The 116,081-nt window shown below is 41.6% G+C and overlaps 1 protein-coding gene across 3 annotated transcripts; it reads right to left on the bottom strand.

Annotated features, from left to right (window-relative positions):
* Positions 1 to 5,437: 5,437 nt before the first annotated feature.
* On the bottom strand, positions 5,438 to 96,211 carry RAB3GAP1 (RAB3 GTPase activating protein catalytic subunit 1). 3 transcript variants are annotated; one of them, XM_058664425.1, is made up of 24 exons: positions 96,148 to 96,211; positions 95,986 to 96,041; positions 90,173 to 90,248; positions 65,769 to 65,901; positions 63,279 to 63,357; positions 56,639 to 56,758; positions 53,181 to 53,346; positions 47,058 to 47,157; positions 42,297 to 42,378; positions 41,108 to 41,176; positions 39,386 to 39,459; positions 36,565 to 36,657; positions 35,930 to 36,099; positions 33,009 to 33,098; positions 32,448 to 32,620; positions 30,741 to 30,795; positions 30,148 to 30,513; positions 25,541 to 25,678; positions 19,138 to 19,365; positions 12,150 to 12,246; positions 11,948 to 12,051; positions 11,723 to 11,838; positions 10,313 to 10,445; positions 5,438 to 7,079 (listed from the first exon to the last, which is right to left on the bottom strand). In XM_058664425.1, the coding sequence occupies exons 1-24, from the start codon at positions 96,163 to 96,165 to the stop codon at positions 6,843 to 6,845; spliced, it is 2,973 nt and encodes a 990-aa protein (XP_058520408.1). In that variant the 5' UTR covers positions 96,166 to 96,211; the 3' UTR covers positions 5,438 to 6,842. The 3 variants fall into 3 exon arrangements, with proteins under 3 accessions (XP_058520408.1, XP_058520410.1, XP_058520409.1); XM_058664427.1 differs by having other exon boundaries at positions 10,343 to 10,445; XM_058664426.1 differs by having other exon boundaries at positions 42,297 to 42,372.
* Positions 96,212 to 116,081: the final 19,870 nt, after the last annotated feature.

The following is a 116,081-nucleotide window of genomic DNA, read 5'->3' as shown; positions in this document are numbered from 1 at the left end:
TTACATGAGAAACACTTTTGCATGTCTAGCATTTTTTTTAAAATTCCTTTTATTGGAAAGGCAGACTTGCAGAGAGGAGACAAAGATCTTCCATTTGCTGGTTCACTCCTCAAATGGCTGCGACCTTTTTGGTGGGCAAAGGTAGGACCCCTCTTGATGTCCTATGGTGTTAGGACTTTAGTCCCAGAATAGTGGTGAATAGTTGGGAAATTGACACTCTAAAAATACTTTTTTTTTTTCATGTAGGCAAGCTAAGGCAGAGTGATGGGGTTACTAAGTTTGCAGTTTTCCTTCATTATGTAATGTGCACAGAAATAGAGAATGTTCTGGGCCAAAAATAGGGCTGAAGAGGGGGAATGCGAATAAATAGCCCTGGCAAGTCACTGTTTACTCAGACTGCCAAGTGGCTGAAGAACTAATGAGGCATTTGGATGTGTGTCCCCTAACTGCCTAGGGGACGGGGCGGGGCCCCCTCAGACAGTAGCTAAGGCTGGCGACTGGCCAGCCTGGAGACTGCAGGGTGCTCAAGGGACAGACGCCACCACCCACAAGGTGCCAAACTCAGGAAGAGTTCCCATTTCACCAGGGCAGAGTGCATAGAAAGCCGCAGGGGAGCAGTGCTAACAGGTGGCCAGTTATATGCCACCCATCTGTGGCAGGGCCTCAGGGGTCATGAGTGGGCACCCGGAGTGTCCTGGCCTTCACTGCCCACCTCCAGCCCTGCATCAAGTGTGTTGTCACTTGCTCAGTTCCTCTCCCCACAGTCCCCAAGGTCTCCACCATCTGAGGCCAGGATTGCCATAGTGGCTTCCCACTGGGTCTCAGCATATCCTGGTTCTTTTCTTACACTACTGAATTCTTCCTGGCTCCTCTGCCCTCCTGGAACTGAGTCCAAGCCAAGGCCTGTGAGGCCCACCTGGAAGCCTCACACAGCCATGGGAACTCCGCTGAGCACCTTGGCAAAGGTCATCCCCTTGACCTAGGACCCGTGCTTCTCCCAGGAGCCTCCAGGCCCTTGGACTCGCTGAGCCTTGGATGTGGTGTCCTTCGTGGGACAGGGCCTCCTGTGATGCTGGCAGGGTGAGAGCAGTGCTGGGGAGCTGGTTGGGCAGCGGAAGCAGCTTGGAGAACCTGTGACCCTTGCTTGGGTAGGTGTGTCCCCTGGTGAGACCAAAGCTTGCGTCCAACAGGAATCTTGCATTTATCTGTAACAGCTGCCCCTGAGCAGAGTTAAATAGCGTATCCAGTGAATGGCCTAGGTAGCCCCTCTGGACACTCTTCCAAGGTGGTTTAACTTGTTCACAGCAACCTCTTGGATGTTGGTCCCCTTTTTGGCAGAGAAGAAAATGTGAACCCAGAGCACGTAGCAAGAAGATAGCAAAAAGGCAGGCTGGGATCTGAGGCACAGGGTTTGTGCTTTTATACCTAGGCACCACCATGGCTCACCACTGCCAGGAGGGCACTGGGGCTGTGGACAACATCCCCCCACACATGTGTTAACACACATCCCTGAAGTCCTAAACCCTAGTCCTACACTGTATGACCTTGTTTGTAAAGAGGGTCATTGCAGTTGTCCTAAGCGGAGATAAGGTCATAGTGGAAATAAAGTAGTTCCTAGGGCCCGGCGGCGTGGCCTAGCGGCTAAAGTCCTCGCCCTGAAAGCCCCGGGATCCCATATGGGCACCGGTTCTAATCCCGGCAGCTCCACTTCCCATCCAGCTCCCTGCTTGTGGCCTGGGAAAGCAGTCGAGGACGGACCAAAGCTTTGGGACCCTGCACCCGCGTGGGAGACCCGGAAGAGGTTCCTGGTCCCGGCATCGGATTGGCACGTACCGGCCCGTTGCGGCTCACTTGGGGAGTGAAACATCAGATGGAAGATCTTCCTCTCTGTCTCTCCTCCTCTCTGTATATCCGGCTTTCCAATAATAATAAAATCTTTATTTTATTTATTTATTTTTTTTTTAAAGTAGTTTCTAAATCCAGCAGGACTGGTGTGATGAGAGGCAGACATGTGGAGAGAAGGCTTTGTGATGGCAGGGACTGAGGTGCCCACACTGCTGGCCTCCAGCAGTGGCTCAGAGGTGGCAGCGCGGGATTTCAGCAGGGGAGGGGTGGAGAGTGGTCCAGCAGACACTTGAACTTGCGGCCTCCAGGACTGTGAGGCCACCCAGTTGATGCTTTGTAATGGCAACCCTAGGAAGTGAACATAATGGCTGAATCTTTCGTGTCTTGGGAAAAGACCTCATTACAGGCCTGGGCCCTGCGGACCAGCAATCAGTTTGGATGCAGCTGGCTGTTCTTCCCAGCCTGGCCTGCCCCGTTTCCCTCAGCAGCCATTGCCCTGCCTCACTCTGGCACAAGATGAAGACTGATCTGTAAACAAAAATTCCCACAGGACTTTTTTTTTTTTTAATCCTGATGGGGAAATGTGACTTCCGTAGTGGTTCACTTGGCTGGAAGGAGACAGAGTTGTGCCTTTTGGTGGTCTCGGATCTGTGCCAGGTGTGGCTGGAGGCAGGCCGTTGCTGGGCCTAGGAACTGGGCCACGTCTCACCATCTCCAGGCTGCCTGACTGGCTAAGCTGTCCCAGAACACACCTTGCGGTAGGTGGGGCTACTCACCTGGGGAGGATGCGCCCATGAGCACCTGTCACACCTGACAAGCTGCCAGGGAACAAGTGCTGCAGAGCAGCACGACTGAGCTTGCTTTTGCTTCGGACCTGCCAAGTTTGGTGGTGAGGTGTAAGATGTAGGATCTACTCGCACAGGCTACCACTGGGGCCCTTCTGCCAGAGCTGGAGAAAGGCCCACAGCTCTTCCCAAGTGGGCTGATGCAATGGTGTACAGTGACCAAAACCCCAATAGGCCCAAGATTCAAACACTGCAGTGAGCCTCTTTCCATATGGATGCAGTTGAGGGACCAGCATTCGTTGGGTGCCAAGCCCCAGCTACTACGCATGCTCAGAGAACGAGTCAGCAGGAGCAGTGTTGGCTGGTGCTTTCCGGCACACTGCACTGTGGCTCTGTGCTCTTCTACATCCTGCCCTCCAGATCCTGGTAAACCACAGCTCTTAGCTACCTAAATCCCTCCTGGCTTGGAGCAGATCAGTGCATGCACAAGTGTTAGAATGTTCCAAGGGCCACTTCTGTGGTATTTATCTCTGAGTGCATCTGTTATTTTGTATGAAGATAAATATTAGTTGCTGCTTCTTCCTCATCTTGACGTCTCAGTGGCATCTGATACTCAGGACCAAATTCTACCTTCATGACTAAGTTTTTCCCTTGGCTTCTAGGACATTGCACTTCTGGTTTTCCTTCTACCTCAGCAGCTGCTTCTCTGTAGGTCCTTGTGGTCCCGCTCTCTGCCTCCCACCCCAGGTCTCTTTGCTGGGAGCCAGTCCCTTAGCCTACCACCCAACAGCTCTTACTGAAGGACCATCTACCTTGCCTAGATTCTGTAAAGCTGCCGTGCCTGTAGAGCCTGGAGTGACACCTGGCACACAGCAGGTGCTCGGCACTGACTGACTGGCCTGATGACCAGAATGTAGACGGAGATGCACTATGAAGCCTGAGCTACCATAAGATGCACAGTATAAGGCGTAGTGGGGACCTTGTTGGAGCCACCTCTTGACAAACAGGAGGACGAACAAAATGAGGGCAGTTGGAGTGTAAGATCTAGGATCCTTCTTAGCCTCTACATTCCACTTACCTTGGTCTTATCAGTTCCTTCAAACCCTTAAAGGGTGCCAGTTACGGCACCTGTGACCCACACTGAAGTCCCTAGCATGGGTCCCCACCTCTGGCCCCTGACCTCAACCTCCTGCTAAGGCGGACCCTGCAGGGTAGTGGGGATGGCACCAGCAGTTGGGTTTCTGCCATCCATGGAGGAGACGGGGATGGAGTGCCTTACTCGGGACTTCAACCCTTGGCCCCTGTAGGCATTTGGGGAGTGAACCAGTAATTGGGGGCTTGTTCTGTCTCTAGTAATTTTTTAAAAGATTTATTTATTTTTATTGGAAAGTCAGATATACAGAGAGGAGGAGAGACAGAGAGGAAGATCTTCCGTCCAATGATTCACTCCCCAAGTGAGCACAATGGCCGGTGCTACACTGATCCGAAGCCAGGAGATCTCTTCCAGGTCTCCCACATGGGTGCAGGGTCCCAAAGCCTTGGGCCGTCCTCAACTGCTTTCCCAGGCCACAAGCAGGGAGGTGGATGGGAAGTGGAGCTGGTGGGATTAGAACCGGTGCCCATATGGGATCCCGGGGCATTCAAGGTGAGGACTTTAGCTGCTAGGCCACCATGCCAGGCCCTCTAGTAATTTTTAAAAGCACAAACCACAATTAATCTGAATCAGTGTCTCATGGCCAAGAGAAGGCCAAATCTATCACCATGGCTTACCTAGAACTTTGGCGGTTACCTTGGTTTCCTGTTGCCGGTCTGGACCCTGTACTTGAGCCAAGTTGAGATACTGTTCCTGTCTCCCCTTGTTTCTGACCACCCTGCTTGTTTCTCCAATGCTCTTCCCCTGGCCTCACGTCATTTTATGGTGACCTAACATATTCCAGCACTCACTCATTGTGGGCCTCAATGTGTGGGGTTTTGGGTTTTTGGACAGAAAAGGAAGGCAAGCCCAGTGTGTGAGTGCTTTCTCAGTCTGTGTTGTGCGTGTTGGCACCCCACTGGCAAAGACGACACTACCGAATCTAGACTACAGCGTGGGGAAGAGGGAGGGGGCTGAAGTCTACTTCTTACCAGGCACGAAAGTGCCGTAATGAGCAGGGGCGAGCAAACCCAGGATGGCAGCGTGTTCCTGCGGCTTTTGTTTGGGAAGTAAAAAACTGTACTTTCTACTGCTGGTAAAGTTCCTGTTCTTTTCTGGCCTCAATCCAGAAATTCCATCACCTGGGAGGATTTCACTAATGCCCAAAGCCTCTCTCGTAGCACTGCATTGATTACTCTGTTGTCAGTGAGTGAGTGGATGGGTCTGTAGGAGCAAGGCTGAGCCTCCACCCAGCGGAGCTGACAGGACTGTCATTCTGAGATTGGGAGATGTCATTTTTGCCTGTCTGAAGGGAAGGTCAGGAAGAGGAGAATGTTTTGGTTTTGATTTTTATCTTCATTGCCTAGTATAGACCTGATACAACGTGGCATTTAAAAATACCTGTGAAATCAACAAGCACATAATGACAACAATACTAAGGGCACAAATAATGTTTCTGGCTCTAATCTGATCATTACACACCATATATACATGAGATCACACATTGTACTCCATAAATATGTAACAGTCAAAAATAAAACACAAAGGGATGCTTTTAAGACAATAATTTTGTGAGACTCAGGTCAGGAGGCTGCAAATACTTAGGAAGACCTGAGTCCAAAAGTGAAATGAAACTGAAATGTCCCTTAGAAGAAAAATAAGAGAATTAGCCATGGACAGTATCACTCTCCTTTTTATTAGAGATTCACAATGTGTTTCTAAAGTCCAAACTCAATGTTACAGTATTTCTGTGTTGTCACCATGCTTTTGGGAAAACAAACTCTGTCCTTGGAAGAAACAGCTTCTTGCTGGTCCAGTGCTCAGGCATGTGTATGTCCAGTTTCCCAGTGAGAGCTGGGAGGTCAGCCCCACCAGGGCCTGCCACGTGAACAGGAAAGAACCTCAACATGGTGACCACAAAGTTTATTCTGGGGCAAAAATATATTTGAAATCCTGCATAATTTTATTCCAATTTGCACTGCCCAGAAATTATAAACCCCTTACGTGTGTGGATTTTCTTCCATCAAAAGCAAATGTATTAATTCCATAATCCATGAACTTTTAAAAGAACCCTCCCACAAACTTTATGTATTTTTATTGTTTATAAAAATATAAGTTTACACCGCTCTGTTTTTTAAAGTTACACAGGCAGAATTGTACGCTTCAGTATAACTACTTATTACAGTGGGAATTTTTGACCTGAAAATAATTTAAGATTACAAAACAGAGACCACACAGCAACACAGACGAAGACACATCCTGATCCTCACATAATGAGAAGCAGTTGCACTTACCCTCACTGTGTGCTGTACATTTGAATACACAGATAATCTTAACTACAATGCAAACACAGCATTAAAGCAATCTCCTAGTCATGACAATAGCACATTAAGGACATGATACTAACTGCATGACAGGCTCTATGGACCCAGGCCGGATGTTTCGCATGTGTTCAGATCTGCTTCACTTAATACATGGCCAGCAGCATGAAGAGAAAGTGCACAGTAAGTTGAGGAAGGGCCACCACAAGGAAACAAACAGTTCTTACAGGGTACATGTAAACTAACTAGTGGTGAAATCCATAAGAATACACTTAGATTATAGCTGATGCAAAAACAAAATCTCGAGTTTCTTCTAGAATATTTAAGATGTTCATAATAAAGATGACCACCAGGTGACTGCATAAACCAAATGTCCTGTACTATTTTCAAAACACAGATTCTGGAACTAGAAGTTACTACGAAAATATCCAGAGATTTCAGTTGCCAGACTGTTGCATACCTGATGCTAACACATAAAACCACTTAAGTGTTTAGGTGGACTCTGAATGCAGGCAACAGCTGAGAGGAAGGTGGGGGATGACGCGAATGTGATCCCCCAAGTGCAGGTGGAGTGCCTCTGCTGGGCCTGGGGGACCGGGACTCCCCCATGTGCAATGACCAGCTCTGTGGGACAGAAAACTAGCAGCCCTGGCCCAAGCTTGCCACCGTGACTCCTGACCACCCACAGGATGGCACCCCGCCCCAGGCTTCACAGGTCATCCCTCCTGAAGAGGAAGCAGTGGCATCCCACGGGAAGGACTAGAAGAAGGAGGTATCAGATGAAAAGGCACCTGCAAGTCTAAAGTCCTCCTTGGTGAGAACGCTGTACATCCTCTGCGGTAGAGCTTTGGAGTACGGAGCAGGCCGGGGCACGGTGACACGCAAAATCAGCTCACGGCCAGCAGGTGGGGGGAAGTCGGACACAGCGTTCAGCCGCCTTTCTTCTGGGGTACCCATCCTCTTGAATTCTTCTTCTGGGGGTGCCATGGTTGAAGCCTTCAACAGAATCATAGAAGAGAATTCAAAGCAAGTCAAATGCTAAGTTAGACACTTGGCAGGCCAGATGAAAATACAAGTGATAAAAACATTAAAACTCCCTACATTACTCAGTAGTGCAGTCAGCTATGTGTTAAGTTCACTAAAAACAAAGCAAACAAACAAAAAACCCACAATGCAACATAGAAAATGTGAGAAGCTTCAATTACTGCATGAGCAGGCAGAGATGGGAGGGATATTGAATGCCAGGCAATCTGATGGGTAAGGGCCGTGTTTAGACATTTGATGCAAAGAGATCATGGAACTTGTCTTCTATTATTCTAGCAATGACCTTGTGTAAGTCTGACACCCGCAGCCCAGGAAAGAACTGTTTCTCCCCAGAGTCTGGAAAGATGATTTCATTTTGACTTTCATCAATTCCTTTTAAGATGCACTTGCTGAATTACAGCGGGGGCGCTGTCTTTGTGGGCTAGGCAGGGCTGATGTAATGCAGAAGGGAGAGAGGCCCAAAGAGCCACAGCCTCAGAAGAGAAACCTTGATAAAATAACCAATTACTTTTTCATTATACTAAACACATTCAATTAGGGCCATCATTTCTAACTCTGATTACTATATTTCTTCCCTGATACCATCTGTCTGAGTAAAAGAAAAAATTGCACAACGGAAACCTGAAGTCATGGTAAGCACATAAACATCAGCCAGGGAAGTGGTGTGAAATCTGTTAAAGGAAGTGGTTAGCTTTAATGACCTTATGATAAGAGGGGATGGGAGAGAACAAGGAACTATGAGGGATAAAGGCGATTTTGTTACCTCGTCAGAAGATTCAGTCAGCTTGAGAAAAGGTGAGAAAACAAACAGTGATGAAAGGGAAACAGGCTAATGGTTTTAAAGAGCTGATGAGATTTCAAGATTATTCCCAAGACAGCATGCACTACAGTAAGGAACATGAATGATTTTACTGAAAGAGTGTTCAGAATGGACAAAGTCACACCGGGCAGACATCTCCTATTCCTCGTGTGCCTGAGGGTTCAACAGGTGCCATGCAGAATTGTTTGAGAAACCGCCTTAACATCAAGATGCTAAAAATGCTCATGGCTTGAAAAATAGATTCATCCAGTGAATTTAAGAATAGGTATCTGCCTGGGGTGGGTGGGAGACTGGGTGGGGCTTCTCCCTTAAAATCCCCCTTTACCTCAGATACATGAAGGAAACAATGTGGAAATAGTCTTACACTCTTTCCTGTAGCCCTTGAACCTTTTTACCTAATTAACTATAATAAAAAAAAAAGAAAAAAAGAAAAAAAAATAGGTGTCTGAATTACTCAAGTGAGCAAGACGAATAGTTGAGCTGTTCTTTGCTGAATTCCATTTAAATGCATCTATACCACAGACATTTGTAATCATGATCAAGTTCATTCATTACAATTTTAAGGATCTAAATATATAGAATTTCTAGTTGCTGTAAAATCTCTGAAGTTTGTCTTTCAAAAATGCTAAAATTGTGATTTTTAGTAAAATTGATATAGTGTCAGTTATAGAAAATTATATGGGCAAACTTCAGTAGTTTAGTACATTTTTAAAAACTTGGTTCTTAAATGTCTTATTAAACAGATGCCTGTTCTATGCATTGCAACCTATCAGGTTCCTTAAAAACATTTACAGCCAAGTCTGAACATCGAAATCATTTTAAAATTATGTAAGAGGAAACGGATGTACAATTTCAGTATCCATTAGTTATAATGACATAATGATATATTCCTATATTGGTAATTTATGTAGTTAATAAATATTAAATAGAAATAGTAATACATGGTTATTCTAGATGTCATGTTGATCATGACTGTCAATGGATAGTGAAATTATATGAATTTTTAAAAATAATTTTCTGTTACCAAATAAACTTTTTTAGAATTTGAGATGCAAAGATGGAGTTGCCATCACTAGTTTTTTTTCCCCTCCCTGCTCACCAGGCCAAAGCTGGTAGCGGGAATGCTAGGTCTCCCACCAGGTGACAGGGCCCACTCACTTTCAGTCCTCACTTGCTTCCCCCGGGGAAGAATGAGGCTGGAGTCGGGAGCCACAGGTGGGACTACAAGGCAAGTATGCTGCCGTGGACCAGGGACTCTGTCACTATTAGGGTAAATTCCTGCTCCTGTAACATTTTTAAATTAAGTCTCCACTCAGGAGTCAGGGAAGTTATACTATTTTCATTTTTGGGGCAAATTTGCTCAGCAGGATATCCAAAATGAGTAACACTCTAAAGCATCAAAAGCTTAAGATATCTGAAATCTTCCTAGGTTACTTTTCGAAACTGACCAAAGAGGAAAGTTCACACAAGAAATATGCTTGTAATCTCCGTGACAGCGAGCTGGCAAACAAATTAACAGACACGAAAACAAGCTTGGTTCTCGGCTTGATGCCAAAGACAAAAACAAAATAAGCACCGATATTTTTCTAGAAGCCTAGTTTGTGAGGAAATAAAATATTTTCTGGCTTTTAATATGAAATTCTTAAATTAGGGAGCTACCACATAAATCTGTTTTTAGCTCTGGCTAAAAATTCAGATCAGTTTCTGTGGCTATGATTTTGACTGTATCAACCTGATGCACTCCAGACCAACGCAACGGGGATTGTGAAATATTTACACCATGTGTAAAGCCACAAAAATTGTTTTTTTTTGTTGTTGATTTCGAGGATTATATACTCAAAACTGGGTCATTCTGGTACCATTCACAGTGCCAGGTGAGGGGGCCTTTGTATTATAATCTACCAGAGTCTCTTATATGGACGGACTCTGGCATGAGAACCAAGTGTGGGATGCCAACCCCTCATGACTAGTTAACAAGGTTTTACAGAACTTAAGCCCCTTTCATTCCCGCCAGTGGAGGCAATGCTGAAGTCCATTCTTTCCAGTGGGCTGCTTTCTGTACTGAAGCTCAAATTATCACAGTCCTAAAAATCTGAAATTTCCCTTTTCCTTCCATTACAAGACGAATACAAGTTCTAATTTATGCTGAGTTACGGATCTGTCTTGATGTACACATTGGAAAAAATGAAGGAGTTGAACTCTAATTTGAAATGGTTAAACATTTTTCTGCAGCACAGTCATTTCAGACCCTTCAGAAGGGCATACTTCTCATTTTACTCAAACATGTAGAAAAGTCAGTGATTTTTCAAAGACTAAGAAGTAAGTTATTGTTTCTTCAAGGTTCCAATTTAGTGCCCAGACTTACACTTGGCAGCTGTATGACCGGCTCACGTACCCTCTGTGCATTCACAAACAGCTTGTGAATGATCCTGCCAGCATGTCCTCTTCCTGCTCCGGAGACTAACACTTCCGGCTGCTCCAGCAGGCAGCTCACGAACCTGCGAGGGAGGCAACGGGAGGAACAAGTCGTCACGACCACATGCGCGCACGGTCCCTGCTATGCTTCACAGACGTATCTGCAAACTGATCCTAGCAAATACCTACTAAAGCTGGACAGATTTTTATAACTGATTAATGGTTTGGTATGGAAATAGACTTAACTGACGATTCATTGTCATGAATTTTTTTTGAAGATCATCTCTGTTAACATGTGAGGAGAAACTATTTTTTCTGCAGACTACAAGCTCAGAAAATACTCCAGTAAATAAACAACCAAAGCTAAACAAACACAAAAATCAGACAACAGAAATCAAGTTTTACTTATTCGACAAATGTTGGTTTCCTTAAGGAGTGTGTATAGAGTTTTTTTGGGCAACACTGCAATGTTCACTTGATCCGAGATGTGCTGGGCACACTGTACTTCCCAGCACATCTCGGATGAAGTGGATGGTGGAACCCACGGTGAAGGCCCAGTGCCGCCAGCCTGCACCAGCTGCTCTCTAATTCATAGTACTATTTTACAAACAATTCCCTTGATTAGAGCAAGTTTTTCTCATTTAAAAGGAGGAATTTTCCAGATAAAAAGCAGGCTGGGAGAAATTTTCACTCAACAAAAGATACAAACAAGAATTTGCAAAAAGCTGTAGCAAATGTCATGTAACATTTACCATCAATTTTTCATGGAAGGGTGATGATAACGGGAAATTTAAACAACTGAACAAGCTAATTTTGAAACACACTGTTTACAACACTGTCCTTTTAAAAAAAAATGGGCAAAAAAAGACACAGATTCTGTTAGAAGTGGCTCACAAGGAGTCAAGACTACTCCAATTCTTTGCCTCATCTGGGAGAAGCCACTTGGCCACTCCTCCAAAACATCCTTGTAACATACACAAGGTAGACACAACAGAGATCTTGCTTAAATAAAACAGGACCAGTGCACAGATTCTTGCTTTCAGCATACCCCATGCTTGTTCAGAAGGAACCAGAGCTGAAGGCTGTTGGCCGTTTGGGGTACTACATGTCCAAGAACTGACTAGGGAGTCCCCAGAAAGAATCTCTGGCATACAGTTTCTCAAAGTGAGAGGAATGAAAACATTTCGGAGAGACTCAGGAAATGAGTGGTTGAATCTTATGGCAATTAAACACTGCTCTGTCTCTAGTGAATTACTGATTCAAAAAATACTGTGGGATTTCTACAATTTTTCTACAAAAACTGGGTAGTGTGTTTCAACACAGGCAAAACTGGGTTACCAAAATAGCAAATAACAATTACCTTTCAAGATCTTCCTTTTCTTCCTCCTGTTCACACTTCTCAGTTCCAAACTTGGCTTTCAATGACCGGGCTCTAGCGATTATAGCTTCCACATTAGTAATCTGATGAATGATTTCCTAACAGTGGGGTAGAGCGAGACATAGAAAGACAGCAAAAAATACCTTTTAAAATAATTACTGTCAAACAGGATAAACATTTGGTGAGACTGTGACATAACAAACTTACTTCTAATTTCTTGTCTTCTGGATTAGGGAAGTGCAAAACTTTACTGGAATGGGATATTATCTGCTTTATAATCTTCTTCACTGAAGAAATGTTTTCCAAACTTTCTGTTTTTAAAAAAGATCAAAGTCACCTTTCAATACCTTAAGTTAAATATGCTTTCATTTTGGAAATGAACTAGTGACTCACCAAATAAGACATTTACCTTCTTCCTTTACCTTGAGTACAGCTGCATGAATCACACAGGGTAACAGGTGCCGGGCCAGGTCAGCAGGTTTCTGGATTGCCAGGTAATGCAGCACCTAAAGGAGGCAAATCACACAGCAATGCAGCTGTGCGAGAAGGAAACTGCCACTGACAGGAGCAGAACTCCCCAAGCACCGACCCACGTCGCCAACAGGAAAGCACAGGACGGCACTACCCCTCCTCATCCCAGTTAGCACCTGCTGCTTCTACCAGTGAGAATGACACTGCTGAGCGCATGTCACAACATCAGTCATAAATAATGCATCTCCTGGTATTTTTCTTGCCTCCATGCGTAATACATGCTAGTTAGGAAACTAAAAAGAAAATAACTATCTGAATTGTACTACCTGATGCTAACAGTTGTTACTAGTGCAGTATTTTCATTCCAGAATTTTTATAGGCATCCAAGATACATTATGTATCAGGGCACTAATGCTAACTATGTAAAATGCTATTTTGTAACCTGCTTCTCAACATTTGTAAATACTGTTAGTTACCTTCTCCAATTTTTTTGTTTCGTTTTGTCTTGGCTTACTGCTTTTCTCCCAATTTGCAAAATGCATTATTACCTGTCTTATAAAAACACAAATTTGTGTATCAAGACTGATTAAGCAGTAAAATCTCACACTGTGAACTTGACAAATGCTCATGGATTTCAAAAACAGAGAATATTCTTCAGGAATTCTCTGAACTTCTACCTCCCAAGGAACAATGCATTTTAAAGTTTATCATCTCAGATATGTTTCTCTGCCAACTGAAACAAAATTAGGTGGAATATATTTTAACAAAACCAACAATTCACATACTGTTTTATACCTTTTTCATTTAGTGATGTGAGGTGGGTTTTTTTCAATTTGATATAAAACTTCTTTAAAGTCAAGTACACGTATCCTCCCCAAAGAACTATGAATCATTCCTAAACAATGCACCGTCTGGTTTCCTATGCTTTTCAGCTGCTGCTTATATCCCTCGGTGACCTGATGCTTTTGACAGCACTGTTTTGGAAAGCCTTACATGTAAATACATTCTATACTGCATTATTTTCACTGCTGTATTGAATAAAATGTTTCACACTAATAGTGGGCATTCCCAATTTTTGACTAAGATAATATTCCTTTTTATATACCCGCAGCTTTCCAGGTACACAGTAAATGTCTTTAGATACATACTTCAAGAAACAACTAAGATATGTAGAAGATAAGGCCAATTTACTGAGTGTTTCAGAAGATTTATACTTTAACTAGAGTGGTGATAGTTCTCACTGTTGCTAAAATTTGAAATACAAAATATTTGATTCATTTACTTTTTTTAAAGAATTTTCCCACATGTCTAACACTACATTAGGTATTGATATCAACAAGTGGCAAATGTAAAATAGAAAAAAAAAATGAAAAACAATAAACAAGCTAACAAGATTAAACTAATGTTTCTCAGTAGCATAAAGGAAGGCTATACACAATAACCAATTCCAGAGTGTCACTCTGGTACCAACAGATTACATTTTATGTATTCTACATATCAGTTATTGCAGATGAAGGAAACATATTAGTCTTTAAGGGACTTGCTTATTTCACTAAGCAAAATGGCTTCCAAATGGATCCAATAAGTTGCTAAAAATAAGACTTCATTTATTTCTATGGGATCTTCTTTGTCTTTAAAAATGCTGACATTTTATGTATAACCCACCTTCCTCTTCCTTTTTAAATTAAATTCCATGCTGTATTCAAATTTCCTTTTAATACACTGAGTTACAGTCCAGTATTACTATGTTGTTCAAGTTGTTCCAGTGTTAGCTATTGGAACTTCTTACATTTGGTTCCTAGATTCTTTTATTATAGTCATATGATTGTGGAGGTTTTTATATATATTTTATTAAAAAAAATAAAAGAGGCTTAGTTCCTTGTGACTAGATTTTGGTTCTGCATTCCTGGACAAACTATGTATAAGGGTACTTGAAAAACTTCATGTGGGGGCTGACACAGTGGTATAGCATACTGATCAGCCTGTAGTGCCAGCCTCACGTATAGTTTGTGTTCCAGCTGCTGCACTTATGATCCAGCTTCCTGCTTATGGCCTAGGAAAGCACTTAAGGATGGTCCCAAGTCTTTGGGCCCCTTGAACCCATGTGAGAGACCTGGAAGAAGCTCTAGCCTGGTGTCAGAACAGCTAGCTCCAGCCACTGTAGCTGTTTGGGGAGTAAACCAGCGAATGGGAGATATCTTTAATCTGCCTTTCAAATAAAAATAAAATCTTAAAAATTAAAAAGTTCATGAAAAAACTGAGTGAAAAGATAACTTATTTTGGAACAGAAAAGTTTAAACATTATTTTAGTAGGACATGGGGTAAGTTCTGATACACTACTGTTCTAGGAAATCATCCAATTCAACTGGGTTTTCAAATTTATATGAACAGATTTGAACTAGTTTTTATTTATTTTAGTTTTATATGTACATTTTTCTTGATTAATTAGCTAATGGTTTATTTAAATTGTAATCCTTAAGTTTTTTTTTCCTTTATAGATTTATTTTTATTGGAAAAGAAGATTTACAGAAAGGAGAGACAGAGAGGAAGATTTTCCATCTGCTGGGTTACCCTCAAAATGGCTGTAACAACCAGAGCTGAGCCAGTCTGAAGCCAGGAATCAGGAACTTGTTCTGGGTCTCCTACATGGGTACATGGTCCCAAAGCTTTGGACCGTCCACGACTGCTTTCTCTGGTCATAAGCAGGGAGTTGGATGGGAAGCAGGGCTGGCAGGACATGAACCAGCCTCCGTAAGGCATCTTGGTGCATGCAAGGTGAGGACTTTATCCGTTAGGCTACTGCACTGGGCCCTAATTTCTAGTTCTGATGCAGAGACCAATCTGCATATTTCTACTGTGAGACATATCTAGAGCCTCATAGTGTAGTGAGTTAAGACACCACCTGTGGGCCTGGTGGCGTGGCCTAGCAGCTAAAGTCTTTGCATTGAAAGTGCCGGGATCCCATATGGGCACCGGTTCTGATCCCAGCAGCTTCACTTCCCATCCAGCTCCCTGCTTGTGGCCTGGTAAAGCAGTCGAGGACAGCCCAAAGCCTTGGGACCCTGCACCCATGTGTAAGACCTGGAAGAAGTTCCTGGATCCTGGCTTTGGATCAACATAGCACCAGCTGTTGTGGCCACTTGGGGAGTGGATCATCGGATGGAAAATCATTCTCTCTGTCTCTCCTCCTCTCTGTATATCTGACTTTCCAATAAAAATAAAATAAATCTTAAAAAAAAAAAAAAAAAAAGACACCGCTTGTGATGCCAGCAGCCCATACCAGGATGCCTAATTCGTGTCCAGCTTCCTCCTAGTGAATCTAGGAAGGTAGCAGAAGTTGGCTTAAGTTGTCGGACCCCTCTCGCCCACATGGCTGACCAGGATGCAGCTCCTGGCTTGACCTGTCCCACCTATGGCTTCTATGGTCATTTGAGAAATGAACCAGCAGATAAAACATTTTTCACAAATACCCCATCCCATGTCACTCTGCCTTTTCAAACAGATACGTAAGTCTTCTAAACTTAACAAAATAAAAACAACAAATCTGATATTTCCTTTGTGCCCTAATATCAGTTTTTCTGAATACATCTGAAAAGACTTAAAGAACCATTCCCTATTACCAAGTTGTGGTATTTGGTATATGTCAAAAAGACCGACCTTATCTCACTTAGCTGTGTCCTCTCTACCTGACTGCTCTTTAATGACATGTGAAAAGTCCTCTTTCATTGAAGTGGGCAAAGGATCTCAATAGACAGTTCTCAAAGAGAGCAAGACAAGAGGTCAGCAAATACATGGGAAAAAAAATGCCTAACATCCTTAGCCATTAGGGAAACACAAATCAAAACCATTCTGAGCAACCCAACACCTCTGTCACAATGGCTATCATCTAAAAGAGCAACAAATGCTGGCCACATGTGGAGAAAGGGAGACTCACACACTGCTGGGGGGGTGCATGTCAGTGCAGCCACTGTGGAAAACAGTACGAGATCTCTCAAGCTAGGAAGAGCAGCCATATGATCCAGCAATCCCACTACTGGTACAGACCCAGAAAACATGCATATCTTCTTCAAAAAAATGCACTGTTCACAATAGCCAAAACAAGGAATCAACCTAGGTGTCTATAGCAGATGAAGAAAAAAATGGAATATTATTCAGGTGTAAAAAAGAATAAAATTTGACCAGTTACATCAAAATGAATACAACTGAAAGACATCACATTAAGATAATCTGTAAACAGAGACAAATACTGCATGATTTCCCTTGTATGTAGCAGCTAAAATTTAAAAACAAATGCCTGTATATTACTGCAAATATTGTTTTGCTAGTTTGTTTTATATTTTCTCAAATCAATGGTTACAAATGTTTACATTCTACCATCATTTTAATCAGATTTTTTTATTTTCATGTATTTTATTTTTTTACTTTTATTATTTTTTAAGTATATATTTTTACTAATTACATTGCATTGTGTGACAATCCGATTATTTAAAAATTCACCTTATGACATAATCTTTTCATTTGATATTATTTATATATTTTATATTTGTTATATTATTTATATTCATAGCCCTTGCCAATATTTCTGAATTAGGGTCTTTTTACTTGTTCAAATCTTTATTATTTGGAGCATTAAGCCTTTGACTGAAATCTAAATGTAAATTAAGAATGTTACCTCACAAACCAAAAACTCAGGAAAAGAGGGAAGTATTATATTCTTTTTTATTTTTAAAGATTCGTTTATTATTTTTGGGAATACAGATTTACAGAGAGAGAGTGATCCTCCATCTGCTGGTTCACTCCCCAAGTGGCCTCAATGGCTAGAGCTGAGCCAATCCGAGGCCAGGAGCCAGGAGCTTCTTACGGTCTCCCACGTGGGTATAGGGTTCCAAGGCCTTGGGCCTCCTCAACTGCTTTCCCAGGCCACAAGCAGGGAGCTAGAAGGGAGGTGGAGCAGCCAGGATACAAACCAGTGCCAATATGGGATCCCGGTGCATGCTAGGCAAGCACTTAAGCAACTAGGCTATCATGCTGGATCCGGAAGTATTGTATTGTTAAAATTGTTTCTATGAACCATATTCAACCTGTTCTTTGTATTAACTCATATTAACACGAGAATTGTGTTGTAGTCATAACTTGCTATGACCTTGAGGATCTAAACTATTCATAAACTTAATATACTTAGGGAACAAAGCAGGTAGGGAGAGGGTGGTGAGAAAGAGGTCTTCTACCCACTACCTCATTTTCATAGTCACTGGCTGGGCCACACAGAACCCTGTAGTCAGAAATTCTCCCACAAGGGTGGAGGGGCGCAAGCATTTGGACCATCTTAAGTGCATTCTCACGATGCTGGATCAGAGACAGCCAGGACTCAAAAACTAGCATCTTAATCTGGTATATTATTAATGCTTACCCCTTTTATATACTTGATATTTACCCCCGTTTCTAAAATTTCTTGGAAATGTTATTCCATGTTGCCTTGCCCTTGTAAGTTACTGTTATGTTCTTGTTTACAGGGCATGATTAAAAAAATATATATGGTCTAGTAGTTTTACAATGATATAGTTCGGAGTTATTTATCCCAGGTCAATTTTTCCCTGTACCTGGTGAGCCCTTTCAAAATGCATTCTCAGATGTTCTTGGATTTGGGCAATGGTTAAGATACTCTTTGAAACACCCATACTCGGAATTCAAGTGACAAGGGTTGAGTTCATTTACAGTGCCCTGCTAACGTGCACTTGGTAGGCAGTATGATGGCTGTCATAGGAGCGTCTCAGCTACCACAGGGGAGATCTGACTGCGCTCCAGCCTCCCCACTTTAATCTGGCATGGTTCTGGCTGCTGCATTTAGGAGGTGAATGCACAGACAGAAGAACTCTCTCATTCTGCCTTTCAAATAAATGAAAAAAAAATACTAGTTTTATCTCAGTGTTTGTTTTCTTATTCAAGGACAGAAGTAAAATGTCTCTACTTAAACTTCCTCTAGTTTCTTTTACTCTTTACCTCATTTTCATTCTTTTGGCTATATGACTGCTTTCTTTAATGCTTTTGATTAAACATAAATATTATGAATATTCTTTCTTGGGCCTCTTATAATTCAGTCTTCACTTTTAAAGTCATTGTCTTTCTAGCCGTCTGACTATCTGCATCTTTTTTCTTTAAGGCTCCTTGCTCCCACTTACTACAATCATAGGCTTACAGCAAAGAAATGCCACTGGAATTTGCTCATCTCTCAACTTATTGTTAATATGAAAAATCACTATCTGTTTTCTAGTAATGCTGAAAGCCTCAATTTATTTACTGACATCAGGAGGCTGAAGGAGTGTGGAGGTATGAGGGTATGCTAGGCTACACCATTTGATATGGGGCAAGTCCCACTGGTATGCAGAACTCCAAATGTTTGAAGTATGTGTAAGCCAGTCTACAAAATTGATGCCCTGATTTACTGAAGCAAAACATTCTTACAGAACAATTTCATTAAACATTACTGGTGTACAGAACTCCTTGTGTTTTTTCTCATTATTTCCTTAAGCTTTTAGATGGGTCAAAGGACATATCTATCTAACAGTTTTTGACACATATTGTACGTTATATAAATTATATGTGACTTCTTTAGTCTACTTGCAACTAATTCTAAAATCTTATACAAGAGTGTCTCAAGATGATTTACGAAAATAGAATTAAAATACACCGGTTTTCATACAAAAATATTGGAGAGCCACGCAGTAATTTTATAACCTGTTTTCCACATACAGTTAGTTATAAGATTCCCTTATCTGCAATAGTTTTTTTACTCCAAACAAATGTACCACTTTTTTTGATGAACCCTCTGAAGTACTGCCATATAAAAAGATGCACAGGATCTCAGTGCTTTGCTCAAATGAAGCAATGATTCGTATTCTGAATTTAGAGATGCAAACCTCAATTACCTTTTCAGCTTCCCGGGTATCGTCAAACAGTCTCCTCTGCCTCCTTGCAGGGACTGGCTTGGCTGTTTCCCACGCTTCGACCCACATGTTGCTTGGGATTTTCATCCGTGCACTCAGTTCGCCTTTCAGAACCACACTGCCTTTTTCGTCAATCACCTCCTCTTCAATATAATCCCGGGGTGAATACCACCTCACAAAATCTTCAAGGAAACAACCTGGGTTGGCTGCCTAAAACAAAGCAAAAGAAGGCAAAACCTTTTATCTTTTCTTCCAAAGAAAAAACTCAGCAGAATCAAATGAAAGTCAACAGTAACTGCAACCTTGTTTGCAAAATCCAGTGGTCACGTTTACAAGAAACAAAAACTGAAATGAAGCCCCACAATGTAAAATCAGGTCTCACCCTCCTGTCTATCTGCCTTACCACAAGATGCCCTTGCCTGCCGTTAGCAAAAGTAATCCACTGACATAAGGAAGTGATCCAGCTGGCCTTACAAGCTTCTGATCACTACTCAAGGAGTCAGTTGATTCTCCAATGGATAAGAACCTCAATGGTCAGTACTGTCCTGGAGTATTTATATAGGGGAATTCCAGATCTGGGCAGACTAAATGCCAGATCAAGTGGAGCCCACCTGCCCATTATAAATTTCCTAAAGAACACTGCATCACTGACCAGAGGAAGTTCATAAGCTCTGTTGACCAACCAGGAACATGTGCTGATCATGCATCTCTTAGCCTCAACTTCAATATGTAAGAATCTTTTCCCCTAACCCCTTGGGAGCCCAGGAATTAAGCAATCGCTGCCTGGTTCCTTGCTCTTAGCTTTGCTAATAAATACCTACTTTCTTCCACCACCCTGATGTCAGTGATTTGCTTTCTGCATATCAGGCAGAAGGCAGATCCAGTTTTGGGGTTCTACAACAATTCCTCTAACAAGTTTGGGGTGTTGTTCAGAAACAAAACAAATTTTAAAGAGTCAAAAACATTTTATTTTTGCTGTCTGCTTTTATAGAAAGAAAACATTTTGATGAATTTGGAAATAAAAATCTGATGTGAAAATAAATTTTTAAGCAGAATATATCCTACATAACTTTAAAAATAATAAACGCTCAACATTCAGAAAAGCAGCAAACAAATTCCAGTCAACTAAATTAAATAACACACAACATGCTCAGAATAATAACACAATGATGGAAAAATCCTGCTCGTCTTCAGTAAATCAATACTCATACTGCAATAGCAGCTAAATTAAAAATGTTCTATGCAGCCATCAAATTCTTATGCTTTATATAACAAATTAACATAAATTTTTGTGTTCTATTCAGAAGTTGAAATTCAAACTACTGCTTATTGTATTATTTTTCCAGGCCTGTGAAACCAAAAGGATTAAAGTTTTATTCTGTGGATAATTCTGTAGAATTAAGCATGATGCCAAAAGCCTTTTGTATTTCTATTATACAGTCTAGAAAAGAAACAGTTCTACATAAGGGTCAACAGTAAGACATGCAGGTCTTTTTTGTTTTATTTTTAAGATATTTATTTGAAAAAGTTACAGAAACAGATCTTCCATATGCTGGTTCATTCCCCAAATGGTCGCAACAGCCAAAGCTGAGCTGATTAATAGCCAGAAGTTTGAGTTCCTTCTGGGTCTCTAATGTGGTGTAGGGGCCCAAGGACTTGAGTTACCCTCTGTGGCCTTTCCAGACCACAAGCAGAGAGCTGGATTGGAAACAGAGTAACTGGCTTAAGTCTGGGTCAAGTCCAGCAACGGTAGTCATCTGTCGAGTGAATCAGCACATGAAAAATCTGTCTCACTCTAATTTTCAAAAAACAGGAACAAAACAGTGAAAAATGTTACTTTACGTGAGAATTCTTCCTTCTGCAGCTGCCTGGAGATACTCAAGGCTCACTTCAGCTGCGACACATGTTCCTTTGACTGTTAGAGATATGTACTCTGAGGACAAGTTCCACAATCAGCCTGTCCTCCGGGACCATGAGGCAGAGGCGCCTCAGGTATGGATCAGCATTCATCCCACACAAAAAGGGAAAAGTAGTCATTATCTATTTCAGAGTGACTACAAATTTCCTTAAACATACTGTTAACTGGTGGGGCAACTGTGTAATTTGACTACTGGAAATACAGTTATCTGATTACAACGTTATTAAAGATTTTTGTAAATCCTGCTTGTGGCCTGGGAAGGCAGTAGATGATGACCCAAAGCCTTAGGACCCTGCACCCAGAGGAAGTTCCTTGCTCCGGAACAGCTCAGCTTTGCTCATTGTGGCTACTTGGGGGTAAGCCAGCAGATGGAAGATCTTTCTGTCTGTCTCTCCTTCTCTCTATAAATCTGCCTAATAAAAACAAATATTTAAATCTTAAAAAAAAAAAGATTTACAGATACCAGCCTAGTGAAAAGTCTTGAAAAACACAGTTCTGCTGAAGTTAAAGGAACTATGTAGAACCTTTTCAGGAAGGATCCATGTTAGTATGGAGAATTATCTTTCACAGTTCCAATCTGGAATGTCCTGCATAGGCCTCTGCCAGGATTTTGTAGCTGGAAAGGACAGATGAAGACAGGAGTGGCAGATGAAAGTAACCGCTGTGGAGACTTTTTTTCTTGGCGCATACTCCCTAAGCTGTTTCCTTTCTCTTGCCTTTGTGGTTTTACATATACCATGATTGTCAACTGGATTAAGGATTTACTTTATTTTATTGCAAAGTCAGATATACACAGAGAAGGAGAGACAGAGAGGAATATCTTCCATTCGATGATTTACTCCCCAAGTGAGCGCAGTGGCCGGTGCTGTGCCGATCCAAAGCCAGGAGCCAGTAACTTCTTCCAGGTCTCCCAAGTGGGTGCAGGGTCCCAAGGTTTTGGGTCGTCCTCCACTGCTTTCCCAGGCCACAAGCAGGGAGCTGGATGGGAAGCAGGGCTGCTGGGGGTAGAACCAGTGTCCATATGGGATCCCGGCACGTTCAAGGTGAGGACTTTAGCGACTAGGCCACTGTGCCGGGCCCTCTGTGGTACTGTTTTAAAGCAATACATCTTTCTTATGGCAGAATTTTCTGTAACTTTTTGTCTCCACGAAAATATACAGGTCTTAAGATATTTGTTGAACATTTTTCCTTTTCATAAAGAAAATAAGCAGGGTAAAGGTTCCCTTTTTATTGTCTGCAGGCATAGAAGAATGAGAATGGCACAGATGTTCTTGGGATGTTTATGTTTAAAATTAATCAGTATTTCAGAGAAAACTCAGGCTGGCATACACAGCATAGAAACCAGTCTGAAGGGGGTTAAGGATTGGGGAAATGGAAGACACACAAGACAGCATATTAAGAAGAGTGTGTTAGAGACAGCTCAGAAGCCCTTGACCTTGTCTACTCATTTTGGGTTTTAGTTTAAAAAACAAACAAAAAAGGAGGACAGAAACAGAACTCGAATCTGTTGTTTCGTCGCCCAGCCCCATGAACCTCCAAATACCCGAGCCAAAGCTGGGACTCAAGAACTCAATTCTGGTCTCCAACCTGAGTGGCAGAAACCACTACCGCTGTTGCTCAGGGCCTCCACAGGCGGAACAGATGGAGCCAGCAATCAAAGCCAGGTATTCTGGGACAGCCTGCAGTGCGAGCATCCCATAAACACTGGTTTGAGTGGTGACGTCCTGGCTGCTCTACTTCCAATCCAGATCCCTGCTAATGTACCTGGGAAAGCGGCCAACCATGTAACAGATCTGGATGCAGCCAGGCTGTTGGCTTCCACCTGGTCTAGTCTCAACCTAGTGGCCATGTGGGGAATGAACCAATGGATGGAAACTCTCTCGTCCTCTCCTGACTTTGAAATAAAGAAATCAATCTTGGGCCCAGCAGCGTGGCCTAGTGGCTAAAGTCCTTGCCTTGAAAGCCCCAGGATCCCATATGGACGCCGGTTCTAATCCCGGCAACTCCACTTCCCATCCAGCTCCCTACTTGTGGCCTGGGAAAGCAGTTGAGGACGGTCCAATGCATTGGGACCCGGCACCCATGTGGGAGACCCAGAAGAGGTTCCTGGTTCCGGGCATCGGATGGGGCGCACACCAGCTGTTGCGGCTCACTTGGGGAGTGAATCATCGGACCGAAGATCTTCCTCTCTGTCTCTCCTCCTCTCTGTATATCTGACTTTGTAATAAAATAAATAAATCTTTAAAAAAAAATCAATCTTAGCAAAACAACAAAGCCCCTAGTAGTCTAATATGGAACATAGACATTCCCACTGGCTCTTTTTCTTTTTCCTGTTATTGAGACTAATCATCTACTTGTAGCATTGGGATCCCATACTGGCAACAGTTCATGTCTTGGATGCTATACTTCATTTTTATTTTTAAAGATTTATTTATTTTTATTGGGAAGTCAGATATACAGAGAGGAAGAGAGACAGAGAAAACGACCTTCAGTCTGCTGGCTCACACCTGAAGAGGCTGTAACAGCCGGAGCTGAGCTGATTTGAAGCCAGGAGCCAGGAGTCTCTTCTGCATCTCCCATGTGGGTGCAGGGGCCCAAGGCACTGGGCCATCCTCAACTGATTTCCCAAGCCACAAGCAGGGAGCTGGATGAGAAATGGACCAGCTGGGACAAGAACCAGCACCCATATAGGATCTTGCCGGTTGCCTGGCAAGGATTTAGCCACTGAGCCATTGTGCCAGGCCCTGGATGCTCTACTTCTAATCCTGTTCCCTAGTAGTAACCTGGGAAAGCAGCAGAGGATGGTCCAAGTCCTTGCGCTCCAGCACCCATGTGGGAGACCCAAAAGAAGCTCTTAGCTCCCAGCTTCAGACTAGCCTAACTCTGACCATAGTAGCCATTTGGGAAGTGAATCAGTGGACAGAAGATCTCTCTGAAACCCTGACTTTCAGTAAATGAAATAAATCTAAATCTTCAACAAATCTATGCATTTAAATTTTTTAAACAGAGAAGGTAGGATTACAGAGAGAAAAGGAGAGAGATCTAACATGCACTGGTTCACTCTCCACATGATTGTAACAGTCAGAGCTGGACCAGTCCAACGCCAGCAACCACAAGCTGCTTCTGGATCTGCCAAATGAATGCAGAGTCCCAAGGACTTGGGTTATTCTCTGCTGCTTTCCCAGGCCACTAGCAGGAAGCTGGATCAGAAGTGGAGTCATTAGGATTCAAACTGACACCCATCTGGGCAGGATGCTGGCACCAAAGGTGGATGCTCCTCCAAATGGCATTTTAACCACTAGATCAAATGCCTGGTCTATCGCCTGTACTTTTAAAAATATTCATGGACTTGCTTTTGCTTTCACAAATAGTTATCTTCGATTTTTAAACTAATAATCCATATGTCATCTTTCCCTAAATCCTGTATGTTACAGACACTAAGTCGGGAATGTTCTTTGACTGACGCAGCATAATCATTGTTTTTTGTTTGTTTGTTTGTTTGTTTTACCCCAATCTTTTTTTTAACTGCATTACATTTAAGACTTTTATTATTTGTTTTTTTTTTAAGTATTTATTATTTTTAATTCATTAATTACATTGTATTATGTGACACAGTTTCATAGGTGCTTGGGTTCTCCCCACCCCTCCCCAAACCCTCCCACCATGGTGGATTCCTCCACCTTGTTGCATAACCACAGCTCAAGTTCAGTTGAGATTCCCCCATTGCAAGCATATACCAAACATAGAGTCCAGCATCTTATTGTCCAGTCAAGTTCAACGGCTTCTTAGGTATACCCTTTCTGGTCTGAAGACAGAGCCAGCAGAGTATCATCCCAGTCAATTGAAAGCTCCAACATACCATCAGCAAAAATTTACATCATTATGGAATTGATTGACATAGTAATGAGTAACCAATATGTTAAAAGTACATGCGAGTTCCTAGCCACCTTCTCCGACTCATAATCATTGTTTTAACCTTATCTTTGAAACAGAATTCACCAATGCTTCTTTACAGCTCCTCCCACAATGTGGACTGACTCCCGCACAGGGTAAACACTGGATTTTTTACTCTTTATGATGACAGCACCAGGCACACAACAGAAACTCAAAAAGGTTTGTTGATTGAAGTAATCCACATTAAATCCTAAGGGTTTCCTAAACGTTTTGCATTAAACTGGATGAACCACACACAAAGAGAGCAAGTATCCCAATACATATCTAGAAATGACTGAGTTCTCAATTTTTGATTATTATTAACAGATGGGCCCTTTTTAAAATTTAAGAGACAAGTTCTGACTGTTTCCTTTGGGAGATGGAGGTTAGCTGTTGTTGTTGAGTGTTTGGATTTCATTAATAGTTACAATAAAAAAAGACATTCAAGCTTTCTACCACTTCACAAAGTGACTTTCACAGTTTCATTCCAGAATAGCTCAAAACAGACCCGAGAGCTGTGAAAATGTGACCCACCTTAAAAGACTCCATATCCGAGAGCAGACAGGCGCTCTGCATGCGTGCTCGGAGGTGAGCCCCTTCTGCTGATGTACCTAATTTAGCTAAGACCTCAGACTGTTCTTCTAGCAGATCTTCTGTCATAGGTGCTGGTTCCTACAAAGCACAAAAGAACAAAGCTCATGAACAACCCTTTTTATGTTAAGTAGACTATATAAAAATAGAATAGACAATAGTTATTTCTGTTTCTAGCAGTCACAAGATATGTAATTGAGAGAACTCAGAAATGTACATTTTGTAAATTCTATTTCTGAAAACTAACACATTAAGAGAAATATGAATTTCAGGCTTCCGGTCCCTCACAGTTAACACTGACAAATAAATCCTAATATATGGCATCACAAGTTGCAGTAAATTATTGTAAACAATGGAAATGGCTCAATTTTGAAAAAAAAAATGGGAAGGAACTGTTGCTCTGTGACTGTCTCTGGTTAAGGAAACAGGAGTTTTTGTTTGCTCGAAAATCACTCAGAATAACCTGACAAGTTTGGATTTCTTCATTTTTAATGGAAAGGCAGATCAAATTTAGAGAGAAGGAGAAACAGATCTTCTGTCCACTCCCCAAGTAGCTGCAACAGTCAGACCTGAGCCTCTCCAAAGCCAGGAGCTAGGAGCTTCTTCTGGATCTCCCATGTGGGTACAGGGTCTCAAGGTTTTGGGCCATCCTCGACTGCTTTCCCAGGCAACTTGCTAATTGGCGTGGGAAAGCAGAGAGCTGAATGGGAAATACAGCAGCCAGGATGTGAACCGGTGCCCATATGGGATCCCAGTGCTTGCAAGGCAAGCATTTATGCTTTACACCATTGCAGAGGGCCCACATCACCCAACAAATTTGAATTGAGAGTCTCACAGAGGTATTCAGAAGTGAATACTACTCAGTAAAGCAGTATGGTAGAGTGGATCCAAGATAATGTACTTGCGTATCAATCCAGTTGTGTGAATTTAGGCAATCATGCAACCTTTTGGCAAGGCACTGTCATGAAAAATAAATCCTAAGACATGCTCAATCAACACTAACAAGGGAAGAAATACTTAAAATTATTTTTTTTTCTTTTTAAACATATTTTTATTGCATTTCACTTGGTGAGACCATCTCTGGTCTGAAGGTAGAGCCGGCAGAGTATCATCCCAATCAATTAAAAGCCCCAACATAATGAAATACTTAAAATTATTAACTTCCTCTTCTACTTTCTCAATGACTAAGAGAAATTATACTTCTCAAAATATCTCATTCACAAATTATGGGAACTTCTTGTCAAGGAACACATGTAAAAGTAGAGGCCTTCATTCCTTCTATTAAGTGTACTTTTACAGAGTGGATTAAATTGTTACATGTGATATCAACATATCATATGAGCAAAAGTTCATGTTCTAGCTGCTCCAATTCCAACCCAGCCTCATGTTGATGCACTTGGAGAGGCATCAGAGGATCATCCAAGTCCTTGGGTTCCTACCTCCCACATGGGAGACCTGCTCTGGAATTCCAGGCTCCTGGCTTTGGCCTGAATTAGCCCTGATCACTGCAATCATTTTGGGGAGTGAACCAGTAGATGAAAGTATTTCTTTGTAACTCTACAGGGCTACAACACCTGTGGGCCTCATGTGAGATAGTTAAGGGAAGGGCAAGGGTGGGCTAATTGTTCCGACTGGTGCAAGCAAAAATTAGAGTGGGTGAGGGATGGTTGGACTTAGCCGCAGCATCAGCTAGCAGAGGCTGCAATGGGAGCTAATTCTGTCAAGTCAAATGCCAGAACCACCTGGAGAGTGCATAATCTGGGAATGGGAGTGGCCTAGTAGGGAGATAGGGGGCACCTCCCTCGGGATTACCACTCCTACTGGAGAGCATGAAAACCAGGACAGGGGCAGGGGGGTGGCTAGACAGAAAGGCACCTGCCAGTAGGTCTGTGGGCTGGATAGTAGGTTGGTTGGGCTGAATTAGGCTTCAATGCCCATTGACATGTATGAGAGCTAATTGGGATGTGGGACAAACTGAACAAGCCTGCGGTACATACTGGCAATCATGGGAACCAGGGGTAGGGTGCAGAACTGGTGGAGGTTATGGGGAGTCACCCTAACCAGGCTGCAGCTCCCACTGGTTTGCGTGAGGACCAAATATGAAGTGGGTAGGATCGAGCTGGACTGCAACACCCATTGGTTCACGTGGAAGACAGGGCTGGAAACAGAACTGACCCGGCAATAGCAACGATTAGCATGTGCATAAGCTGATTGGGGCAATGGACAGTGTCAGACCTTGTACTGGCAAACTCACACAAGAATCAGGCCTGGGATCATCTCAGATGAAGTTTCTCTGGGGATCCCTCCAACTGAACTGCTGATCTCAGAACCCCAACCATGAAGAGACTGTCAGCCAGTGGACTCTGAATAGGTTTCATCGCGATTGGAACAGCAAGATTGGCAGCAATCCAGACCTGTTGAACTATCAAAACTGCTTGAGCAGGACCCCCAGAGTGTGCCTCACATCGGGGACCTGGGATGGGTGGGAGGCTGGGTGGGGCTTTTCCCTTTGTTTTTTTTCCCTGACCCCAGATACAGGGGAAAAAATGATAATATTAGTGTGGAAACAATGGTATTACCCACTTTCATCCTGTACCCTAATCAATTAAGTAAGATTATAATATATATATATATATATATAAATCTCAAAAAATAGAAAAGAAAAAAAAATCAGACAGAAGCATTCTGAGAATCTGCCCATGAAAACAAGATTACATAATCCCTCATGAGAACAAAACTCAAAACATAATAGGTGGATTACAGAAGAAAGGGAAATATGGAACTTCAAAGAGCTAGCCCAGAAACTGATTCCATGCAAAACAATCAATTGAGAAAACAAGGAAGTAGCAATAGTTAAGACGGGACACATTTACTGGGCACAATATCTGAGTTTCAAATAAAGGAAGTCACTTAAAGTGTAAACATTAGAAAAAAAGAAATGTTCAATATCAGTTACCTACATTTCTAATGCAAGGAACTACAAAAAAATTAAAAGCAGGAAAAAAAGAAACCAGAGAAGTAGAAAGTGGAAAGTAAGGGCCAGCACTGTGGCACAGAAAGACATTCCTAACACACTGTTAAACACAATGTCTTACACTGATACACACATTTAAAGACCCAAACACGCTGGCACTGTAGAGCATTCATGGTACTGGCTCCTGATGTCTGGGCGCAGGTTCTAGTCCCAGCTCCTCTGATCCAGCTCCTTGCTAACAGATCTGAGAACGCAGCAGAGGAAGGCTCTCTAAGAGCCTGGGCTCCTGCCAAGCACATGAGACCCAGGTGGAGTTCCGGGCTCCATGGTTTCAGCCTGGCCCAGCCCTGATCATTGTGGACACTTAGGGAGTGAGTTAGCTAACGGAATGATAGAGACAAGGGGAGAAACAGATACTCTAATTCTGCCTTTGGAAATAAAGTCTTAAAAGACAATGGCAAAAACAAATCCATAAGCCACATATCAGTATGAGGTATTTTTAAAAGTTCATAGGAAGATGGAATTAAAAGTTTAGGGCCTGGCACAGTAACCTTGTGGCTGATGTGCTCGCCTCGCATGTACCAGGATCCCATATGGGTACCGGTTTGTATCTGGCTGCTCTACTTCCCATCCAGCTCTTGGCTTGTGGCCTGGGAAGGCAGAAGAACATGGCCCAAAGCCTTAGGACCCTGCACCCGTGTGGGAGACCTAGAAGCTCCTGGTTCCTGGCTTCGAAGCAGCTCAGCTGCGGCCATGGCATCCACTTGGATAGTGAACCAGTGAATGGAAGATCTTTCTGTCTCTCCTCTGTAGATCTGACATTCCAGTGAAAATAAATCTTTAAAAAAAAATTATTTTGACAGAAAAATATTTTAAAATCCTTGGCTTAACTAATCCCTCATTTTCATGAGTCACAGAATTTTTCTGTATCAAAGATGAATTTAACTTTCTGTTTTTTCCACTAACTTTTTAAAGCATTTGTCAGTGCACTGTAATATTCTAAGAAATATAATCCATACCAATAACAGACATTACTTTTAGGGACAAGAAGAGCTAAGTTCGTGGATGTTGGCTTTCACTTTTTAGACTGAATTTTTTTAAATGTAATACTGAATTACAATATAAAGGCTCACATTCACATACCATTTGCATCCTTTTACGGATTTTTTTTTTACGAAAAAGTGATTATTATGCGAAAACAAACTGCTCTTCCTCAAGGATGGATTTCTTGCTGTTCTATGTCGTAATAGTGCAAAATTACTTCAAAAGTGTATTTTTGAAGAGAGAAAAATGATTGAAGGATTTTATATTTGTTCTTTCCCTCCTGTATTTTTGGATTTTTGTCTGCAAACAGTTGAACACTACCACTCAGTGTCAGTGTAACAGATGAGATACTATCTACTTCAAAACACTTCACAATTTCAAACATGCAATTATCTTAAAGAATAAAAAGCATTTTATTCAAATATCAAATCTTGACTCTCGACTTTTTATAGATCTTCCCTTGCCCTGAGCACACCTACTAGAATGAAATTACGTAAACAACAAACACAGCGTGCAGGTCCGTGCATCCTACCTGGGTTACTGGAATGTAGAGGGGCTCTCCGTTATGCAGCAGCGTAAGTTTCCCATGCTGACGGAGACGTCCTTCTGGCTTTAGAGGTGCCACCTCCTTAGTTCCTCCTTTCTTGCCACTGTCTTGCCCATTTCCCTTAAGTTCTTCTGTATCACTTAGACATTCAAAAAATTCTTCTTCGCTGTCACTCCAGGAATCCCAAGATTTTCCCATCTCTCCCTTATCTGTATCTTTCAGATTATCCAGCCCCAAATGGTCTCCAGTTTTTCCAGCATCCTCTGAACATGTGCTGGTGATGTTATCTGGAGCGCTTGTCTTCTTCCCCTCATCACGTGCCTTCTTTCTTTCAATACAACAATTTAACATCTTAACAAAACAGAAATAACATTTATAGTTGAATGATTTTACAGAAAAATAAATATATCCACTGCCTGAAAAATTCATTTCCATTCTCTACTCCTCAGATTTTGATGTGTAACATCAGTGAGAATAAACAACTATATGCATGATGAAAACAGCTTATAACCCATTATTAAAGTATTAGCTCTGATTAAATCAGGAGTACATTTATATAGTCTATGGGACAACTTTACCTGCAGTTTCTGATGCAGCAAACAACATCTTAGATCTGGGGGTCCACTTGCTAATCTATCAGATAAAAATAGATTAATGAGAAAACAGTTTAGTTTTAGTAAAACTGCTTCAAATATGCATTTTTTTACAATACCATTAATTTTTAGGAATATTGACAAGAAATCAAAACCAGGCTTCTATAGGTAGGGTAAACAAGTTCCAGAGGGTGGGAACATTTTAATAAAGGCCAACAACCGCTTTATCCTCAAAGTCAACACATCATCAACAGCAAATATTAACGTATTTCAAAACATAATTACTAAGTGATATTTTTCAGGTGAACAGAAGAAAAAAAACTTTTAAAAAACACCCTGGAAATAGTTAGCAAACAATAACTTCTACTATGAAATAAGTCAGTCTACATATTGAGCTCACAATTTTCATAACAGATTCTTAACTATAAACAAGAACTCTGTTTCTTTCTCTCTCTTTTCTCCCTTCTCTTCCCGGTATTTATTTTTATTTGAAAGGCAGATTTACAGTGAAGGAGAGTCAGAGAGGTAAGTCTTCCATCTGCTAGTGCACTCCCCAAATGGCCCCAATAGCTGGAGCAAATCCAAAGCCTAGAGCCAGGAGCCTCTTTAGGGTCTCCCAGGTGGATTCAGGGCCCAAAAACTTCAGCATCTTCTACTGCTTTCCCAGGCCATGAGCAGGGAACTGGACAGGAATTAGAGCAGCTGAGACATGAACCAGTATCCATTTGGAATGCCAGCACCTGCAGTCAGATTAGTCTGTTAAGCCATGGTGCCAACTCCACCATTTAATATTTTCTTATCATGATCCTCCACAACATACACATGTATGCTAACTAGAATCTTTTACTGATTAAATATCAATATATAAATTTTACCAGAAAGCCATGAATAATCATTAATATTTAAAATCACAATTATCTCTAAATATGTTTTTCCTCTTTAAAAAATACATGTTATGGCACAGAAAATACATAAAATAACAAGGATTCAAATAAAGGACATCAATGCTGCATAGTAAGCTAAGCTTCTGCCTGTCCTGGCTGCCCCACCTATAATCGAGCTCCCTGTTTCTGACCTGGGAAAGCAGCAGAAAATGATGGCTCAAGTCCTTGGACCCCTGCACTCAGATGAGAGACCTCAAAGAAGCTCCTGGCTTCAGATGGGCTCAGCTCTGTCACTCAGGCCATTTGGGGAGTGAAACAGCAATGGAAGATCCTTGTCTCTCCTCTGTAAATCTGCCTCTCACATAAAAATAAAACTTAAAAAAAAAAAAAAAAAAAAAAAAAAAAAAAAAAAAAAAACACAGATTCAACTGGCTGTATTTGTTTTCAAACTTCTATTTGCATGTGATACTATAAGGATACTGTGTGTATATGGGCATGATTCAAAGTACCTGTAGACACAATACTATTTTATATGAAAACATCATAAGCTTTTTATATTAAAAACTTCCATTAAAAATTTGTAATGGACTCTTAAAACTTTACACTGTATGAGTATTGCAGAATTCAAATATTCCTGTATGCTTGATATTTAGCCACCTTCTTTTTCTATTACAAGTTTGCTGCAATGAACATCTCTGAATATAAACATATTCACATTCATTACCAGGAGAAAATTAATAGGTCAAAGTCCAGTGTCTGCCAGAAATAAAAAGTTCCTTTTTATATAATTTAAAATTGAAAGTATTACCCTGGAATCAGAAAATTGTTTTCCCATCTGAATCGCATTTCGAGAACAAATTCCTGCCAGAGGTGTGCCACTCCTTTTAACCCTCCATGGTAGAAATTGATCATACAAAGGCACAATGCCAGCTTGTATGTTAAACTGTCAGATGGTGCTGATTTGAATTGATTGTAGAGATTCTACATTTTAACAAAAAGGAAACAGAATCAAACTTGTTAAAAGGTTTACATGTATTATTAAAAAGTATCTATGCACTGTCTGGTTTCAAACAACAATCTCCTGCAAAACATAAATTTAATGATTTCATAATAATTCTAAAATGAGAGTTCTTCAGCTACTATGCACAGTATATATGTAATATTTTCTCATCTTTTTCAGAAAAGTTATTGCTGTGTCAATGTTCTGTAGCAGATCATTATCTGAGTAGGGGTCACGATTTCCAGTTCAATTTTCCAGACATGATTTTAAAAACAAAAGGATACTTACATTACTAAATCAGAAACACAGCAATCTCCACAAATGTACTGCATTTAAAATATTTTAATAGTAAGATACAAACCAACTTACATAATCTTCACCGTCTGATAGAGGATTACTAGTGTCTGCTAAAGAACTTCCATCCGTTGGTTTATCAGAAGCAGCATCAGGGAATAAGAACTTGGGAGGAGGAAACAAGTTAATTGCACTTTAGATCACATATCCCATTCCTGCTGATTTTATAACCATATTTGACTTTTTAATGACTTTTGCTATTGAAACAGTGGAAATGTTCTTAATTACATGGGCTAGTTATTTCCACATTCTCATATTTCTTTTTATCTTTTAAAAGTATACAAAATTTCAGTGACTTGTCAATTCCAGAAATTACAAATATTTCTTTTTTTTTGTGCAATTTTTTATTATTATTAATTTCATTGCATAATGTGACACATTTGTTTTTATGCACTGGAATTCCCCCCACCCCTCCCCAAACCCTCCCCCCACCCCCACGGTGGATTACTCCACCTTGTTGCATTTCCATAGTTTAAATTCAGTTGACATTCTTTCATTGGAGGTTTTGACCAATCATAAAGTCCAGCATCTTATTGTCTTGGTAAGTTTTCTTGGTGAGACCATCTCTGGTCTGAAGGTAGAACCAACAGAGTATCATCCCAATCAAGTAAAAAACCCAACATAATATTTACAACCATTTACAACATTGTGGCATTAATTGACATGGTATTGATTAACCAATGTTACTAGAGAAACGCATGTTCTCGGCCACAACCTGTGACTTCCTCATGGACATTTCAATTTTGGTTTATATTTAACCATGTTCTATATACCTTAGAATGGCTATATATTGCTATTCAGCTGTCTCTTGTCAATTTCAATGTTAGTATTTAGCATTTTATAGCATTGAAGCATGATTTTGCTGAACCTGGTTGTTTTTCGGGTAGTCTAACTCTATAACTTTAACAGGACAAATGTCAACAGTTTAGGTGAACGGTTTTGGGAGGGGTCAAATATTTCTTTAAAACAACCACCTGGTTCTGTGTATGTATACTCTGTGTATATATCATCCATAGGTTTTCGTACATGAAATATTGACAAAAAAAAGAAAAAGACACCATCGTGAGATGCCCCTAGAGAAGCAGTCTAACCTGGTACTGACGAAGGTCTTTTTCTGTCTATTTGTTCTTTTTGTTATGTATGGGGTTGGGTTAAGTAAAACTGGTAGAAAAAGTTCAGTCCCCACAACAAGCTATATAGTCTGAATAAAATCCAAAGGATTTGTAAGTAAAAAGGAAACTTGTCTACAGAAATCTCATTCCTTCCACTACATTCTTCCAATCTGTTCTGCGGTACTACTGGCTAGGTATTCCTCTTACTATGCATACGTTAGCACATATTATAGAACATGTACAACAGACTTTTCAAAAATAAGAACTACTATGCACCAAGCATCAATGCACGGCACATTTATAAACAGTATCTTGTTCTCATACCACAGCATGAACTAACTATCACTGGGTGCATCCCATCATGCCTTACTCAGAAGCCGTCCTAGTTCTCTGTTCCATGCTAATTACTGTAAACCTCTCTAGACTGCTGTCAAAGGAATCTTTCAAAAATAGAATTCAGGCGCCAGTGTTGTGGCATAGCGAGTTAAGCTGCCTACTGTAATGCTAGCATCCAACAGGGGCTCAGCTGCAAGTCCTGGGTGTTCAACTTCATTTCCAATCCAGCTCCCTGCTAGTGTGCCCTAAAAGGCAGCAGAGGACCACCCATGTGGCTGGGCTCTTGCTTCTGTGGAGGAAACTTGAAGAAGCTGCTGGCTCCTGACTTCAATCTGGCTCAGCTCTGGCTGTTGGGGCCATTTGAAAAGTGAGCTAGCAGACAAAAAAAAAAAACCTTTCTGTCTCTCTCTCTGTAATGCTGTCTTTCAAATAAATGAGTTATTTAAAAAAAAAAATCCACAATTCTAATCTTCTGTTTAATGTATACTGAACCCCTAAGATGAAGTCTAGTGCTTCATGAACAGGTGGTTGACAAAGCAGTTAAGAATCTGCTTGGGATGCCTCCCATATGGGAGCCTGGGTTTGAGTCCCAGATATACCTCTAATTACAGTTTCCTGCTAATGCCCACCCTGGAAGGCAGCAGGTGATGGCTGACCCACTTGTGTCTGCCACTCATGCAGCAGACCCAGATGGAGCTCATCCACTGGTTAGGCCCTGGCCCAGGGCTGGCTGTTGAAGGCATTTGGGGAGTGAACCAGGAGGACGGATGAGATCTCTGTCTTTGTCTTTTTCTCCATCCCCCTCTTAAATTAAAAACAACAAAGTACACTGTTTCAGATGGCAAGCTCCAGTCTCCTCTCAATTTTTTTTAAAAGATTTATTTTTATTGCAAAGTCAGATATACAGAGAGGAGAGACAGAGAAACATCTTCCATCTGATGATTCACTTCCCAAGTGACGGCAAAGGCCAGTGCTATGCCGATCTGAAGCCAGGAGCCAGGAACTTCCTCCAGGACTCCCACGTGGGTACAGGGTCCCAAGGCTTGGGACATCCTCGACTGCTTTCCCAGGCCACAAGCCGAGAGTTGGATGGGAAGTGGAGCTGCCAGGACTAGAAGTTGCGCCCATATGAGATCCCAGCTCATTCAAGGCGAGGACTTTTAGCCACTAGGCCATTGCGCTGGGCCAAGCTTTCTTTTTTTTAACTTCAGGATTCAGCTCAAGAGTTTCTGCTTGGAAAGCTTTACCTGATTCCCACTAAGCAGACAAAGGCAGATGACCCCCTGTGCAGCATTCTCACCCTCTTTTGCTAGACTTCTGAAAGGTCACATGAGTTTTAATTTGCATTTATCTTCCCTGTTTTCCACTACATTTACGGTAATTCCCTGACTGTGGAGACCTCACTTCATTCAATCTACCAGTAGTCTCAGTTTGCCAATGAGTACATGCTTATGCAAATACACACGTAAAGAAAGGCCGTTTAGTTACCAAGAGAATGGTATTGAGCACATCGTTATTCAGTGGTGACTCCTCCACACCTCTGTGTTTGCGTATTTTCTTCTTTGCAGTGTGTACCATACTTGAAACTGATAATTTATGGATTGGAACAGGTGCTGGCTCTGTCAACTTTGACAAAGCATGAGAAATATCAGCAATTTCTATAGAAATAATAGAAATAAATACAAATGAAATCACACACCTTATCAACCTTTACAAAATATCTTCAAACAACGAATAAATTGATGGTTCTATATTTTCATCATTCTTTCGTCTTAGTTTTAGATGGGCTCAGAATTATAAAAATTTAATAACTACATTAAGTTTTGTATAGCAATCAGTGACAAAGGTGCCACATAAATCATTTTTCCCCAAGGAACTTCAAAAATAAAACTTCAAAACTCTGCTCTTTAAAATGTTAATTTTTTCTGGGGGAAAATAAAACCTTAATAAATGTACTTAATATCTTTAACAAGCTCTGGATATAACCTAGAAAGAAATAGCAGCTGTCCATCCATCAAAACTTGTTAATTCAAAATGAGGAAATAGATGAAAATTTGTTAGAAAAATATGTCAAAGAGAGTAATATACATTTGCAAGTAACATGAAAAAAAAAAGTAGGTCACCTCTTCCTTCTTCCTCAAATGTGGATCGTCCAAGAATCTCATCAGTTGATTCCTTTCGACGGCAAATTTTAAAAAACTCTGTGACAAAATCACCTATATAGAAAAACCATTACTCATTTTTGACATTTAGAGAAATGTGTCCCATAAATTAAAACACAAGTCTTTTCACAAATGCTATTTACCAGAATATAAGCCACTTAGTTTTTCCAAAGGTAGTCATGCTCTTTTCTCTCCAAGTCCTAGGATAATTTAAACTTTTTTTTTTTAATTTTTATTGGAAAGTCAGATTTACAGAGAAGGAGAGACAAAGATCTTTTGTCCACTGGTTCACTCCACAAGTGGCCACAACAGCCAGAGCTGAGCCAGGAGCTTCTGCCAGGTCTCCCACGCGGGTGCAGGGTCTCAAGGCTTTGGGCCGTACTGAGGCCATAAGCGGAGAGCTGGAAGGGAAGTGGAGGAGCCAGGATACGAACCAGTGCCCATGAGATCCTGGTGCATGCAAGGCGAGGTCTTAGTCACTAGGCTATGGCATAGGGCCCAGATGTCCCAGGATATTAAAAAAAAAAAGCTGTTAGAGTGGCCAGCTCAAAGTTAATCCTCTGCATGTGGCACCGGCATCCTGTATGGGTGCTGGTTTGTGTCCCAGGTGCTCCACTGTGATTCAGCTCCCTTGCTAACGGCCCAAGAAAGCAATGGGGGATGGCCCCTGCACTCATGTGGGAGATACAGAATGAAGCTCCTAGTTCCTGGCTTCAGATCAGTTCAGCTCTGGCCATAGTGGCCATTTGGGGCATGAATCAGTGAGTGTAGGATCTCTCCTTTGTCTCTCTCACTCTCTCCAAGTCTGAATCACAAGTAAAATAAGCACATCTTTAAAAATATTCTTTGGAATTTTTTCTACAATGAAAGGAAAAATAATTGTTCCTAATAATATTTAACATATATTGCAAAGAAACAAATAGTATTTATTAAATTGTATATGTTGGCAGAGTGTATTATTATATAAATTTAACAGTCATCTGTTCCCAACTGCTCCTCTAAAATTAGAATTTTGAATCCTACAAAAAATTAAAAATTCATTTAAAAAAATCAAAAATATTTTCTAAAGAGTTACAGGTATATTTGTAAAACGAATTTAAGGCTTACCAAAAACCATGAGCACAAAACTACAAAATCATGAATGTTTTTTATCTTTTAGAATTCTAAATTTTGCAATTTAGAACCAACTAGTTCTGAAAAAAGCTATAACATTCTATGAACTTCTTCAGAAACATAAAAATATTCTGTAATCCAAGCCTAAAAACTAGTCAAAGTAATCTGTGAACATGGAATAGTAATCTCACAGGAACAAATTTTCAATTCTAAGGTCCCATGAAACTACTGTAAAAGTCAGTGAATAGGAAACACTATATTCAGAAATAATTTTAGAAAAATAAATTTTAGTAAACAGTTAATAACATAGTCAGTGCTTAAGCAATAGAAACTATTATGCATGTAAAGTACACACAGGCAGATAATCTAATCCTCACAATGAACCTATGAAAGATGTACAACTGTTTATTTTATTGTGGGGACACTGAGGCATGAAGAACTCGCTAAACTAGTGAATCTAAAGTTTGTAGTAAAGTTTGTCCAACTCTAAGACTTTTATTATCTGCTCTTTATTTTCCTGGACAAATTTATTAACATCAGGAAATTTTACCTTATGCAACCCTGCTGTCACTGTATGGTTACATGGTTATTAAAAATGGCAACTGATAATTATCAACTGATGAATAGTATATGATGAGTGACAAAGAGTTCATGAAAATAATGCTTTAGAAAAATGCATCCTTATAGCCATCAATAAGGATTTTAATAACTCTACCGATTAGTGGTAATGTTTCAGGTGATATGGAATGAAGATAGTAGGGACAAACACAAGAAATGAAGAAAATAGTTTCATGTGTAGTAAAACACTACAGGGGAAAAACACAGAAAGGCACAATAAGCAGAGGGGCCCAGAAGACTTCATAAAAGACAAACCTATACAAAAAGGGATTGGAGGGACCGGCACAGTGGCATAGTGAGCCAATCCTCCATTTGCAGTGCCAGCATCTCACATATAGATGCCCGTTCATGTCCACTCCCCTGCTTGTGGCTTGGGAAAGCAATGGAGAAAGGCCTAGGTCCTTGGGCCCCTGCACCCATGTGGGAGACCTGGAAGAAGCTCCTGACTCCCAGCTTTGGGCCAACTCAGCTATGGCCATTGCAGTCATTTGGGAAATGAAGCAGAGGATAGATTTCTCTACCTAAGTTAAAAAAAAGGGGGGGGGGCGGGGAATACAAGTTCCCATTTATTGTTGAGTAGCAATATTTTCCTAAGTAATTCCATGTATTATTTCACTGAATCTTCATATGATGTCTTTTTTATTTATACTTTTCTACTGTTAGAAAATAGGTTTGCACAAGCAGTGTCACTCTAGAAGGTTGTCAAAATTAGTGCTCCTTATATATATCACAGTTCCAGAGGGATGACAGAAGCAAAAGGGGCTCCACGGACTAAAACGGGAAGGAGGGGGAGCAACAGAAAAGCAGAAGAATTAACATAATATAATGAGAGCAATGGAGAATTCAGAGATGTAGCATAAAGTAGTTTAAACTGAAAGAAACAGATTCTGTTAGCATTAACACATCAGGATTCAATGTTATTGGCAAATTTTTTTCTAGATGATGCTGAGGAGGCAAAAAAAAAAATTACGGGGGCATAGGTAAGTGAACTAAAGTGCTCATTTATTCAGACTGGCAATATATTAGGAAAGGAGCCTAACATATATCTTACCTAGCAAACACTGAGGGTTATCAGCTTTCCGAACTCTAACAGACCAATGCGGAGCCTGCATAGGATCCAGATCACTGAAATGAGAAACATTAAAATCCGTAACATCCATGAACTCACCAAAAAGCAGTCTGATGAAGCACTGTGTAGAGGGAGAGCAATCTCTACTGCCTCCCTTAAACATAACGGACATCCAGATACATCTGGGTAAGCTTTTCAAAAATAAAATCTGGGGTTCGTGTTGTGGCACAGTGGTTAAAGCTGCAGCCTGTGATACTGGCATCACATATGGGTGCTGGCTTGAGTTCTGCTGTTCCATTCCCCATCCAGCTCCCTGTTAATATGCCTGGGAAAGCAGTGGCAGATGGTTCCCAGGTGGAAGACGTGGAAGAAGGTCCTGGTTCCTGGCTTCTGGCTTTAGTCTGCCTGAGCCCTTGCAGCCACTTGGGAGTGAACCAGCAACTTAGAGAGCACTCTGTCTCCCCATTTGTATCTGTAGCTCTGCCTTTCAAATAAAAAAAATAAACCTTTTTTTTAAAGCCACACTCAAAATAAATCTTAATAAAATCTTAAGAAATTTAAAATCTTAAAAAATTAAAGTTCTTAAACCAAAAATAAAACACATAAAAAGAAATACCAACAAAGTGAATATAATATTACTTTGAAAAGGCAATGTCAGATTACATTTTAGGAATAATGAAAAAGGAGTAAGAAATAAGCAAACATACACAAGTATTTTAAATAACTGGGTTTTTTTCTATCACTATCAACAGAAAAAAAAGAATACAAAAACTTGCAGAAGATCAACAAACGTGCCCTATTTTTTTTTAAAGATTTATTTATTTTTATTGGAAAGGCTGTCAGATTTACAGAGAGAAGGAGAGACAAAGAACTAGTGTTCATATGGAATCCTGGGGCTTACAAGGTGAGGGTGTAGCCATTGAGCCATTGTGCCAGGCCCACAAGTGCCCAATATCTTCAACAGATTATATTACAGTGCGCCCATTCAAGGGAATACTATAGTAGCAATCAACAAATGACCACAAAGATTGACACTGATTGGCATGAAAGATATAAAAAAGTATATTAAAATGAAAATAATATATAAACTTAAATTTTTAAAAATACATGAAACTGGTTATTTTTAAGTAACAGGATTATAAGTAATCTTTAATTTTCTTATTTACGCTCAAATGATTTGACAAAGAACACTTTTGTTATGTTTATAATAAGAAAATACAACAAATTTGTTTTAATAACAAAAGAAAATGTCTTATTCTTCACTACCCTATATCAAGCATGAGAAGGTACTAAAATTGTCTTCTTTATCTTCTTTCTAGATAATGCTTGCTGAAACTTCGAAGTTATCTGCGTTGCAAAGGAATGGAGGGCCAAAAAACCACACATTCAGAAGACTACCATAATCGGTCCCTGCCACCCACAGGGCTAATCAGGATGGAACTCCTGGCCCAGAGCCTTAGCCTGGCTCGGTCATGCCTGCTACAGCCATCTCGGTTGTAAACCACAATACAGAAGGCCTCTGTCTCACTCTGCACTTCTCTGTAACTCTTTCGAATAAATAAATACATTAAAAAAAAGAACAAGAAAAGAAAAGAAAAAGCAATCTAATCAGAAACTGATACAGATGTAAAAGGAAAACTGCTAACCACTTGGCAATTATTCTAGTTAAGTTTTTTCATCTCAATGCATTATTAATGCACTTACGAATAAACATCGTTATCCACAATGATTCCTTCAGTTAGATGAGGCCATGTAGTTGCTAAATGAAGTTCACTAAAATAAACAAAACATAAAATTTAATCCTTAACATACCATACATATAGTACTCTGATTCAATAATTCTGCTTCTAGAAGTGTATCCTAAAGAATCAAAAATATACATGAAAGTATGATAAGTGGCTTTATTATTGTATTATAGCGAACTATAATACAACTGGTTTAGCAAATGACAGCACTTACATGCAAAAGTAATGTTCAGACATGAAAAAAATTGTTACACATAAATAAGCTGTAAACAATACAAACATGAATGGATCAAAAAATGTGATACATATGACATCCATCCACTGGCATATTTACAACCATAAAAAGCAGTAAAGTACCAAGTCAGGCTATACAACATGGATGAACCCAAAACCATTAAACTAAGTAAAAGAAACCGAACACCAAACGCCACACTTCATACGGTTCCATTTGCATGAAATGTCTAGAATAGGTAAACTGACAGTGACAGAAAGCAGATTAATGTTTGTCTAGAACTGGAAGAGATAGGAAGATCATGTAAATTGGGATTGTGTCTAAAACGTGAGGAGTTTTTTTTTATTTGAAGCAATGAAAATGCTCTGGAATTGCACAGTGGTAATGACTGTGTAATTTACACATTAAATTGACTGATGCAAACACTGAAACACTAAATTATACATTTTAAAATGGTTAATTTTATGGTTGGTGAACAGTGTCTTGATTTTGAAAATTCACATTACACATCAGGAGTTGGAAAACTTTCTACACAGAACCAGTGTAAGTATTTTAGATATTGTGAATCATGTACAGTCTCTGCAGTATTTGTCTTCTTTTTGTTTTCTATTTTTTAATAACGCTTAAAGCATGAATATCATTCTGAGCTCACCAGTCACATAAAAACATGTTACTGGCCAGATCTGGCTCAAAAGCCATGGTTTGCCAAAGTCTTACTGTAAATAAATTAGTGCATTTCCCAAAATCCTATAAATGCAATAAACACAGCTGGAGTGGTTCTATATTCCCAGCACTATAATCATTGTGGCAAGTTACAATATCATGACGCATTAGCAAATCACCATCACTATCAATTTAAAATAACTCTAAAATTCACTCAATAGGCTAAAATTCTTACTACCCAATAGGCTCTTACCTAATAGGATCTTCACAGGCACCAAATGGTAACTTGCCAAACTCCAAGCCTCCAACTTCGCCTCCTACAAGGGCATCTATATCTGAAAAGAAACATCTTTTCTAGTATTTTGCAAATTAAAAAGAGAAAGTAAGTAATCTAATCAATTTAGGTTAAGTATTATAGAAAATTACTGCTTTAAAAACATCCACTACAAAGCATATACAGTCAAGCATTAAAGACTTCTCCAGATAACAAGAACATTAAAGGCATGCATTTTTTTATTTCTGCACTGTTTTTAAATAATATTTTATTGTTTTCTCGATTCTGAAATATTTGCTAAATATTACTTGAGAAGATATTATCATTTTTTCCTCACATTTTCTAAGATTATGATAAATGTAATCTAAACACAAGTCTTACCTAGGTATTAAAAATTTAGTCACCAAGCTACATTAATCAGTTTTGCTGTCAATAATTTTTACATAATATATTAGCAAATTTGTCTTCATTAATAAAACTCTATTCTGGAAGACAGCAGATAGAAATATTTAAAGTTCAGAAAAAAAATTCTTCTTTAAATTATGAATAGAATCTGAGGTCAGATCCCACATCCCTTCCTAAGTAGTGATGAATACTTCCTAAAAACAAATAATTTATTTCTCTCTGAAATAATTGATGGTAGTTTTTAATTATTCAGTCTACACTAAGAATTACTAAAATTAAACTCTAATATTGAGTAATGAACACTTCCCAGATATGTTAAAATCATGTTTTGCATTTATTAACAAGCTAAGTTATTCAAATCAGTCTTTAATATAGCTAGATTACTTGTCTCAGCAAGTTATCTTAGGTCAGATGGTTTCCTTTTCCCAAATTATAGAACGCTTAAAACAAAGAAGATCACAAGAACTTTATTACAAAATATGAATTTTAAGAAGTTTCAAAATTTATAAGCAGCATGCTTTTATATATTAGTACGCTAAAAATTATTGGAATAGTACAAAAACTTTAACTGAATTAAAAGTGGAAAACTAACAATGTGGGATGAAAAGAACCAAGAGATTCAGCTTTGACTATGGTTCATATGCAAACTTTATGACCTGATCTTCAACCTATTACTTTAAAGAAACAATTTCTTTTAAGAAACATATGGGGCTAGAGTAGTGGTAAAGCAGGTTAAATAGACGCCTGCAATACCAGCATCCCATGTTGGAGTCCCAGATGCTCGAAGTCCCATCCAGATCCCTGCTAAAGGCCTGGGGAAGCATTGGAGGATGGCCCACGTACTTGGGCTCCTGTCCCCAGGCAGATTCTCCAGGCTTTGGTCCTACTGAACCCCAGTTATTACAGTCATCTGGAGAATCAATCAATGGATAGAAGATTCTCTCCCTCCAATACAACCAAGAAATCTTGAGGAAAAAAAAAACACATGCGTATCTAATAGATAATAGCCACCTCAAACATGAAATGATAATTACATAAAATACGATATAAAATGCAAACCACATTGTGTGGCCTACATAACTTGTAGATCCCTTCTCCTTTCAAGGGAAACATGTTAAGAATTTCTGTGGCCTTCAAGCCACTGAAACGGCCTGGGCAAACAACCATCAGTGAGGAATTCCACATGGCTGACAGGAACCCTGCTACTTAGGCCACCACTCACAACCCCCAGAACGTGTACTAGAAGGGAGCTGGAACAGTCAGCGGAGCAAGCTTTAGAAGCTAGGCCTTTCGGTCTGGGATGAAGGTTCCCAAACAGTGTCTTAATCACTAAGTCAAACGTCTACCCCGATTACATTTTTAAGATGCAAGTTAAGAATCCTTTTGTTGGCATATGGGGGGGGGGGAGAATCAGGAGCAATCCTAACAACCTCTTAACAGGAGGTCACATGCATAGAGCAGGGGGGGACCTCAGAGTGGAGCAAGAGGACAGAGGGGACTTGTATCCCAACCCTGAAGACTCCCGGATCCTCACCAAGGACTATCAGTACAAGCACCGAGGGCTACATCCCAACTGCCAAGGAGATCACGGGAAATGGAGTGCCTTCGGAGGCCAAGAACTCTGAGGTCATCCACCCCCATCTAGATCTACCACATGGGATGGAAGAAGCTCAAATCCTGCCTTGCAGGATCCAAGGTCATCGGAACGACAACCAGGAGCACTGAGCAGTCCGCAGAAACAGAAGAACAGTAAACTTCTTTCGGGACTAGGGCGAGGAGCATTCTCTTGTCCTTGCTTGGTTCTGAGTTTGGGTCCCCACCCTCTCTCGTAATGACCATCAGGATCGCTCCAGAAACCCCTCAAAACAAACAAACAAACAAAACTAGAATAGACAGAGAACAACAAGGAAAGCTTAGAAACAGACAGGAAACGGTCAGCGGGGATGCACTTATACCTCACTGGGAGGGACACAAAGATTAGTTACTCCTCACTGGGGTATTGAAGATTTCTCTGCACACCCCTCCTAAAACTGTTCACCTAAACTGTTGACATATGTCTTGTTAGAGTTATAGAGTTAGACTACCTGAAAAACAGCCAGGTTCAGCAAAACCATGCTTCAACGCTATAAACTGCTAAATACTAAAATTAAAATAGACATGAGACAGCTGAATAGTAATCTATACCCATTTTAAGATGTATAGAACCCGGTTGTATATAAACTAATAATTGAAATGTCAATGAAGAAGTCACAGCATGTGGTTCAGAACTTGCATTCTTTTTTTTTTTTTTTAACATATTGGTTACTCAATACCATGTCAATTAATTCCATAATGTTATAAACTGTTACTGATGTTATGTCAGGGCTTTTAATTGATCGGGATGATACTCTGCCAACTCTACCTTCAGACCAGAGATGGTCTCCCCAAGAAACCATTGAACTTATCTGGACAATAAGATGCTGGACTTTATGCTTGGTAGATGCTTGCAATGAAAGAATCTCAACTGAACTGTGGTAATGCAACAAGGTGGAGGAATCCACCATCGGGGGGGCGGGGAAGAGCAGGGGGAAGGGTGGGGGAAACTCAGTGCCTATAAAACTGTGTCACCAATAAGGAATGCCAAGGTGAGATGAGCCGTACCAGATGTGGTTGCAGCGCCCAAACAGCACATGTGATAATCAGGGGAAGGAGGCAAAGCTGACAGGGGAATGTGGGCTCCCCTGCTGGACAACTACTTCCATTGGAAAGCATGAGTCGGGATGGGGGCAGATCAGAATAGGCAGTGCTACAACACCTGTGGGCCTCATGCGGGCTAGATAAGGGAAGGGCCACGGTGGGCTGACTGTTCCGACCGGTGCAAGCAAAAACTAGAGTGGGTGAGGGTTGGTTGGGCTAGCCGCAGTACTAACTGGCAGAGGCTGGCACTTGGAGCTAATTCTGTCAAGTCAAATGCCAGAACTACCTGGAGAGTGTATAATCTGGGAGTGAGTGTGGCCTAGAAGGGAAATAGTGGGCACCTCCTTCGGGGCTACCACTCTCATTGGACAGCACAAACACCAGGACAGGGGAAGGGGTGGCTGGACAGAAGGGCACCTGCCAGTAGGTGTGTGGGCTGGATAGTAGGTTGGTTGGGTTGAGCTGAGCTTCAATGCCTATCGACACGTGCGAGGGCTAAACAGGATGTGGGACAGACCTGACAAGCCTGCAGTGCGTACTGGCAAGCATGGGAACCAGGGTAGGGGGCAGAACTGGTGGGGGTTATGAGGAGTCGCCCCAACTAGGCTGAAGCTCCAACTGGTTTGCCTGAGGACCAAATATGAAGTGGGCAGGATCGAGCTGGACTACAACACCCGTTGGTTCACGAGGAAGACAGGGCTGGAAACAGAACTGACCCAGCAATCCCAACGACCAGCATGAGCATAAGCTGATTGGTGTGATGGACGGTGTCGGACTCTGTACTAGCAAACTCACACAAGAATCAGGCCTGGGATCATCTCAGATGAAGTTTCTTTGGAGATCCCTCCAACTGAACTGCTGATCTCAGAACTCCAACCATGAAGAGACTGTCAGCCAGTGGATTCTGAATAGGGTTCATTGCGATTGGAACTGAGAGACTGGCAGCAATCCAGAACTGATGAACTATCAAAACTGTATGAGCAGGACCCTCAGAGCGCGCCTCCCGTTGGGGATCTGGGATGGGTGGGAGGTTGGGTGGGGCTTTTCCCTTTGTTTTTTTTTCCCTGACCCCAGATAGAGGGTAAAATGATATTTATGTGGAAACAATGGTATTACCCACTTTCACCCTGTAGCCCTTGACACTTTGTTCCCTAATAAACTAAATTAAAAAAAAAAAAAAACTGTGTCACATAATGCAATGTAATCAATAAAAAATAAATTAATTAATCAAAAAAGAGAATCCTTTTGTTTCCCACTATGTATGTATAAATACGTATTATTTTTCTTCTTTTGCCTGCCTTATTTAGCCCCCTTCTTCAAACTCAACTCTCTGGGAGACTTTCTGTATACATTTCTCAGTTTATGAATGACTTTTCTTATTGTTCTAAAAAAAAACATTTTTATCATACGATGTTCCATAGTAGGGGATGCTTCCAAATAATTGGCTTCCAAAGACAGGCTGTAAAATACAGAATAATTATATCTCTACGAAACTTTGGAAACTTTCTTTACAAGAAAAAAATGACAAATCAGCAATTTAAAATAAATTACACATATTTCTAAGGTAAAATTTTTGAAATGGTTCAGCAATTCTGGTTACTGAATATATTTTCTTCTATTTATATTCAGTAAATTAACTATAGTTCTATATGATCTCACCTGGAGGTTGCTGAGGCCAAAAGTATTGTTGCCAATCCTGAAGTACATATGTAAGTCGAATGGCAATGTTTACTGGAGGCAAAGGAGTTAAAGGACATCCCTAGAAAACATAAATGAAGATTATAGCATATAACTGTGAATACGCCTACTCTATTAAATTCAACAACAAAATTTCAAACTTATGGAATAGGTAAAACATTACCTTTATGAAACCTATATTTTCAGTTTACTCTGTTATACAATATGTAAATCTAGCCTTAAAGAAGGAAAAACAGGATGGTGTGTGGCATATTGGGTTAAACTGTCACCTGCCTACATGCTGGCACCCTTTATTGGAGTGCTGCTCTGCTTCCAGTCAAGTTCCTTGCTATTGCGCCTGGGAAGGAAGTTGAAGATGGCACTTGGGCCCCTGCTCTCCATGTGGGAGAACTGGATGGAATATTTGGTTTTAGCCTGGCTCAACCAACTGTCATGGTTATTTAGACAGCAAGCAAGCAAATGCAAAATCTCTGTCTCTTCATGTCTGTCACTGTGTCATTCAAATAAATAAATAAAAATTTTAAAAATAAACAAATAGGATCCAGCATTGTGGGCACAGCTAGTTAAGCCACTGCCTCTGACACTGGCTCCAGTCCCAGTTGCTCCACTTTCATCTAATGTGCCTGGGAAAGTAGTGGCAGACGGCTCAAGGATTCGAGCCCCTGTACACACATGGGAGACCCAGGTGAAGTTTCTAGTTCCCTGGCTCTGGCCCCTGGCTCAGCCCTGGCTGTTGCTATTATCTGGGGAACAAACCAGCAGATGGAAGAGCTGTGTTTTACTTTGTAACTCTGGCTTTCAAATAAATACCTTTAAAAATAAATTAATAAGATAATAGGAAAATGTTACTTATTAGAACAAAAGGGGTAGAATTTATAAATTCATTTCTATGGAATAAATTCTCACAAGCCAAAGCTTAAAAGGCACATTATGAATAATCAAAGAGAAGGATCCTATAGTAAGGAATTGTACTGGCAAATGTTAGAGCTAGATCTAAAAAACATTAATAAGAACCACTATACATTAGTCCATGAGTTTGTTGCACAAGACATTTGCATAACTTTTTATTACTGATTCCATACATTTTCATTTGATAAAAAGGCTGTAAAGCTAAACAAATGTTGTCAAAACAACATAAAACAGCAAGTTACTACACCACTCTACCAGGAAAGGAGATTTTAAATAGCCTGAAGAAAAAATATTCACTCAAAATAGTTTTTATAATTTAAATAATGAAAGAGCTTTCTACTATTATTTCAAATATATTCAACGTGGAAGAAAAATGGTAACTTTTTTGCTTTTAAGACTGATTTATTTATTTGAGAAAGAGAAAACTAGAACACTTCCCTCACCCGCTGGTTCACTCCCTGAATTTCCACAATGGCAGGGGCCCAGGGAGCTGCAGACTGGGAGTGGAGGATGAGTGAGACTAAAGCCAGGCCCTGGGGATGCAAGCTGGCTCTTTCAGGTGGGGCCCCATTACCGAAGCCCTCACTGCAGCCTCCCTGCGTCTGCATTAACAGGAAGCTGCAGTCAGGAGGCAGGGCTGGAAATGGTATTCTGACAGGAGAGGCAGGCATCTTTTTTTTTGTATTTTTTATTATTATATTTTTGACAATCTTTACATAGTTAATTATGGAGAGGCAGGCATCTTAATTGCTGGGCTAAATACCCACTCTAAATACGCTTTCTAAATTTCTTTTTAATTTTTAGTAAAATTATATCTTAATTCTATTTTCCATGAACTTTAAGATTTATTTATTTGAAAGAAGAGTTATAGAAAGATGGGAGAAAGAATCATTTTCCATCCCCAGGAGCTTCATCTGGTCTCTCATGCGCGCATGAGCCCAAATGCTTGCCACCCTCCACTGCATTCCCAGGCACCTTAACAGGGAGCTGGGTCAGAAGCAGATTGATTCCTGGCTAGGAATCAAACCTGGCAACTATATGGAATGCTGGCATTGCAGATGATGGCTTAACTCATTAAGCCACAATGCTGGACCACCAACTCACTTTTTTTTTTAAGGAATCATTTATTTTTATCTAAAAGGCAGATTTACAGAGTGAGTGAGAGAGAGAGAGAGAGAGAGAGAGAGAGAGAGAGAAAGAAAGAAAAAGAGAAAGAGATCTTCTAATCCGCTGTTTCACTCTCCAAATGGCATCAACGGCCAGAACTTAGCTGATCTGAAGCCAGGGGCTTGGAGCTTCCTCCAGGTCTCCCAAGATTATTTAAGAAAATAATCTTAAATTATTTTCAGGTCAAAAACTCCAACTGTAATAAGTAGTTATGCTGAAGCGTACAATTCTGCCTGTGTAACTTTAAAAAACTGAGAGCGGTGTAAACTTATATTTTTATAAACAATAAAAATACACAAAGTTTGTGGGAGGGTTCTTTTAAAAGTTCATGGATTATGGAATAAATACATTTGCTTTTGATGGAAAACAAAAAAAAAAAAAAAAAAAAAAAAAAGGGATCCAAAGACTTCAGCCATCCTCCACTACTTTCCCAGACCATTGGCAAGGCGTTGGATCAGAAGTGGAGCAGCAGGGACTCACACCAGTGCCCACACAGGATGCCAGAATTAGAGGTAAAGGATTAGCCTGGTTCCCACTAACTCACTGTTTAAGGAAATACTAAGAATAGATTTAAAAATATGATCTATAAAATAAAACAAAAACAAATTAAAGCCAGTCTTAAGATTTAACCAGAATTTTAAACTAAGATGAATGGGTCACACATGCAAAATAGATGGTATTATCAAATCAGTTAACTAAAGAAAACTTAGATTGATCTCTAAATTCACTCAAAATCATAAAAGCACTATTATCCATGGGTTTGCAATTTGCATAGCAAGTACAGCCATTGGCTACAATGTCAGCATTCCATACTGGTACGGGTTTGAGTTCTGACTGCTCCATTTGCAATCCAGTTCCCTGCTAATGTGCTTGGGAAAGCAGTGGAAGATGGTCCAAGTGCTTGGGCCCCTGCACCTACATGCAAGATCCAAAGCCGCTCCTGACTCTTGGCTTCAGACTAGCCCATGCCTGGCCATTGTGATCACTTGATGAATGAGCCTACAGATGGAAAATTCTCATTCTCTCTGTCATTCCTTCTCTCTTGACTTTCAAACAAACAAAATAATTTTTAAAAAGATGTTATCCTATGATCAGATTTTCTCTTCACATTGCTTAGTCTATACTAAATGGAACAGGATAAATGAGCCTAGGCATCACCTAGGGAAAAAGCAGATGTAATACCAATCTCCACATTTAACTTATTCCCATGTGTTACTAATGCTGCTGCTCTACAACCACACTATGAGCAGCTATGAGGTGACATTTAGCTCACAGTAGCATCCATAAATGTCACTACATTAGATTTAACTGAATTTAAATTCAACCTGAGGTATTAATTTAAGAGAGATGACCACATAAAGGCAAATTTGGGGCTGCTGTGTTCTGGGCAAGCAAAATAATATTTTAGCAACTTTTTAGTCAGGTGCAGATATTAAACAAATGTGCACTCACAGTTAGGTGCCAATGTCCTTCTGCAGTAATGAAGAAAGATTTCAGAAAGAGACAGCTTGGCTCAAACATAAATTAAGAGGTCTCTCTATCTGCTTCTCCCTGTAATTCTGCCATTCAAACAAAACTAAATATTTTTTTAAAGGTAATTTTTATAAGGACAGTAGAGTCACCTATTGGGTAGCTTAAAGTTTGCAGAAATCCTTATGTATCCAACCAGGTTACATTTATTTTAGTACAATTCACCTGAAACCAAGTTTCAGGGAGGTTTTATAAAAGTTTTGTTACATTTTTCTCAGGTTTCCTTTTCCTTCCTTGGAATCTGCTCCTGCCACTATGACAGGAGATTTCTTTCTTTCTTAGATTTCCTCGGGTTTGTTCCTTTCTTGGAGCCTCCTTCTGTCACTATGGCAGGAGCCCCTTACTTTTTCTCCTATGTAAATCCTGTTTTACAAACTTAAAAAAAATTTTTGTTAAATAAAGCTTTTGACAAGTGATGTGACAAACTGATTAGAAATGTTTTTTTAAGTGTAAAACTATAAACAGCCAAAATCTAAGTCAAATTCCACAGATCAAGGTAGTCCCTGATTTCAAAACAGAAATTCATCTATCTAGAACAGTCACAAAAAGGATCAGAAAATAATTTTCATTAATGAACTATTAATACTTATGTCTGGCCAGAAATATGACATATAAAGGTTAAATAATATGCTCTCTAGAATACACTGTGTTTTTAAATGAAGATAATCACAAGAACATGTTGTCAAAAGTCATTTTGAGTTAAGGAAATGGAAGGGGAAAAGAGTCTTAAATTTCCTAACCTGGTTTATGGCATTACATTAGGGTTTCAATCAAAACCAGTTTTATGATTGTTCTTCACTATTCTTCATGTGCCTAATTTAAACATTAAACTTTATCATAAACATGAATGTATATAAAAACATATATAGTTTGGCACAATCCAAACATATACAGTGGGACATCCATATTCTTCAGATAAGGGGGACTACTTTAGTGTAATGAACACTCCTAACTCCCAGCAAGCCAACTATTAAATTCCATGCATACATATATATGTAATATTTTGACTGAACCTTTAAACATTGACACTCACCTCTAAATACTTAAGTATGTAATTCATATTTTACCATAAAGGTTATTTAATCCAAGACATTTAACACTGATATTTTCTAACACATAGTCCATATTAAAATTGTCCCAACTATCTTAATCCTATCCTTAATACGTATTTTGATCCCACAGCTAATCATTCATGCCCGGCATTAACTGTCAGATCTCTTTAGGCTCCTGTAAACAGCTCCTACCCCTTTGGCCTATAGTGACATATAGACATTTTAAAGTCTCAATCAGTACTTCGCAAAGTAGGTCTCACTTTGGAAATATGGGCATATTTCCTCACATTCTGATTTATGTCAAACATGTTGGCATGAATACTACACAGATAAAAACATAGTATCATACTGAATGTGTCACATGATGTTTGTTAATCAAGTTGGATCACTTGCAGCAGGTTCTGTGGTACAGTGTAATAAGTAACTGCCTGCAGCACAGGCATCTCCATTGAGCACCAGTTTCAAGTCTAGCTGCTCCTTTGCCACTCCCCGCCTAATACAACTGGGAAAGCAGTTTAAGATAAGCCAAGTGCTTGGGGCCCTGTACTCATATGGAGACTTAAGTGAAGTTCCTGACTGCTTTGGCTTTGCCCAGCCCTGGCTGTTGTGGCTACATAGGAATGAATCAAAGGAAACATAATTTCTCTTTCCGCACACCCTCACCTCCAGCACCCTGTATCTGTCTAATATTTTTTTAATAACAGGAAAAAAATTTTTAAAAAAGTTTGATCAATCAACAGTTGCACTTAAAATATCTCACTTAATTGGCCTCCTTACAACTCAAGGGTAATTATTTCCTTAGGTCAAAAAATACCACCACTAACTGCTCACCTGGCATTATCCTCTTTTTTATGGGTGTTCACAAATAGCACCTCAACTTAAATCCTAATTCTTCTCCCAGAGCAGCATAGGCAAGTCCTCCACATCTCTGTCAGTGTTTTTATAGACCACTACAGACCTATTCTTTCCATCCCAATAAGCTGAAAGGCTCTCAGTTAATAGAACATCAGATTATCTCTAAAATCAAATCAAACAAAAGTTTAAAAAAGAGCCAATTCAGACCCAAAAGGGCTCAACCTTCCAGAAGTCGGAACTAAACAAGCAGCTACATAAAGCCCACCCGGTTGGGAAAATTGGCAATATTACCACTAATGGGCAAGGAGTCGAAAACAGTCAATAAATGTTAACAGATTGAGCAAGTGAAAAAAAAAAAGAAAAACTCAACTGTTTCTTTGGCATTACTTCACTAAAAAATCCACTTAGATATTTCTTTAAACACACATGGTGATTTATGCTATTAGATTTCCTATAATCAGTTAGTTACATTATGATATTCTAGAGTAAGGTTTCTGTATACTCATAAAGCTATCAAGCAGCATTTCCATCTGCATCCCAGCTAAGACTGATAGCATCAGCACTGACTCACAATCTTTGATTTGAAGATATCCAGTAGACCTGATAAATGAGTATACTGAGGCGGCACTTTGCGAAGATGAACCATTTCAAAATCAGTGCGGACACCAGGACCCTGGCATTCTCCTACATACATTCTTCGCCATTTGTGATGAATTTGCACAAAGAGTGGCACCTGACTGTAGGACATGATTAAACAGAGACACAAAGTTTAATTAAACATTGAATAATTCTGTCAAATTCGATAAATCTCAGACATTCTAAGCACTAAATAAGGAACACTACAAAAATTAAGATTTGTATTTAAAACAAAGAGACTGTTTCCTTATCACACTAACAATGTGAAGAGGCTATCATATAATGGCACTTCAGTAGAAACATGGTCTTTAAAAATGAGTAAAACTGGGCCAGGCACGATAGCACAGCAGTTAGGCTCCTCGCCTTGAACACGCCAGGATTCCTATAGGTGCCGGTTCAAATCCCGGCTGTCCCGCTTCCCATTCAGCTCCCTGCTTGTTGCCTGGGAAAGCAGTCAAGGATGGCCCAAGACCTTGGGACCCTGCACCCGCGCGGGAGACACAGAGGAGGCTCCTGGCTTCAGATTGGCTCAGCTCCAGCCATTGTACCCACTTGGGGAGTGAACCATCAGACGGAAGATCTTTCTCCCTGTCTCTCCTTTCTGTATATCCGTCTTTCCAATAAAAAAATAAATAAATCTTTAAAAAAATGGTAAAATCATGAAACATTATAATGAAAGCTTTCCTGAATGAAATCACTATATTAGTGTTCTACATTAATAATAAAACCTTAACTGCAAGTACTAAACTAAATTAAATCAGCATTAGGGCAAAATAATATTTTATACTTTGTCATTCAAACTTAGAATCAGTCCTGATTTACTGAACATAAATGTATTTGTAATTTCTAAATCAATACAAATAGTATTTTCAGTCATTTTTAGACAAGTATAGAGCACTGAAAATCTGAATTACCTATCCTTCATCTTTTCCCAACTAGGATCAGACAAAACTGTTCTGCCTTCTTTCAGTTATTAAAAACTCTTTTCTTGGGCCCGGCGGCGTGGCCTAGCGGCTAAAGTCCTCGCCTTGAACACCCCGGGATCCCATATGGGCGCCGGTTCTAATCCCGGCAGCTCCACTTCCTATCCAGCTCCCTGCTTGTGGCCTGGGAAAGCAGTCGAGGACGGCCCAATGCATTGGGACCTTGCACCCGTGTGGGAGACCTGGAAGAGGTTCCTGGTTCCTGGTTCCTGGTTCCCGGCATAGGATCGGCACGCACCGGGCCGTTGCGGCTCACTTGGGGAGTGAATCATCGGACGGAATCTTCCTCTCTGTCTCTCCTCCTCTGTATATCTGACTTTGTAATAAAAATAAAAATCTTAAAAAAAAAAAAAAAAAAAACTTTTCTTTTTCCTTTTAAAAAAAAAGGTGTATGTTACTTTTATTAGAAAGTCAGATATACAAAAAGGATCAGACAGAGAGGAAGGTCTTCCATCGTTGATTTACTCCCCTAGCAGCTACGATGGACTGAGCAGCGTCCATCCGAAGCCAGGAACCTCTTCTGGGTCTCCCACATGGGTATAGGGTCCCAAGGCTTTGGGCCATCCTCAACTGCTTTCCCAGGCCACAAGCAGGGAGTTGGATGGGAAGAAGGGCTGCTGGGATTAGAACTGGTGCTCATATGGGATCCGAGCATGTGCAAGGCGAGGACTTTGGCCTCTAGGCTATCATGCTGGGCCCAGCCACTCATTTTTTTTTTCTTTTTAAGATTTATTTTTTTTTAATTAGAAAGGTGGATATACAGAGGAGGAGAGACAGAGAGGAAGATCCTCCATCCGATGGTTCACTCCCCAAGTGACCACAACGGCTGGAGCTGAGCCAATTTGAAGCCAGGAGCCAGGAGCTCTTCCAAGTCTCCCACGCAGGTGCAGGGTCCCAAGGCTTTGGGCCGTCCTCGAATGCTTTCCCAGGCCACAGGCAGGAAGCTGGATGGGAAGCGGGGCTGCTGGAATTAGAACCAGCACCCAAATGGGATCCTGGCGCATGCAAGGCGAGGACTTTAGCCACTAGGCTATTGAGCCAGGCCCCCAACCACTCTTTTCATGATCTACTTGCTGCCACCTTTCTTGGTTTCCTATGCATGCCTGCTGTGTATATGAGCAAAAACGTTGGGTTCCTACATGCAAGGTTTGTAATATGCCTTCTAGGAGTAAGGGAAGCTCCATTCAGGCAGCTTACAGTGCTGCCAGCTGAGTTCAATGTAAACAAATCAATAATATGTACAAAATAAAGGATCTTTAAAAAGAAATAAATTGTATGAGGATACTTCAAAAATTTATGCCAAGTAAAATTAAAATATCACATGCATACAAAAAAATCCCCATTTCATACCTATATGAAATGTTTTCCATAAAGCTCACAGGAAATAAGTGTTGTTTTAAAATAAATTATGCATGGGGGCCTGACATGATGACTCAATGCCTAAACCCTAATCTTGCAAGCTCCAGGATCCCATCTGGGTGCTAGATTGTGTCCTGGATGCTCCACTTTCCATCCAGCTCCCTGCCTGTGGCCTGAGAAAGCAGTCAAGGATGGCCCAAAGCCTTGGAACCCTGCACCTGAATCGTGAGTAAGCTCCTGACTCCTGAATTCAGATTGGCTCAGCTCTGGCCAATGTGGTTATTTGGGAAGTGAACCAGCAGATGGAAGACCTTTCTGTCTCTCCTCTGACTTGTCATTAAAAAAACAGAAAGATCTTCCATCTGCTTGTTCACTCCCCACACAGCCACAATGGCTGGAGCTGAGCCAAACCAAAGCCAGGAGCACACACCAGTGCAGAGTCCCAAGACTTTGGACCATCCTCTGCTGCTTTGTCATGCCACAGGAAAGGAGCTGGGATAGGAACGGGCACCCAAATGGGATCCCGGCACATGCAATGTGAGGGCTTTAGTCACTAGGCTGCTGAACCAGGCCCACAAACAAATCTTTTAAACAAAAATAATGAACAGGGGATGGTGCAGGGCATGGTGAGCTGACTCTGCCTGAGGCACTCGTATCCCATGTGGGCGCCGGTTCTAATCCCGGCAGCTTCACTTCCCATCCAGCTCCCTGCTTGCGGCCTGGGAAGGCATTCGAGGATGGCCCAAAGCCTTGGGACCCTGCACCTGCGTGGGAGACCTGGAGGATGTTCCTGGCTCCTGGTTTTGGATTGGCACAGCTCCAGCCATTGCAGCCACTTGGGGAGTGAATCATCAGACAGAGGATCTTCCTCTCTGTCTCTCCTCCTCTCTGTATATATGACTTTCCAATAAAAATAAAATCTTAAAAAAAAAAAAAAAAAGCTTATGAGTTAACTTCTTAGCTATGCTTAAAAAATCTTGTAACTGTACGGCTTCACAAATTATCATTAACTTTTAGTATATTGTGTAAGTACTTATGAATGTCCACCTACCAGCCAGTGTTTCCCAAAGCAATGGAAACAGAACTGAGGAGAAGGTTGCACTTTGACTCACTGAGAACGGCGTCACTGTGTGCTGCAGGGGCAATCACCACAAATTCACGTAGCCCGTACCTTCAAAAAGGAATCACTACATTAAACAGAGGAAACTGCAGGACCTAAAAACCCACTCAGTGAAAATATGAACAAACTTCCATTCAGGAAGTTTAGCAAGCCAAAGTTTGAAATACAAGTGTTTCTTTTAATGGCAAATTGAGCCCATAAACTTCTAAATTTATTTTTAAAAGCAGTTTCATCATTCACCCACCTGCTCCCTTCTATACTACATAAAAATCAGAAGCATTTGCTAAAATCACAAAGACTGTTAAGTAACAGTTTTACCTTCAAGGATAATGTCTACAAAATAAAAGCGGGCACTGAAATCTTGCTTTAACCAGCTGACACCTTGAGTCCATCAAAATGGGAGAGTAAAGTCTTACAGTCCCCAAATGGCAAGAAAATAACTATCACTGAGGATACATATCTGTATGAACACAACTTACTTAACAGCCAAAGGAATTCTTGTATCCTTATACACGTTAGGTAAGAGTTACACAAGTATGAGAAAACAACTTAACTCCTGCTATAACATCTATATTAACAAGGAAACCTGTCATTTAGTTACCTTGTCAAGTAAAACCAAAAATCAGGTACAAATATATTTGTAAAATATGTACAGGCAAGTGGGTAGCTTTGTCTACTAAAAGAGCCTCTTCCTATCCAATCATCAATTCACTTTTAGGCTTTTGTTTTTGCTTTTTCTAAAAGGCAGGCAGACACACACACACATACACTCACTTAATCTCTGAAAATGAGGGAAAGAATACACTCCCCAACTGCCTGCAAGGGCAGGACTGTGCCCAAAACTAGGCAAAGGTCAAAGACAGAGGCCAGGAACTGAATCCATAACGCCAGTATGGCAAGAACCTAACTGCCTGAGGAACCATCACCGTTTCCCACATTCTGCTTTAGCAGGAAGGTACCATCAGCAGTTAGAGCCAAGGACCAGCCCAGGTCCTCCAATGTGGGACAGACACACCCTAGCCAAAGACTGAACCACTAGCCAAAAATCCCTTCTTAGCCATTTATGTAAATGAAAACAGTTTTTGAAAAGCATTACTCCTTCATAAGTTTATTTTAATCTCTGGAGATATATAGTTAAGAATATTTAATTTTATGAACATTCTCAAGAAACTTTTTAAAGAACCACAAAAATAAAAATATGAAAATCTAATTCTTAATGTTTGTTTTTTGTTTACATAACAAAAACTTATTTAATCTCATCTTGCCTCCAACTGCCTACCCTTGAAAATCTTAATTAGTAACATACAGGCAGCATCAAATAATGCCAGAGCTTTGAATTTTAAGCTTTCAAAGATTTTAAAGATACTTTTCCTTTTTTGAAATATCCTTTGAAGAAAGAACACAAAACAAGTAATTACCATTCTGCCTGACCCTCCACACAGTGGTATGAAGCCACTGTCAACAGTTTCCTGGCTACTCTTTCAGAGAAGTCCATCTGTCCATATAACAATCTTGCTCACCAGAAAAATTAAGCATATTTTCTATACTTCTTTTCAAATGCTAAATGATCATTACTCTGATTCCATTCTAATACTGTTGCGACAATAAGCAGATTATTTTTACAAATATTCATGTATCTGTAATGAATTGCTAGAAGTTCATGGATAAAAGAACCGTTGCATTTTTTAACACAGACAGTTGCTAATAATCAATACCTTCTGTCCATACAGATGTAACTGTGTCAATGTATACTCCTTGTACATTAAGTCAAAAGGATACACTCCATTTTCCTGTATTCTACCTTCTATCTCCTATGCCTCTGTTCTGTCTCGCCACCACATGCGTATGCACTCTGTTGTCATCACACACAATCCAATTCCTGAGGGAACCACTCTTTGAAGGTTTCCTCAAACACTACCTGACCATTATCCACCCCTTTAAATGTCCTTTCTTCTCTGAATTAGATGTTTTTCCCTATTATGATAGTGACTGTATCAATAAGTCACTAATTTGCATTCTTTAATAGGTAGGCTTGAGTTCACCTTCAAGATAGCAACGTTAGTGAGGGCTCAACAATCACACACACACACAAATGGCCAGTGCAGTAGCATGACATAATCCTCAACCTGTGGTGCTGCCATTCCATAAGGGCAACAGTTTGTGTCATGGCTGCTCTGTTTCTGATCCAGCTTCCTGCTTATGGCCTGGGAAAGCAACAGCTCAAGTTCTTAGGCCACTGCACCAATATGGGAAACCCAGTAGAAGCTCCAAGATCCTGGCTTCAGATTGGCTCATCTCAGCCAGTTATGGCCATTTGGGGAGTGAACCAGTGGATGAAAGATCTTATCGTCTCACCTCCTCTCTATAAATATGTCTTTTGAAAAAATAAATAAATAAATAAATCAACCAGAATTTTAAATGGGCAAAGAAGTACATAATAAACTACCACCGAATATGGTGTTAATAAACAATTTTAGAAAAATATTTTAATGTATTTTAAATTTTAAAAATATTTCTATTCTATTACATTTTAAACATATAAACAAATGTGAAGCAATAATGCAAAGAAGAAATTTTTTTTTTTTAAGATTTATTTTTATTACAAAGTCAGATATACAGAGAGGAGGAGAGACAGAGAGGAAGATCTTCTGTCCGATGATTCACTCCCCAAGTGAGCCGCAACGGCCCGGTGCGCGCTGACCTATGCCGGGAACCAGGAACCTCTTCCAGGTCTCCCACGCGGGTGCAGTGTCCCAACGCATTGGGCCGTCCTCAACTGCTTTCCCAGGCCACAAGCAGGGAGCTGGATGGGAAGTGGAGCTGCCGGGATTAGAACCGGCGCCCATATGGGATCCCAGGGCGTTCAAGGCGAGGACCTTAGCCGCTAGGCCACGCCGCCGGGCCCAAGAAATCATTTTTTCTACCCATGTTTAAATATGTAGCACCTACAATACTGGAAATAAGAAATTAGAGGTATTCAGGAACAAATTCCCTTTCTTTCCAAAGGCTATCTGTTCATTCTTGTGGACCCAAGTCACTGTCTGTTGCCTTTAGTGAAACCTATAAAACCAGATTTCTTGGGTCTGTTTATTTGATGTCACACTTCTCTCTGCATTTTTAAAAATAGCTTCACTGGGCACATATCCTTAGTTGAAAGTTTTTCTTTCAGTACTTGGATTATAACAGTCTCTGGACTCTTCTGAAGAGGACAGCTGTAATATTCTCTTGAATACAGTAAGTTTTTCTTCTCTTGTTGTTTCAAGATTTTCTATCTTTGGGTATCTGCAAAGGCTATGCTGTTTCCAGCTGTGGAGATACTGAGATTCTTGTCTCCCTACATGACCATTTCTCATCAACTCCGGTAAGTTTTCTGCCATTATTTCTTCATATTGGCTTTTCACGCCTTCTTTCTTTTCATCTGGCATTCCTACTCCATGGATGCTTAGGAACACTGGATACTGACCCACATATCTGTTTGTTCACTTTTCTCCAAACTTTTTTTTCTCTGTTCTTTGTATTGGACAATATCTGCTAATCTTTCAAATTCACCAACTTCCTTTTACCATCTCAGATCAGCTCTTCAGCCCATCAGATGAAAGTTCTATTTCAGTTATATTTTTCAACTCTAGAATTTCCATTTGGTTCTTCACTATGCATTCCAAGGTGAAACCAGTTCTTACGGAGGGTGGCTCCAGAGACTTGGTGGAGTGTCCTAAACTAATGGTGACAAAAGCATTCACAGCTTCATCCAGAGATGCCAATCACCTATGTGGGTAAACCTTTCACACAACAGAAAATTCACACTGAGAAAAACTGCAGTTGCAAACTTCTTAGACTTTAGTCCGTAATTGCAACGGACAGCCTCTGGTTAGCCTGCCTGCTGTTCCCCTGCAAGCCTATGGCAACAGCCACTCTAAAAAAGGAGTCAAATCAGGATCAGGAACTCAAATCTGAGCTTCCCCTGTGGATGGCAGACTTGAGTTTCGGAGCCATCACTGTCTCCCAGCATCCACATGGACAGAAAGCTGGAATTAAGTGCTAGAGGAAGGAACCAAACATTGGCTTTGATAAGGGATGTGGGTATTAGAGCCAGTATTTAACTTCTTGACCAGATGTTAACCCTGCTTCTTCCACATTTAACAATTTTCCTGTTCCCTGAAAACAAAGAAATTTGCAGTAGAGGCAGCTCTGGTCTCCTGGTTGCATCTGATCTGCTTTTACTTCTTTTCAAACATTCAAACCCTCCTAATTTTTAATCAGCTCAGTGCAAAAAATAAGGGTTCTGCCTGATGAAATACCATTCACAAATTCTTGTCACCGATTTTCTGTTGTATATCTCAGTCTCTTAAATTGTGGAATGGCTTAGAAACTTAGAAAAACCTCCTAAAGATTAAGATTGTGATTATAAATTCATAAATGTCACCATAAAAATTAAAAGAATGCTAAAAAGAGAGGAAGAGGGAGGGTAGGAATTATATTCTTAAAAAAATTCCACGTAAAATACAGAAGATTTGTTTCCTTTACATAAACATAAAAAAGTAGTCATTTAAGAAGTAATGTTTACAGGTAAAAACTACTGTGCCTAGTATTTGTAGTAATTTGTAATAAGTAATTTGTATCTTGAATTTTCCTTTTGGCACTGTGCTGTAGCACGTAAAACCACAGCAGGGTTTTTGACCCAGCTGCTCCACTTCCAATCCAGCTCTTTTGCTGGATTGTTCTTGGAAAAGCAAAGGAGGATGACCCAAGTGCTTGGGTTCCTGCACCTATTTAGGTGACCTGGATAAAGCTTCTGGCTTCAGCCTGGTCCAGTTCCATCATTGTGGCCATGTGGGGAGCGCAATCAGTGGATTGAAGACCAAACCTCCACTGCGCCCCCTCTCTCTACAACTCCTGCCTTTCAAACAAATAAAATTCAGCTTCCTTTTTGTCTGTCCGCTAAACCCCTCTACCCTTTCCTGTAATCCAAGATGTCAAATTGAGGACATTATAGGTCACCTGGTACTAAATTCCAGATTTCTCTGGCTGTTCTGGTAGGCATGATAATCGATTGTGTTGACAACACAGGAGCCAAAAATCTCCGTGAACCAGATCAAAAGACAGCTGACCAGACTTCCCACTGCTGATGTGGCTGAAATGGTGATGGCCACAGTCAAGAGGCAAATGAGAGCTCAGAAAAGGTACATCCAGCAGTAGTCAAACCAGAGGAAAGATGGTGTGTTCCCTTATTTTGAAGATAATGAAAGGGTCACAGTAAACAACAACAGCCCAGCTAGAGGTTCTGGCATCACCAGACCAGTTGCCAAGCAGTTTGAAGACTTGTGGCCCAGGTTTGCATTCAGTGGAGGCAGCACTAAATGATACTCATGTATTTTTTAAAAAATGAACAAAATTTTAGTATTTGACCTCCCCCATTCCCACGCCAAAAATGCCCACTTCTATTTTTAAAAATTCTTTTTTGGGGGGCCTGGTCCAATGGTTCAATTGGCTAATCCTCCCCTTGCAAGTGACGGGATCCCATAGGGGCACCAGTTTGTGTCCTGGATGCTCCATTTCCTATCCAGGTCCCTGCTTGTGGCCTGGAAAAGCAGTGGAAGATGGTCCAAAAGCCTTGAGACCTTACATCCATGTGGGATACGTGGAAGAAACTCATGATGTTTGATGGGCTCAGTTCTAGCCATTGTGGCAGTTTGGGGAGTGAACCAGAGATAAAAGATCCTTCTCTCTGTCTCTCCTTCTCTGAATATCTGCCTTTCCAATAAAAATAAATAAATCTTTCTAAAAAAGTTCATTTTTAAAAATCTAAAGACAAACTCACATAATAGAAAATTTAAATCAAATATATAAAATTCTATTAACTCAGTCTCCTGAGTTTTAGTGGAGGCATGGTTTAACATTGGAGTTGTCTTCAAAATAAAGAAATCCTTTGTACAATTGAAAAAGATATCACTATAAATGTGATACATGTCTTACGTGAGCATTTACCTCATAAATTAACATTTCAATTTCCAAAAATGTATATTAAATTTCCCATGATATTTCAGTTTTCCATGCTAGTCACCAGAGTTACAGTTAGGCACCTTAGATTGTGAAAAGAGTCAACAACAGATCTGTGATGGCTAATCTCAGAAAAATTTATTTGCAATATGGATTCTTTGCTGGCACCTAAGAATCTGGATTTGGAGAGGGTTGTCAACATACCTAGAACTGATCAAAGTTACTCAATGTTTCTGTGCTGCTTAGCTTTCCTCTTGTGGTCTGGAATGTTGGTAATCTATATAACCCACCTCCAATTTAACACCTTGTGGGCTAAGCCTCTTAAAAGCTTCCTTGATGGACAATGATTCACAAGTACTGTCACAACATGCTGCTGAAGGAGTGGACCCTTAAACACTTACACTTCCTCTGAACTTTGCATTTTTGCTTGGCATTCTGAAGGCAATTATAATTATTCTGCTGTAATTGTAACCATGTGCTTTGAGTTATCCTAGCAAAGCATTAAATCTGGGGAAACTTTTAGGGTCTCCCTAACATCCATACTAAAAGATACCTGAATAAAATGTATACATACCATCTTACCAGACAATGAGCTCTTGGAGGAAAATCATTGTTCATACAAAGCAAATCCTGCATAGATTGTGGGATTGCATCTACAAAACCATTTGATAATGAAAAGTTAGCATTGTCATTTTAAGGCAGAATTTTACAGTACACATTGAGAAAAACTCAGGTCTTGCTAACCCATACAATTTTGTGACTGCTTAAAGATTTACATTTAGGGCTACTTCTAAGATTTAGGAAGGGGTACCTAGGAGGTACATAGTTAAGATGGTACTTGAGGCCTGGAGTAAGGGCTCAGTGGCTAAATCCTCACCTTGCAGGTGCCAGGAACCCATCTGGGTACCAGTTCATGTCCTAGCTGCCTCCACTTCCCACCCACCTCCCTGCTCATGGCATGAGAGAGCAGTAGAGGATGGACCAAAGACTTGGGACCCTGCAACTGTGTGGGAGACCTTACTTGGGAGAGTGACAAAAGCAAGCACTGCTATCAACTGTGGAACTGCACTGAGTTCATCTGAAAAAGACACAGATTTGATAAACTCAATGCTATGTATGTGGGGAAAGAGGATACTTAGGTTATGCTTGTACTAGAAACCTGCTTGAAGAATATGAACCTCCAGAAAAGAAAAATTTTTGAGCCAGAAGAAATTGAGGAAGTAGAAGAAATAGAAAATGAACAGGAAGCCCCTGCTCTGAATGGTCTCAGCCAGGCCACAGCCTTTCAACAAGCCCAAATTGAAGAACAGTAACAATGGAAACCCACTCAGGAGATTCCCGAGTCTCACGTGACCCAAGATGTCCAAGGACAAAGAAAAGCACATATTTCAATGATGACCAAGAGCTCATTGATGAAAATTACTTCTTATGTGAATATCCTTAAAATAATATCTTAGAGCACAAAGTTCAGCAGAGGACTAAGTTTACTTATAGAATTTGAGCCTAACAATTAATACCCTACAAGTTTTTACTAAAAAATAGTTAGCAGGGAATTTGAAAATACTTATAAAATGTGCTTCTATCTCGCCTTTGTACAGTACAGTTTGAGCATAACTAATCTAATAATAAAAACAATGTGTAACATTCTGAATAGCAATACAATGTCTTAAGTAGGATGTTTCACACCACAGAACTGTTTCATGCACATTACATATACTGAATAAAATTACCTTCATTCTATGCATATGAAACATAAATGGCGTTCATATTTAGACTTGGGTCCCATTCTCCAGATACTTCATGTATAAGCTAATATTCCAAAAGCCAGGAAAATCTGAAATCAAAAGTACTTCTGGTCCCAAGTATTTCAGATAAGACATATACAAACTGCTAAAAATAAGAATCTGCTAACAATAATCTGGAAAAGAAAGGCTGTTGCTATGGCACAGGAGCTAAAGCTTCTCACTGCAGTGCCAGCATCCCATATGAGTTCTGATTCATATCCAGGTCACTCTAACTTTGATCTGCTCCCTGTTAATCACCTGGAAAAAACAGCATAAAGATGACCCAAGACCCAGGACAGCCTCTGGGCTCCTGGCTTCAGACTGGCCCAATTCAAGCTGTTGTAGCCATTTGAGAAATAAATCAGTAGACAGAAGATCTTTATGTCTCTCTTTTCAAATCTACCTTTCAAATAAAAATAAACCTTAAAGAATGCAATACTATCATAGTAATATTGTTGTTATCCCATGACAAAAGATATTAAAGTGATTTATTTTAAAACTTTATTCATGTCTGACTGGTTTATGTGACTTGAAATACAATGTTAAGAACATTTCATCAATGTCAATAAAAATTTTTAGTAAGAAAGCTGTAATTTTGTTTATTTTTAAACCATTTATAAAAAATTACAAATACATTGGAGGGTCAAAGAGCGAGCAAGACAGCTAAATATAGCAAGAAAAGCTTCCATCTGCTGGAAAAACAGGAACTCAGCTAAGTGAGGAGGCAGCAGCCCTACTACTTCAACCACCATCTGCTCATGGGTAGCTGGCAACCTCAGAGGTCTGCATGAGCAGAAAGCTGGGATGAGGAGCTGGTGCAATGACTCAATCCCAGGAACTCTAACATGAAATGCTGGCGTCTTAACTGACAGGCCAAACACCTGCCCAAATAATATTAAAGTTTTAATCTATCTGGTGTAACAAAAAATCTAAGGCATGTCTAAAAGTCACTGTCTAATCAACACACAAATTTTCCTTTATTTATGATTCCTTCAATACTTGGCTTCCATAACACTTTCTTTTCTTCTCGAATTAGAAGAGATGTTCCTGTGAACTCCAGTAGAGCAGTATTAGCCTTGGGATGTCATTTATCATTGTCCATTTACTTTTGCTGTTACCTGTAGATCCTATGTCCCACAGTACACATGTTAGTTTGGGTGCAATGAGGCTTGGCACTGCACCTAGCATATTTATGTACTGAAAAATATACACAGGTTCAAGAAGCTTAAAAACTTAATTCAAAATTATGACCACTCTTTAAAAACATAGCAAAACCCTACCTTCTAGTAATTCATCCTTTCCATCTTTATCAGCAGACTCTTGTACAAGATAATGATGAGTGATTGAGAACTTGAAGTCAGCAAATGAAATTTCATCTGATTTCTCTTCCCATGTGCCCGAAGTAAATATTCCCTGTATTTAAGAAAATAGAAAAAAAATTCACCTATGCAATAGTTACACTTAAGTTTATTAACCACAGGACTTTTTGTCGACTTTTTCTGCACATGTATGTTTCAGCTCATAGCCATTCTCTATGTAATAAAAGACAAAAAGAACGTATAGAAGAATAAAACCAAGTACTTTATGAAAGATTTATCAGAGTAACTATTTTTTCAAAATTCTCCTAGAGTCAGGGGCTGTGGCCAGGTGTCAAGACTTTTACACTCCAGGATGGGACAACAGACTTACAAAACTGTAATCTCCAAATAATTTTCTTGTGAGAGGAGTCTCTTAATAAAATCATGATTGCACAGTTAATTCCATGCTTTTTTCACATATATATTTTTATTTTGAATTTTTGAATTATGTGGTACAATTCTCCCCTCCAAACTCCCACCCACGACAGACTTTCCCCATTTTGCTACAATGGTATAGTCCTTCGTAAGAAATCAGAATTCCATGCTTCTTTACATGTAAATGTAAGCTTCTTCCCCAGAGCAAGGCTTTGGTTTAGTACTTAGGACATCCATGTCCCATCCTGGAGTGTACAAGTCTGACACCAGGCCCCAGCTCCTGACTCCAGCTTCCTTCCAATGCAGACCCAGGGAGGCAGTGGTGACAGCTAAAGTTTTCTAGTTTTTGTCACTCAGAACGGGCTATTGCAGACATTCTGGAAGTGAAACAGCAGATGGAAGTTTCTCTATATATCTACCTCTCAAATTATGAAAATAAACAAAAAAACAAAATATATCTACTAGTAATATAGTCAATGTATTACTTCTTAAATTTTTGATGGGCTAGTGCTGCAGCATAATAGGTAAAGTGTCTACCAGCAGCACCTACATCCCATATGAGTACCAGTTCCAGTCCCGGCTGCTCCACTTGCGATAGAGCTCCACTTGCGATAGAGCTCCATGCTAAAGGCCTAGGAAAACAGAGGAGGATGACCCAACTTCTTGATCCTTTGCACCCATGTGAGAAACCAGGAAGACAGAGGCTCCTGGATCTTGGCTTCAGACAGGCCTAACTCCGGATACTGTGGTCATTTGGGCAAGAAAGAGGCCCCTGGCTCTTGGCTTCAGAAGGGTGAGGTTCAGCCATTGTGGTCACTGGAGAGTGAACCATCAGATTGAAGATCTCTCTCTGTAACTCTGCCTTTCAAATAACAGAAAATCTTTTAAACAAAATTTGACAGAGAAAGCTTCCATCTGTTGGCACACTCTCAGAATGCTGCTATCTGTTAGGGCTGGGCCCTTCCTGGCTGTAGTCAGGACCCTGGAACTCAACCCAGGTGGGTAGCAAGGATCCAATTAAGTGAGCCATTACCAGTGCCCCCAAAGGCTGGCAATAATCAGAGGCTAGGAATCAGGGTCCAGAGCTGGGCATTCACCCAGATGTCCCAACCTGAGACACAGGTGTCTTCATTTCTAAGCTAAATACTTGCCCCTCTACCAGTCATTTTATATGAAAATGATTAAATTTCATAAATTTAAAGAATATTTTTATTAAAGAATCTCAACTATCATATATTACAGTACACAGCATATAACTCAACATTAGAAACTATTTTCATCAAAAAAGCAGTCTATAGAATCAATTTAAAGGACATGTATATTGCATTTATTTGCTTCACAGAGCTCTGCAAGCTTCACTATCATTGGCATTCAAATCTTTTAATTTGAATGGTAACATACAGATTGAAAAATATACTCTAATTAAAAATTCCCTTTGCAATTTTACTTTTAAAAGATAAGCATAAAAAGTGATATTGCAGGCCTGACCAAATGGCCACACTGGTTCCTCCCCGCCTTCAAGTGCCAGGATCCTAATGTGGGTGCTGGATTGTGTCCCAGCTGCTCCACTTCCCATCCTGCTCCCTGCTTGTGGACTGTGAAAGCAGCAGATGATGGCCCAAAGCCTTGGGAACCTGTGCCCACATGAGAGATCTAGAAGAAACTCCTGGCTCCCGGTTTCATATCAGCTCAGTTCCGGCCACTGGGGTCACTTGGGGAGTGAACCAGTAGATGGAAGATCTTTGTCTCTTTGTTTCTCTGTAGATCTTCTTTTCCAATAAAAGTAAGTAAATCTTTTTTAAAAATGATTTTTCCTCTAATCTTCCTGAGCTTTTCATTCCACTGAAGACTTAAAAGGTCATCACAACACAGCACCATTATGAGGCAGAAAACACCAACCAAGCAACTTGTTAAGTGCATACTCGCAACCAGACAGAAAAACACATAAGCAATGATTCTATGAGCTATTATTTTTTAAATGTTTTCATGGCTGTATCCAACATATAATACCTGAATGTTTTATATTGCTACTGGCAAGAAACTTATAGAGTTAAAACATTTTGAAAGTCATAAAGTATCCTTTGTAAATATAAACATCAATGTATTAGAATACCCACATGATGTATATATATATACTAAAATTATATTTTTTCCTCTGCTTGCTTGAATTTGAAGCTAACATGTGTTAAAGCATATAATGATACTGCCAATTGCAGCCCAACATCCCTTATGAGCGCAGATTCAAGACCTAGGCTGCTCTATTTCTGACCCAGCTCCCTGTTAATGGGTCTGGAAAAGCAGAAGATTGAGTACTCGAGCCCCTGCCACTCAACATTAAAGAGATATGAATGAAGTTCCACGCTCCTGTCTTTGACCTAATCCAATCTCTGATAATGTGGCTCTCTGAGGAGTGAGCAAGCACATGGAACTCTTTTTAACTTTCCCCTTTGCAATCCTGCTTTTCAAATAAACAAATCTAAAAAGGCAGGAGCCTGCTACAGAGACAGAAAAGACATTGTCCTTCTATAAGTTCACTCCCTAAATGCCTTAAGCAGCCAAGGGCCAAACCAAGAGGCTGAAATTCAAGAAGATTCTCCCACATGGTGGCAGAGGCAAATACACTTGAGCCATTACCTGCTGCCTCCCAGAGTGAACAGCAGCAGGAGCTGGATGGAAGCTGACTTAAAAACATGCACTCTGATATGGAATAAAGCATCACAAACAAGGGCTTGACTGCTGCTCTCTAACAACCACCTCATAGAAACAAGATGGAAGGATAGTGTAAGGCCAAGTTTAAACAGATGGGGAAACATTAGCCCGTGTGAAGCAGAGGACACATTCCAGGAAATAGGAGAGGACAGAACAACAGCAGTGGGGTACAAGAGACTGACAGACACAGGAAAGCAGCAGACACAACAGTGTGTTCTTGCAGTGATTGACACCCCAGCAACATTCAGTGAGCGGTGATGCGAACTGCACCAGCTGGAACTCTACCAGCAACAAGGTGGGAAGGGATGTTCACTGGGAGCTCAGGAGATGAACCAAGACAACGAATTGCCCATCCTGCTGGTCTGTTTGATTTGACCAAGAGCAGAGACAGAACGGCAGGTTTCAGACAAGCAGTGCAGGAACAGGGTAGATTTTACAGCCCAGTACAACCCCTAGAGCCGAACTGGGCGCCATTTTATTTAAGGAGGCATAGGCTATAAGGGACAGTACTACACATGCACTGAGCCACGAGTAAACTCATTTTTAGCTCCTACAGGTTCCATCCAAGATAGGTCCGGATAGCTCTCAAACATGGCGACCAGCACATGAAGAACTCTGGTAGTGGCACATTAGGCACCATGTTGTACAGTGTGGGAAGATGTTAAGACTGCAATGACAACAGTGAGCTGTGCATGCACTGAGCTCGGCAAGAATTCACCGAGCTCAGTGCACTGCACTGGTCCCACAGGAAAATAATACCAAATATGTCTGAAAACAGGTCAAAATAGGTCCGTATGGCCCTCAGAACTATTGGCCAACAGGTTCCAGCAAGATTACCAGGAACAACAATCTAGCTATATAGGACACCTGGTATCTCCCGAAACCTGGGACCTGCTCCAACCTGAACTGGGAGAAAGGTTGTACAGAAAACGGTGCAACCTCAGCACAGTGTCACAGGAGGTAAAGAGTGATAAGCCAGGAGCTGGGGCTACAGAGAACATGGTGGAAATCTAACATAAGAACCCAGACCTGGAACTCGCTGGAGGGAGTAGTACAAGTGACTGCAAACAAAGGGTTGCATACCAACCACAATAAGTCGAACTGTAGACCTGTGGGTGAGAGAGTTTAGAAACCTGCCCCAAGGAGAAGAATCTGCTAACCAGAAGTGCAATGACCAAGAACAAAAGAAGAGACAGAGGCACAATGAATATTATTGAAGACTCCCCTACAAAGAAGCCTTACCAACAACGGAGCTAACTAAGGAATATATTGGGAAACTGGGTGATACAGAATTCAAAACACTTGTTATAAAGCAATATCACACTGGAAATGAATCAAATGAAAGCTGATATATCAGAAATAAAGAATACAATGGAACAAATTAAAAGTACAGTGGAGAGTCTCCAAAATAGAATGAAGGAGGCAGAAGATAAAATCTCCAAATTGTGGGCCCGGCGTGATAGTGTAGTGGTTAAAGTCCTTGCTTTGCATGCGCCAGTTCTAATCCCGGCAGCCCTGGTTCCCATAACTCCCTGCTTGTGACCTGGAAGAGCAGTCAAGGACAGCCCAAAGCCTTGGGACCCTGCACCCGCGTGGGAGACCTGGAGGAGTTTCTGGATCCTGGCTTCAGATGGGCGCAGCACCGGCCAATGCCCTCACTTGAGGAGTGAATCATTGGACGGAAGATCATCTTCTCTGCCTCTCCTCCTCTCTGTATATCCGCCTTTCCAAAAAAACAAATAATAATAAAAAAAAAACCCTCCGAATTGGAAGATATTTCCTGTCACCAGGGGGAAATAATCAAAAAGCTGGAAGCAGAGCTGGATCAGCCAAAAAAACGTATTCAAGAATTGAAAGACACTCTTAAAAGGCCAAATACAAGAGTTATGGGAGTCCCAGAAGCTGCAGAAGAAGCTGGGTTTATAAATGTATTTAATGAAATAATGAAGGAAAAATTCCCTGATCTAGAGAAAGAATTGGGAAATGGCATCCAGGAAGGGCACAGAACTTCCAACAGGGTTGACCAAAAGCAATCTTCAAAACAACACATGATAATCAAGCTCTCTTCAATTGAACAGAAGAAAAAGATCCTTAAACATGCATATGAAAAAAATCAATTGACAATTAAATTCACAGGAGACCTCTCCCAGGAAACTACAGGCCAGAAGAGAATGGAGTGTAAAAGAAAAAATTGTTGGCCCAGGATAACATACCCAGCAAAACTTTCCTTTGTCTTTGAAAACAAAATAAAATTCTTCCACAGTCAAGAAAAGTTAAAAGAATATGCCTCTTCTAAACCCGCCCTACAAAGGACACTTAAAGATGTTCTTTTGACAGAGAAAAGGAATAGCGCCCACCAAAACCAAAGGCGAATGTGAAGAACATCCCAGTAAGATAACAGAAGACTAAGTCAATGAACAACCATTGCTAAAATGACAGGACCAAAGTGCCACCCATTCATATTAACCCTGAATGTAAATGACTTAAACCCATCAATCAAACATCATAGATTCGTAGACTGGATTAAAAACGAAACCCATCTATTTGTTGTCTACAGGAGGCACATCTCATCAACAAAGATCAGCAGAAACTATATACTATCTTTTTTTTTAAATTTAGTTTCATCTCTTCAGAACTCTTTCTCATTAAATTCTTCATTGACTAATAGATCCTACAGTAGCATCATTTTCTTCAAGAAGGTTCTTTTTTTAAGATTTATTTTATTACAAAGTCAGATATACAGAGAGGAGGAGAGACAGAGAGGAAGATCTTCCGTCCGATGGCCGGTGCTGCGCCAATCCAACGCCAGGAACCTGGAAACTCTTCCAGGTTTTCCACGCGGGTGCAGGGTCCCAATGCATTGGGCCATCCTCAACTGCTTTCCCAGGCCACAAGCAGGGAGCTGGATGGGAAGTGGAGCTGCCGGGATTAGAACCGGCGCCCATATGGGATCCCGGGGCGTTCAAGGCAAGGACTTTAGCCGCTAGGCCACGCTGCCGGGGCCCAAGAAGGTTCTTCATTTTCTTTTTCATTTCTTCAGTGACACATTATTCATTCAGTAGCATGCTATTTAACTTCATGACGTTTTAATTTCTTTTCTCCCTGCTGTTGATTTTTTTGTGCCTTTCCATTTACTAGAATGTACAGTAACAGTGTAATTGAGAGTATCATATCTAGTAGCACATTATGTAACTTCATGGTATTGTAAATTTCTGTTTTTCTTCTTGCTGTTCGTTTTGTATTGTGGCTTTTCTCTTTTTTTTTTTTTTTAAAGATTTTATTATTATTAGAAAGCCGGATATACAGAGAGGAGGAGAGACAGAGAGGAGATCTTTCATCTGATAATTCACTCCCCAAGTGAGCCGCAAAGGCCGGTACTGCGCCGATCCGAAGCTGGGAACCTGGAACCTCTTCTGGGTCTCCCACGCAGGTGCAGGGTCCCAAAGCATTGGGCCATCCTCGACTGCTTTCCCAGGCCACAAGCAGGGAGCTGGATGGGAAGTGGAGCTGCCGGGATTAGAACCGGCACCCATATGGGATCCTGGGGCTTTCAAGGTAAGGACTTTAGCTGCTAGGCCATGCCGCCGGGCCCTGTGGCTTTTCTCTTAAAGGGATGTATAGTAACTGTAATGGAGTCCATCATATCCAGATGTGAGGATACAATGCAGTATGCATCTCTACTTCCAGACAAAGATAGACTCCCAATGAAACTGTTACCTATCTTGACAATAGGATGCTGAACCCTCTGCCATTGTCCATGCCTGCCATTATGGACATATGATTAAGAACTACACTATATATAATAATACAGGGAAATTCTGGCAGTGGTGAGGAAACTTAGGGAGGGGGTAAGGGAAGTCCCAGGGCCTAAGGAAATGCATTAGAAAATGATTAATTGGGCCCTGGCGGCGTGGCCCAGCGGCTAAAGTCCTCACCTTAAATGCCCCAGGATCCCATATGGGCGCCGGTTCTAATCCCGGCAGCTCCACTTCCCATCCAGCTCCCTGCTTGTGGCCTGGGAAAGCAGTCAAGGACGGCCCAGTGCATTGGGACCCTGCCTGCACCTGTGTGGGAGACCCGGAAGAGATTCCAGGTTCCCGGCATCGGATTGGCGCAGCACCGGCCGTTGCGGCTCACCTGGGGAGTGAATCATCAGATGGAAGATCTTCCTCTCTGTCTCTCCTCCTCTCTGTATATCTGACTTTGTAATAAAATAAATAAATCTTAAAAAAAAAGGAAAATGATTAATTAAAAAGAAACACCTCATAAGAATCAATTTTTAAACACTTTAAGGGTTCGTGTTATACAATAATTTAAGGTGCTGCTGCCACCACCACTACTGCTAGCATCACATAAGAGTGACAGTTTAAGTACCAGCTATTCCACTTCCAAACCAGCTCCCTGTTTGTTTGCCTGGAACGCAACAGCAAATGGCTCAAGTACGTGGGCCCCTGCTACTCATGTGGGAAACCTAGATGAAGCTCCTGGTGGCTTCAGCCTTGCCCAACCCCAGCTATTAGGGCCATTTTGGGAGTGAAACACCAGATGAAAGACCTAACTCTGTTCCTCCCAATAATCGTAAAAGGAACACATTATGTTAAGCAACAAAATCAGATATAAAGATAAATGCTAGGGCACACATTTGGCACAGCAGTTAGGTTGCTGCTTGAGATGCCTGCATCCTGTATGAGAGTACCCAGGCTCTAATCTGCTTCCAAACCAGCCTGGCATGATTGTACATCCTGGCAGGCAGCACATAAGGCTCAAGTACTTAAGTTGTTGCCACAAATATGAGAAACCTATGTTGAGGCAGAGTTTCTGCTTTGGCATGGCCCAGCCCTAAGGAGAGAACCAGTAGATCTCTGTATGTCTGTCATGCGAATAAATGGAATCAGTGTTTATCACATGGCTTCATTCATAAAGTTCAAGAAAAGGAAAACAAAGAACTCAAAACTCTGGCCTTTTTCTAGGTTTAACTGGAGAAACATGGCATCTTTCTGGGACAACAAAGACATTCCTTTTTTTTTTTTTAATTTTAGTCATTTCAGGTTTTAATTTGAAAGTAAGAAAGATTCCAGCAGGAATTTACAAGTCACAAAGGCATCTTAGAAGTTATGGTGGAACAGTATAGACAAGCAAAAAGTAAGGGTAATGAGGGGAGCGGACTCAGACTCCCCAGTTATCAAAACATTTTAGAAAGCATGACATCAAAATAAATTCAATTATGATACAAGAAGAGACTGGCAGATTAACAGGATAAAGAGGCAAAAACAAATCCGAATACCTACTGGAACTTAGCTTATTGTAAAGTTTACATTTAAAAGTGATACGACAAAGGTAGGTTATTACGTATCTGGTACAAGACAAGTGTGTGACCATCTGTGAATAACACTGTGAAAGACATTCCTTTTTGAATTTTGATTGTAGTGACATCAAAACAAACTGTAAACTGGAATTCTGTACATTTAATTGTAAAGTACAACCCAACAAACAGCAAAGTCAATAAGCTATCTCTTCAAAAATGAGATGATTATATGGATGGAACAGTGTCTTCAAAGGAAAGCATGAGTGTCAGGGAGAGGGAGATTGCTTTTCCAAAAGAAAAGTAAAAGGGATATATTTACTTTAAAGGAGAGTTGCAGAAAAAGAGACAAAGAAAGAGGTCTTCCACTTCCCAAATAGCCACAACGGCTGGGGGTGGGTCAAGCTGAAGTCAGGAACTTTTTCCAGGTCTCCAACTTGAAACAAGAGTCCAAACCCTTGAGCTACAATATATTAAGCCAGAACTCTGGAGGGCTCAAGACCTCAGCAACATAAAGATCACCTCTTCCTCAGCTGAACTCTCTGGACTCCTTTCCTTCCTTCTTTCCTTCCTTTCTTTCTCTTTCTTTGAAAGGCAGATTCACAGAGAGAAGGAGAGTCATACAGAGATATCCTCCATCTGATGGTTCACTCCCCAAATGGCCACAACTGCAGGAGTTGAGCCAATCTGAAGCCAGGAGCCAAGGGCTTCTCGACTTCTCTCGTGGGTACAGTGTTCCAAGGTCTTGATTCACCCTTTGCTGCTTTCCAAGTCCATTAGCAAGGAGCTGGATCAGAAGTAGAGCAGCTGGGACCAGAACAGTGCCCTTGTAAGATGCTGGCACTGCAGGTGACGGATTAACCTATGTAACCACCACGCCAGCCCCTGACTATAATAAGGGCTTTTCACTCTTCTCTGGTGTAACACCTTAAAATACACATTTGATCATTCCTTTTCCACTTAAAATCATTCAATGGCTTCCCATAGCCTCTAATATTGGCCTATTCAGTAACAATTTTTACTATTTTTATTATACACACCTCCATGTGTATATATTTGGCCCTCTATATCTGTGCATTCCACATCTGAGAAATAAACTGACCTCAAATCAAACACACCAAACAAAAATCTTGAGTCTACCCTGAACATGAAGATGTATCTCTTGTCATTATTCCACTAACAAATGTAACCATTCACACAGAATTTACATTGTACTACTATTTTTAATAATCTAGAGATGACTTAAAAATATGGGAGGATATATAAAGGTTATATGCAAATATTGCACCATTTTCTATAAAAGATCTGAGCAGCCTTTGATTCTGGTATATACAGAGGTCCTGGTACCAATCCCCCATGAAAAACAAGCAATGACTTTTTAAAACTATATATTGCTATAAACTGCAATTGCTATAATTATATAAATTACACATCTATATGTAAAGAATTTGACAGAATATAAAAACACAGCATATTTAGAAATTACAAATATACATATACCTCTAAGTCTCCAGTACCCATCCTGGTAACAATTCAAGCCAGGCACAGTCACCCAGGGTCCTGTGATGGCTGGATAGTCAATGATGGGTAAGATCCTCAGAGGAGGGCAACCTAAGACAGACACAGTTGCTATGGATCCCTGCCCCATTTAACAAAGAAAGGGGGAGATGTGGGGCTCAGGGGCAAAGAGGTCACGGAGTCAACAAGATGGCGACTAACAATCCAGGTCACTGGCAGGCAAGATGGCGGCCAAGGACAGAGCCCTGGGTGTGAACCAGGGCCGGAGTCACGTAGCTCCAAGGAAATACTCATTGACCAGGGCCATCTCGCTCACCTACCCCTGGCCTATGGGAGATGGCTTCTGCAGTCATTCTCCTAGTAATTGGCTCCTAGTTTCTCCCCTCCTGGAATTCCCAAAATTCCTGGCCTGAGGCTATCCCTTACCCTATATAAGAATCAGAATTTCACCCAATAAATCAGAAAAAAAAAACCAAAAAACTCTGATTTGGTCCCACTGTTTTTGCTTCACCTCTCACAGCTATCTTCAATCCACCCTATTATAACAACATCTGTTCCCTGAAGCGTGCTCTTCCCTCCGTACCTACTCCAGGCCTTTTCTCACTGTACTTCTTTGTTACCCATTCTTCAAAATTCAACCAAAATGTCTAAAGCAAATCTATTTAACTTCAGTTTGTGACTTCTCTCAGTATCTTGCTTAAACTGCAGGAATAGCTTCTTATTTTCATTCTTTATGTTCTTTATAATGTGGAGAAACAGATACAGACTATGTGCCAACCACCTTGGCAGCCCAGCAAATACACACCTGGTAAGTATTTTAGGAACTAACTGTTTTGCACTTATAATAGCCTCCATATATTCCAAAGATACCAGGAAATAAATTAGCATGTATCTACTACATTACATGTATGTGGAAATACACACTGTGATCGAGTCTATCAATCAGGATCAGCACACAATTTAAATGGTAGTCCCTATACTTTTAAATTACCTGGGAAAACAGTGTTCACCTGTAAAATAATGAAGTTTGATCCTTTCTTACACTAGACACAAGCATTAACTAAAAATGGATTTGTAGATCAGAATGTGAAAGCTAAAACTACAGACATTAATGGAGTAAAAGGTCAACTCATGATACATACTACAATATGGCAAATAGGCAGGAAAAATTTGCAGATGTTCAAATGAGAAAGGTTAAGCAAGTGAAAAATTTGGAATTATTTATTTATTGGAAAGGCAGATTACAGAAAAAAGGAGAGAAAGAAAGATCTTCCATCCGCTGTTTCATTCCCTAGATGGCTGCAATGGCCTGAGCTGAGCCAATCCAAAGCCAGGAGCCAGAAGCTTCTTCTGGGTCTCCCATGTGGGTGCAGGGTCCCAAACCTTTTGGCCATCTTCTGCTGCTTTCCCAGGCCATAAGCATGGCTCTGGATCAAGAGTGGAGCAGCTGGCATCCAATCTAGTACCCACATGGGATCCTGGCACTTGCAAAGGAAGGATTTAGCCTTTCATTGAGTCATAGTACAGGGCTCAAGGCTTGAAAAATTTGTGCCATTCCAGGAAGTGGCAAGAGCAGAATTGAAGATAATGAAGAACAGATAAAACATCCATAAAGTAAACTGGTCCAATTCAGCTGAAGTTTCAGTGCAGGTGAGAAAGGGGTAGAGAAAGCAGAGGCTGATCAGAGTATCATTTCTAGAACTGAGACTTAACAATGTAAACAGTAAAAAGCCACTGAAAGCATCTGTGAAGTCTTCTACCACAACAGGATTAGTTTAAGAATATTCCTCTGAACACACTGAAAAGAGAAAAATAGCACAAAAAAAGGTAGACAGGCTGAAATTAGGGAGCTCAGCAAAAAAATGGAATCCAATTTTACATAAGAAAAAGCTAAATCTAGAAGACAGATTTTTAAAATTGTAAACAATATAGATTTACTATATATTTTTTATTAAAGATTTATTTTTATTTGGAAGAGTTAGAGAGATAAGAAGACAGAGACATCTTTCATCTACTGGTTCACTTCCCAAATGGCCACAATGGTAGCTGAGTTGAACCAAAGCCAGGAACTTCTTCTAGGTCTCCCATCTGAGCGTAAGGGCCCAAGAACTTGAGCCATCCTCCACTGCTTTCCTAGATCAAAAGCAGAGACCTGGATCAGAAGGGGGGCAGCCTGGACTTCAAACGGCCACCCATATGGAGTGCTGACACCACAGGTGAGAATTTAGCCTACTATGCCCAGTGTCAGCCCTTAGAGGAGAGAGTTCTTGGATTCACAGAGCAGTTCTATGGCCTACTGGGTAAGCAACCTTGGGGCTTTAACTTTATTCACACTGCCTAAATTTCCTTCAACCAAATGGGGATACTAAATAACAGCAACTTCCTGGAACACGTATGAGGATTAAATGGTAGCATACAAGTAAGATGCTAAGAAAGAATACAGCACATAGAAGTAAATAAATGTTCATTTTAAAAATATATATTAAAAATCCAGGGGTTAGCATTGTGATACAGCAGATTAAACTGCTGCTTGGGAAATCCAAATCCTGCGTCATAGAAAGGGTTCTAGCACTGGTGTTCTGCACTCCTTGCGTCCTGTTAACATGTCCAGAAGGTAGTGAATGATGGCCCCAAACCTCGGATTCCTACTACCCATGTGGGAGACCTGCAGCTCCCAGCTCTTGACTTTGGTGTGGCAGACTCATGACTGTCACCGTCATCTGGGAGTGAACAAACGAAAGATTTCTCTTCCCTCTTTTCTTGTCACTCTGCCTTTCAAATAAAATCATGTCAAAAAATTTTAATAAAATAAATCTAAAAAAATTTTTTCAGAGGTGCTATGTAACAATATTCCAATTTGCCTGACCAGACTTCTCAGCATAAACCATAAAGACCATAACAGAGTGGGACAAGATGTGCACCAGGTTGAAGAGAAAAACTGCCAGCTAAGAATACTGTACTCAGGCTACAGAAACAAGAAACAGGGCCAGTGTTGTTGTTGTGGCACAGGAGGGTAAGCTGCCACCCCAGATGGGCGTTGGTGTGAGTCTCAACTGTGCCACTTCCAATCTGGCTCCCTGATAACGGTCCCAGCTTCTGACTTTGGCTTGGCCCAGTGATTGGAAGACCCATTCTCTCTGTAACTATGCCTTCCAATAAATAAACCATCTTTAAAAGAAATTATAAAAATCAGACATTATCAGAAACACAAAACACTGGGAGAATTTATCACTACCAGAATGTTTTCCAAGAAATTCTTAGGGACTTATTGATCTTAAAGAAACACTAATAAGAAAAAAAAAAGTACTGAAATGCACAAAACTCATTAGTTAGAACAACCATACATATTCAAAATGCTACAATGTTGTAAATATTGTATATACATTGATGTATAACCCATTTATCTCTTCAATGTGAATGAAAAGCTAAATAATTTCTTAAAATAACTTAATATGGTGATAAACATAAAAATACACAAAATTCAAAATGTTAGAGGTAATGAAGCACAAATTTAGTTTTTAATTAGTATTATTTTATCTTTCTTCTCTTCTATGCTCAGTGTTGCGTTGCCACCGCCTCAAAGTACTTATATTTCAAAGGTTTTTGTAAGACTTATAATAATCAGAGGGAGGAAAAAAAACCCTATACAAAGCAAACCAAGAGTAATAATCATTAAGAAATAAAGTTCCTATGGCCACTGAGTCTGCCAAGAAGATAGAGACACTGTGTTCACCGTGGATTTCAAAACCAGCAAGCAGCAGAGATCAACCGGCTGGGAAGAAACAACAGCAATACCTGCATCAGGCCTAACATGGCAAAGGCCTGTGTTTCACTGGCTCCTGATTGGGATGCACTGCATGGCACTAACAAGACTGGGATCATCTAAGCTGAGCCCAGCAGGCTAATCACAAACATTAAGAAATTCACTCTTTAAGTGGCATGGAATTAAGTTTGTTACTTTTACTAAGGGGTTATACTACTATAATAAATCAGGGGAAAATGGAAGGAGGGGAAAATGAGGAAGGAAATCAGGAAGGCAGAGGGAGGAACCACTACACATATAAAACTGTACCGTGCAAAACAATAATCATCATAATAAAGCAATTTACTTCTAAGAACACACACAGACTGAAAACAAAATGATAGAAGCCAGACCACATATAAAGAAAGAGCAGCCATATTTGTGTTAGATAAAGCAGCCTAACTTAAAAGCAGGGAGAAAAAGCCATTACAGAGGGCATGACACAGTAGCCTAGTCCTCACCCTGAACGTGCCAGGATTCCATTTGGCTGCCAGTCACTTGGGGAGTAAATTGGCAGATGGAAGTTCTTCCTCTCTGTCTCTCCTCCTCCCTGTGTATTTGACTTTTCAACAAAAACAAAAGTATAAATCTTTAAAAAAAAAAAAAGTCATTACAGAATGATGAATCAATGTAGCAAGACATAACAATAAGTAATAATTATAAATATGCACGAACTCCCAATCAGAGCACCTAAATACATAAAGTAAATAGTAACAGCTTAAAAGAGAGACAGACTACAATACTACAGTAACAGCAGGCAACCTTAAAACCCCATTATCAGCAATGGCCAGATTAGACACAGAAATTAGCAACAATTGGACCTAATACACATCTACAGACTATTCCATCCAACAGTTGCAGGATATACAATTCTTTTCAACAATATATAGCACATTCTCCAATAGAACCTTTAAAAATGGAATCACGCTGGGCCCCATGCAATGGTCCAACTGGCTTAATCCAAGCACCCGGATCCCATTTGGGGGCTGGTTCATGTCCTAGATACTCTACTTTCCACTCAGCTCTCTGCCTGTGGCCTGGGAAAGCACTGGACAATGGCCCAAAGTCATCCTGTACCTGCATGGGAGGCCTGGAAGGAGCTCCCGGCTCCTAGCTTTGGATCGGTTCATTTTTGGAAATTAAAGTCATTTGGGGAGTGAACCAGTAAACAAAAGATCTTTGTCTCTCTTCTGTGTAAATCTGCATTTCCAGTAAAAATACGACCAAAAACAATTCATAAACTATACCAATACATGAAAGTTAAATAATTCACTTCTTAAAAAACATATATTTCTATTGGAAAGTCAGATATACAAAGAAGAGGAGAAACAGAGAAGATTGTCCATCTCATGATTCACTCCAAGTGACCGCAACAGCTGGAGCGGAGCCTATCTGCAGCCAGGAACCAGCAGCCTCTTCCGGATCTTCAATGTGGGTGCAGGGTCTCAAAGCTTTGGGCCATCCTCAACTGCTTTCCCAGGCCATAAGCATGGAGCTGGATCAAGAGTGGAGCAGCTGGCATGCCATCTGGTACCCATATGGGATCCTGGAGCATGCAAGGCGGGGACTTCAGCTACAAGGCTACAGCGCCGGGCCCAAAATTTACTCTTGAACAACCAATAGATTAGGGAAGAAATTAAGGAAAACTATAAAAGTTTTCTTGGAAAAAATTAAAATGCAAACAGAGCATACTAAAACTTGCATTTTATCACAAAAACAGTAATAACAAGGACATTTACAGCAATTAATACATACATCAAAAAGCAGAAAGATCTCAGAAGACTAGAAGAAATGTAAATCAGAGGAGATACAAAACTGACTAAAAAATGACCAACAAAACCTAACATTTTTCCTAGAAGACAAAACACAAATCCATAGCTAGAAAAAAAAAAAACTCAAATAAAGTCATATATAAAAAAGGAGACGCTAAAACTGGCTATACAGTATAAAAAGAATCAGAGCCAACACTGTGACTAAGCAGGTCAAACCACTGTCTAAATGGGCATCAGCTGATGTCCTGGCTGCTCCACTTCTAACTCAGCTCCTTGCTAATGGGCTAGGAAAAGCAACAGATGATGGCCCAAACGCTCAGGACACTCACATGTGGGACCCACATGAAGCTCTTGGTTCTGCACGGCCCAGAGCTAGCCATCACGGCCATATCAAGACTACACCACCAGATGGAAGAGCTCTTATTTCTTTCTCTGTATCTCTGGCTTTCAAAACATATAAAAAAGAAAAAAGGATCACTAGAAACTGTTATAAACAACTGTTCAGCAATAAATATGATAATCCAGAACAGGCAAATTCCTAAACACATACATATACCTTAAATAGACCAAACTGTAACTAGAAAGGCTGAAGAAAACCACTGATTCAGTGAAAAAAAAACAAAAAACAAAAAACAAAACAACAACAACAAAAAAAGAACTCTTCAAAGCAAAGCCCCAGACCAAATAGCAGCACTGCTGATTTTTATCAAAAATTTTAAAAAACAACAAATCTTTTGAAACTATTTTAAAAACCTGATGAGATCCAGCAACAGCACTCCTAGGAATACATCCAAAACACTTGTTTCATGCGAAACCAACATGCACCCCTATGTTCATAGCAGCACAATCAGTAATTGCAAAAACATGGAAGCAACCAAAATGCCCATCAACAGAGGATTGGATAAGAAAGCTATGGTTCATCTACTCCATGGAATACTACTCAGCTATTAAAAAAAACAAAATGCAGTTCTTTGTGGCCAAATGGGCCCAACTGGAAACCATAATGCTAAGGAAATGAGCCAATCCCAAAAGGTTAGATACCACATGTTTGCCTTAATTTAAGATGATATGATGTTATGTAAAACATGTTATTTTATGTATGTTATGTTATATGTTGTGTATAAACTAAAATTGAAATGTCAATGAGGTGACCACAGAATGTGGTTAAGAACTCGCATTTGTTTTTAACATATTGGTTACTCAGTATTATATCAATTAATTCCACAACAAAGTTAATTGTTGCTGATGGTATGTTGGAGCTTTTAATTGATCGGGATGATACTCTGCTGTTCTGCCCTCAGACCAGACAGGGTCTCCCTAAGAAGCCAAGGAACTTGACTGGACTATAATATGCTGGACTGTATGTTTAGTATATGCTTGCAAAGAGGAAATCTCAACTGAACTTGAACTGTGGTTATGCAACAAGGTGGAGTAATCCACCATGGGGGGAGGGTGTGGGGAAGGGTGGGGAGAATCCCAGTACCTATGAAACTGTGTCAAATAATACAATGTAATAAGTGAATAAAAAAAAAAACCCGATGAGAGTTCTTTAAAACTCATTCTCTGAGGTCAAGATTATCCCCAGATTCCAAAAACCAAAGATACAATCAAAACAGAAAGTGACAAGCCAACATTCTTTTTTTTTAAAGATTTATTTGTGTTTATTACAAAGTCAGATATACAGAGAGGAAGAGAGACAGAGAAGAAGATCTTCTGTCCCATGATTCACTCCCCAAGTGACTGCAACGGCCGGTGCGCGCCAATCTGAAGCCGGGAACCAGGAACCTCTTCCAGGTCTCCCACACAGGTGCAGGGTCCCAAGGGTTTGGGCCATCCTCGACTGCTTTCCCAGGCCACAAGCAGGGAGCTGGATGGGAAATGGAGCTGCCGGGATTAGAACCGGTGCCCATATGGGATCCTGGCGTGTTCAAGGCGAGGACTTTAGCTGCTAGGCCACCGCACCGGGCCCAACAACTCAACATTCTTAATGAACACAAAAAGCCAACATTCTTAATGAACACAAATGCAAAAATACTCAACAAAATACTAGCAAACCAAATCCAACAGCATGTTAGAAAGATGGTTTACCCAGACTGAGTGGGATTAACTCCAGGGATGCAAGGATATTTCAAGATACGCAAATCAATAATGGAATATATAAAACAAAAGCCAAAAACCAAATGATCATTTCATTCGATGCAAAAGAGGCATCAGATAAAATTTAGCCTTCCTTCAAGACCCAAAACTTCAGGTCAGTGTTTGGTGCAGTGGGTCTCACCTGGAACACCTATATTCCATGTTGGAATGCTTGGGCTAGACTTCTCAGTGGTTCTGCTGGTGATTCAGTTTTCTGCTAACAATGTGCATCGCAGGAGGCAGCAGGTGATGTCTTCATCACTAGCATACTTGCCAACCACATGGTAAACCTGGTCTGAACTGAAGGCTCAAGCCTTTTGCCTCCTCTACCCCCAAAAGTTCTGGGCATTTAGAAAGTGAGCCTGCAGGAGTACAGATCGACAGCTGCTCCTGTCTCTATGCCTTTCAAATACATAAAAATAATTACATAATTATAAAAACTCCAAACAAATTAGGCACAGAAGGAATACACTTCAACATAATGAAGGTAATGTATAACAAGCCTTAACAACTAAGATCACACTGAATGGGGAGGAAACTGAAGTCTTCTTAGAACTGGAATAAGACAAGGGTGACTGCTTTTGCTTTTATTCTTTTGACTCAATGTATTACTAGAAGTCCCAGCCAGAGCAATCAAGCAGGAAAAACAAATGGCATCCAAGCTAGAAAGAAGTCAGAGTAGCACTGCTTGCAGATATCAAGATCTTTACCTGTAGAAAAACTCTTCATTACAACAAACAGCAATGACAATAAATGAATTCAGCAGCTGACATAAAATCAACACACAGAAAAATCAGCAGCATTTCTATATACCAATGGCAAACTGAAAAAGAAACCCCTTTTATATTAGCCACGCACAAAATCTGAGAATAAATCTAATCAGATGTGAAAGAGTTCTACAATGAAAACCATGCTAACACCAATAAAAGAAACTAAGATAAAAAAAAAAAAAAGGAATGTATCATATTTGTGGTATTTGTGGACCGGAAAAAGTCACTGTGTTGAAAATGTCCATATTGCCCATCATAATCTACAGACGCAATGCAATTCCCAACAATATCAATAACATTCTTCCCAATATCAGAGGGGAAAAAAATAATGTTTACTTGACATGCAGCCCCAGATTAAAAAATAAAAGAAATTTCAAAGCAGCCATGGGAAAACCAAAGTACAAGAAAAACCTTTTTATTAGAAACTGAAGAACAGCTGCTCCACTTCTGATCCAGGTCTCTGCCTTTCACCTGGGAAAGCAGAAGAGGATGGCTCAAGTCCTTGGGCCCCTCCACCAATATGGGAGACCTAGAAGAAGTGACTGGCTCAGCTCCAGGCATTGCAGCCATTTGGGGAGTAAAACAATGGATGGACAATCTCTGTCTCTCCTTCTCTCTGTAACCCCGCTTTTCAAATAAAAATAAATCTTTGAAAAAAAATGCAGGAACAGGATTGTTCTGCAAAATTATCCTTCAAAGACACGGCAGACAAAGATATTTCCAGGTGAACAAAAACAGTATCTGTACTTCAGCAAAAGTATGGTGGTTCCTGCCAAAATTAAAGTAGAATTATCACATGATCCAATAATGCCACTTTTGAGTATAAACCTACAAAAATACACTGGAAGGACTGAGAAAAGCTACAGAAGATGGCCTAAGTCTGTGGGCCAAGGGCAGATCCAGATGAAGTTCCAGGCTCCTGGTTTCAGCCTGGCCCATGCCTGGCCTTTGAAGCCATTTGGGGAGTGAACCAATGGAGGAAAGACTTCTCTCTCTCTCCCTTTGTCATTTTGCCTTTCAAAAAACCAAATAAATCCTTAAAGAAAAAGAAAATGGGAATTCAAACAGGTGCTTGCATATTCTCAGCACTACCCAAAACAACCAAAAGGAAAAAGGAACCAAAGAATGAATCAACATATGACATTTATATAGAATAAAGTATTATTGATCCTTAAAAAGAAGGAAATTCCAACACATTGCTGTAACTAGGATGATTCTTGAAGACATTATGTTAACTGAAGTAAGCCAGACACAAGAAGACAAATACTGTATGATTCTACTTATATGAAGCAGCCATATGCATGCAGTATAGAGACAGAAAACTACAATAGTGTTTACCAAGGGGTTGGAAAGGAGCTGGAGGCTATTATATAATAAGCAGAGTTCAATCTGGATTGATGTAAAATTTCTAGCGCTGAAGACTGCACAACTTAAAAGTTTTTAATACTATTAAATTTTATGCTTGAAAAGTTAGAATACCAAATCTCATATTTCACTATAGTTTAAAAAGTAAGTATTGAAGCACTGAACATTCCTGCTCACTCCTATCACTGGCCAGAAGGCAAGGATGCCCACTTTCAACCATAGCGTTCAACATTTTACTGAGACTCATAATTAATACAATGAGAAAATAGGTACAAAAATTTAAAAAGCAGACCTGCCCCTGTTCCTGTACAGCATACTTCTTAGTGTAGAAAATGGAAAAGAATTAACACAATATGGATTAATGAATAAATTCAGCTGTCTCAGGATTCAAAGTACATATATATAAATCAGAGAAATTAAATGACCTTACACAGAAGTGCCATGTCTTGTAACTTGAAATTTTAAGACTTAGAATGTCACTTCTTCCTAAAGTCATCTTTGTAATTGAGTTTTTTTCTCAAATTTAATCTCCACAAAATTGTAACTCTTTTTATAGAAATTAAGAAGTTTATTATTAAAAATAATATTTAGGCCCTGGCGGCGTGGCCTAGCAGCTAAAGTCCTTCCCTTGAAAGTGCCAGGATCCCAATTGGGCGCTGGTTCTGGTCCCGGTGGCTCCACTTCCCATCCAGCTCCCTGCTTGTGGCCTGGGAAAGCAGTTGAAGACGGCTGAGATCCTTGGGACTCTGCACCTGTGTGGGAGACCTGGAAGAGGTTCCTGGTTCCCGGCTTCAGATTGGCGCACACCGGCCATTGCAGTCACTTGGGGAGTGAATCATGAGACAGAAGATCTTCTTCTCTGTCTCTCTTCCTCTCTGTATATCTGACTTCCCAATAAAAATAAATAAATCTTTTAAAATAAATAAATAAATCATTAAAAAATAATATCTAAATACAAAATGCCTAACACAGACAAAATAGTCTGTCACACCTAGGAAAGCACTACCAGGTAGAACACTACCAGGCATAGGCCACAGATGCTACTACTGTAATGCACAAGAGTCCCACAACAATCTGGCCTAAAATGGCAACAGTGTCAAGATTAGGAAAATGAACAAGAGCGTGTGGCACTGACATTAGTCACACAGATTAATCTATAATCTAGAAAGACTTTTCAGAACAAGCATTTAGACCAACTGCTGACACAGCAGTTCAACAAAGAAAAAACATTTTGAAAGGAAAGTTTCAGAACAGGCAACTCATGTGAAAAGAAACAAACTTGATTGCACACCTCACACCATATGCAAACTGAATCACAGACTTAGAGGTTAAATAGCAAATTAATGATAATGTTTCCAGAAGAACACTATACTTTTGCAAAACTAAAACTAGTACCTAAGAGACTTAAAGTTAAAAAAATAATTTTGTATTTCAACAAAAAAAGAATTTGACTAGGTATTTCACAAAGAAAAATACAATAAAAACATTTTTAAACTAACGTGAATATTACAAAAGTAAACATTAAAAATATAATGAAAAATACAAATTAAAGCCACAAAACACAAGCCCATTAAGATGACTACAATTGACAACACTGAAAACAAACAACAGATGATCGGAATATACAGCAACTGAAACTGTCATGTATTCTTCCAGCAGGGATAATAGTACCAAAACCTTTAAGTCTATAAAATTACATGCCAACTTATGACAAAGTCCACTCCCACATATTTACCAAACAGAAATAACAGTCCTCACACTATGACAATGTTCTGCTTTATTCATAACATTATGTCCACAAATAAAACATATGGTATCTTCATAAAAACAGACAACCATGTAGCAATGCAAAGAAAAAGAAAACCTGATTACATGAGACAATGGAGATTTATCTTAAAACACCATTAAGTAAAAGACACCAGGCACAATAGATAATGTATACCTTACAGTTATGGACCACAGATAGTACAATCATGGTTGTCTAGAAAGTATCCCCTAGTAAGGTGACAGCCATCCTAATACATGTAAACACACCGTATGACATAATCCACAGAGAACACACATCAGATGCCTGGGAGCATGAGAATTAACTGGGATGGGTCACTAGGGATATCCGTGGGTTGAAGAAGTGGTCTGCATCTTGATGGGAGCACAAGTTACAGTGGTGTGAACATTTGTCAAAATTAAGCAGCTAAGTTTTGTATATTACATTGCATGTAAAGATTGAAGAACTACAAAACAAATCTATTAGAAGGTAGCAAAAAAAGCAGATGTACTAATGAACAAGAAATGGCAAAATATTAACTGTTGAAATTGGATGATGGGTACCTAGGGGCTCAAACAATATTTTTACTTGGAAATTTTCCAGATTTAGGAGTTCAAAGAAATAATTTCTCTAAAATTGCCCCTCAGCAAAGTATGAGAATTGGTAACTATTGTTCCACACATAAGGTAAAATAGTGTATTAAGGTATTCTCTATAAACTTTTTGTATAACAAATAATCCCTTTCCTTTCACTTTTTTTTTTAAAGATTTACTTTTTATTACAAAGTCAGATATAGAGAGAGGATGAGATAATTCACTCCCAAAGTGACTGCAACAGCCAGTGCTGAGCCAATCCAAAGCCAGGAACCAGGAACGTCCTCCAGGTCTTCCACACGGGTGCAGGGTCCCAAGGCTTTGGGCTGTCCTCCAATGCTTTCCCAGGCCCACAGGCAGGGAGCTGGATGGGAAGTGGAGCTACCAAGATTAGAACTGACGCCCATATGGGATCCCGGCATGTTCAAAGTGAGGATATTTGCCACTAGGCCACCACACTGGGTCCTCCTTTCACTTTTAAAGCTGTTATTCGTCATAGTTTATATTGAAACTTACTCATGTTTTTCACGATTGCTAAGAACGGCTATCGAATCAGGAGAAATAAGCTGGAAGTACGCTACCTACATAATACCCACTTAATCCCCAAAGTTGAATTTACCATTTTAAATGTTTATCTGATGTGTTCACTCTGTTGCTTCTCTCCCTCACATCCAGCAGAAACCAATAACTCAGTATGTATGTTTATCAGTAAGATAAAGACATCAGAGCTAGGGCCCAGCACAGTGGCCTAGTGGCTAAAGTCCTCGTCTTGAATATGCCGGGATCCCATATGAGTGCTGGTTCTAATACCGGCAGCGCCACTTCCCATTCACTTCCATGTTTGTGGCTTGGGAAAGGAATCGAGGATGGCCCAATGCCTTGGGACCCTGCACCTGTGTGGGAGACCTGGAGGAAGTTTCTGGCTCCTGGCTTCTGATCGGTGCAGTACTGGCCTTTGTGGTCATTTGGGGAGTGAATCATCAGATGGAAGATCTTCCTGTCTTTCCTCCTCTCTGTATATATGCCTTTGCAATAAAAATAAATCATAAAAAAAAAAAATCAGAGCTCACAAGTAACTGGCTTGTTAGCTCTATTTAGCAGTGCAATTTTCTTCCCATTCCAGTTATACCCAATTTACTCTGCCTTTAATTTAACTGGCATGTGAATCAACTGTTGCACATGAGTCTCAAGTGGAACAGAAAAATCTGAAACATATCACCTTTATTCAAAACTAGAAAAACAATTTTCAACAGACTTTTAATTTGTGTACTTCAACAAATCTTTAATGATATGTGATTTCTATATGTAGCGTCATATTTCCTCCTCATACTCATATAAAGAAAAAATCTTAACACTTCTTGGACAATCACTTTTTAGATTTTTTAAATACCAAAAAGCTTAAAACCCTAGCAAATATTAGTAATTCAGAATTCCTACAGAAGGATAAATTGCAGTTATTACTCCGTAAATAAATTTATAATAAAAATAATGATTAGCTTTACTTCCAAAAAACTTATCTAACAAACTAAGCTCCCATATGAGCTTTAAAAAATCAAACTGCAGATTCTTTCAGTCAAACCAGAAGGTCTTATGTTTGTTCTCTGAGTGCATTCTTTAGGGCACATTTGGAATGTGGTCTATAAGTAAAAGATCAATACCTTGAACTAGAATTACAAGTTCTACCTCAAACCTAAGACTAATTTTTCATTTTAAAACACAATCTTTGAAACATCCATAAGCTAAGCGGCAGGGCGATAGTGAGGGGAGGTGTGGGGCATGGTACTAGTGGTGTCATAAAATACAAAATATGAGTAAAATAAGTGAAATACCTGTTAACCACAACATGTCAGCTGTAAGATCAAGATTTTTCCTCTTTGGCTAAGCAAAATACTCTATTCAAAAAACTAGTAATTTCAGTTGTTCTTTTACAAATGAAAAAACTTACCATTTTAACAGAGAAGGCAAAAGAGTTTAAAAAAAACATCAGGAGAAAAATAAAATCACTCATAAACAATAACCTTATAAATAAAATTTTATTACTTTAAGAACTTCACAAAAGGCTGTAAAAAATCACCTGCCACAGGTTCTTCCAGATATGTTTATACATTATACATAACTAGAAAAAAAGGTTTTAAATGAAAAAAAAGTGTCAAATGCAGCAAATTTCCTAAAAACAGAGGTTTCAAAGTAATACTCAAACACCAGCAAACAGGTCTGACCTTATCGAGTGGCTTTCCCAAAGAGTTTCCAATCAGTTTCCAGTCATTCAAAACTTCTTCAACTTTGGAAATAAACCTGGGAAGGAAAAAAAAGCTTTTAAAATGTGTAACAGCACATTTTTTTCGGTGTTTTTATTCTGATTCATTGAAGTCGGCTTACTCAACAAAAGCATTCTGCCTTGTGTAAGATACAAGGATTAATAATAGACCATTAAAATGAAGACAATAAATGTGGACCAGATGTAAAAATTGAAGGAATAAAACAATGCTACTAGATACAATTACAGGGTACTTGCTTCTCTATCCTCAACTAACTGATCAACCAACTAATCCTTCCTTTAAACATATTTGAGGATTGGCTGTTGTGGCGGTTTTCTAGTCCCCCCATAAAGTCAACATCTCGAAACTTGGTTAATTAAAACGAAACAAGTTCTAGAAGACACAAGACATTTATCAACTTTAAAGAATAATACACCTTTATATTTGAAAACCATTCGCTGCCCGGTCTTTAATGATCGAGACAATTCGGCAATTTGTTGAGCAACATGCTCAATACTGTCAAAAACTGTTAACTTCTGAGGTAGCACAAAACAGAAATCAAAAGATAATTTCAGGAAACAACACTCAAGCTTATTTCTTAAAGTTACCTATCAGGTAATCTAACAGCAACACTGTTCCCCAAAACACATAGGAAGTATTGTTACACTACTGGAGTTCATCCTAGCCAAGTTGTATTAAACTTTGTTTCTGTTTTCTAGCTGAAGATGGTGATGAACCGGAGGCTTTGGTGCAGTTGGTAAGTTCCCAATTAAGACACACACATTCTTTATCAGAGTGCCTGGTTTGTGCCCCAGTTCAGCTTTCTGCTCCTGGGAAACAGAGCCTGCTGGTTCAAGTCCCTTCTATCCACGTAGGAGAACGGTATGCAGTTTCCAGTTCCTAGTGTCAACCTGGCCCAATCCCAGGTGTTTTTGCATTTGGGGAATGAAGCCAGGTTTGGTCACGACGAAAAACCAGTACACAATACAGAATGCCAAGGTGAGGTGACCTGTACCGGATGTGACGACAGCACCCAACCAGCAGGCATGAGAACCAGGAAGGGAGGAGACGGAGCCGGCAAGGGGAATATGGGTGGGTTCCCTTGCTGGACAGCTACTCCTACTGGAGAGTGTGAGCTGGGATGGGGGCAGACCAGACTAAGCAGGGCTACAACACCTGTGGGCCGCATGTGGACTAGATCAGGGAAAAGCCAGGCTGGGCAAATTATTCCTAATGGTGCAAACAAAATTAGAGTGGGTGAAAGTTGTTTGGGCTTAGCCACAGCATCAGATGGCAGAAGCTGGCACTGGGGGCTAATTCTCTCAAGTCAAACCACAGAACATCCGTGAGGGCTGGATAGTTGAGCTGGTTAGATGGAACTAAGCTTTAATACCCATTGACACGTACGAGAGCCAAATGGGATGTGGGACAGACTGGACTAGTCTTCTACACATACAGGCAAACCAGGGTAGGGGGCGGGCCTGGTGGGGGTTCTTGTGGGTCGCTCTGACTAGGCTGCAGCTCCCACTGGTTTATGTGAGGGCTTTGTATGTGCTGGGCAGAACCAGGCTATACTGCAAACACCCACTGGTTCCAGTGGAAGTCGGGGCTGAAAACAGAACCAACCCAGCAGTGGCAACCACCAGCTGATTGGGGTGATGGACTGTGCTGGGCCCTGTACTTGCTAGTACATACAATAATCTGGTCTGGGAACACCTCAAAGTTTCTTTGGGGGGGTCTTCCCAATCGAACTGCCAGACTCAGAACCCTAACCATGAAAAGACTGAAGACAGAACAAGTCAATCAACCCCCTCAGCTATATCGGATCCCAGTGCGTTCAAGGAGAGGACTTTAGCCACTATGCTATCACGCCAGGCCCAATAAATAAATAAATAAATATTTTTTATTTTTTAAGATTTATTTATTTTTATTACAAAGTCAGGTACACAGAGAGGAGGAGAGACAGAGAGGAAGATCTTCTGTCCGATGATTCACTCCCCAAGTGACTGCAACGGCCGGTGCTGCGCCGATCCGAAGCCAGGAGCCAAGAACTTCTGGGTCTCCCACACGGGTGCAGGGTCCCAAAGCATTGGGCCGTCTCGACTGCTTTCCCAGGCCACAAGCAGGGAGCTGGATGGGAAGTGGAGCTGCCGGGCTTAGAACCGGCGCCCATATGGGACCCCGGGGCGTTCAAGGTGAGGACCTTAGCCGCTAGGCCACGCCTCCGGGCCCCCAAGTGGCTTTTTAAAATAAATTTATTTCAGGCCCGGCGCAGTGGCCTAGCGGCTAAGGTCCTCACCTTGAACGCCCCGGGGTCCCATATGGGCGCCGGTTCTAAGCCCGGCAGCTCCACTTCCCATCCAGCTCCCTGCTTGTGGCCTGGGAAAGCAGTCGAGACGGCCCAATGCTTTGGGACCCTGCACCCGTGTGGGAGACCCAGAAGAAGTTCTTGGCTCCTGGCTTCGGATCGGCGCAGCACCGGCCGTTGCAGTCACTTGGGGAGTGAATCATCGGACAGAAGATCTTCCTCTCTGTCTCTCCTCCTCTCTGTGTACCTGACTTTGTAATAAAAATAAATCTTTAAAAAAAAAAAGCCACTTGGAGAGTGAACGGGTGGATCAAAGATTGATCTCTCTTCCTCTGCAACTCTGCCTTCCAAGTAAATAAATCTTTGCTTAAAAAAAAAAGCTACAGGGTAAGTATTGATATGGTTTGATCCAAAGTTAATGCAGTAGTTTTATGAAGAAATAGGTTTTAAAAATGAATAGTTATTGCTTGGTATTAGGTTTACAGGTGGTATTTTTTCATTCTATTATGAAGTAATGTTGTAATAGAAATAACAAAAAGGAGTATCTTAGAATACCGTATGAATTCTACCAGAATTAGATGAAGGAAAAAATGTGGACCCTCATACAGGTATTGAGATTTAACTCTAGCCTTAATAGTTCTCCAGATTTTTTTATGAGATTTATCAGAAAGATTTACAGAGGAGACAGAGAAAGATCTTCAGTCCGCTAGTTCACTCTCCAAGTGGCCACAATGGCAGGAGCTGAGCTGATCTGAAGCCAGGAGCTTCTTCCAGGTCTCCCACACGGGTACAAGGTCCCCTGGCTTTAGGTCATCCTCTACCGCTCTCCCAGACTACAAGCAGGGCACTGGATGAGAAGTGGAGCAGCTGAGACATGAACTGGTGCCCATATGGGATCCAGGGCGTACAAGGCAAAGATTTAGCCACTAGGCTATCGTCTGGGCCAAGTTCTCAAGATCTTAACTGACTCCTCACTTGTTTGAAGCTCCTCTTTTACTACTAGATTTCTTTCCCTATCTAGCTCTATGCCAACTCAATTTCAGACTAATTTCTATTACTGATTCACTAAAATCTGCCTCTTTCATTACTGTATATATCAACAAGAGCAGGAACTACATCTATTTTTAATAACCACCAAATGCCTATATCCCTGATGTCTTGTACTGTGGTTGACACAAGGGCATTTTTCAAGGGACAATAAAAAGATTTATGGGCTTCTCTTTAATCCCCTCAAACCAACTTATGGTTTATAACATACTGACAAAAACTTTCTTTCAAACACTAAATCCAAAGTTTAAAAGATTTCAAAGTCTTGGGGTCAGTGCTATGCATAATAGGCTAAGCTTCAGCCTGCGGCACTGGCATCCCATAGGGCACGAGTTCAAGTCCCAACTGTTTCACTTCAGATTCAGCTTCCTGCTTATGACCTGGGAAAGCAGTGGAGGATGGCTCAAGTTCCTGGTCCCCTGAACCCACATGTGAGACCCAGAGGAAGCTCCTGGCTTCATATGAGCTCGACTCCAGCCACTGAAGCCACTGGGCATGAACCAAAGGATGGAAGATATTCTCTCTCTTCTCCTCTCTATAACTCTGCCCTTCAAATAAAGATTTCAAAGTTTTAACATTTTTCTCATGAATTGTATTATGGTTGTTATGCCCTAGAAGCAGCAGCATAAAAAGCCTAAACAAAAAGCTCCAATTTTGTGACAGTTCTCTTGTGTTAATTATTTCCAAGAGGAGATAAAGACATTGATATCCCATTTCAGGATACTTTCAAAATTTAAATGTGTAAATATTTAACCAGAGGACACTGACCATTTTTTTCTATTCAGATACACTCTGATCCCTACTTTCCAAGACTTAATACATCTAACTACCTTCAAGGCATTATTTCAAGTTCAACAGATTCAAAACCGCATTCTTCTAACTTTGACACTTTCTCCATGTTTCATTATTACATTTTTTATACTTTTTTAGCGACATTCTTTGTTCACTTTATCACATGCTTAAAAGTTTGGTTTTAAGATTTAATTGAACGTCAGAATGACAGAGATCCAACCTATTCCCTGATTCACTCCCAATCAGGCAGAACAGCCTGAGTTGACCAATGCCAGCACCAGGAACCCAGAACTCCATCCTGGTCTCCACACTGGGTGACAAGGGTTCAAGCACATTGGCTTTCTTCCAGCTGTTTTCCCAGACACATTAGTCTGGTTTGGAGGCAGAACAACTGCAGCCAGTACTGGGACATGGAATGCCAATGCCAAACATGTACCGTAACACACTGCCCCACAACCCTGGCTGCTGTCATTAGCATCTTAAGCACTGACCCACTGATCAAAAGCACCAGACCTAGATACCCTCACTTTGGAGGCTGTGTAACCTTGTCCCATCTTCCTTACTATCCCTATCTACTTCCCCTTAACAGACAGCATTCACAGCAGTGACGCCGTTGCCATGAAATCCCACAGGTCCATTCTCACCTATCTCTGCCCCTGCCCGTTCCTCTCCCGTCTGACCAATCACGTCCCACTTGAAAAGCCCAGCTCCTTTCCTATCCATTCTTCTCAAGTAGCTCCACCAACTGCAGTCCACCATCATGTCCTATTTCCTGAAGCTGCTTTTACAGCAGTTCACGTTAGAGCTGCGGCTTTGCTTTAACACAGGAATCCCTTTTTCCTTCTTCTTCTTCACAGCATAGCTCCAAGAGCCAGTCTTGCTTTTTAGAGAGTACCCTAGGCCAAATCTTTACTCCAGCGGGGATCTTTTCTATGGACACGACAGCCACAAGATTCCTAGTCTCCCACCACAAAGGCTTTAAAATGTTGCAACCATCTCAATTCTTGTGTCAGGCACCCAGAAACTGAAGGGTGCCTGTGACCGCCCCTCCACCTAAGACATCACTCCTCTACAAAATCAGCCGTCAACTTCTGTCCACGACAGAACCGCCTCATCCCCCGGGGGTGCAAGACACAAGGCAGCCAGGGCCTGTGAACCACTGAGTCAAGGCGTCCCCACGCCCTATAGGCACACACTGTAAAAGGTCATTCGAAAAGACAGGGAGACTCTGGCCGAGAAAGCAAAACAAGAACGAGGGATCAGCTGCGCAGCGGACGGCTTCCCACACCGAAAGGGGCTAAACTGACGACAGCTGCGGCGGTGACGCCCTCGGATACTGTTGCCGCGGGTGGGCGCAGAGCAGCAAAGCAAAGGTCGAAGCAAAGTGGTCCGGGCGCGGGGGAAACAAACTTTTTGAAGAGTCTGGGTCCCCTTGGCAGGTTGCTCACTCCCGACACGCCCGACGCGGAAGTGGCTCGCGGCTGAGCAGAGCACGGACGAAGCCACGACCCCGGGAGCCGCGGCTCTGCCTCTGCCCGCCCTAGGGGCGTCCTGTGCTCGTGTCTGGTCCAGGGGAGCGTCGGCGCAGACGCCGGGGCCCAGGTAAATAAAGACGCGGCTCACTCACCTTTCCCATTCCGAGGCAGTGGTGAAGTCCGTGATCTCAAATACCTCGGACTCGGGCTGCGGGAAGAAAAGACAAAAGATAAAGAGACCGAGCCCCCGAGCGACGACGCTGGGGAGCGAACTTAACGCAATGACAGGGATGGGTAAGAAGCCAAGACCTCACCTCACTGTCGGCCGCCATCTTGAGGAGCGCCGGGCCGGGCGCGAGGGCTGCTGGGAAGAAGAGTTGAGGTGGGGAGGGGAGGAGGCCCTGGGCGGGGCCTTTTCGCAGCCACGCCCCTAGAGGCCCCACCCCCCCAACAGAGGCCAAGCCCTCTGAGGGTGACCTGCCCACCCCTCCACACACACGCTGCCACTCTGCCTGATTTAACAGAAATTACCTGTAGGGAAATGAGTACAGGAAAGCAACAAAAGCAAAGATAAGGGCCTAGAGTCAAGCACTTGAGATTGTATTAGCAACCCAAAGGTATGTTGGGTTGCTTTCTGTCAATACTTACTGTTTGCAAGGTACTGAACTAGTTACTGTTATACCCTTGAAGAAATTAAGTCATCAGATAAAATCATGGGGGTCAGCTTTGTGGTGCAATGGGATGAGCCGCAACATACAATGTCAGGAATGTCAGTTTGACTTCTGCATCCTCTACTTCCAGTCCAGCTCCTTGTTTATGATTCTAAAAAACAAACAAACAAACAAAAAAAAAACAGCAGAGAGCGTGGCCCAGTATTGGAGCGTGGCCCAGTATTGGAGCAGATGTCCCACGTGGGACATCAGGATAGAATACCCCAGCTGCTGCAGTGATCCCGGGAGTGAACCAGCAGATGGAAGAGTGCTCTGTGAACTGCCTTGTAAATAAATAAAACTTTAAAGAAGGGGAGGAAAGAGGAGGAAGGAAAGAAGGAGGAAATGAAAGAAGGGGGGAAAAAAGAGCCACCTGTCTTGGGGATGCCCTGGTAGTCCAGAGGGTTAAGCTGTCCCTTGCCATACAGACATCATATGTGGGTCTTGGTTGGAGTCCTGGCTATTCCACTTCCTGTCCAGGCTCCTGCACCTACATAGGAGACACAGACGAAGTTCCAGGCTCCTGGCTTCTGCCAGGCTCAGACCCCAGCAGCTGCAACCATTTGGAGAATGAACCAGCAGATGGAAGATCTATCTCTTTGTCTCTCCCTCTTTCTCTCTAATTCTGCCTTTTTAATAAATAAATAAGCAAATGTTTGAAAACATTCTCATACATGCTGAAATGTTTAGGGATGAAATAAGGGCCTGTCTGGGATTTGCTTCAAGGTGTGGAGAGAACAAGTAGAGGAAAGATGGGAATGAAATTTTAAAAATTAGACACAGGAGTGTTTATTCCGCTTATTCCCTCGATCTTTGTATAGAGTTAAAGGTTTAAAAAATTAAGCCTTGTGTTTTACACAGAATCTGCCAACACAGGCCTAATTCATACCAAGATCGTGGAAGAAAGCAGCCTGGGTCATTATGGAGAATTACACTCACCTGGGCAACAACTCCCACAGCAACAAGCACTCGGACAAGATCTCATCAGCGCCAGTGAGATACTCTGCAGCCAGACAGCCGGCTGTGTCACACCTCTGATGAAACGGGTGCTGGGAGGCCCCAGAGTGGCATCTTCCTCAAGCTGCAGGAGGAAGGGGAGAGAAAGGAGAGGCCCTGTGTCCTTCAGGCCACGGCTCCAGCTTGGAAGACTGACACTAAGGAAATGCTGCCACTTTGGGACTTCGGCATTCTTTCCAACACAAGTGTCGCTCAGCCTACGGTTGGGATAAGTTTCAATGAGCCACACACAGTCGTTCGAACCACTCCGCTGTGCTGTCATATATTTTTTTAATCATCTTGGGACGGGCTCGGCAGCGTGGCCTAGTGGCTAAGGTCCTCGCCTTGATCCCATATGGCTGCTGGTTCTAATCCCGGCAGCTCTACTTCCTCTCCATCTCTCCTCCTCTCAGTATATCTGACTTTGTAATAAAAATAAAATAAATCTTTAAAAAAAAATCATCTTGGGACAACAACAGTAAGAAAAATAGAATCTCACTGAGTTTTGTGACCTGCAGAGGGTATTAGAAGTAGAGAACTGGAAAGTGCAACTTGAGTAATGAAAATATATGAAGTAAGCCAGAGATAACCAACACGTGATGATGGTGGCAAAGCAGACGAAGACATTAGAGATTGGCAGTGCCAATTCTTGCATTCCCAGTACCTGTTGCCCCTTCTAATTTCCACCCCGAGGACTTGTGAGGAGCTGCAGGTGTTCCTATCACAGCAGCCTTCCCCAAGAGATCGCAACTCACACCTTTATTCATTTGCAAGCATTTATTCAATACCAAGGAGAAGCCAGTCACTCACTCTGCTGGGCCCCAGAGATACAAAGATCTATTGTAAGTACAGTTGCTGACTTCAAGGGAATCATTCATTGCACAGCCAGCAATGACACATGGTACGCTGGACAAGGAAACTCCTGGAGAAGAACTGAAGGGTGAGGTGGAGATCACCAGTTCGGATTTGGAGAAGACTTCTAAGCAGAAGTAGATGCTCCAACACAGGCAGGTCTCATCTGCTTACCGAACTGAACAAGGATCTTGGGCTAGAGCTTCATGTTTGCATTTAGGATAGAAAGGTAGGCATGGGCCAGCCCAGACAGTGCCTTTACGATGGAAGCACAATGGAAGTCATTACAATGTTTTAACAAGAGAGCAATGTGGTCAGTTTGCATTTTTTTTTTTTTTTTTTGCAAAAGTCTGTATGCAATATGAAGAATGAGTAGGAATGGAAAGAGAGAAGAGAGTAGTAGAACGCCCAGTAAGACATGGTGTGGAGGCCTTGGCTAGGAGGTCTACTGGTGAGATGACGAAATTTGATGTGAACATATTTTTTAAGGATTTATTTATTTTTATTGCAAAGTCAGATTTTTAAAGAGAGGAGGAGAGACAGAGAGGAAGATCTTCCGTCCAATGATTTACTCCCCAAGTGACCGCAAAGGCCGGTGCTGCGCCCATTCAAAGCCAGGAGCCAGGAACCTCCTTCAGGTCCCCCACCACACAGGTGCAGGGTCCCAAGGTTTTAGGCCATCCTTGACTGCTTTCCCAGGCCACAAGCAGGGAGCTGGATGGGAAGTGGAGCTGCTGGGATTAGAACTGGTGCCAATATGGGATCCCGGCGTGTTCAAGGAGAGGATGTTAGCCGCTAGGCCACTGTGCTGGGCCCAATGTGATCATATTTTGAAGATGAGATAGTCAGGGTTTCCTGAAGGATTAACCCCAGGGAAAAACTATAGGAACTTTTTTTTCTGAAAGATTTCTGGCCTAACCACTGTGTGAAGGCAGTGCCATTTCCTGAGATGGGAAAAGCAAGAAGGAGCAAGAAAATGACAATGGTTCTGTCTGACCAACGCTAAGTAGGATAGTTTTTGGAGGATGTTCAAAAGCAGTTATTGAGGGGAAAAGTGGGTATAGCAATAGGACTTAGAGACAAGGCCAGGGGTGGCAATATCAATTTAGGAGTTGAAATACTTAATTTTATTTATTTTTTATTGGAAAGGCAAATTTACAGAGAGAAGGAGAGACAAAGATTTGTCCGCTGGTTCACTCCCTAATGGCTGCAATGGCCAGAGCTGAGCCAATCCAAAGCCAGGAGCCAGGAGCTTTTTGTAGGTCTCCTACCTGGGTGCAGGGGCCTAAGGACTCAGGCTGTCCTCGACTGCTTTCGCAGGCCATAGGCAGGGAGCTGGATGGGAAGCGGAGCATCTGAGATACAAACTGGCACCTGCATGGGATCCCAACGCTTGAAGAGGCAGGATTAGCCAATTGAGTCTCTGCACTGGGCCCTGAAATCGTATTTTAAATCGTAATAGGTGAGGTGATTCAAGAAAAGGGTGTAGCAAGGGGGCGATACAATGCTTGTGTATGGAGTAGCTCACGTGAGAGATTGGTGAGTAAGGGGAAGTGGGAGAAGTTAAGGAGGTGGCTCTTAATAAAATGAGAAGGAAGCAAGTCTGCAAATTTGGAGGCCACGAAACTCCAGGGTTTACCACTCACCCCATCCTCTAGGTCCCGCTTAAGAGCCACCACTTACAGGGAAGCCTTGGAAACAACACCCTCTGGGGATGGGCAGCCAGGCAGCAGGAGGAATTCTTCACACCACAGCAACAGGAAATGAAGCATCAGGAACAGGAAGAGGAAATGAAAGCTTGACCTTTGGCGAGAAGCAGGGGAGGGAGGGGTGAGAGATGGATACAGACATTGCGAAATTTGTACATACGAAAGAAAAAAGACTTTGTTCACTGACTTTTTTTTCTTAACATCAATGTTAATTATCAATTATTGTACATATGCTGTCAAAGAATTCATTCTAAATAAGCTTGACACCTGCACAACCTTTAAAATAACTTGACATCCATATATGATACAGTGTAATTTTTCAATCTTTCCTCGAAATATGGAAATTGTAATGAATGGATTATGACTTTTGATGCACCAGTTTAGGCCTCCTGCTTTTGATGTCAACGCCACATATTGCAGCACCAGATCAAATCACAGATATTCTGTTCACTGACTTTTAAAGATTTTCACTAACAAATATGAATCCTATGATTTTTAAGCTCAGGCAGATCAGCGTTCAACCTTTTATTAACTATATGACTTTGGACAATTTACTGAATTCCTTAAAATCCATTTCTCCATTAGTAAAATGGACTCTGTAATACTTGTTGTTATGTAGGATTGTGGCCAAGGTTAAGTTCTATATCCAAATGTAAAATGATGAGCACAATATCCTGGCATGTAGGGGATCAATTTTAGCTGCACTATTTGTAATGAATGTACCTTTAAAAAGTGCTACTCACATGTAAAGTTTTTACTTTCTTCCCTCCTTGATTAGGCATTAAGATGTTTCAGTACTTACAAAGACAAAAAACTAAAAAATCCCGAAGACTACTGCATAAAGTTAAATTTTAGAAACTGTGTGCCAGCCTCGTGGTATAGAAGGCAACCCTCTGCCTGCAGCCCCCAACATCCCATATGGGGCCCAACATGTCCCAGCTGCTCCACTTTTGAGCCAGCTCCCTGGTTCCGACCTGGGAAAGCAATGGAGGATGGCTCAAGTTCTTGGGCCTTTGCGCTAACAGGGGAGACCTCAAAGCTTCTGGCTTCTGGCTGCAGAAAGACTTGGCTCCAGCCATTGCAGTCATTTGGGGAGCGAACCAGAAGATAGAATTTCTCTCTCTCCTTTTCTCTGTTACTGACTTTAAAGTAAAAGTAAATCTTCAGGGGCTGGCATAATGGCTCAGCTGGCGAATCCTTCACCTTCTAATGCCAACATCCCATATGGGTGCTGTTTCATGCCCTGGCTGTTTCACTTCCCATCCAGCTCCCTGCTTGTGGCCTGAGAAAACAGTGGATGATGGTCCAAAGCCTTGAAACCCTACACCTGCTTGGGAGACCTGGAAGAAGCTCCTGGCTTCAGGTCAGCTCAGCTCCAGCCATTATTATTTGAAGAATAAACCAGCAGATGGAAGAACTATTTATTCTGTGTCTCCTTCTCTCTGTAAAGCTGCGTTTCCAATAAAAATAAATGAATCTTAAAAAAATATGTATCTTTGAAGACACTTTTAGAAACTGTATGAAGCAGTCTGATGAGGTTGCTAGGTCAACTTCTCTTCCAAGATCTTTTCGGCTCCATATCTTCTCCCTGGAGAAATTTTTAAAATACATTATTTGTTAAAGTGAAGTGTGAACCCAGGATGCTAATGATTAAAGAACTCAGGAGATACACACCTTTATTAGGTTTTCATTGGTTCACGAAGCAGAAAAGGTTATGGTTCTTGGGTATTGAGCTATCTTGCTACACGTTCAAGGACTTTTCTGTGTAATTGTATTTCCTCTCTGCCATCCTTCGGGTTATTTCAGGGTGTTACCAGTAATGGCCACAGGGAGATATTTTGACACATGGGCAATTTAAGAGATTAAATGCTTGGGAAAAAAAATCGTTCTCAGCTCAGTCCCCAGGGAAAAGTGAGGCATAGCAGTTTAATTAGGTCTTCATGATAGAACTAACATTGTTTGGGAAAGGAGCAACAGCCAGAGACAGAAACATCCTCATCTATCTTAATGGCCTTGGTGCAGAGAGAATTAGACACTCCGGGTGAGGTTGCCGGGAGAATGCTTGCAAGGAAGGGGCAGCCAAGAGAGGAAGAGATACAACCAGAATGACGAACCCTTCTGAGAGAAATTCTCTACATCAACATCGTTAGACACCATTTTATTTCCCCCATTCACTCAATCATCATTATCAAATGGCCACTGTCCTGGCACCGTGGTCAAAGAACAGCCTCGGGGGCCCGGCAGTGTGGCCTAGTGGCTAAAGTCCTCGCCTTGAAAGCCCCGGGATCCCATATGGGCGCTGGTTCTAAGCCCGGCAGCTCCACTTCCCATCCAGCTCCCTGCTTGTGGCCTGGGAAAGCAGTCGAGGACGGCCCAATGCATTGGGACCCTGCACCCGCGTGGAAGACCCAGAAGAGGTTCCAGGTTCCCGGCTTCGGATTGGCGCGCATCGGCCCGTTGCGGCTCACTTGGGGAGTGAATCATCGGACGCAGGATCTTCCTCTCTGTCTCTCCTCCTCTCTGTATATCCGACTTTGTAATAAAAATAAATCTTAAAAAAAAAAAAAAGAACAGCCTGGGTTGCCACGGTTGGAGCACCAAGAGATAAGACAGAAGTCACTATAATATGGCTTAGGAAAGGAAGTGTGATCATAGTCCAGCTTCCTAAAGCTCCTTTTAACATCAGAGGTAGAGGAAATATTCAGGTGACTTTTCAGACCAGGCACACAATGTTGCATAGGCTAAAATAACGCAATCCACATCCGAGTTTCAAAGCAATCATGCAGTCTTTCACTCAGCACTCATCAGCCATGTCTTCATCCCAAGCAGCTGGCGTGTACCTGGCACTGACCTAAAAAATGGAAACCAAACCAAACCAAACAAGGTGCCTGACATCAGGCAGCTTCGAGTATAAAGTTGTCGCCTTATCCTTGTGGGCGAGATCATTGAGTTCCATTCCTTAAGCTTGCAACTTCTTATCTGGCCGATTCAGATGGGACAGTGCTTGCTAACAGGCTTGTTTGCCCAATTCTGTGTGCTTCTTTTTTTAAGCTATGTTAATAGATCTTGAATCAGGCTTTGGGAAACAAAACAATTGAAGAGAGTCATGAGAATGAAGTTTAGGTTTACAAAAGAAGCTTATTCCGCTAAGCATGTTTACATGTGGACGCATAACTGCATCTGATTACTGCATCTTGTACATTCGGTCTAAAGGATCCATCCTTTCTGGGTTATAATGGTGAACTGTTCCAGTTACAGATGCTTAATCGATGCAACATCTCAGGCTCCCTCCCGGGGTCTGGCCCGCTTCTTAAACACTCACTTATCTCACAGGAACATGTCCAAATGCTTGCTGGAGCACTCCTCGAATCTCTTGGACAGCCACTCCAATTCAGTTACAAACACTTCAGGATTTTCATCTCTGCAGCTTCCGCTATGTTGCTGCAGTTACTCGTGTCTCTTCCAGGTATGTCTCTTCTCTGGAGATAGTTATCTGTGTTTATCACCAAATTTAGAGCCGAGGAATCTATATTTTATTTTAACTTGCTGCCAGAGTGATGTGCAAGCAGTAGCAACGTTTTCTCACTGACAAAGGCGCAAGCGATATGCATCAAGTAAACAAGCTACCTGACTGTTCCTTCAGTACTCACCCCCTCCGTACGTCACCAATCTCAGCCAAGTGTGCTCTTTCCAGACCCTTCCCTATGGATACAGACATGTCAATAGTTTGTCTACAACTTACACGGGAAGAAATAGTTCTTGGTGCCTTCATCATGACAAAATGCTGTGTTCTAGCCAAGGTAAAGGCTTTGGGGGCAGAAGAATAGATATTCAGGGCCCAGCACAATGGCCTAGCAGCTAACATCCTTGCCTTGAACGTACCAGGATCCCATATGGGTGAAGGTTCTAATCCCAGACACCCCAATTCCCATCCAACTCTCTGCCTGTGGCCTGGGAAAGCAGTCAAGGAGGGCCCAAAGGCTTGGGGCCCTGCACCTGCCTGGGAGACCCGGAAGAGGCTCCAGGCTCCTGGCTTTGGATTGGGTCAGCTCTGGCGGTTGTGGCCACTTGGGGAGTGACTCAATGGATGGAAGATCTTCTGTCTCCTCCTTTCTGCTCTGAAATTTAGCCTCCTATTTAGGATTTATTTGGACTTGAAAAGCAGATTTACAGAGAGGAGAGAGAGAGAGAGAGAGAGAGAGAGAGAGAGAGAGAGGTCTTCGATCTGGTTCACACCCAAGTGACCACAATGTCTGGAGCTGCAGCCCGGAGCTCCTTTCGTGTACAGGGTCACAACGCTTTGAATCATCCTCTACTGCTTTCCCAGGCCATAAGTAGGGAGTTAGATGAGAAGTGGAGCAGCTGGGACACCAACAGGTGCCCATTTGGAATTCCTGGTACTTGCAGGTGGAGAATTAGCCAATGGAGCCATCATGCAGGCCCCTATTTTGAGTGACTCCTCATGAAAATTTCAAAGCATGTGTTTTCAAATAGTTATTCCAACACCATTTATGGAAAAGACACGAGATAGTGGGTTTCTCTTCATTTCCAAAATAGTGACCTTGAAGTCTTGGGTGCCAGGCTGGAGCTCATTCATTTCCTAGGAAACCCAGGAGGGGGCGCCCATAAGGAGCAGCGTGTGCTGAGCCCTAGCCGCCACGAGAGGGCGCGCGAACCCTCCTTTTCTGACTGGCCCGCCGGAAGCCAGCCGGTCTCCAGTCAGGACGAAAGCACAGACGTTCCGCACCGGCTAGGACTGAGGGACTCACACCCTACACGGTGAGTGAAAGTTTCCGGTCCCTGGTCTCACTGAGGAGGGCTGGACAAAGACAGGGTTTCAGGGAACAAAATTCCTGTCAACTCACGGGACATACATCTACTAACATCTGTACGGTGGCCTCCGAAATTAGTGCAAGAGCCAACAGTTACCTCAAATACCGATTTTATGGCTACGTGCGACCTCTAATACTGATGCATTAGCCATAAAGCTAATGTGATGCCCCCTCTATGGGCTGCAGCGTTAATAACGGCTGCAAAGTGTCAATGGTGACATCCTGTGAGCTTCGGCAGTTGGGCAGCGTGGCTGTGTTGGATGTGGTGGGCTTATTGTAGATAATGAAGTTCAGCACTCTATTTTATTGGCTTGCTGTTACCCGGATTGTTTTCAAAATCAGTTTTCTTCTTAGTAATTTCAAATCTGCAGGGAAGGTGTGACAGTGATGAATGAAAGGGCTTATTGCCATTGCTAGCAATTCTTGTGAAAGACTTTAGCCACGTAATAGATGTGCGTTGCTGCGTCCCTGTCTTCCTAATTAGCTTTTCCCTCATGACGACTGTTGTTTTTATAATTTCTTAAGAAAAAAAAAAAGATGTATTGGGCACAGCATGGTAGCCTAGTGGCTAAAGTCCTCACCTTGTGTGCACTGGGATCCCATGTGAGCGCGTTAGTGTCCCGGCAGCCCCGCTTCCCATCCAGCTCTCTGCTTGTGACCTGGGAAAGCAGTCAAGGATGGCCCAAAGCCTTGAGACCCTGTACCCACGTGGGAGACCCAGAAGAGGCTCCTGGCTCCTGCCTTCGGATCAGCAAAGCTCTGGCTGTTGTGGCCGCCTGGGGAGTGAACCAGCTGACTAAAGATCTTCCTCTCTGTTTCTCCTCCTCTCTGTATATCTGCCTTCCCATACAAATAAATGTATCTTTAAAAAGATGTATTTATTCATTTGAAATAGTTACGGAGAGGAGAAACAGAAGAGCTGCTTCCTTTGCTGTATAGAAGGAAGAGCCCTGGCAGCAGTGCCTGTATCCTGTATGGTCACCTGTTTAAGTTCCAGCTGCTCCAGTCTCAGTCCATCTGTTGGTAATGGCCAGGGAAAGCAGCGGAGGATGGCCCACGCATTTGGGCCCCTGCACCCACGTGAGAGACTCAGATGAATTTCCTGGCTCCTGGCTCAGCCTTGCCTACTGTGGCCACTAGTGGGTCAAAGATATGTGTATACCTACCTTTATGACACTCGATATAGTTTGTAAAAAAAAAAAATAGTTGTTCCATCTTCATCCTAAGACATGCCCTGGGACAGTGCTTCCTTTTAGTTTCCATTCCCACCTATGACCTTGAATAATCCGAGCACAGCCCTGAGTTTATTTCGTTTTGCAGCCAAGCAGGCAGGGTACACACTATTGAACCCACAGTGCTGTGGATGCTGCAATCGTAGTGGCCACCAGGGGGCGCGTGAGCCCTTGTTTTCTCATCAACTTCAGTCTCCGCACTTGAGAGATGACAGACCCTCACACTCCAGGTGACTTGCTGAGCGGTGTTGCAGACCTGTGCTGTGCACTGGTGACAGTCACGCTTCCTGTTTGCGGACTCCGTGCTGGGACGGGGTAGGTGACGGAGGGATCGGGTAGAGAAATGTAATTTACACTTTTCTTCCACCCCATATCCAGTACTCGTGCCTACCTGTGCTGTCCACATAGTGGCCTCTAGTGCTAACATGGTGACCACACGGTAGCCTCTGACACTCGATGTGATGTCCATGCAGTGTACTGATATGTCCAAGAGGGCCCGAGATGGGAGGTTGCTGTCCCTGGCCTACATTCTTGGTGATCACCCCTCAGCAGATGCATGGTGGATGAACGCCCCATGCCTGGCAGCAGCAGTTACAAGGAGCCACCTTTACAAACCGTCCTCTCAGAGGATTAGTTAGAGGCCAGGCAGTTAAGGGAGCTGTAGGGCGTATAGCTCCCTCTCTTCCCCTCCTGCTTGACAACACAAAATGATTCATTTTCATTCCTGCAAAAATGTTCAGCCTGAGCTGGGGTTCCCTCTTGTTCCCTTACACACACTTGCCCTCCGACTGCCCCCCAGATCCCATTGGTGACCCTTGGTCCAACTTGTGCCGTTGAAGTTCTCTTCTTGTCCCAAACCTTCTGTGACATCAAGAGGTTCCCGACACCTGCCCTTGTTGGATGCGGGAAGTGGGGGACAAAGTTAGAAGACCAAGTTCCCTGCCAGCAGCTCCTCTTTGGGGTAGTCTATGCACAAAGGAGCCTGAGCAGCAGGGGCAGTTCAGTGTGGGCAGTGGCTGGTCAGAATGCAAGAGCACGCTGGGGAGGCCCCACGGGGCTACACCTGGCTGAGAATGGCGACTGTTCATCAAGGATGCATTTTCCATGGAGCCCAGCATCCCATAACCTTGCTTTTCCATGAATGACCACTGGGAGTGGGGATTGGGTCCATCAGAGGCTCCCAAGCTGTGGAAGCCTTAGACTACCCCTCCCCAATATGCATGCTTTGCCCTGGGAAATTTTTTTAAAGATTTATTTATTTTTGTTGGAAAGGCATATTTACAAAGAGAGAGACAGAAAGATCTTTTGTCTGCTGACTCACTCCCTAAGTGGCCACAATGGCCAGAACTGAGCCGATCTGGAGCCAGGATGTTCTTCCAGGTCTCCCACACAGGTACAGGGTCCATGTACTTTCTAAGTGGTTCTACTGTCTAGTCTGACATGACTTGACCCCAGTCCCAGCACTTGCCAGCTGATGCTGCAGCAAAGCCCAATCAGCCCATACTTACTCTGGCTCATGCATGGCACCCGTGGATATGGTCACTTAGCCCAGCATGGTGCACCCCCTAACCCAGTTCACATGCAAGCTAATGGTGTTATAGCCCTGCCCGGCCTGGTCTGCCCCCAGTCCCAGCTCTCATGCTCACCAGTAGGAGCCGTGGCCCAGCAGGGGAACCCTCCCATTGTCTCTTAAAGACTTATTTATGTACTTGAAGAAGAGTGGAGAGGAGAGAGATGAATGTTTTCCATCTGCTAAGTTACTCCCGAAAATGCCCATTACAGCCAGCTGTAAGCCAGGAGTCTGGAACTCCAGGCAGATCTTTCACACGGTGGCAAGAACCCAAATCATTGGGCCATCACCTGTGTCCTCCCAAACATATTAGCAGAAAGCTGGACTGGAATGCTAGGGTAGCTGGGACCAGAGCCAGCCAGGTAACTTCACCTGCTGTGCCAGGATGCCTGACCTGAATAATCATTCAAATCATGCTTTAAAAAAGAAGAAGAAGAAAGAAAGAAAATAGGTTTTTCAAAAGCAGAGAGAGAAAAACAGGCACGGCAAACAAAGATGATTATTAAGGAGAGTTTACAAAGGAAGCCCGCGTGGACCCGGGCCCTCATTCCTCCTCCGCGCCCGCAGCTCCCACTTTCCACTCCCGTGGGTGGCTCAGTGTCTTTCTGGGCTTGCTCAAGTGTCGCCATGGACTCCAGCACTCCTCTGCCCGAGACCCAAGCACCTGCTATGGAGCCGTCCTCGGACTTCAAGTCAGAAGGGAACCCAGAGTCTTTCGGGAAACTCCACATTGACGAGCTAGAGATGCTGTCATGTGAACTTGTTGCTCTTACGCTTGACCCTCCGAAGCCAAGCTTTCAACTAAGGCACGGTCCATTCAGTATTGCGTTAGTAGCATATAGGTTTAAGAAGACGAATGAACCAATGGGCGTCCTGAGAGAAAGTTGCACCACGGATGACTCGGCTGATACGCTGGAAGGTAGCTGCCCGTTCTGCTGTGGTCCTGAAGGGAAGCCTTTAGAACATCTAAAGACGGAAATGTCTTCTGACAAAGAGGCGTTTGAGGGATAGTCCCTTTATACTACCTTTGCCAGTTATTCTATATAGTGTGCACATTGTCCTAAGACTTCTATTACAATCATTTTGATAATGAAAACATTGGGCATTTATTTGCACGATTTAGGAAATAAGATAGTTTGGTCTTGAAATGTTTGATTGCAATAAAATTTGATGTGCCGTTTCAAAAAAAAAAAGATGATTATTAAGTATTCAGGTTACCAGAGAACTGTAAAAAGCTCTAAAGACACCTGGAAGAGGCGTGTTTAACTCTCCTGAGTAGAGCAGAGCTGGAGTGTGCTAGTTCTGCAGAGCTGCTGTAACAAAATCCTGTAGACGGGCTGGTTTAAAAAAATGAAGGTGTTTTGGCTCCCACTTGTGAAGTTTGGAAGTTGAGGAGCAAGGCGTCAGCGCAGCGTTCTCCCTGCTTGTTGTGTGGACGGCCGCCTTCTGGGGTATCGTCACGTGACTTTCTGCCTGTGTGTACCCCCGCGTGTCTCTGCAAGTGTCCTCCCCTCCTCGCTTCAGCACAGTGGCTAGAGCGAGTCAGGCGTCACTCTAATGAAGGAAGGTTAAGTTAATCAGCTCTATAGAAACCCCTCCTCCGAATATAGTCACACTCAGAGGTACGAGGGATCGCAACTTGGATAAATATCGGAATTTCGGTAGATATGACCCATCCTATCACAGGGAGACACAGGAATTCTTCACAAAAAGATAATATTTGAGTCAAAATTTGAAGGACAAATAGTGTACCCGGCCAACTAGACATAAATACAGTGCAAAGAGACAAAAAATATATATATATCTGGAGGAAAGAAAAAGCACAGAACGTCAAAATCAGTGTGTGTGTGTGTGTGTGTGTGTGTGTGTGTGTGTGTGTGTTTGGAACTCAGAATACAGAGGGGAAGAGTGGGAACTTAGGTTATTTCCAGCTGAATTGCAAGCAACATTAAACATTTTATTCAGGGAAATGCATGAGGACAATTCAGTGAAGTGGGTGCTATTAATTCACAATGTACGGACAACGCATATGAAAAGCCGGTGGCCCCTGAGCCAGGCTAGAGTCTCCCTCTGGGGTCTCTTTGGTTTTCTGAGTTGAGTTTTTCCACATTTACAGTATACATTCTGGGCCCGGCACGGTAGCCTAGTGGCTAAATCCTCACCTTGCATCCCCTGGGATCCCATATGAGTGCCAGTTCCTGTTCTGGCTGCTCCACTTCCCTTCCACTCCCTGCTTGTGGTCTGGGAAAGCAGTTGAGTGCTGGGAGTGAGCCCAGGAGGCAAATTGTGGGCACCTCTTTGATGAGCTGCAACTCTCACTGATGAGTCTGAGAACCAGGGCTGGGCCTCGCTAGACAAGTGGCGGCCCCTGCTGGCGTCAGTGTGGGCTGGACATGAGGTTGATTGGGTTGAGCTAGGCTCCAACGCCCTTTGATGTGTTTGAGACCTGAATGGGAAGTGGGACAGATTGGACCAGTCTACTGCACATGCTGGCAAGCACAGGAACCAGGGCTGGGGGCAGGCCCAGTGGAGGTTATTGGGGGTTATTTTGACTAGGCTGCAGTTCCTTCTGGTTTATGTGAGGGTTGAGTGTGTGGTGGGCAGGATCAGGCAGGGCTGCATCATTCATGGGTTTATCAGATGGAGCTGGAGACAGACTGACCAGGAGACTGCAGCCACCACAGTATGTGTAGGCTGATGTGGGTGATGGATTGAATCAGACCCCGCCCCAGCTAGCACACGTAGGAGTCAGGTTGGGGTCAATCTGGTGAGGTTTCTCGGGGACTCCCCTAACTGAATCATTGCACTCAGAACTCCAACTATGGTAAGAATCACAGGATCTGTGGTCTGACTGTGGACTGCATGGGTCAGAACTGGATCTTCTCAGTTGCTGAGGCCTGTGTGGCGGATGGCATGGCAAGATGCTCATGGCAGACCTGACAACCAACTCATTGAAGCCTACAGAGGACATCTAGTGCCATGGAGTGCAGAATAAATTGGACAGCTCTTCTGGACAAGTATCTAGGCAAATCAAAGACTCTAAGGTGGCCTATGTCAGCCAATAGATCTTGGGAGAATTTTCTCAACCTTGGGGTAACAAAATCAACAGCATCTCAGAACTATTGAAACCACTTAGGCAGTATCCTTGGAATATGCTCCACATGAGGTTGATGTGTGGTGTGACAACAGGTGGGATGACACCAGGTGGCCTTCCCCCATTTCTGGGTACTGATGTGGTTGGATTGCTGGGAGCGACCCTCTCCCCTTTCTCTTCACTTCCCGGATACCAGAAGGAAAAAGGAGATTGGAGGCAGTTCCCCCATCCCAGGGCCCTCCCCACCCTAATCGGCGGTCCCTCTCAACTGTGTAAACATCATCAAAAACAAAATGCATTCTTTATTTTAAAATAAATTTAATAAGAGACAGTGAGAGGAGGGTTACTCTTTGGGAACACAACCAGAAGATTCATGGATTACACACCAACCTGAAACCTAGGATCTCTTTTTTTTTATTCATTAATTACATTGTATTACATGACACAATTTCATAGGTACTGGGATTCTCCCCCCTTCACCCAAACCCTTCCCCCATGGTGAATTCCTTCACCATGATGCATAACCACAGCTCAGGTTCTGTTGGGATTCCCTGATTACAAGCTCACACCATACAGAGTCCAGCATCCCACTGTCCAGCCAAGTTCAACGGCCTCTTAGGGAGGCCCTCTCAGGTTTGAAGGCAGAGCCAGCAGAGCGTCACCTCTATCAATTAGAAGCTCCAACATATCATCAGCAACAGTAAACCTAGGGTCTTCTTGATTGTAGTATTATCACTCCCTCTTACTGTCACTTCCTCTTAACATGGACGCCGAGGGAGAATACTGTCTCAGTGGTGAGCAGAGAGAAGTCAAAGTGCAGAAAGTACAAGAGAGAATAGCAACTGATACAAGGTTAGATTTGTGTTAAATGGCTTTAAACGGTTTGAAAGAGTGCATGTAGACACAACCATCATATATATATATATATATATATATTTTTTTTTTTTTTTCCCCTGTATCTGGGGTAAGGGGAGAGATAAAGGGAGGAGTCCCACCCAGCCTCCCACCCATCCCAGGTCCCTGATGTGGGGCATGCTCCAAGAGTCCTGCTCAAGCAGTTTTGATAGTTTAACAGGTCTGAATTGCTGCCAATCTTGTTCCAAGCATGATGAAATCTATTCAAAATCCAGTGTCTGACATAATCTCTTCATGGTTGGGATTCTGAGATCTGCATTTCAGTTGGAGGGATCCCCAGAGAAACTTCGTCTGAGGTGATCCCAGACCTGATTCTTGTGTGTGCTTGCCAGTACAGGGTCCAGCACAGTCTGTTGCCCCAATCAGCTTATGCATAGACCCAGCAATCTTTACCTGAAGTTTTCATTCCCTAGAGAAGTGTGTGAATCTGTGTGTGTGTTCTGTGTTATCACAGTAAAAATGGTAGGTATTTCAACCATTCATTAGCTTAAAATTTCTAAACTTCAGTGCCTTTTTCTGTATCACAGCAGTGATGTTGTTCTGAGGAGTTAATAATATCATTCCTACAGAGGATTAACATAATAGGCATTCGACAAATGTCAGCTGTTGGTATTGTAAGATATTTGTACCCCAATGAGTTAAGAGCGTATGATGTCATTTACATCTTCAGAAGAGAAATCCCGTGCATGCTTCAAAAAGTAGCAGAGAAGTAAAACATGGCAGCGCCCAAATGCCTGGTTTATTCCACTAAGCAGTCCAACAACAATGTAGCCAGTTTAAAGAAGCTTTCACTTCTGAACACTGCTAGTCTATCTAAACATGCACTATGCTTCAATGTAAGGATTTGTACCCACTGGTGCTTCCTCGAGCACGAGTGTAAAACTATATCCAACTGGACACTCACTCTGTGACCTATTTTCAGATTTGCAAAGGAACCTTCTGGCACAGTGTGGGGATTCTAAAAGGTGTACTTTCCTATAGGCAGTCTCAGTAAGCAAGGTGACAAGGGCAGTTGGGTCAGGCATAGGAATGTACAGATGTCCAACTTTCGGAAACTCTGAAAGAGCCACTTGGAAACGTCTCAACCCTTGTTTTCTTTCCCGGATGAGGTTGTCTTGCTTTCAATTCTCCAAGCTAGACACACAGTGGGTGGTTGCCTGGGTGACACCTTGTAAACCAAACAGACTCTTTGCAATCAACTGAAGAGTTTGTGCATGAAGAACTGGCTTTAAATATTGCTAATTTTTAAACACTTGTGTTGTGCAACACTGGAAAATTATTGAAGATTAAAAAAAAAAAAGATCTAAACTTAGGCTACTTCTCAGTGCATCCATGGTTAAAGCGTGGGTTAACAACTACCCCAGAAGAGAGCGCCACAATGGTTTAGCATGATCTTGGCTGCTGTTTGACTGGTGTTTCTTCAACTGTGTATTAACTCCCTCAGCAGAACTCTCCATAGGTAAGCCAGATAAATCTTCACTTTTCCTATTGTTTCAGGTAAACTTGTGCTGCTTTTTTTTCCCCCTCAAAGTGCATCCTTGAGGAATATCAGGTAAACTGACAGAAGAAAACAGGTGTTAATCTCTGCGAATGATCTTCATAGATTTATAAGAATAATAAGCAATTTTTGATTTTTCAAGTATCTTGACAATCCTTTCTGAAAGCTCTAGAATACAGGCTAGCCTTGTGATAAAGAAGATATTAACTTATACCCAGTGCCAAATTTTCTATTTTAGTTTCAATACCAGAATACTTGTAAACTTTACAGGTTATAAATTTACTTGTAATCACTCAATATTGTTTGTATACTTGTGTTCTCGGCCCGATTTCCCATCTTACAGTAAGACTCCTCTTACTTTACATCACAAAAAATTCCAAATTAAATGTAAAATGTAATAAAAAGTTTTGACTCTATGGGTAAATAAACTATGGATACAATTAAATCTAAAAAAGCCGGCATCAGTAGATGCTAAGCCAGAAAGCCCAGTGGGATGAAACATACTTAAAAATTGCTGCTCAAAACAACTTTGAATTAATGATGGAGAAGTTTCCTTAGAAAAAACTTTTTTCTTTAAAGATCTATTTATTTTTACTGGAAAGGCAGATTTATAGAGAGAAGGAGTAACAGAAAGATTTTCCGTTTGCTGGTCCACTCCCCAAATGATCCAAATGGCCAGAGCTGAGCTGATCCGAAGCCAGGAGCTTCTTCCTGCTCTTCCACAGGCAAGTGCAGGGTCCGTTGGCTTTCCTCGCAGGCCACAGGTAGGGAACTGGACAGGAAATGGAGCAGCTGGGACACGAACAGGTGCCCATATGAAATTTTAGTGCTTGCAGGAGAAGGATCAGCCAATGGAACCACAGTGCTGGCACTGGAAGTGAAAGCACTAGAAGTGAAAATGTAGGGCCCAGCGGCATGGCCTAACAGCTAAAGTCCTCGCCTCGAACGCTCCAGGATCCCGTGTGGGCGCCGGTTCTAATCCCGGCTGCTCCACTTCCCATCCAGCTCCCTGCTTGTGGCCTGGGAAAGCAATCGAGGACGGCCCAATGCCTTGGGACTCCGCACCCGTGTGGGAGACCTGGAAGAGGTTCCTGGATCCTGGATCCTGGATCCTGGATCCTGGATTCTTGCGCTCACTTGGAGAGTGAATCATTGGACGGAAGATCTTTCTCTCTGTCTCTCCTCCTCTTTGTATATCTGACTTTCCAATAAAAATAAAAGAAATATTTAAACAACAACAACAACAAAAAGGAATGAAAATCTAGAGACTAAAGGGTTGAAGATGTGGAACTCATTAGCATAAAGCAAAGTGGATCTGACCTTGTTAATTGAAAGAATGATTTCTGCATTAGGAAACTGCTATATGATCACTTGATTTTCATTGTCTTTCTCCATACAGTACCAAGTGTTAAGAATCCATGGGTGATTGGATGAAGACCACATTGCTAGTATTGTAGTGATCTGATTTGATAGCTACACAAAAGCACTTTGATTAAATTTAATTTTTAAAGTTTTAGATGGTAGAAACTACTTGTGAACTAGTCCCTCCTAAGAATCAGAGCAAAGAGGGAAACCAAAACTCCCTAACACATGAAGGGTCTTTAGAAAATCCATCTCATGGAGGAAAAGGAAACTGTGCATGGTTTAAAAATTTTTTTTGCACTAAAACAAACTTATGTTTTGATTTTATTTTCCATGAAGTTTCTGAAGCACTCAAATATATAAACCCAAGTTGCAAAACAATTGACCAGGATAGATATATTTACTGGTTTCAAATTTTTCTGGGGACCTGATTTTGATGATATAATTTACTCCTTCTGGCCCTTAGTAAAGCTCCAGGCACACAGCTTATTACAGGTGGATTATTAGGATAATGGTGATTAAGTGAAAGCAGTTAACCAAATATCTGCTTCTCTTGGAAGGGGGTAAAGAAAAGAGACACTGCTGGCAGAAATGTAAATTGATAGCTCCTTCTGGAGAACAATCTGGACCCACTAAGTGAAATTAAATACACATGACTCACTTGCTTCGAGAAAAAAAAAAAACCACGCTACAACTTTGCCTGATGCATAACAAAGCCTGAGCAAGGACTTTTATCACACAGTGTTGTTTGTGAAGTGGGAAGCTGAAAGATCCCAGAGGTCTGTCAGCCACAGAGATTATAAGACATGGCAGAAGTCTATGAGCCAAAAGTGCCTTTGCGTACCATGACAAAGCAGAAAAACAAAGTGTCCAATTAAAAAATAAGCAATGAGTGGTACAGTTAGTACAAAAAAATACTTGTATGTTCTTAAAACCTCTGTGTGTGTGTGCACATACACATACAATGGCCATATATGCCTTATTTCCATACATATACATCTTTTTAAAAAAGAGATTAATTTTTTATTTGAAAGACAGATTTTACAGAGAGAGAGAGGACTTTCATCTGCAGATTAACTTCCCATATGCCCATGATGACCAGAGCTGAGCTGATCTGAAGCTGGGAGCAAGGAGCATCCTTTGAGTCTCCCATGCAGGTGCAGGACTCCCAAGGCTTTGGACCTTCCTCCTCTGCTTTCCCAGGCCACGAAAAGAAAGCTGGATGGGAAGTGGAACATCTGGGACATAAACCTGTGCCCATGTAGGATTCAACTACTTAAGCCATCAGGAAGTTGGAGTTGAAAATGCGGCAAAGTTTGAGCCCAGGCATCCTGACATGGGATGTTCTGAGCAGCATCCCTCATTTACGTTTTAGGGATGAAGAGATGCAGCTCCATGAAGATGAGCATCCTGCTCAAGAGTGTGCAGCTGGCAGTCTCTGGAGAAAGGATTGAGACCAGGCAGGCTTCCAAGTCTGT

Source organism: Ochotona princeps, chromosome 5 (genome assembly GCF_030435755.1).
Source record: "Ochotona princeps isolate mOchPri1 chromosome 5, mOchPri1.hap1, whole genome shotgun sequence".
Lineage (NCBI taxonomy): Eukaryota > Metazoa > Chordata > Mammalia > Lagomorpha > Ochotonidae > Ochotona > Ochotona princeps.
The sequence above is the reverse complement of the archived record's forward strand: the minus strand, read 5'-3'. Positions and strand labels throughout refer to the sequence as shown.

Coding starts and splice junctions, on each gene's coding strand:
- RAB3GAP1 (XM_058664425.1), bottom strand. Junction 30,796..32,447: donor AACAATTTTCTGATTCCAGG/GTAATACTTTCA, acceptor TTTATCTGATAG/ATTAGCAAGTGGACCCCCAG. Junction 30,514..30,740: donor TGCTGCATCAGAAACTGCAG/GTAAAGTTGTCC, acceptor TGTTTTGTTAAG/ATGTTAAATTGTTGTATTGA.